Genomic DNA, 137,753 nt, shown 5'->3' on the forward strand with positions numbered 1-137,753 from the left:
AAACAACAACAATATATCAGAGTGCTAGTTGAAGAACAGAAGTCAGACAAGAAAAGAAACATGGCAAAATTAGATTAAAAGAAGAATGTTACAGGGATATGCTTTTAAAAACATGAAAAGATCAATTTCTCAGTTAAGGTCTGTTTAACTTGATGCCTTTTATTCTTTAGGCATCTTGATGGACTCCTCAGCACAGCACATATCTCAAACTAGTGCCACTGTTTAATTATGGTGACGTTAAATATTTTCCATTTGGAACGTCATAATCAAGGCCTAACTGTAAGGTTTCTTGTATGTTTCTGTTTACTGGTATGTCTTAGCAAAGGATTTATTATGTCCCTGCCCGCTTATATCAGTGTTGTGTTCAGAGCTGTAAGTTATAAACCAAAGTCTATTTGGATAAGGCAGAAGGAAACATTTTTTCTGACTGCTGTCATTGACACGTACTTTGAGATCTCTTTCTTACATGTCTTGAAACAATTATTGTATTTTATATCCACCAACATGTTACCTTGTTGGTAAGCACATTGTGCTTACTAATCAGAATAATTTCTCGATCAAGTTTTGACTGTCTTCATCATGCAAGTCACCATGTTACTCACTGTTTAAACGTGCCTCCAGGTTTATTGATAAATTGAGAGACAATCACCTCCTTGTTTAAAACCTTATTTCTTGACTTTTTTTCTTGTCACAATTAGTAACCTTTATCGATTTGGTTGCCACGCTGGATAATAATGAGTTGAGTTTGCTTAATTTGATGAAGTTAGACGGTCCTACTTGGAAGTCGTGTTTTTTTCTTTAATAAAGTCAGACCTGAACTGCAGATCAGTGTGTGCATCACACAGACGCAAAGTTACCAGCCTTGTGTGCAGTAATTGCCTGAGGATTTTGTGTCCACATTATACGACACGAAGACCTGCAGAGTTGCTAAGTGACACAGCATCATTTTAAACTCAGTATTAATGTCCTGTGTGACAGGAATGTCATTTCTTAGTGACTTTGTTTTACGCAAGAAATGCCTATCGCCATCTTCTCAAAAGATGGGGAATTTAATAGAAAACAAATATTTACTGGGAAAAATAAAGACATTTTCATATTAAAACTTTTTTCAAATCTGAATTTCCTCAAAAAGTAGGAAAGTAGATGATTGGATGGACATTGTCTGTTGATATCAAATTCCCAGTGTTGTCACAAATTTGTAATTGGATTTGTGTCAGGAGTTTGACTAGGCCATTCTAAAGCATGCATATGTTCTGCACTAAACCATTCCATTGTAACTTTAATTGTGTGTTAGGAGTTCTTGACCTGCTTGGACGGTGAGCCTCCATCCCAGTCGGAAGTTATTTCTCAGGATTGCTCTGTGTTTAACTCCACCTAATTTATGCTCTGTAAGACTTTTAAAGCTGGAATATTGTTGCCTTAAACTTCCCAACAACTTTATCTTCGACTTGTCTTCTGTGTTCCTTGGTCTTCATGACATTGTTTGTACACTTATGTTTTCTAACAACTTGATAGAAGAACAGCTTAAAACCAAAAGTAAAATACTTTGAAAAGTGTCATTTTAAAGTGGCAAAATGTAGAGGCGCAGGACTGTGTGATCATGTGAACAACATTTCTACTGCTGAGTGTTTTCTGTTTCATTAAAAGCTGAGATCCTCTGCCATTGTGCATGGACAAATATTTGATTGTGAACAAAGCTGGTGAGTACAGTAGACCAGAATCCTTTGTGTGTTGCCCCTTAATTAGAGGGGGAGGGCCGAAAGGAGCCCTCATTATGACATGGATCCACAGTTTCTGAACAAAACGGGGACCTACTGATTGGTTCTGAAGAGACAAATTTTAGAAAACCCTCTGGACACATTGGATCTGCTCAGTTGTCATTACCATGACAACCGAGGGACCCGTTCAGAGCCTCATGTGGTTCTGGTGACCAACAAGAACACAGAGCCAGGAATGTTCTACAGACGAGGTTAGCCTGATGGAGCTGCAGCTTTGCTGTATGGACATTAGTCCTTCTAATGAATATTTCAGGATATACAGCTAACATCAAGCCATAAGTACCGTAGGTTTGATACGATAGTTATTTTACACTTTCCTTTTCAATTCATTGAGTACTTTTTAATACGCTTAAGCTGACATCGCTAAAACAAGGGAGTGGACCAGAAGCGGTGATGTTGGTTGTGTGGGTCTATGCGTGTTAATCATTTATGTTTACAGCTCTGACAGGATCATAACTGAGAGAAACAAGAATCAAAGGTCTCATCCACACATCATTGCAAGCAAGCCCTCTGCCAATCTCACCAGGTAAGCTTGGAGCTCCACAAATTAAATCTGGTTACATTTTGTTAAAATACTAACTTAATGATCTTATTTTCACTGTAAAGAACTTTGTTTTCACTTGTCCCTGTGTAGTTCCGGAGCTGTCGAGACAAAATCAGCTTATCTTTATAAACAATTTTTGAACCATGTTATTTTCAACACCTCAATGCTGACACATTAGACTCTTAACTCTGATCTCAGAGGGCAAGAGGAAAGCTTAACTATGGTCGGAGGTGTTAAAAAGCTCAGAATTCAATTATTCATATCGAGTTTTGTAATCGTCAAAATTTCTACATTGTGCAGTTCATACAAAATAGGATATTTTTCTGTTTTCCACATGAAGTCAGAAAATGTTTCTTTTTCACGTCATACTTCTAAATTAGAAGAAGATACCAATAAATCAGCTTCCCTGCAATAAACCCTCTGAGGCGTTTTAGCCATTTTCTTGCTGTCATTTGTTTGGGTGTGGCCAGACAAACATTTTGCTGTTAATTTTCAAGCTATATTCATCAAGGTAAAATTATATTTGAGTCCTTCACTGTAGAAATCATGGTGACAGCGTACAGTCACTGTGCCGTCACTTATAAGATTTAAAGCGTGATGTTCTGTTGCCCAGTGGTTAGTTATTTTTTGCCTCCACTTTGGTTTTACCTTTCTTTAGTCTGAAGAAAGAAGAGGTGAATCTGTTTGTTCAACTCAGAAAAAAAATGTGACAAAAAAAATTTACCTATCTACTATTATCTCAGGAAACTATAACGATAAGAGTTTTAAGAAAACTTGTCAAAATAATAGCCATGTTTTTCAGTGCAAACAAAGTCAGGACATTTTAGTCCCTATTCTAGTGACTTGGAAACAAACCAAAAGAAGGATAAATTATTTAGACATAATTTTACTGATGTCAGAAATCAAGTGAAAGGTCTTTTTTTTTTATCATGCAATAAGATTTATTGTTGCAAGTAGTTGGAACTGCCTCCAGTGCGTTAAGTAAGATGCTTCCTCATTGCCTTTTCAGAACTATAAGCTGCTTAATTTATGGTCTTCTTTATGGCTCAGATCAATTTAGTAAGATTTTCCATTTTTAAATTTCAGTTAGGACCCATTAACAACTTTTTTGTGCCCATTCTGATCAGTCATCTCTTTATTTAACCAATGCAAACCACTTTTAGACATTAGTATATGTAGATATGTGGCATGTAGATGTGCTTCCACTTTTCAACCTCAGATTTGCATTCTTCAGATGGAAGAAAGCAGTCTTTTTTATGTCTATGGATTATATGTCATTGTTCTGTATAAATATACTCTTTTAGAGTTCATTTGACTATAGCTACAACTTTTGCTTTTCTCCTACCTCTAATTATTATACAAAGTGAACTGGATGACAATGAGCTCTATATTTGCTGACAGCCACAAAAGCTAACTTTTTTTTTTTATTCATTGTCTTATTTTTTTTTTAATTGCCAGCTCTAGTTTTTCTTGCAGAATGTTTGAATGTATAACACGCTAAGCTTATTTCTGAAATACTATAAGTTTTATAGTGTAAGCTTAGCTCTTTTGCTTTCTAACTAATGGAATATGTGAATGTCAGATATCGCTGTTGAATGCGGATGTAATATTTAGCTTGAATACTGTACCAGCTTTAATTTATCTGTCCTGCTTTTTAGATTGTCTTGAATGTTGACGAGCAATAAAGCAAAAAATGATTTCCTGTTTATTTAATGATTCATTTACAGTCATGGGTGGGCTACCGGGATGGCTGCTATTACTGTGCCTGGTCTGCTCAAGCAAAGGTAGGCTTTCAGTTTATTACTGAATTATTGTGTTTCTGTTTTATCTTTACCTTTAACTTTTGTTTCATATTTTTACTTAGTGAATTATTTCATAATTATTATCAAATGATGTGCCACATGAATACAGTTATTCTTATAATTGTTATTAATAAATGTTATATTGATATTCACACTTGATATTCTCTCTTTGCAGCCAATTTCAGTCCTACAATTGAGAGATTTGTTTATGAAATTTGTGAGGATGTTCCTGTCGGTATGTACTGTGTTGGTGCTGTGAAACATTTCTTTTTTTTTTTACATGTGAATGTAATTATGTGTTCACACATCCACTTTTTATTTCTTACACAGATTCAGTTGCTTTTACTATAGAGGCTTTAGACACAGAAGGAGATACTCTGACTTACGGACTCACTGGGCCCAATGCTGGATTCTTCCAAGTTAATTCAGCAAATGGGCAGGTGACTGTGAAATCTCCCCTTGATAGAGAGGTGAGATATTAGAGAAGAAGAAAGACTTTACTTGATGAAAAACAATCCATTAGACTGAACATGTATATCTATTCATCTGCTATAGGCCAGCGTCACAATGACACTTGGTGTTACAGTTTCAGATGGTTCCAATACTGTAAGTTAAACTTTAGCTGCTGCTACTTATTTTCCTAAACATTAGTTTTATTTTTGTACTAAGTGGGCATCCTCTCTTTCAGACACCAGGAACATTAACTTTAATATTACTGGATGCCAATGACAACAGCCCTGTATTTGAAAACCCTAATTTTGACATCTTAGTGAGAGAAGTAAGTAAATTACATTAAAACATTCTAGTTGATTGATGCTGTAGTTTGTTGATCAAAAAATACATTTTTTAAGTCTAGTTTAAGTTTTTGGAGTTACTTCAGAGGAAAAGTGTGACATTTTTTTGTTTAATTTGGCGTTTTCTTTCTGCTTTCAGAACGAGGCTGTTGGAACGTCAGTGTTTAAATTTACAGCAAATGATCGTGACGATGCAGATGCCGGCGTTGTTAGATACTCTCTCACTGAGGTAAGGTTCTGCTGTGAAGCACCTGACTGCATCTTTAATTTTAGTCTTTAATATGCTTCAAAGTAACATTTTTGCATTCTTTCCAGATAATACCGCCACAAGGATCTGATGTGTTTGAAATCAATGAAGTCACTGGTGAACTGAAGTTAAAGGGCCAGCTTAATTACAACACTCTGAGCACCTTTTATCGGCTTCAGGTTCAAGCGAGGGTGAGTATGATGCTTGAAGATTTTACATTTTACATTTCCAACAGTGAAAATGAAACATACCACTGATCTAAACACAATGACTCAAATGTTGCAATCATTTGTCTGCATCTCCAAAAGACTTTCCTTAAAAATGACAATAAAATATTATTGTGAGTAAAACATGATTACAGGCTTCTGGGATCTGAGAACTTTAGCTAAAAGAACTAATGATAATACACTACAATGAAGAATAGAATTAGAAAGCATTGTCCTATTTGTGCATTTATGGCTGTATTTAAAGCTTAAAACCTCCAGAATTGTAATCCAGTTGCTTTTTCCTTTTTACATTTTCAGTAAGTATCTTTAGAGAGGATTCGCTAAAGAGCTTTTAAATAATCATTTGTGTTGTTACTGGCAACTTGGTTATTCTCATTTTATTTAATTTCCTGTAAACATTTCACCCAAATGAAAGAAAAAAATCACAAGCGGTGCAAAGGTTTCAGTGTCTTTTCGAGATATTTATAAATATAAATCTGAAATAAAAATAAATCTGAAGCTGTGGAGTACATTAGTGTCTGCATGTAGGTTTACGGACATTGGCCTGCTTAAAATGTGAACATTGACCTGAGTTTGAAGTGTCTTCCAGTTCAAAAAATACTTGAAAATCATGCCCATATGATGATGCTGCCACTACCATGTTTTATGTTTCCAAAGTGACCAAATGTGAAAATGCCCAAAGGGTGTGAATACTTGTGAAATGAGCGCAACGATTCATCATAATTTAATTTATTTGGTTTCAATTTAAAAATAAATTATTGGTTATCAGTTCAAATGTTATATTTATTAGTCACTTTGGTGTTTTATGTCTCCTTCAGGATCTTGGAGGTTCTTGTTCTGGAGAAAAGGTTTTCCAGTCAACCAAAGTTTTCTCCTTTGTGACTGTTGAGGACGTCCCGGACCTCGACCCCGTTTTCATCGGTGGTCCATATGTAGGAAGCGTTGAAGAGAGTTCTCCTGCGGTGAGTGTTCATTATTGACTAATACATGTATAGTATATCCCTTACAGCAACAAATAGCATTTTTTTTTTTACAGTGAATTTGATTTAAGTAGACATAAAATGAAGTTTGTTTGAATGTCAGAAATGCTTTGACGCTATAAATCCTATTTCCCCCCGTTTATCAGGACACGTCTGTGTTGCGAGTGACCGCCCTCGATGAGGACAAGGGAATCAATGACAACATCCTCTACTCCATTGAAGGTAGCTGCAAAGAATGTCACACCTCATTATTTATAGGAATAAATAAAGTAATAGGTTTTCTTCCTGTTTTATAGCTACCTCAGCTGAAGGCTTGTTCAAAATCTCAGAGAATGACGGCATCATATCTGTGTCATCGGAAATTGACAGAGAAGTTATTGGTGACAAAGTAACTCTGACTGTGAAGGTAACAAACCAAGAAGAACCACTTGTTAGCCTCTTTTTAGCATATGTAAAGTTAACATCAGCAGGCAATTAGGGTAATGTAGGAATTCGAGTGACAGTTATGATAATTAATGAAATTAATTTAAGACAAAATTTGGGGCCAAACATGAAGGTTGTTTGTATTTGAATTAACAGGGACACCATGGCAGGTGTTTGATTTCATAATATTAAATGTAATACCTTTATATTGTTGTTGGAATGCATTCAGTTTGGACAAAGTTAAACTAATAAACCAGGTCTTAGGTTTACAGATGACAAGAAATACGATAAAAAAAACTAATGTCAGCTGTTTGATTTTTAGGGCACCGAGTCTAAACCGAACGTCGACGGACAACCTGCCACTGCAACAGCAACCGTTGAGATCAACATCGGCGACCTCAATGACGAGGCGCCTAAATTTTACAAATGTGAAGGCTCCTGTGTGCTAGAAACTCAATTCACGGGAGAGGTCTTTGAACACTCATTGGGGGCAATTTCCATTGGCATGACAGTCAAGGATCTAGACAAGGTGAGAAACAAAACCAATGCCTTTTTAATAAGTGGAGAGCTCAGAGTGACAATGACTGCTCTTATGTTTTACAGTTTGTGCAAACCGAGCTAACGTTGGAAGGAGAGGACAAAGACGTGTTTTCTGTGGAACCCCCCATGTTTGCTGGACCAGAGAGCATTGTTCAGCTTCTTGTCAGGCAGCCTGAGAATCTGGATTTTGAAGAAAAGCAGCAAATGATTCTTCAGGTAACAGAGAAAGATTAAACAGAGTACGGTATTCAGGAATGGGGCGTTCGTCAACCTGAATTTTGTTTCATACGCACGGGCCACGTTGCAGGTGATTGCTACAGATAAGGATGAACCCACCTTCCAGGCCACTGCCACAGTTACAATAACCATAAAGGACACCAACGACAACAGCCCCACGTTCCAACGGGACACATACAAGATAAATGTGACTGAACACTCTCCTGTTGAGACAGAGGTGGCCACAGTCACAGTAAGACCATAACCATCTGGATATTTTAAGCAATCAAAATTAGTTAAAAAATTAATTTTGGGAGTATTCCCTTTGTTTTTCCAGGCATTTGATCCTGACACAATGGATGCAGGCAAAATCACCTACAGTCTTCTTCCAGAGAGCATGTATGTTTACCCTAATCACATTTATTCTGTTTAGTTTAATCTATATAACAACTTTTTACTTTGTACTTTAACGTTGGCTGATCCAGACAAGCGCACTGAGCAGTTTCAACCTGTCTTTCAGACTGCTGTACTTTGACGTTGAGAATAACACGGGAAGAGTCTACGTGAAAAATTCTAATCTCCTGGATCGTGAGCTCAGATCTCTCTATTCAGCCACCTTGCAGGCCAGAGACACAGATGGCAAGCCCGGCACTACAGTGCTGGAGATCACTTTGACGGACATTAATGACCAGACACCAATCATCAACAGAGACGTGTACCGAGAGTTCGTCAAAGAGGGTGGGAAGCTTGAATTTCCGATTGAGGTAAATAGAAAGCCAACGGTAATCTTATTGTGACACTTGGCATGAAGGTTGCAATATCCCAAACCTCTTTTCTGATTTAAGCTATTTTATTTAAGATTTACCGTATTTTTCAGACTATAAGCTGCTACTTTTTTCCTACACTTTGAATCATGCGGCTTATAGCCCGGTGCGGCTTTTCTGTGGATTTTTCTTCAACCACCAGGGGGGGCTCTTTAGCAGGAAGTGAATCATTGGAAGTCAAAATTGGAAATCAAAGAAGAAAGTGCTAATTTTCATTTAGAACAAGCACATGCCAGCAGCAGGCACAACGGAGAAATTTCTTCAAACTCATATGATGCAGCTTTTAAGTTGAGGGCTATCAATCTGGTAGTACAGGAGGGAAATGGAGCCGCTGCACATGAACTAGGTTCGGCTTAGGATGCACCTTATGGAAAACCGGGAACAACGGAGATACCAGAAGCTTATAGCGCGGTGCGGCTTATATATGTACATTTCCAGTTTTTTCAAAAATTTGTAGCTGTGGCTTAGTATGGTGCGCTCTCTAGTCCGGAAAATATGGTACATATAATTTTTATCCCAAAATTAATAATATTTTATTGTATGTTTGAACATGACTTTCAGTGTAAAATGTTGTTACTACGGTTAATTTATTTTACCAATAAAAAAAATACATTGAAGTTATTTATATATCATTTTATATATGTATATGACTGAAAGATTTAAAGAATTAATAAATAAGTACATTTTTCAAGTATCATTTGAACTACATTCACATGTGGTGATCTTTTAAAAATATGTCTGGGGTGATTATTAAAAAATGCAACTCTTTAACAGTTACTTTTTTTCCCAGGCTACAGATGGAGATGAAGCTGGCACAGAAAACAGCAAGATTCAATTCAGCATTAAACCGAGCGAACACAGCGGCAGCTTCAGCATTGACCCAAACACCGGTGTGCTAACAAATAGCGGTGAACTGGATCGGGAGGCAGTGGATTCAGAGTCGAATGGCAGGATAAACCTCATCGTAACAGCCACTGATATGGGAACACCTGCGCTGTCAAGCTCTGTCTCGGTTGTTATCACTGTGGAGGTAGGTGCTATAATCGTTTATGTCCACCCCACTACCAGCAGATAGTTGCACAAAAGTTTTCATCCCCCTAAAATTACCACATTTTATCAAGATACACAAACTTGAATGCATATTATTGGGATTTCATTTGACGGAACTACCTAAAGTTGCACATAATTGTAAAGCCAATTTTATAAACAAAAATTGTGAAAAGTGTTGTCTGCATTTGTATTTAGCTTGCTTTAAATACAGGAAAAGCGATTGCTTTAAGATGTCACCTAACTTGTAAATAGTAATAGTCAATGCTGCAATTAATTTATTTACTGTACACATACATACAGTAAATAGATTGCTGGCCAGACCCCTCCCCCACTAAACTAGATTAATTTTACATCTAGTACATAGAAATATTGTCAATTTAATTCAGTCGTACAAACACAAAAATGTGGAAACAGTGCTACACTTTTCATAAGTGCTTCGCATTTATGCACTGGTTTGTGTTGATCTAGCCTACCATTTCCATAAAATACAACAAAGTTTGTGTATTTTACATGCTAAAAGAGGAATAAGTTCAGTCGGTATGAATAATTATGCAAGACACAGAACATGAACGCTCACGTTTCCTCTCTGATGGACCTTAGGACATCAATGACAACGCCCCAACTTTCAAAGCACCATCCTACAGTTTTTCTGTTAAAGAAGGAGAAAAGGGCAAGTATTACGGCTTAAAAACATTTGCTTCATCCCCAACTACGTGGCAGGATCATAACATTAGTATTCATTCATTCATTCATTCATTCAATCAGGCGCATCTGTGGGTTTCGTTCACGCAGAGGATCTGGATCAAACCGCCGAATTCAACCGCATTTCTTTCAGCATCATCGATGGGAGCTTTGGCAGCTTCATTGTTCGAACCTCGGCGGAGGGAAAGGGTTACAGCGGCAACATCATGGTAGACCCGGACATCGAGCTCGACTATGAGTCGTCACAAAAGAAGTTCACGTTGCGGGTGGAAGCTGCAGATCTGGAGCTGGAGAAAGCTGAAACGGTGGTGGAGGTGAATGTGCTGGACGTGAACGACGAAAGACCAGAGTTCACGTCAGTCCAAGTCGTGTCAGTGGCCGAGAACGCCATCGCAGACGCGCTTGTCGGGACGTTCGTAGCTCAGGACAAAGACACCAACCATTCACTGGTCTACGAGCTGGAATCTGTCAATTGCAAGTGCAGCGGCGAACTGGAACCCTGCAGCTGGTTCACCCTCGACTCGAATGGGGATGTCCGAGTCGGTCCAGCAGACCCTCTGGATTATGAAGAATGTGACCAAGCTGTGATAAAGGCTCAGGTGGTGGACTTGTTCACGGAAAAGGGAGAGAACAACAGTGTGACGCCAGGTCAGGACTGAGTTGTTTGCAATTTGATCTCAGTAGCAGAAAGTTGTAATTATAGTCCAATATTTATTTCATAAAACCTAAAAAAAAAAAAAAAATCTTTCAAATATTTTCTGCTGGATCTTTTCAGGAGAAATGGTGATCAACATTGGAGACGTAAATGACAACAGTCCTGAATTTTATTACTCCGGCTCTGTATTTGGTGAGTAACGCTTTGATATTAAATGATTATAAGTAACTATTTTCAAATGTTAGAAAGTTAGTAAGCATATTTAAATAACTCATCTCCAACAAATCACACACAATGAATCAGGAGGAGACAGAATATTAGACCCGATCACTTATATGGTAAGAAAAATATCACAAGAAATGTCTTTTATATTGCTTTTTAGGGTTTGTTGATTCCTAGGTGTTTTTTTTCTCCTTTTTCATTACACTCTGCTATTAACAACTCAGATGGATTTATATACTTTTGCAAATGTTACTGTAATTAATTTTATAAAAAATAAACAACGTGTAATACATCACATATTTGGACAAAGATGCAGAAAGTTTCAGGCATCCAAATGTTGGTCTTTGACATTTGCTGACAAACATAAATTGTGTACAAGTCATAGCTTCAAGCTATTTTTTTTAAAAATAGTTTTTACTTTATAAAACAGATTGTCTCCATCTTTTCTTGCTACTCAGTTGTGGTGTCAGAAAGCGCCAGCAAAGGAACATCAGTTGCAGGAGTCACAGTGAGTAAAGTTGAACAACAAATCTTAGTCAACTTGTTTCTGACAAGTCAGTAATTATCTCTAGATGCTTAATTGAGCTTCTGTTTCTGCTCCCAGGCTTCAGATCGGGACTCCGGAGAGAACAGTGTGATCAAATTTAATGTAAGAAAAGTTCAATTTGAGGACAGGGTCACAAACACTGTCACCGACACCAGGATCCTGTTTGAGGCCGTCACTACGCAACAACAAAATATCTATGTTGGGATTATTCAGTAAGTGCAAAAAAAATAAAAAATCTACCAGAGCATTTTGACTCCAAATCTACATATTAAGTCTGATGTTACTTGTTGATGACTTGGAACTCGTTGTTGTGTGACGTACTGATTGCTGTACTTGTTTTGTCCTCTTCCATCAGAACTACAGAAGGTCTTGACCTGAAACTGAAGGGGAAATATTTGGTAACAGTGACCGCGACGGATACTGGTGGTCTTTCCAACACCACCGTCCTGGAGGTGAGGGACAGGATGTGAATTCACGACTCTCAGAGAAAACATCGTGCAAACACGACACAGGGTTTAAAATGTCTGTGTTTTCACTTGTGTGTTATATTTGTCCTTGTTTTTCAGATTTTCACCATTGACGAGGGCTTCCGAACTGAACTCCAGTTTAGAACTACAGTGGGTGAGGTCGAAGGGTCACTCGATGAGATCAAAAGGTGAATTTCTTCTGTCGATAAATTTATTTATTTATTTTTAAGAAAGTTATGAAAACTGTAATATCATATATTAAAAAAACCTTTGATTTAATTACTCAATCTCCTTCAGGAAACTCTCAGCAGCCACCGGCGCTTCAGTTGACATCGTTTCAATCAAAGAACAGTCTTCAATATCCAGGTAAATGTTTTTGTTTTTTTACAGCTAATATTTTAGTAAAGTCACTGGAACAAAACCAGCAAAAAACGAAACAAAAAAAATGCTTTTTTTCATATACATATTGATCACTAGGTGGTAACAAAGATCCTATTAACGAAGCACATCACAACATGCAAAAATAATTAAAGAAATTGAGCTTTCATATTGGATTCATATTGGATGAAATAATGTGATAATATGATTTTTGCCCCTCCTCTTTTCTCAGGAACGCCGCACTTTCTTTCATGGTGGCATATTTCATCTTTTCAAATGGAACCGCTCTTACTTCTTCAGAAGTAGAAAAGAAGCTTTCTGATCAAGAACATTTTCCTGATCTGTATGCACTGGGTCTGATAAATATTGTAAGTATGTTCAGCTGCAGAGTCTGCTTTCCTAAAAGTGATGCTGCTTTTCTCTGAAGTGATGAGCAACAAGTAAAAAAAAAAAAAAAGTAAGCTTCAATCACAACAGATAATGCAGATGAGTTTCCTGAATTTGTTTCAGGGCAGCGTTCCCGTCACTGAAACAAAAACGAATCCCGTGGTATACGGTCTGCTGGGCGTGGTTGGAGGTCTCGTCGTTGTACTGGTCATACTCACGACCTCGTTTTTGTGCACTCGCAGAAAGTAAGAGAAAGACATTTAGCAGAGTGAATAATTAGCTGTAAAACTTGATGTCAATGCAACTTTTTCGCACCACAGCTTCAGAAGGAAGCTGAAAGCAGCGAATGCCATGAAATCGACAACTATGTTGAACTCTGACAACCAGAAAGGTGGCGCTGTCGTGCCTGGGACCAACAAGTACACCATGGAAGGGTGAGCCCATTAATAGGATGAAGAAATAGATCCAGTTTACCACAAAATATATGGAGTCGGTGTACGTACAGTGTTGGGGCCCCATATGGGGTTTTCTGGCCTTGAATGAGCTAAAGCAAAGAAGGCTTTTTGTGTGGGACCCAATTGAGTTGACTAAATAAAAGCCATGTTGGTTAAACTGTTATAAGAATGTACATTTATTTAAAGAGGGTAGAATTTGAGTAGAAACGATATGTTTAAGATAGTGAAATTTGATTAATTTATTCACTTTAATGAATTAGCTGCTAACAGTTTTCTCTTCCGTATGTTAATATACACTTTGAAGACAACAGACAATACTTGGCCATTTACATTTTATTAAATGAATAACAGTTTCGCAAACAGTTTCTTAACAAGTGGATATCGGCACGTACTTAAAGTTCTCAGTCCAGAAACGTCTTCCTTGACTTAATGATCATCCGTACCGCTGGTAGATTAAAGTAATCGTTTAAATTTAGCAATTTGTTTACTCTGACTGGAAAGAGCATCAACATTTTGTGGAATCCAGAGATCTGAATTGAATCTGATAGAGAGAGAAAGAGCTAACGAAAGAAGGCCCTTCAGCCGTGCACTTAGAGCTCATCAGGAAAGATAAATCAGTAAAAACATGCAAAAATCTGGCCTGCAATTTTCAGCGGGAAATGTTTGATTGCTGTAATATCAAAACACAATTTTCCATCAACATTTGAGAAGGTTATAAGTACTGTTTTGCTATCAGAATGTGAATGAAACTGATACTCCTTTTCCATTGTTGATTATATTTGAGAGACGCCTGTCTCATTTCTTACTGGTTGAAGTTGTCTCAAATTACCAGTGGAATAAACTATTTTCATTTGCAGCGTGTAAACTAAAATGAGTCAATAAAAAATATGCCAGATTAATATGCAAGCTTAGTGTTGTAGTCACTACTGTGCACAAACCATTTACGGCCAAAAGGCGTCTCTGCTCTGTCCTGGTTGCTTCGTTTTGTGTTGGCGCTGTAACTGTGGATAAAGCTTGATGCAAACTTGCTTCAGTTCAAACAGGCAGTTATTAAACTTCAATGATTATTTCTGGTAGAGATTCATCAAAACATGTCACCCTTACCGTTCTCTGAGTCCAGTGTGGAAAATGAGGATAAAAGTTGACTGAACAAATATCGTCATTTAAGATCTTATCAAGATGTTCGGAGACATTTAAGAACATGAATAATCTTCAGAAGAATGTATTTGCATTTTGAATATTCTTGGCAGAAACACTAACAAACTACAATTTTTAAACTTAAGGGGTTAATGTTAATGTTTCTTTAGATCAGATTTGCTGCAAAAATATCATGGCTAATATTGTTGAAATTTACAAACTAATATGCTTTGCTGCAAATATGTTAATTGCTACAAATTACTACCAAGAAAATTAACTGTACATAGTGTGGTGTATATCTCTTAATTTTTGTCTTTGTTCTGTTTTCCTCTGCTAACCATGACTCTGCTGTAGTGCCAACCCAGTACTAAACCTGAACATCCCCTCAACTCTAGCCTTGGACCTGGATTTAAATGAGGAAACCTCAGATGCAGACAAATCCAGGTAAAAAAAAATTAAATAAATAAATCAATCAATCAATTCTATCATCAGAATTTGTCCTCTAATCTGCGGCAGTTCTGGATTTTGAGCTGGGATGTCCTCCAGGTGAACATATTGTCACTGTGCGCTCCCAGCAGCATGTTTGGACATAATGTTTGGCTTTTTGCTTCCAGCCATACCATATGTTCAAATTAAAAAACTAAATTGAACGCTAAAATCATATCCTATTAACTGTTTTACTATTTTCCCCTAAAGCCTGAACTCCTTGGATCACAGCTATGAGATAGTCATGGATGGAAATTATTCAGATGATGACAAGGTGAGTTTGCACCTTAAAGTCTATCTTCACTTGGACTCATTAATTGGAATGCAGATTAATTTTCCAATTTGCTTGTTATGTTACAGAAGGGGGCCATGTTGGACAAAGACGTCGATGAGTTGTCGGAGTACAATGAGCCTCTGGGTGCGGCGCTCGCCCAGTTGGGTCAGAATAAGAAAAGTAGCAAAGTCAAGATCGACCTTGGGATTGACAACCCGATGTTTGACACGACAGATCTGTAACACTAAACAGAGAAACAGCGATGGACAAAATCACGCAATCCAAATCAAACGCAGCTACTGCCTTCAAAAAGGTCTTTCATATGAAAACTGGAATGTAAACTTAAGTAAACCTGCAAGGAATAATATAAATACACTTGTAAGCAACAGGTTTAACACAGAACTCATGACTATATTTAAACATTTTTCTCAGTAAAAAAGAAAGAAATGGAACAATTAGGATTGGATTTCACTTTGGCTTTTGAATCAGTTCTGCTTTCCAGACATTTCAAACATCAGCTCTGGTGTTGAACGTAAGATCCACGCATAAATGACAAATACGTTCAGCTTCTAGATTGTTTATTTGATACGTTTTTTTTTTTTTTTTCAGTTTTAAAGATGTAGATTTCTTGTTCAGAAAACACCAGAGAAAAACAAGAAATAAATAAATAGGCATTGGCAGTAGGTGAAACTCGTGGCATGTAGCGATAAAAGCGATAAAATCTCTTCCAAAAATGCTAATTCTGATCAGCAATTTGTACAGCAAAGCATGCAAAACATAATTCTTTTTGTTTGTTGCACACTGAATCACTTTTAACACACCATGTTCATTTTCCTCACAGCTGATGCTACAAAATGAATCCAATTGAAAAGCAAGAAAATACAAAAATTCAATGTCTGTGTATGTTTGAAATCCTTATTTATTAGTCAGTGGAAATCTTTCTCTGATTGTCGATGTTTACCTCGAGTTTGACGCATTCGCTCACGGGATGCTTTCTGCAAACTTGCTGATGGAAAAAAAATATATATGTTTTAATTCTTGCTGACAACTTAATGAATGTATTACATGTGCAATCTGTGAATAAAGATGGTTTGATTATATGTGGCTCTTGAGGAATTTTAATGTGAGAACACTAACGACACTCATCTCTGAAATAAAACACACTTAGAATCAATTTTCAAGGCAAATTTTACAGCTGAAATACTTTTCATTGTATTTTAACACAGTAATGAGTGATGGCTAAGCATACATACTTAAATTAAGCTATGAGTTGCACAAAAGCCTGGGAAATATTATGCACGTACATCAAGTTTAACTATGTAACTCTAAATTCTCATAAATGTAATAAAAATCACCTTTGCACTGAACTGACAGGACATAAAAACCGTCCTCCTCACCTCTCTCAGCTTCAGTACCATGAGCCAGAGGAAGGAAAAGCTTGTTGCCATGGCGTCACTTGTCTGAGGTGCATTAAAAAATATCAATAGCTCAAATGACTCACTGGATGACTGAATGGGCTGAGAAGAAAAAAATATATATATAAAAAAATAAAAAGAGCAAAGCTAACAATGACACTGATGCATCACACTCATAGTAACTCCATTAAACCCGACAATCTGTTAAAGTGACGTCACAGCAACTTTTACTAAAAGAACAACAACAAAATAAAATAGTATGGCTGCTTCTTGATGCTCCGTGGCTCAGTCCGTAAATGCTTTTTGAGCTTGTTTGTCTCGTGTGAGGGTGTGATTCGTTTCTCACCCTGTCCAACACTAAACTCAAGCTGTTGGTAAATCAGAGTATCACAGCCACGCAGATCAGATGGCATTTATTTTCTCCGGCCAGCTGTTGTGATCCGAGCCCGCCTCCTCCGTCATTCGGTAGTGTGAGCTTTGGAGCAGCAGTGCGGCTGCTGCACGTTCTCCATCAGCAGCCGGAAGGGGTTTCTCCTGCGCCGGCTCGCTTTCCCATCGTGCTCCCCTTTCTTCCGCCCCCGGCGCTTGCCCGAACCCCCACAACCCGGCTCTGAAGGCAGTGGGGACGCCGCTGGGTTGAGTGGAGGTGGCGGAGGCATGGTGGACAGCTGTTTCTGTTTCTGTACCTGCTTCTCAAGGTGCTTCTGGATGGCGGAGCCCAGCACGGCCACTTCCACCACGGCGCCGTACACCTCCCAGGTCATCCCTTTCTCGTCCCAGCTCACTTCCTGCACTGGCTCTTCGCCCTTCTCCTCGTCTTTTTCCTTACAGTTCTTCACATCCTTACTGTCCTCCCCTACGCTTTCTTTCTGGGTTAATTTCTCCATCTCTTTGGGTACTTCCTTTGTATTCTCTATGAGCGGTTCTCTACTTTCTTCCTCCTTCTCCTCCACTATCTTCTCTTCAGTGCTCACCTCCTTCTTTATATCCGGAAAAGTTGTGGCAACTGGAGTTCTCGGAGTCATGGGCGCTGTGGCGACGGAGCGAAACTCTACCTGCTGACCCACCTGCATCTCAGCGTTTTTTGATTCTGTGCCCACACCTCCACATTTCCCAAGGGAGCTGGGGAAGTAAAAAGCCTGGTCCCCCTCAGGAGGGGTCATGGGACTGGTGGCCACAGACTGACACTGCACCACCTCCAAGCTCACTTGTGTTCGGATGTTGTGGCAGCCGAAAGGAGCTGGGGATTCGGGGACTGGAGATTTTGGCACGGATACATCTCTCATGTCCACTCGTGCACCTTTGTGAGCCACGACCTCTGAATTGTCGGGTTCAGTGCAAACGTTTGTTTTCCCAGGTAGTTTTTGTGGCTGCTTTGGGCTCGATTTTTCCTGAGCATGATCAGGAGCTACTGTGGAGGCCGTTTCTTTTCTGTCCTTGCTCTTCGTATTGCTGATGTTTTCTTCACCTTTCTCTGTTTCTTCTGTTTCCACCATGTCAGGCTCCAGGGTCTGAAAATGTGACTCAGCTTCCTCGTCATTGTTGCCATAGTGAGTGACCAAGATTGTAATGTCTTGATCCATGCTCCCCATCCTCTGCTGCGTGCAGCCAGTGGTAGCCAGACCACTGGTGGAACTCCCTACAGATTCATATGTACTCAAGCCCTTGGCACATTTCAAAGTTTCGTCATTTTTTGACACTTCTTCGGTACATTTTGTCGTTGTGCAACTCTTCTTCTGGCCAGTCTCCCTTTGCTCTTCCTCCTTTTTCGTTTTCTCCTCCTTTTTCCCCGTCCCTCTTCCAACGAGCACTGGGAAAGCCGTGCTCGATGGTGTCTTTGGCGTCATGGGGGATGTGGCGACGGAGCAGAACTCCACTTGTTGACCCACCTGCAGTTCTTCATCGTGGGTGCCAGAGGCGGACGCAACAGGACCAGCTCCGTGTTTTCCAAAATTGTTTGGGAAGAAGAAGGAATGATCTCCTTCCGGAGGAGTCATGGGGCTGGTGGCAGCCGAGCAGCACTGGACCACTTCAAGGCTCACTTGCGTGCGCATGTGCTGCTGCCCAAAAGGGGCTGGAGAGCGAGGGTCGGAGAGATCAGGGGTCAATGGCACAGGAACAAAGATGTTCACAACATCTGTTCCGTCTCCTTTGTCAAGAGCCACGTTTTCCCCTTCAGCATCTCCATTACCCTGGTTGTTAGTAGAGACTGTGGCTTCATTTTGCGTAGCTACAGTTTGCTTGGTCACAGGCATGTCATCAGACTGTGCACAGTCCTTAACTGGCTCAGAGACCGATGGCTCAGTGCTTTTGCTATCGACTCCGCAAAGCTCTGGATCTTTGGATTTTAGAGTTTTCTCACTATTCCCAACAGAGCTGGCGTCCATGTGGAGTTTCGACTGACAGTCCTCTGAAGTTGTTGACTCTTGACATGTGCGTAAGGGACGTCCCTCAGCGGCAGCTCTGCTGTCCGAGCCTTCAGAAAGTCCCTCATTATTTGTCTTCTCGCAGGGCTGGCGGTCCTCCCTGAGAGCTCGCTTCTCGTCCTTAAGGCTTCCCATTCTGTCTCTTCGGTAAGGTGGTGAGATAACCTGAGGGGCATAACACGGCACAGACACACTGTTTGTGCAAACTGTAGCCAGAGACCAACCCACGCATGAGCGGAGGAGAAAACAATAGCTCCATCTTTATACAAAAACACATTTTCTGCGATACAGAAATTGCCAGGAAATCATTGTTGCTACTTTCTGGAAATGTAGGGGTTATTTTAGCATGAAAGGTACTTTTGGTAAACTCTTTATTTAAACTACTAAAATGCCATGAATTCCTCTCCCACTGCTTGATTCGATACTAAGCCTTTTCAGCTTACGAATACATCAACATACCTCACATTTGAATTCTGTTTTAGTTGTATCTCGTCACAAAACGCTACATACCATGCAGAGGAATCCAAATATGACCAACTAGAAGAAAGAATGAGCAAACGGCTGAAAATGTAGCGCGGAGACCTACCTCAGCAGCAAAGTCCGACCTCTCTGCAACACTTCTTCAGAACTGGGTCAAACATGGCAAAAATCTCAACCCTCTGAGTGAGAGTAACATCTGTCATTGCATCTCTCCTTCCCCCCCCCAAAGTCTGATTGATTCTGATTGCACCGGCTACAGGTTTGTCTCTAGAAGAATCTATCTTAGGCAATCCTCGCTCTTTCAGGCTGTGGCTGTCTATGGGAGAGAGAGGAAAAAAAAAAAAGAAAAAAAAAGCTTCACATTTCCAGTTTCCCTGGAAACCAGCGTTGAGCTCTGGTAACCGAGTGGTAATGTAATGACAAAATCTGTGCTCTGCTCTCTAATCATACATAAATCACTGTAATTAACCGCAGGTTCTCACCGCCACACAAAGGCAGACGGCGAGCAGATAGATAAAACTTTTGATCTGGGAGAAGTGGCTTTTCACATTAAAGAAGACACTTGTGACGAGACGCTCGTGTCAAAGGGATTAAGTGTCGAAAGCCAGTGGGACGCAAAAGTGTGTTACATGTGTGTTCAAGTAAAACATTTATCTGTGAATGTGTGAGAGCCCACGTGTGCTTGAAAGCTCTCGGTGTGATATGAGAAGGTTAATTGCAAAGATTCCAGAAAAAGTCACTCACATTGGACACTTTGTATAAGATATTACGAGGAATTTTCTTCTGCTTCCAAAATATAATAAGACAGAAGAGAATTTCAGCTTGAAGGAGCCTGGAGGAATCAGTGAAGAAGAGCCTCCCACACAGCGAACCACTTCTAAAACCAAGGCTTTCATCCTGTTCGCCCTTATCCCTGTATTCCAACACTGCAAGCAGAATCGCTTTGTAATTCTCGTGAAGGTTTTATGTATTATTTTGGATGTATGTGCATGTTGGATTAAAACCCTCCTCCGACTTGGTTTTACCATAGCTGTGAGCATGGCAGGAACAGCATGTACTGGCAGAAAGGAGGCTCGCTCTCAATTCGAAGGCCACATCCAATCACACACCGGCCCTGAGTTCTGTTGCCTAGCGACAATGTAGTGCGACGGAGGGAGGTGTGTGGCTTGAGCACTAAGGTAGACAAGCTCCGATCGCACTCCCATCAGGAGCTATCGGCCCGCCAAAGGCCAATCTCCTCAGCAATGTGCCGGTAATGATGACCGTGGTGATTCATTGATGAGTGCTTTCAACAGCGCACAGCAGCAGCACCGCCACAGAGCGAGTGCTTCTACAGTTAGCAGCGGTGCTAGCTGCACAGTGGGGGGGTGAGCACATTTCATGAACCTTAGGGGGGAAGTTGTTCTCTGTTTATTTGCCAAAAATAAATGCACATACTCGAATGTGTTATGAAGAATGAAAATCAATGCAAGCAGAAAACTGGAAGAAAACACATTTCGTAAAAGATTCCTTGCAGGAATGTTGGCTTGTGTGTGTGAAAAAACACTTTAAGATTTTCTATCCCACACGTGATTGGTTGTGTTAAGAGTCATCGTGGGTGATCAAACGTTCAGCTCCGGCTGTTCATTTGGGCTCCATTTTCTGCCCGAACTCCTTGATGGTGTCCGTGGCCTTGTCGGCAGCTTTTCCGATGACAGCCTGAGTCTGCCTGCTGGCTTCTTGTGCAGCTTTAACAAGTCAAAACATATAGAAAAATGAAATGAAAACATGAAGAAACATCCTCAGGAGGTTAAACAAGTCATTATAACAAAAATAAATAAAGTTAGGAAAAATTTCCCTCAACATTTGTTCACGACATTAAACATTCATATAAAGTAACTTGCGGAAGTAGCTTTTGTCTGCCAGCTTTTCCTCCTGAGCTGTGGATTTCTACAGCTCCTCCAGAGTTAATTTTTCATAATTGGTAAGTGAAGTATATACTCTTTTCACTTCCCAATTATGAGTGACTTTGAGTCTATAAACTATAATATCAATACAGTACATTGAATTTTGTTGTTGCATTCTCTCAAACTGCACAGAATAGAAGGTATAGGAATCATTTTGCAAGGCACAGAATCCAATTCGTAATATAAAGAAATCCTTTCACTTATGCTCGAATTCTAAAAAAGAAAAAAACATTTAACAAACTTTTATTTTACTATCAAGTGACATATATTAAGTAAATACTGGTTTTGTAATAAATCAAGTGACTTTCTATCTGAAGGCTCAAATCGCTCGGTGTGGGAAAGATTTTTTTGTAGTTTTAATTTAAAAACAAAAAAAAATCTATGAAAAAAACCCCTGACTTCTTTAAACTAACTTGCATATTAAAACTGTTCCTCATGGCGAAAGCAATGCGTTACCTGTGCTAACGGTTTCTTTGGAGGAGTCTGCCACCTGCTGTACAGCCTCTTGAGCTGCCTGCACTGGAAACACATCACAAGATCTATTGGAAGTTCACCTCAAAACCCGAAAATGTGTCAAGCATTTCACATCTAATAAGACACGCTGCTGGATTAGTCCTGTGTGATTGTACCTGCGGTGTCTGTGACCCCCTTTGCAGCCGAGTGGCTCGTTCCTTTCAGGCTCTCGAAGGACTTCTTAAACGAGGCCATGGTCCCTGCCTTTGACTCTGTAGCTTCCACAGATCTGTGTGACCCAAGAGGGACGGGAGGGACTGTTTAAAACAGTCCCCCCCTCCACACACACACGCACACACACACACACACACACACACACACACACACACACACGCACACACACACACACACACACCTATTTGAGCCCTAAGCCTGCACGCTCCAGATGGATTAACTGAGATAAAACCCTCCCTCCCCCCTAAAAAGGGCTGGTTCAGACTGGCATCCTTAGAATGACAGCATTCCTGCCAGGGGGCTCGAGCCTACTCAGCAGATTTTCCACATCCAGACCAAATCCCCAGACAGCAAAAAACCCCCCCAAAAAAACAAGCAACGATGCTGAACAATGAGGCAGACAGTCGCTTCAAGCAGAGAAAGAATGCAAAGAGTACATTTGTTTTTCAAACTTTTTATTTACAGAGGATTTGTTGTCTGGCTTAACACAGAAACCTTTATAGTGGACAAGACCTGCAATTTAAAGCACATATTGATATGACAACCATTATGATTCCAAGACAGAATATATTGACTTTTACTTGTTAAAATCTTTATTACACACAAACACACATATACACACGCACGCACACGCACGCACGCGCACACACACACACACACACACAAACATGTACACTCTGTTGGCTTCTAACAGATAGTGTAGTGGAATGATTTCACGAGTAACTATAAAGATACAATGTAAAAAACTCTTACTTCAAAAACAAGCTCATCTCCAAAGAAATCCAAAAAAAAGAAAAAAAGAAAACACAAACAGGCATTATCGACATTTAAGAGGATATTATTGTTCTCATATCTGCTTGCAACAGGTCATATTTACTCATTTATTGTTATTTTCTCCCACTCCCAATGTCTCATTGGAAGTTTATGAACATCTATTGCACATTTCTAGATACAGATACGCACGAGTACAAAGTCACAAGTCCCGGGTCTGGTCTCATTTCATTGGGAGGGAATCAAGGAGATGAGACCGAGAGGACGAATCCTACATTTCAATAAATACCTACACCCAACACATTACATTAATAACATGACATATACAATATATAATAATATTAAAAGATTTGTCTTGAAGGAAGAACATTTTTCACTGGGAATGCATTTTTGTTGGATTTTTTTTTTTTTTTGCAACAGGGATATAATTGTAATAGTTTCAGCATTTGTCCTTTTATTATTAGAAATGTTATTGTGCTGCTGGTTGGATGATGGTTTGGACTTTTGCATTTATGCCTCCGGCTCGTAGTCCTGGCTCTCCTGGTGGAAAAGAAGAACAAGGAGACGAGTGTGAGAGATAGACGGGTCACATTTGTTGCACATAAAGACTTTACCTGGTGGTATTGCCAAGCTGTTTTTACTGGGAAGTGTGTCTGAGAGTGTACGTAATGTGTGAAAACAAAAAAAAAAGCCGGTCAAATTTCAACTAACTTATCTGACGATTCAATGGTAAAACACATAAAGATCCATTTTATATGATGTTAGACTGCATGGAATAAAAATACAAAAGAACAACTTAAGGATTATGTGCATATGAAGCTATGTTTGCAAATTAGATGGGATTGTGGAGCCAGTCTAAGTCAAATATATACATACAAATAGGTAATGTTGCACACTGCATACATGCATACACCTTTATGTTGGTTTGTTGCTAAAATGTGTACCGCAACTTTTGAATGGGAATGTAGTTTTGCAAGATATTTCGCTTCAGAAGCCTGTAATTTATTTTATATATATATATATATATATATATATATATATATATATATATATATATATATTGGAGGTTAGACGCTGTCTGAAACAGTGATTTCCAGCCAAATAGTGCCATTTCATAGGACAGTCAAGTAGCTGTTACCTTAAGTTGCTGTGAAAATGTGATTTATATCAAACATAACTTAAAAATCATTTTGATTTTGCATCTGACACCTATAAGTTGGCCTCTGTCTCTTTAAGAAGCCCGTCGTCACAACAGTACTTCTCCACTATGCCATTTAGGATGAGTTGTAGGAGCGTTTGTATGATAAGCTCAGCAGCCTCTCAGCTCCATCAGGTGTTTGGAAATTTCTACGGCCGCTGGTCTAGAGGAGCTTAGTGGGGAAAACACTGACTGAAGCGCCAAGGAGGATCAAGCTTTTCTGGCATCCGACAATGGCTGCCATGGGAAGATTCAAAGGGTTTCGCAAACATGAATGAAAGAATAAAAAACAGCACTCCAGGTATGTTTCTGATGAGGGAATAATATTACAACAAGCGCATAAAGCACAAGAGACACATAAAGCACAAAAAAGTCGACTTTGCATACAACCCCCTAAGTATCTCGGTGTTTTGTTCACAACTGATGGTGGGTGGACGGACGGATTTGGGCTTCATTTGCACAATTGAAAGCCCGTTATGAGAAAGGAGCATTACTTTGAGGGAGATCTTAAAATGTAGATGGGAATATATATTATAGGCTCATTGCCAAGAGTGATGTCACTCTATTGTAACTGAGCTTCTGTGATCCAGCCAACAGAGGGCAGCACAGTCCTGCATGAGCACGGTGGGTGAGTTGTGTGTACATTCCCTATTTACTTGTAATACACACTGCTCTATTTAACGCAAAAGAAAAAACAACAACAAACAAACAGTAAATGCACATAAGTTCTGCTGGTTTAAAATTAATGCAACATGAAAATGATGATGCCCTGAAAAAGTGTTTTAAGGCGACTTTCACTGTGCAGCAGTAAGAATTCACATTTACAACAACACAGGGAGACCCTGACATTACCCACAATGCATGAAGGCACAGAGCGTCATCGCCACACCCATTGAGACAGAGCTCGCACATCGCTTGTGTAGCAGAAAATGGGGGAGGGGAAAGAGATGCAGAGGAGTGGGAGAAAGAAGAGACGGACGAGAGCAAGGATGATACATGCTAATGACTGTAGGAGCCTGTTCTAGGATTCAATTAGAATTTATTCTTATGATTCATATATTAGCCCTTGCAGAAAAAAAAAAAAAAAAAAACAGCTGTATGTAACTGCACTGTAAGATCTTCAAGTCTTATCTAATTTTCCTTATTCATTTTTTTTAAATCTTAACTAAAACTCCCAGAAAATCATGACTTATTTACTTGTAACACTATCCATATAATCTGTGCTGTGGGGTATTTACTACTGAGGCTATTTCAAATCTGCTTTCAAAGCCATTGACTCTGCACAGTTTGTCTTGCCCCTGACAGTCAAATTCCAAAAATAACCATCTGTGTCGGACTCACATCCTGCCTGTATCTATGAACAGAACGACGACGACGCACACACACGCACACGCACACATGCACACACACGCACACACACACACCTACACACACTCTGTTACTGGTAGGTGGTGGTATAGTCACTGTACTCCATGTACCCTGTGTGACAAATGGCTGGGAAAGTCTTCCGATATTATTCCCAGAAAAAAAAAAAAAAAAGAACTGCGACCTCAGTGTTTGAGAGGAAGACAAGTGGAGGGCAAATGTGGAGGACTGTTGAAATACAATCCAGCTTGAATGCAATGCATGTGAATACCGACGCGCCTCCATCTACTGTAAGTGAATGGACTCGTCCTCGCCTGCGACCCGGTGTTTTACATAACACACAAAAAATGCTCTCTGTGGTACAGTCACTGGTTCCTGTGATGTGTGACTTTCGAAAGAATAGACACGAGGGAGACAATCGTGGCTTATGTTGTGCCGGTTACCTGCTGGGACTCATCATATGCCTCCCCTTCTGGCTCCAGCATCGCCTCTCCTTGGCCCTCCATGGCCTCCTGCCCGTACTCCTCAGGCTGCAGAAAAGGTGAGAGAGAAAAATGAGGCGGGAACAAATTCACAGAAACACCAGAAACGAAACATATTGGCTTATGAAGCTACGGGCTCTGACATGTGTTTAAATAGTAAAATGTTTTCTTCATAAAGCCCCGTGTGTCTCGTTGCGAGATCGATTTCGGTTTCTCTTTGAGTTAAGAAAAGTAAAGTACAGACATGCAACCATTTGGTTCTAAAACACAACAGGAAGCTCTGAACCCATGAAAATCTCTACATTTGGCTTGTGGCATGTTGTAGTTCACTTAGTTATACAAGTCAGCTCCAATTTCAGATCAAACCCAATGGAAAGTCAGACAGCTTTGGGAAGAATCAAACCTGCTCTCAAAATCCAACATGGCTGCCTTGTGCCTAAAAAATTAAAACAGTTGCAGAAATTTATTTCAGCACTTCTGTCAGTTTGCATTAGGAAAGTCTCACACGTGACCCTGTATTCCAGTTTCAATGCTTTATTTGAAAGAGAAATTAAATGTTGTGGATGTAATTGCTGTGGGCAGGAATGAGCTCCAGAAGCAGTCAGGCTTGCAACAAATCTAAAAAAAAAAGCCTCTGACTGAAGAAACGGCTGCTATATGATAGGACAGCATCATGACTGCCATGACATGCATGTCCAGGATGACACCATCAGCCATTGGCAGGCAGATCCAAGTTCCCACTTTACAAGAAAAAAGCGAATGCCGCAATGATGATATCAGACTGAAGACTGAGAACAAGGCTTATATTTTTCAGGATGTGCTCATGCTGATGCTGTGCATAAATATCACTGGGAGTGTTTGTATTACATTTTAATTGGTTAATATTGGGCTGTTTCTCATCTAAAATTCAGAGATGGTTTTAATCGTAGCTTCTGTTTCAATTAGCTAGAAATTTGTGTCACTTTCAAACACTTGGTCAATTAGTTAAGAAGCTGTAAAAGATGTTAATAGAGATGTAGCTCCATGTTGTACTTAATGACATTTACAGTACTTTTACAGTATTTGCCTAAAGTCAAGATGGGTGGTCAAGCATATGAAAAGCAAACATATGAACACCAGCAAGTGAGTTTTGTCACGTTGATTATGAAAGCAGGTGCTCAGCCTACCACTTTAGACTGAATGAATCCATTGAAAAGCCTCTTTATCTCCTTTTAAACCACATTTGTAAGGACAATTCATTCATGGGTTGAGCAGCATTCTTGATTATGTGGATTCCATGCAAATCATCTTTGCTTGTGGCGAAGGCCTCAGTGGAAATACAAAACTTGTGATCACAGGAGTTTACCATAATGGAAAAAGATCTCAAGATTAGACTCAGCAACCAGTCGCAATCACATTTCTCCTCTCTTAGGAACCAAACATTATCTTCTAAGGTGATAAAATCCAGTTTGTTGCAGTTTTTTTTTTTCTAGAGAAGTCCTCCATGGTGTGAGTTGGAGATGACGAAATGGACTGCCTGCTCGCCTCAACCACAGCCTATCAACCACACTGGCTGACTTGTGTGTTGCGCTGTGAAAACACTTCAACCACCAACTTTTTCAACTCAGCTGCAGTAGTAGTTTGTAGTAGCAAACAACTAATTGTTTGCTACTACAAACAAATAATTGACCAACCACAAATTTACCCAGCTTTTGTGTAAAAGTGAGTAAAAAGAACAAAGTTCATCATATCCAACAGGCATTACTTGTTGACATGGTCAACCCATAAAGTCTACGTTTCACCTATCAAAATAAAATAAATGGAATCATCATGTCCAATGTTTGTTTTAGACATTTGTGTTAATGCAATGACACTGTAGCTTTTAAACAAAGTAGACTTTAAATATCTGACTTTATGTGGGTCTTTGAATTGAGAGGGAAAATAATTTCAAAGGGTTTTAGTGTTACTTTATTACTGCAATGCTGCCAGATTTGGCCTGAGAAGCTGATGCATATTGTGGAAAAGGACACTGTTCACAATATGCTTCAGCTTTTGCCCCACCTGCTTTGGCTGGCCCTGAAAACAAAGCTAGTGGGTCACACGTCATTTATTTTTAAACCCAGCACTAATCAAGTCAATTAGGCCACAGAGGAAGAACAGGCTGTAATCCTGTGTGCTCTGGCAAGATAGTGTCTTTGCTGCAAATCCACCAATGAGATTAACATGGCCTTAGAGGATGCACCATGGGATACCACCACAAAGACACACCTAATCAGATGGATCACTGATTGTGAAAAAGTGAATGTGATATAAGCTGATTTCGATAACATTTTATGATTGGTTGTATGTATTTAGGTAGACACAGTAGAAACATTTCATTCAGACGCTCACAAAAATGGGTAACACTTTCTTTGAAGGGGGGTGAATAGGTCTGACATGACACTTTCATAAACATGACATAACTCCTGTCATGAACATGAATAAGCCTTCATGAATATTTATGACTGTTGTCATAAAGCGTCATTCGGTAAATTATGACACTTTTAATACAAAGTTGACATTATTGAAAATGTCTTTATGACAACTTGACATTAACCAAGAAATCATTACTGTTTAAACTTTACCTTTAATAACATAAAGTTACCTAATTTTTAAAGTGCAATCAGTAATACTTTTATAACAAATTTATATCAGTAATGATTTCTTGGTTAATGTCAAGTTGTCATATGAACAGCATATGAAAGGTGACGACGCGCGCACACACACGCACGCAAAGACATTTTGAATAATGTCAACTCTATTAAAAGTGTCATAATTTACCGAATGACGCTTTATGACAACAGTCATAAATATTCATAAAGGCTTATTCATGTTCATAACAGGTGTTATGTCATGTTTATGACAGTGTCATGTCAGTCTTATTCACCCCCCTCAAAGTGTTACCCAAAAATGTTCATATCGTAATATTTAAAAAGTTCTTCGTGTTCTCAAGGGATAAATAGAAGATTCTACTTTTCATTTTTCTAACTAACCACGTCCCTCACTGTACTGAAACTGCATGAACTCTTCAAAACCTTTGAAGGTGTCCATAAGCCTGCAAGATATTAGCAGGATATCCTCTAAGATGAGTTAGTCAGCAAATCTCAGAGATGGATTAGATTAGACTGAGATTAGAGGTACTTTGAACTCATTCATCTCTTCTTACTCTTTGCTATGTGCCTCAAAACATTCCTGAAGCTTTTAAAACGTGTGGAAAACATTTTTTTAAGTCTATTTATGTGAAAAGCTTTTTGTAAAATTTGTACCTTGACGTCTCAATATCCATCCTGCAGCTAGTATGACTTACTAATATTTCCTGAACCACTTTTATGGAGAAAAAAACATAACTAGCTTTGACAGAAGTGTTCAGACTCCGTTCTGACAATAAGGCACTCTTCTATAGTTTGTTAATTTTCAAATGTCTGGCGGGGTTGTTTTAATGTTTTGAGTGTTTGGTGTGTCAGTGCAGGCAAATTGCTCAATACAGCGTGAACAGTGCAACAGTCTGCTGTTTTATCGCTCGTATGCATCGAGCCACTGAGTGGGCAATCAGAACATGCTGTCAGATTTATTATGTTAGTGAAACAGTGGAGAAAAGACCAGAAAAGACCGCTTACCGTTTCACAGACATTCTGAATAGTTAGGCCAAATGTGACTTTGATAACAGTGGAAGACCAGTTTTTGTATCAAGTGAAGAAACCACTAAATATAATTGACTCAAATTTCAGTCACATTAGAACATTGCTTCTGTTTGTTTTGTTTTTTGTCTATGGTAAAACAACCGATATTCTTTGTTTTTGAACCAAAAAAAAATGTAAACCCTCTGCAAATGTCTGCTTCTGGAAGTTGAAAGACTAATATTATGACTGGTGACTGGGTATTCTGCTGGAAATAAAGGATTGGGTCACACTTGATCATGATGACTGTAATTGAGGCCTGGCAGCACGATAATCACCACGCTACCGTTACGATTTTGATCTAATCAGCTCGTCTGAGACACTTTACAACGTATTTTGTTAGAATATCCAGACCGTCTCTGGTTGAAGAATAACATATAGTTCAACAGCAGCATTAAGTAAACATAGCAACAGAGCTTTGTTTATAATGTTCATGGTTTTCTGCATTTGGTTTATTTTGCCTTTTTACATTGAAAGGTTCCTTCTTTTTTTAATAGCTGTTCAGGTTGAATTAGCATGCTTCCTAAATCCTGCTTGCTTTGATGTTTTAAAATTAAATAATTAAGAAACTGACATTGGGATTCAGACCCTAAAATCTCAGTATTAGATTAGGTAAATAAACACTTTTGATAGCTAATGATATAGCACATGTGACTCATTGAGACTAATTAAATATGTAGAGTGGAATAATTTAAAGTAACCCATCTTCACCTACTATTGAGTCATTTTATTGGCATGTTGGTTTCATCACAGTGATAATAGGTTAGGTCATTGCTTCCCAAGCTTTTTCTCCTGGGCCCTCCCATGGGTTACAATAGGGAGGGTTAGACTTTGAAGGTAGTTAAACAGGAAGGAAGGTAATGAGAGAGGGGAAATACATGTGGCAAATGTTACCAGGCCGGGAATCGAACCTGTGACCACCGCCACGAGGACTAAGGCCTCAATGCATGGGTTGTGCCAAACCCCTGCGCCACCACAGCACCCCCCAACTCACTGTTATACTTTAAAGATACAGACCGCAACTCGCTAGTGTAAATGTTCAGATCACGGTGGTGAGTCCGGTTAGAACTCCAAAGAAAGGCAGAGTAGCACTCCAGTGGGTTTAACTTGCACTTGCTGTTTATTTCTTAATTTGACGTATCTGTGTGGTTCTAGAAAAAGATAAATAATAATACAGCATCAGTGTCTGAATAATGCCTAAATAAAATGACTGAAGTTATATCACACTTCCCAAATAACTGCAATATTAAGGTTACAAACATTCTGTTTCTAAATAAATACACGACACGAAAATCCCACGTTGTGTAGCTCTTAGTAAGTGCACACGTGAACAAAGCGTGCTATCAATTAAGGGTAAAAACTTAAATACTCTGCTAAATAAACAATGTCCTTAACTTTTGGTCATTTCGGTTGCATGCTTTTTAACTTGCTTTTCAGTATGTGTCACTGTCCCTTTAAGAGTTCAGTTTTATTTTTACTGAACTCTGTGCCTGTGTTTAGGATTTAGCTTTATTCTTTGTGTTTCAAATACTTTTTTCTTTCTTCATTGTCTTGTGATGTCTACTCAAACAACAGGCCTTGTTCTAATTTTAGATTAAAATTGAACAAACTCATCGTTTTTGTGAAATTAAATTTACCTTTTAAGAGACACCGGCCTCGGGTAATAGGTCTGCGCTTAGATTCTTTTCGACCCATAAACTAACCATAACAGGATTTTAGACTCTGGATGCAGGTCACCATTAGCATCTATGATTACGGCAATTCAGCAAAAAAACAACACCAACAACAAAAAATAAAAAATCCGTGTCTCATATGACGGGGGATTTTTAGACAGACCCACTGCACTCACGTTCATGTCAGTTGGGAACTCGTCCTTCTTCACCAGACCAGTGGCAGCAACGATGTTACCCATCGCTCCGGTGGTCTTCTCAGCCACTGCAGACACACACACACACGCACGCACACACACACACACGTACACACATAAATGTAACTCTATCCCGCTAAACCCTACAGATACACTAAAAGCAAAATGCTGTCCTCTTGTGTTTCATAATTGACCTTCACTTAGCCTCGTAATGAGTGAGCTTTTAAACGATTTAGGTTTTGCTACAATAAGGTAATGATTATTTCTTAGTGTAAAAATTACATTTTTAAAATGAAAGATAAGCAGGGACTCATCTGGAGTCTGCTGATTTTACACTTGACTGTCGATTGAAAACAAAAAAATCCAATCTTTTGTCCAGTCAATGAACACACCATACCTATGCCTTCATATGCGGTGCTAAAAACAACACTCTTTGGTGGGGAAGTTGTAACGGAAGAATGACGATTTAGCTACTTTCTGAGAAATTAAGTCAATGAATCAAGAAAAACTGTTAATTAAATATTTTTTAAATTAGCATGTTGACTCCTCCTGCAGTAACAAGAGGTGAGACCTTTCCAGACAACATAAGTTGAACATGTTACTGAAACAGTCCAGTTTTATGTCTCTAGGAGCACGTTGAATAAGAAAATTGTAAACCCCAAAGTTAGTATCAGGGTCTATTTACTCTAGAGGGGATACACACAGAGACGGTTGCAGCTAGCAATGCTAACCACGCTAAATGCAAATAAAAACCGCTAAAGACAGTTTAGGGTGTCACCTCTAGGATAATTTTATTGAAGGTGAAATCCTGTTTAACTGCGGAGCTGTGTAATGACCGCTCCCCCCTTACGCACATTGTGTTGCTACCTCCACCTCTAGGAGGTAAAATGATTTATGATTGTTCACAGAAAGCCTGCTCTTTTTTGGATCAATGTATTCAAAAAAGATTTATCAGCTTAACAGTTGATCATAAATTTGAGCTTTTTTTCTCAAACGTTGGACTTGGCTGATATTGATTTTGAGTGGATCCTGTAAAAAAAATAAATAAATAAAAGTAGTACAAAGAGCCATTTCACTGAGTATTCTGTGAAATGGCTCTTATCAACATTTCAAGATGTGCAAAACAGAAAGAGAAAAGTTACAAAGATATAATCTTTCATGTAAAGAAATGTAGCGCAATTCTTTCTGAGCTGCTTTGAAACCTCCGTTTCATAACCGGATGAATTTTGCTGTGTTTGTACATTTTGTTTGATTCAGAAAGAAGCAGCTCTTTGGCTTCCAACTGTTTCTGTGAAAGCCATTGTTTTATTGCTGTTAAGCTCACACAAAGGGGGTGAGCTGCACACAATCAGACACTGTCCACAAAACCTCCCGTCTGTGCATCTCCAATTAACATGCTATTGACAGATGGAAACCTCACCTGTGCCCACGCTGTCTTTGGCCTTGCTACCTGAAATACAGAAAGAGGGAAGAAAATTGGTCAGAAAAGGATCTCGACTCCTCCGGAAACTCTTTGCTCGTGTCTGCTTGGGTAAAAAGAAAACATATTTGCTAAACTTTGTCTCAGTAAACTGAACTGAATGTCATCCGGTTCAGTCTGCATTTCAATTTGCGTCCAGTTGTCGTCAAGACGCGCAGCCTGACTAGTTGAACGCTTTCCAGTATTTACTTCTAAGGTTCTTCCATGATGGTCATGTACTTATTCTGATTACATCCAAAGTGTCACTACCAGACAGAATTAGTTTAAAATGAAGTAAACTAGTGCAACTTTTCATCTATTATTCACTGACCGCATGAGATAAACGAGAAGCATTAACCTTTCAGGTTTCTCAGTAGTTATACCGGGAGAGGTTATAAAACTTTATAGCCAGTTTAAACTACAACTCAGCCATTGTTCAAGTGTCTGACCTTTGGTAGACCTCATTCATCTACATTGAACTCCATCAAGCTATTAAGGCAATCTACTGTGTGCCCACTGATCACTCAGTGCCTGTCATCCTACGCGGTGCTCAGCATACCCTTCTTTTGGCTACTGAGGGCTGAGCAAAGACAAATGTGGATGAAGTGCAGAGCTCTCTCTGCAAAGGTTGAACCCTGAAAGAAAACATATCAGAGAGGTGCAAACATACCATAGCTGTGATTGGAATATCAAGATGATACCGACATGCATGGAAACACATGTGAAATGCAGAGTTATATAAAACATGCTGAAACTAAATATTAAGTTTAGTATCCCCATGCAATAAGAAATGGGAGTGCCTCCTTCTATTTGGCTTTTCAGCCTTGATCAAAGGCCAAATAAATAAAGTTCTCCATGCATTTTTAGTAACCTGCAATATATTACTATTGTATTTAAATATATGTGTTTTAATCTCCCCCCAAATTATTATTATTCCTGATAGAGATGCTTAAAAAGTATTTAAAAGTCACAAATGCACATGCTAACAACAAAAATAAGCCACAATGAGATTTCATTAGTGACTCGCCATTCGTTAATGCAAAAAAAAAAAATATATATATATTTTTCTGATATAACATGTGTCAGTCATGCCAGGTTACACTGACAACACCTTCGGTGTGAATGCTCTTTCTGAGTGAAGACAATTTTAATTTTGCTTTTTCCAGTCAGTGAGGGGTTTTAAATGAAGTGTGAGGAACCATGTAAAAAACTTGAGACGAAACAGATATGTCTTGTTTAGGCTGGAAGAAAATGAGGAGGAGGAGAGAGATATAGATCATTACAGGAAGTTGCTCTGTTGAATTCTTTTAAACTTTGGATTTGAAAATATTGGCAACCTTTTGGTAATCAGAGTTGATGAGAAATCGGCCACAAACTCTTGAATGGATTTCAAGAAACATTTAGTTTCCACTACAAAAAAAAATAAATCTCAAGAGCCATATGCAGAAAAACATGCCAAGAGCCTAAAATAATTACATCTAAAACATCTTATAATGAAAATTATAAGTGCTTCTGTTGATCAGAAAGCCTAGGGACTTTTGAGAGGTAATCTGAGAATCTCTGTCTTCCTGAATTAAACATAAAATATTGCACAGTGGGTCATTTCTCATAGCTACTTTTCAAAATAGCTACATAAAAAACCCCCAGCTCCCTAAACTTACTAATGTCTAAGTAAGATACGTGTTCAAAACGACTGGAACTCTGACAAATGTGGCGAGACAAGAACTTAAGTTTATCTTCACAAATAAAGTAGTGTGGCAAGAAAATATTAAAAGCCCATCAAACGAGGATGGCAGACCATTCTTTCAGAGTGAGAATATACTGCTACAATAAAAGTTTAATTATATCTAAAAGATTTTGCACATCTTTAGCAAGTACTTTTCTTTTTTTTTTTTTTTACTTTATGACTTCTGTGACTAAAAATATAATTAGTATCATCAATATTTAAGCACAGAAAAGAATTGCCAAACGTTGATGTAACAGCAATGATTCAGAGAAGCGATACGTAAGTTCTTCTACTCTTTCGGTAGACATGTGGTTATGAATCAGTGAATTTGCTTGTTTACTGCAACATGAACTGCATACTGCTTCCTCCTCTTTGCCTCTCTCTTTTTGCTCAGCTGGGTGGGTGGTCTTCAGTAGCAGCAGCTGTCAAAAGGAAGGTCTCAGATGAATCAAATCGCTGCTACCCCTCCTCCAAGAGGAGCCTCCGAGCAAACACATGAGCAGTTTTCCAGGGCACCACCAGGCCCAACATGCAGCGACAGAGAAGAAGCAAAAATTGCCCTTTCCCCCCCCCTTGCTGCTCAGTGTGGGCACAATGGAAATGAGTCTGCCCATGTTGTGACTACAGTCTGACATATTTGGAGTCCTGTTGAAAGTCGGGGGGGCACTGTGCTAAATGTGCTGGGTAGTAAGATGTCATCTATAGACTGGCAAATCTGACAACGTTGGCTAAAAATAGGCAAGGTTCTCTGAATGCAACAAAAAGAGCTAACCATTGCAGAATAACCAGAACAAGCTGATGAATTTAGAGGGGCGAGGGGTTCAGGTGTAGGCGGAAATTTGGGTTTCTAAACAAATGTTCAGCGTCTTACCGAGAAACACTTTGCAGCGTTGCTCAGTTTCTCTGAGAGACACAGACAAACTGAACGATACTTGTCAGAGTTGGTGCTAATTTTAGCAGCAAAATAAATCTATAGTGCACTGCTATTCTTACTCCCTGAACTTCATCATGATGTGTCACATTGCAGCCATAAATCTCAATGTATTTTAGAGGGATTTCATGTCACAGCCCAACACAAAGTAGAGCATAGTTGCAAAAAGGAAGCAAGCTCAGATTTAGAGATCGGGAGACGAGCTCCGTCGTCCGGGGAAGGCTTGGATTAGAGCTGCTGTTCTTGAATTCCGGCGCGCCTCACTTTGGAGGTTTTTCAGGGTTGTATAGCCCTCCTAGTCAACGAACGCCTTGGGAATCCCCAGAGTGAGTTGGAGAGTGTCTCTCTGATTCTGGACTATAATCCAGTCATTCATAAGCAGAAAATTGTGGATTTATAGTTGTCCTGTCAAAAGATTATCCCTCTTGTGCTGTGGGTCTGCAGCTGCCCCAGAGACACCCTGGGTCCCTTTTGCTCCTTCGTTTATAAATGCTCTCCTTGTCCTTAAACACATGTGGACTCTATTTACTAGCTAGGTGACTTCTGAAGCGAAATGGGTGAACTATTTAGAGGTTTCAGATGAAAGTGGGTCGAATACAAATGCCTGGCATATTTTTTCATATCTTTCTTCTTCCAATCAGCAATTATGCACTTCCTGGTGTTGGTCTATGTCATAAAATTCTGATGTAATATGTTGAAGTCTCTGGCTATGATGTGACAAAATGTGAAAAAGTTCTAGAACGAGATAAACCTTTGCAGAAACAGAAAAAAACAGTTCCTTAAAATTGTGACTTTTTAAAAATTTTTAATAATCCCCAGAGTATTTTAAATTAATATAACTAGTCATTACATAGAGATATGCATCAGTTTTTGTTTCCTCTATGATGTTGTGTTTTACATGTAATTTTAAACAGCAACTCTTTGGATTTAAAAGTGGCAGAGTGAAACCCCGAGACAAAAAATGACTCAAAGAAACAGATCTTAAAATAAAGAGAGGATCAAGTCTTTCTTACCATAGTTCTATATGAAAGTACCATATTTTTCGGACTATAAGCCGCTACTTTTTTCCCCACGCTTTGAACCAGGCGGCTCGGTGAGGCTTTTCTGTGGTTTTTTCTTCAACCACCAGGGGGGGCTCTTTAGCAGGAAGAAAAAAAAGTACTAATTTTCATTTAGAACAAGCACATGCTAGCAGCAGGCACGACGGAGAAATTTCTTCAAACTCATACCCTCTCATCATGGAAGCCACACGAAAAAATTCATATGATACAACTTTTAAGTTGAGGACTATCAATCTGGTACAGAAGGAAAATAGAGCTGCTGCACGTAAACTCAGCGTTAACTAATCCATGGTTCGGCATTGGAGATGGAGGGCTGCGTCCTTAATAATGCGTCCTTTATTAATAAAGTCCTTAATATTTCTACTTCCTTGTGAAAAACCGAGAACGGCAGAGATATCAGCGGCTTATAGCCCGGTGAGGCTTATATACGTTTTCAGTCTTCTTTTTTTTCTTTTTTTTTAATTGAAGGTGCGGCTTAGTACGGTGCGCACTATAGTCCGGAAAATACGGTATTTACTAAATAGCAGCATATGACACTAAGAACATTACTGAAGTTTTATGCTACAAAACAGATCATATTATGCAGAAATAATTGTTCTTACACCAAAATTTTAATAAAAGCTTCTTCTTTTTTTTTTTTTTTTACTAATGTCAATTTCTAATATACTTTCCCTTCAATATATTTTGCATGCTTGTTTAATATTTTGGATTGTATTAGACTTTAGCTACAAATTTGTAAGCTACATTTCAAAAAAGGAGATGCACATACTTGGGCAAATAAATACGAGCGAGGCTGAAGAAAATCAGCCTGTACAAAAAAGACATATATATATATATATATATATATATATATATATATATATATATATATAAAAATGTTGTCTATTTAGGCGGTTTGACCACAGGCTCAGCGTTTTCTAATCTGCTGCTGTGCAGGATGAAGTGCTCCCCCTTGACACCCACCACCCCAACCCTGTTTCCACCTCCTGCTCATAACATATACACGCAAATGATGCAAGAAAAAAACCCACATGAAACCTCTCCTAAACCTGATGCATTATTTACGACTATGGCACAGCTAAAAACTTAGAGCGAGTGCTGGGCTGCTGCGTTTGATCTCATGTGAAACTGGAATATATTCCAACTCATTTTTGCTCTGCAGACATTAGTTAAACGTAGGCATTGATTGGGTGATTCATCATATTTCTGTTATAAGGAATATGATGAATCTCCCCGTCTGATGATGAATTAGTCGCAAAGAGCTGTGGAAATGTCCTCCTGCTGGAATACAAATTTGACCGAATGTTAAACCCATGCGGGTTCTTCTTTCTCCTGATTACTTTGTGCAAGAAACAGGACATCTACCCAGTCAGTAGGAGAGGTTACTGTATTTATTCTTTTTTTTTTTTTTTTGCAAAAATATTGAAGAAGGGTCGAAAATGCAAAAACATGTATGTCTTGTATTGGTCGTAGAAGGACATAAATCCAGTCTCACAGCACATTTAGATGCATTTGCATGAAAATAAGCAGCAAACATCACTCTGAGAGCGCCTCACCTACAAACATGACTCCTTCCTTGGTCTTTTCCGCCGCCACTGCAACTCCTTCCTTGGTCTTTTCTGCGGCCACAGCCATCCCCTCCTTTGCTTTAGACAAACCCTTCATAAACACATCCATCTTGGCCGAGCTACTGTGGATAGATGGACCATATGAGCAGTCAGTGACAATCACAGACTAAATGACACGTACAAAATAAGCTTCAGATTCCACATGTATTCAAATCCTTATCGCTCGTGTGTATTTTTTTGCATACTGGTGCTTGGCTAACTGCATTGTAGTTGTGTTTTTTATGAAGCCTTGATATAATTTAGTGGAGCACGAGTTGGAGGTGGTGAAACAGGCAGCACCGCCTCCTGTGGTAGATCGTGACGGCTGCAGTTCAGTCAGCTGCCAGTGGTTAAAAAAAACAAAAAAAAAACCTCTCTGCTCACTCATGCATTCAACCCCCTTTTTTCCAAATCATGTCAGTGCATAAAATATTTATAGGGAAAAATATATTTGAATGGAAAGGCTAATCATGGAAGCGCTCATGAATTATTGCTCGAATTAAATGTTACTCCAAGTGGCAGCGAGAAGACAGAGGACTCCACCTGGCCCGTTTTACACATAACGGTCTACTATATTACGTTATCTCAGAAGGTTGGACTTAATGTATATTTTAAGGGCCACACTACATTGCTGGGGGAAGGGAGGCACGATTAAATCACCAATACAAGAAACGGTCTACTATTAAAACGAAAACAAGCGTAAAGCCTCAGATTAACAGCTTGGACTAATATTAGGCGCCAATCCCTTCAGAGACTCTCTCTGGATGGTGCAGGTCAAGCATTCTTCATCCAGCATCTGCAGCCTAATTATATGCATCAAGTTACACCACCTCCATCGCGCATCACGTCTACATCCGTCTTTACACACATACGAGCCTTTTTTTTTTTACCCCCTTTTAATTTATTTTATTTTCCCCCCGCCGTGCTCCAAATCCATCGCGGTCTATAAATTTACATACGTCCACTTTCTTCACCCAGCTCCGGGTTGCTTAACGCACGACGCCAACCGGTTGGTTTCCTTACTATGTACGACGACGCTCCCAGGCATGGCCATCAAATGGTGGTGACCTCTATACGCTTTAGCCGTCAACATGAACGATGAGACGGGCGCATGGAGAGTCGTCCCTTACCTCTTTTGCAGATCGCCTTCGACTTGTCCCCTTATGGTCCGGTCACACCCACGCGCGAAACTATCGTCTGAATCGGAGATATCTTCAGATGATCTCTAGGTGGGCCTTCCTCGGGCAGATCTCCACTAAACAGGGACGGCCCCCTTTACAGTGCGGCTCAGAATATCACGTATGCCGCCCTCCTCCTCCTGCTCCTCCTCTTCCTCACGCTCAACCCCCCCCCCCCCCCCCCTGCCCCAACCCCCGTCTTCATCAGTTTCATCTCTTTTCCCTCACCGGTTCCCTTCTCTATCGATCAGTCCAGATGTTACTGCACAGGAAATCAATTTAACTAAGCCCGTCTCATCGTCTGCTTCCCCCCCCGTCAAACACAGTATATAAATGTAGCGTGAAGGTGGCGCACATCTGTGTTTTCTAGATTCAATTATAACTTTACTTTTTTTGTACTTGTAGTCAACAAAACAAACAAACAAAAAAAAAAACATATTGGGATTTTCAGCGTTCTGAGTTGCTCATTTGACTGAATGCCCACAGGACAAATGCACTACTCCATAGTTTGAACGTTGTGTCAACAACTGAATATTTTTCTGCTTTTGCTATTTGAACTAAAAAAAAAACATGATTTCTTGCACCTTGTAACTGGCTGCAAGTAATTCAGAGCAATAGAGTTGTCAGTCTGCTCCAGGATAACAACTCAACCACATCGCTGTTGCGTTTTAAATGATGTTTAAAGAGGGATTATAATGAGACAACGATCATTTATTTTACATTCAAACGAGCAAATGGGTGATTATTCTGTCTGATCTTTATATAGAAGTTGAGTTTTTTTGGGGGGGTAAATATTAGAAATACATTCACGTTTATTAAATAATTAGGTTCGACTGATCACAATCTTGAAACACAATCTGCAGTTTAGACATTTTAATGAATTGATTTCTCACTATAGGGAATTGTAAAACAAGTTGCTGTGATGATGCGAAAATGATCAAAAATATTTCAAATGTTTCTCTCCTCGGAGAAATAATCCAAATCAGCACCGTGCAGTTTTCACTTTCTTAGAAAACTGCCAATACAGTTGGCTGTCCTACCTAATGTTTATCTTATAAATAATGCAAACATCATGTTTGTCATACTTCTAAACTGAAATATTTCAGTGTTGACTTACTAATTAACTCCAGTACATCTCTTAAATGCACAATGTGGGGACACACCAAAGAGGATTAATGCTGGTGGCTATTGGGCTAGCTCTTAAATAAAGATATGGTTTAGAGCCATTTTACTTGATGGTTCATCAAATGCATCCCTTAATTGGGTAAATACAGCATATCGATTAAAATGAAGTACAAATGGAAAAAGTACATCTGGTACAACAGGCAGTATTCAACAAGGTTTTATTCAGATTAGTCAGACCAGTTCCCATTACAGGTGTCAGTCCTGCTGATTGCTGTCCCATGTTACTACGTTGGTGAAAAAGGGTTAAATCCCCCCCCACCCCAATCTCCCCCCAATCTTCCCCCCTCCTTTTCCCTCAATCTCTGACGTAAGCCCAGTGACGATATCCTCCATGTGAAACGAAATCCTGCCTTTTTTTTTATATCCCCAGCGCCCCCCCTCCATCCCAGTTTGAGGAAATCCCAGACATGAGTGGGCAGCCTGCAGTTTTCATCCAGTTGCGTGGATCTGACCAGAATGTGCCACATTCTGCAACAAGGTGACCTAGAAAGGAAAGAGAAGGGTTGAAGAAAAAGTATAGATTTTATTTCTGAAACCACGCCGCCTCAGATTCGCGATGTCAACCCCCCAAAAATTGAATTTTAGTAAAAAAAAAATTCCCTTGATAATCATATACACAGAAGATTTCAGCGAGCTTTTCTTGGTACTGAAATGAGTCGCTGTCCGTGGTGCTGATCCGCCATGTCCGGTGGAGTACGTGTTGGGCAACATGAAAACAAAACACAATTAACCGCAGTCACTTTTTCAATCAACATCTTTAAATAAGACTGTATTATTTTTTAGTTAGTATTTAATCAACTAAAATACATTTATTTGTCGCATAAAAGGGCATTAAACGTGTTCAGTGGTGCTCCTTTGGTTTGTCCTGTAACGGCTTGTTTTTTGTGAGCGTACTCTGCCCTCTTGTGGTTTTATGTGAAAACGACACTCTGATCATTTTTCTATTGCGTTCTTTAGGGAACGAAGAAGGTCTTCGTGAGGCCACAATGCTCTAACAAAACAACAAACAAACAAACAAACAAACAAACAAAAAAACCTAATAGCTATACTACTTTTTAATGAGGCAGCTTTAAACAGTTGGTAATTCTTCCGAGCAACTTTGAGCAGATATAGTTCACACTAAACATTCATTGCTGATTGCCACTTAACTCCAAAAAGATAAATTAAAGTGCAAGTGTCTTAAGAAAATTAAGACTTTAAATAAAATGTTGTTTCTGTACCCTCCTTCAATGAGCTCTTTCTTAAAGAATTGCACAGAAAAAATCTAAACATGGATTCATTATGCCTTTCACACAACAATTAACGACTCAACTGGAAAATCCACATAAAAAATAAAAAACACTAGACAAAACTCTGAAATTCACTCTCCTCACTCCATCATTACTCTGCATATAGAGTGCTTTGCAACAATACTCACAACTTTAAAGCATTTTATGGGGATTTTATGCAAATTCTTTTAGCAGTGTACCGAAACTTGGTGTGCAGTTGTATTGAATCCCCTTTCTTTCAACATCTTTGCATCTAGTGTCACACTTTTCTAGCTAATGAATCGAGTCCAACTGGATTAATTCCTGGCTGCCTGCCTTAACTAACAGAAAAAAAGAAGACATTAATACGCAAAGTATGTTGCAATCTACAAATCTGGCCATTATGAAAAAAGAATAGTAAAGAAAGTCATCTTGAGTGTGGGGTCTTTTCACACCCCTGTTTTCTGTCTGTCATTTGGGGTCGGGGTCCGGGAGGACCGGGCCATCTGATGTTGGGACTGGGATCCGGTGTGGTTTGGTGGCTCGGTGTAGTCTGTTCTGTTGTTGTATCTTGCTGTTGCGGCGTGCTGAGAGGTGAGGGGCTGGATGTGGTGGGGGGTATTTGGAGTGGGGCTGTGTATTCAGCTCGTGCTGTGCTCTCATCAGCTTTTGTGGTGAATGAAAAGGTTAATTAATCATGGAACCGGGGTGCCCACTGTGGATCTGAGATTCGTGGCGTCTCTGCTTGGGGGCATATGTTCGATGTTTGTGTGCTGGTTGGGGGTGGTTCTATGGGTGAACTCATGTCGGAGCTTATGGGCGGTGGGAGGTCCATGGAGTTGGGGTAAGAACTCCCTGGGAGGTTGGGGCTGTTTATTCTGGGGGCTGCTCTAGCTGCCTGGCTCATGTGGAGTGTGTGGACTCTTTCTGATGCCGCCTCTGGACGTTGTCAGCGTCTACGCCCAGTCACTCGGGTGATGCCTGCCCCTCATCAGGGGTGATGGGCTTCTTTGCTACTGGAGGTTTGGGCGGGCTGCTCTTCTCCACCCTGGAACGACAGGAACCTCTCCTGGGTCAGCGGACAGGTTGCCCCTTTTGAAGGAGTTACCTGTACCTGGGAGTACAGAGTTAAGTGGGCAGTGCACGTGTGTGTATGGAGTCCAAATTTGAGTGTGTTTATATTGGGTAAATTTTCAAATAACTTCATTTAAAATATTGGTTTATACATATATACACACACAAATAGTTCTTAGTTACAACATATTCTGGTTATTTAATTTCACATATTTAATTCTTTTTTATGCCAGTTTATTATATCCAAAAACTTGCCTTATAAACATAAGTGTACAGAAGAGTCTTTGACCCAAACAGCAGAAAGGGGCAACACGTTTTCTCTCCCTGTCCAATGATTTTAATTCGTAGAATAAATTACAGTAATGCTCTGCTTTCTGGTTTTCCCAAAAATCAATAGCTCTATTATAGGTACTTCACAACTAGACAAATGCTGATAATAATCAGAAGCGAACTCACATCACACCAATTTTTACTTTCTGCATTGGCTACCTTCATCCATCCATCCATTTTCTGCCGGGGTCGGGTTGCGGGGGCAGCAGCTCCAGAAGGGAGGCCCAGACTTCCCTCTCCCCAGCCACTTTTTCCAGCTCCTCCGGGGGAACCCCAAGGCGTTCCCAGGCCAGCCGAGAGACATAGTCCCTCCAGCGTGTCCTAGGTCTTCCCCGAGGCCTCCTCCCATTGGGACGTGCCCGGAACACCTTACCAGGGAGGCACCCAGGAGGCATCGTTACCAGATGCCCGAGCCACCTCAACTGGCTCCTCTCGACATGGAGGAGCAGCGGCTCTACTCTGAGTCCCTCCCGGATGACTGAGCTTCTCATCCTATCTCTAAAGGAGAGCCCAGCCACCCTGCGGAGGAAACCTATTTCGGCCGCTTGCATCCGTGATCTCGTTCTTTCCGTCTTGACCCAAAGCTCATGACCATAGATGAGGGTGGGAACGTAGACCAACCGGTAAATCGAGAGCTTCACTTTTTGACTCAGCTCTCTCTTCACCACGATGGACCGGTACAGCGCCCGCTTCACGGCAGACGCTGCCCCAATCCACCTGTTGATCTCCCGCTCCCTTCTTCCCTCATTCGTGAACAAGATCCCCAGATACTTAAACTCCTCCACTTGAGGCAGGACGACCCCCCTGACCCGGAGAAGGCACTCTACCCTTTTCCAGCTCAAGACCATGGCCTCGGATTTGGAGGCACTGAGCCTCATCCCGGCCGCTTCACACTTGGCCGCGAACAGTTCCAGCAAGAGCTGCAGATCACGATCTGATGAAGCCAAAAGGACCACATCATCCGCAAAAAGCAGAGATGTGATTCTAAGGCCACCAAGACGGATCGCCTCAACACCTCAGCTGCGCCTAGAAATTCTGTCCATGAAAGTAATGAACAGAATCGGTGACAAAGGGCAGCCTTGGCGGAGTCCAACTCTCATCGGAAACGAGCCCGACTTATTGCCCCCAATGTCCATGCGATATTGCAGAGTCATGTGAGCCAACACAACCCTACAACATCCAGAGCCTTAAGGAACTCCGGGCGGATCTCATCCACCCCCGGGGCAGTGCCACCGAGGGGCCCGAGCTGCCGACCTCCCGAGTTGAGGTCAGCAGCACACCATCCCCACCATAGACAGTGTTGGTGTTGCACCTTTTCCCCCTCCTGAGACGCTGGATGGTGGACCAGAATCGCCTCGAAGCTGTATGAAAGTCTTTCTCCATGGCCTATCCAAACTCCTCCCACACCCGAGTTTTTGCCTCTGCAACCACCCAAGCCGCATGCCGCTTTGCCTGCCGGTACCCATCAGCTGCTTCTGGAGTCCCACAGGTCAAAAAAGCCTGATAGGACTTCTCCTTTAGCTTGACAGCATCCCTCACCAAAGGTGTCCACCAACAGGTTCGAGGGTTGCCGTCGCAACAGGCACCAACAACCTTGCGGCCGCAGCTCCGATAAGCCGCCTCGGCAATAGAGGTATGGAACATGGTCCACTCAGACTCAGTGTTATTGCTATTTATGGTGTTTAAAGTACATGTCAGACTTAAAGGAAATTGTTTAAAATTGCACATTAGCTATTGCAGCTCCATTTAAACCACCATGTTGTGAGGGGCAAAACGCTCTAAGTCTACCATAGTGGTAGACTTGGAGTTAACATGGCATCTCAAAATTGGTGCGACTTGATCTGAACTGGTTGAAAACTATCTTGGCCTCACTTCTCAATAACTCATATCGAACTGTGACATCACGGCATCATTTTATCGGTTTTGTTCTTATTTGTATGTTTTTACAGGAAGGTTTACATTGAAAAGAAGCCACATTTATTCCATATGCACAGTGCCTTGCTGTCCGAAAATGTCAGTGCTGGATTTATCGCTTCATCTGTTGTTATTTTAATATCTGAGAATTAGCAGGCAAGTATTTATGAGCCACAACTGAAACTAACCAATTTGCCTGATATTTTCCTAATACTCAGGTGATGCCTTGAGTTACCAAACTATTGTTGCACAAAGCTCTTACAGATATTAGATAGTAAAAACAATAATGCCTAATTCTGAGAAGGACTGAGGATTTCATAAAGATTCCTTACAATTTTGCAGTCAAACAAATTAATCACACAAAATGGACTTTGAGAAAAAACAAAGAACTGCTAAAGGAGCAGTATTATATATTGTCTGGACAAAGCGCCACTTTATAGCCCAATCAAGTAACTATGTTACCTTGAGTTGTTGCCGTATAGATCAAACATGATTTGAAAACAATTTGATTTTGCAATTTGATGCCTTGAAATTGGGCCTCTGTCTCTTTAAGAAGCTCCTTCACATCAGTGACACTCTCCCTTCACCACGTCATCGCAACAACGTCCCTCTACTAAGCTTTTAACAACACTTTACTAGCGTTGCACTGAGAAATACTTCATATAATGAGCTCAGCAGATGCACGGCTCCACCAGGTGTTTGCTAATTGCTGCCACCGCACGTCTGAAGGTGCCGAGCGGGGGAGTCGCGACGCGAGGGAGGCCTGCTCTGTGAGGCGGAAGCTCGGCTGGAGACAGCAGCTCCGAGGAGAGAAGGCAGCACCCGGTGAGACCGCACATTTCTGCACCCAGAGTAACTACCAGGTGGAGATTAAAGGATTTCTCAAACATGCATGACAGAATCAAAGCAACTCTCCAGGTATGTTTTTGATGAAGGAATGGCATCATAACATGGTATAAAGCTCATAAAAGTTGATTTTACATGACGCTGTCCCTTAATGTTGGAGCTTTAGGAGTTGTTGTCTGCTTCACCTGGTTGGTGATCCATTCTACTTAAGAATCATTCCAGTGGATACATCACAGTTGGATTTGGTTCTGATTGGGCCCCCCTCTCAGTAAAAACGTTTTCTTCTTGACAGCGTTTTAATGATCATCATGGCCTAAAATCAGCTCTCAGTAGGATTACTTTTGTTTAAAGTAAAGGAGCTTGCTGCTAATAAGGGTCCAGCGTGCATCCTTCGAGGATTTAGTTTTCCAGTCCATTTAATAAATATCCCTTTACTACACTAAATTGCACAACTCCTATGTAAACAACTTTCATCCTTACAGTCCCTTTGAATTGAGGCTCGGTGGATTGGAATAACATCTGCCCCTTAACCCCCAAACCGCTAAGACATGCTCACTGGTGCACAGCTGAACATTGTATTTGCACAGGTTTGTGCCCGCTGGTTCATGTAATTGAGTGACGTGAACATCTGAAGGAGGCTGAGCAGAACTCCACTGAGCCGGCAGGCCAAAAATAAAGGTGATTCACTGTGCGTTATGATCTCGGAAATAAATTGTGCAATAAAATGTTCTCTGCGCGCAGTTCCTAAATCGCAAGCACAGCCGGAATCTCAGCCTCGGTTGGCAGAGGTCCCCGCAGCCCCCAGTGAACCCGTCTTTATTTATCATGCCCTCTTTTTTTACAACTGGCGCTCACGCGAGGCCTTTCTCCTCAACAGATCCATTGAGTGGATTCAGTCAGTCAAAGCAAGCATTATATAATTCCAATCAATCTGCGTTATAAAATCTTGACATAAGCTGAGGCCGCCACACAGCAGAAATTTACAGCTGTTTAGACTGCAAGTCATTTCCCCGTGGCGTGTGCATACATACTGCATCTGCCTTTGGAGCTAAGTGCAAATAAAACCCTTGCCTGGGGAGGACTTCAAACGAGAGTTTTACTCCTTCTCCGAAGCGGGCATGAATGATTGGTTACACACACTGCATCAGACTGCATTTAGTCTACCGCAAATGGGGAAAGGAAAAATGGGAGTGCTTGCTGCAGGTCTTTCAATAAAAAACAACAACAAAAAAAACCCATCTTTGATATTTTTAGCACTGATGAATGGCTCAGTAGGACGGGTTAGGGAGGGGCTTTTGATACCTCTAGGTGGCAGCAGAGACTGTTGATCTTCATAAAGGCTGTGATTGCCATTCACAGCACTAACCAGGGAGCACATTAAGTGAAGACATACTTGGATCAATGTACTTTAATGTATAACCAGGCTTGTACAGGATGCAGTGTTCTCCTGTGTGTGACCCTCCTCCTGCGGAGCTCAAGTGCGTCGACGTTACTGCTGCAGGATGCCGCTGCCGTCTCCTTGAAAGCTGTGAGCTCTCTGCGTTCGGCGGTGGAGCAGCAAGTTTACCTTCGACATCCAAAATGGCTTGAGATGAACTCCTGCCGCACAACCAAGACGGAAGGAAAATAGAACAGACCCATCACCTAACCTGGAGAATCCCCTGACCATAAATGCACCTGTAGATGACTGATGCTCTCTGAGGGTTTCTGTTTTGTCACGCATGCGTGATTATTGTTTTGTTCTACCGTGTCTTTTTAGAAACTTAATCTCTACAGTATATACTCATAATGAGCGTTAATTTATGTAACATTTGTTGTTAATCTGTTTGTTTGAATGATTCTGTACATTGAACTCTCTGTATACAGTAAGCTGATTGAACTATCCTTGGGGTCTACTAGCAAACGTAGTAAAATTAAAGGCATTATGTAAATTGAACAAGTGCTCCCAGCAATTTTCCATCTTCTTTATGCACGCAGGCTTAATTCAATGAATCTTTGTGAAAGCACTTTCAGCAGCGATGGAGCTCGATAGGCAGCACCTGAATAAAAGCCAAGCTGCACAGATTAACAATGTGACATACTGGAAGTAATATTACAGTACATTATGTCATGGCAATTTGTTAAACTGCTTTGAGACAGAAGCGTGACTTGTAGGCTTGTGTCTGCAAATTTGCTGCAATGATGAAAAGGCTGTCCATTTAGTGGCCATGCGGCGCAACCCGTCACTTTGGGAAGTTAGAAAAATAATAGTTTAAAACTTAGTCGGAGAAAAGACAAATATGTTTCAGTTGAACCAACTTTTCTTCGTGTTTGCAAACACTGGATAGAAAATATCCGTTAATAGTCAAGAGTTTAATGTCCCAGTCGGAAATCCAACATTTGGAGCTGCCTCGAATTTGGTATGAGGTTTTGCTGCTGCACATATACGACATAGTGAAAGTTTCATATTCACGTAGTGTCACAATGTAATAAAATAACATTGGAGAAAATATTACAGTAACTCTAAGTGCTGCAGCAATTTGCTAAACTGTTTTGTAGCAATGCTGCATTCTGGCCACTGCAGGGAGTTGCAGAAGTAGCAATTTAAAACAACAGGGATAAATAATATTTATTTTTTTAATTACTTTTTTTCTCTCTGGTGATTTTTACACTTAATACAATGAAGAGGAGTTCTCTTAGTAGTTGGAAATCCAAGAAATCCCCCAAAATGTTCACCTGCCACAAAATCAGCATCCAACATCCCTGCCATGTGTATGAAACATTTTAAAAGTTGCAGATATGATCTATTAATCAGCACAATCAGTAATTGTTGTGTCACCTTAAATTATTGAAACACATAGTAGATTATTTATTGTGAATATGTTCCTTTAGTGTCAAAACCCATAAAATGTAGAGAAATAAATGTTATATTCGTGTATTGCTAAGTTACCCAACAGCAATGTGACGTACTGGATGCAATATTACAGTGTATTTATATGCAAATATGATGTAACTTGGGTTTTTTTCTGCAAAATTAAAAAATATTGTCCATTAGAAAATCAAGGTTTTGTTTACTTCTAACTAAAAGCTGGAGACAGCTTACCACCAGAGCATATCAGAGAAGCCCTCTGAGATAATAAACTTTTATCTTTTTTTCCCCAAAGATAATAAAAAATATGTTAAATTTTTTAAAATATATTTACCCTTTCAAAACTATCAGATAGATATTTATGATGCATTTTATTTATACTCAGAAGTCACATTCTCTGGAGTTTTCTGTCGAAAAGACATAAGTCTTCACTATCCACTGCAGCTACAGCAGATGTAATTTGTAGCAAAAATTGCAGAGCAGATATAAACTTTTTATAGGCAATCTTTATTGTCTATATCACATGAAATTAGTGATTGTATATTCGTCTCTGTGTTTCTGGAGTCTTTTAACACATAAAATGGAGACAAATACACCGTCATCTTTTTATAGAGAAATTTATAGTTAAATTCATACAAGCTGAAAGCAATATTAAGAGTATTTTATGCCAAATAATCTGTTAAACTGTTTCAAGACAGAAATATGACGTGTAAGATTTTTGTCTCAAAATTGATTGCTTGGAAAAAAAAAAACAAAAAAAGAAAAAAGCCCATCCTTGTTGCCTCTTTATTTTTGTGGTTTTTAACAGTTACATAAAGCCATCACAGCTGGCTGGTTGCCTGCACAATTGCCCTGCTATTAATTTTGGTGCGTAATTGTATTACATAATGTGTTATGCTACTTCATATGAGAGTCAAACAGCTGTGGCTATTGGTTGTTCTGCTGCAAGCATTGTTCGGGCTTTTCGTCTCGGCTGCTCTGCAAGGCAAACAGTTTCATCATAAAGGGGAGTCGTAGCAGGGCACTGTCAATTTTAAGCCACATCAGCGGTAGACTTATCCACGGCGCCTCAATATATTTTCTCAATGAATTGTCAGATTCTAAGGCCGGGCAGATTTGGAGTAATTTATATTCTCTTATCGGGCCGCAGCTAATTTAAACACAGCAGTCGTACAATGTCATCAGTGACAGACGGCGAAGTCAATCTCTGTTACACAGCGGCATAGATGAAGAAAGACAGCTGGGCATTTACTGCAATGGATTCCACATGTAGGTTTCCCAGCAGATGGTAGTGCAGCATCACCGAACAGCTTCTCGTGCAGCAGGACGAAAATGGTGCAGAAGAGAAGCCATCTAAAAATGACTGCTGCAGATTCTGAAGTACGAGATCTTAATGGGATAATAGGGCAATATCTTACCTACATCCTCTTTGTGCAAGACAGGACATTTTAAAGAAAAAAAAAAAAGGAAGGGAAATTATGAATGACAGCAGTATATCTTTCAGCACAACCTATCCGGTGCACCCAAGGGGACCATTAGAAGTGGAGCACGCCGATTGCCGAGGTGCAGGAAATGTGCGTGTTTCTGCAGCTCAGACTTGAGTCACTTTCAGAATTGAATCCGGCAATAAGTGCTATCATAATATTCTAACTGCAGATTAAATACTTGGCACAGCAGAAGCCAAGAGCAAACAAGGATCAGAGAAAATATGCAAGTTTGCTCAGATGTGAGAAGTTAAAAGTGTCTTCAGGGGCTTTATTTGCTTCGCAACTTCTTTTTTTGTGCTGCAATAGGATTTATAGCTTTAGTGTCATCAAACATCGCCTTTTGTTAGGCATAGTGCAGGCACGGAATCACAGCAACTCCGAGGTCGAGTGTGAAGAAAAGAAACTTTCCTTTTTTTTGTCAGATTTGGCCTTCTTTTAGGCTCGTCTCAAAGGAAGAGCACGCTGAAGCGAGATCAAACTGGAGAAATGATGATTGACTTTGCACCCGAACACAGAAGCCAAGCTTTACCTATCTGCTGTGGTGCTTTCCATCAGATAACTTTGCTCTCTCAAAGGTCCTTGAAGAAACAGTGTTGGGCCGACTTGAACACTATCCAAAGACACAAAATAATATGCAGTGAAACAAGCGGCCATGCACTGCACCACATCTCACTAAGAAACTTTAAGATGAGTGCTTTTACGCCAAACTCTTTAACAATTGTAAAAGAGTTTCTGCAGTTAAAGACATCACAGCCTAGGTTCTGACCAAACATATCAGACCAAAAAACATCAGCCACAAGTTCTAAAGCAAATCAGTATCCTTTGAAGTCATGCAAAACAGCCCTCATCAGATGAGAGCTCTGCAGACTGAGACATCCAGCATGTAAAAAAAATGCTATGATTTGAAACCTGGTAAGCTAATGAGTTTGCACTTCTATCTTCTCAATTTGTACAGGCTTTTGTGCCAAGGCCTTTGAGGCTTTTCTGTGCCAAGGCCTGTAATAGTGTTCCCATTGTTCGCCTGAGAATATGGCAATTTTTTTTTCATAAAAATTAAGCAGAGCCCATCTATATTTTCTTTTTTTTTCTCTCCCACATGGGGAAAGACAAGGAGATCAGGAGAATTTGTTCTGAATTATAGATATTACTGCGGTGAAATTAAATTCATAAAGAACAAAAGGAATAAAATCTTAAAAAGGCTCAGAAGGCAGGATGTTTCACAACTGCATCTGAGCTGCAATCTGTTGTAAGCAGCTCATTTTAAAGACTTCTAAAAGCATATTGCTCATTACTTTTTCACTCACTCCTCACGTCAACCTCACAGATTGAACTCATGCATTCTTGCAGGCAATAACCATCTGTATTAACTATGATATGAAGTTCCTTGTATAATGCGTATATTAGAGTCTCATTCAGTACAACAGATGTAGAATTGGGGCTGTGATTATGTGATTATTTCCCTCATGTCCCACTCTCTGTCTTTGTTAACCACATGCTAATACCGAACTCCCATTGCAGTGGTTCACATATATCTTGTGTTCCTGTGATAGAGTTGATGTGATGTTATATTTACAGGTACATCACAAAAAATACAAAGTTTTTGAAACAGTTCAAGATTTTGTTGTCACTCTTTGACAAAGTGAAACTCGTATATTAAATTCATTACACATCAAGTGAAATATCTTAAGTATTTATGGCAATTTCGATGATCGTGCCTCAGAAAATGTGAATGCTGTGGAAAAAGTTCAACATCGGAAGCTCCTGGTGTCACACTCTAATCGGCTTATTACTTCAGAACACCTGCGTAGGTTTGCTGAGCCTCTAACTGACCTCTCAGTCTGGGTCGGTAGGCTACACAATATAGGGAAGACTGCTGAATGTCACTGACACCCTTCACTATGACGATAAGCCACAACAGTGTGTTAGGAAACGATGCACCAGCAAAATTGATTCCAAAAATTGAGGGAGGATCGTAAGGAGCAAACTGAGGTTGGAGTCAGTACATAAAGAGCAAATATGCATAGAAGAATCCTATACACGGGCCACAAATATTGCATTATGATCGTGTCAAGCTACTCTTGAACCAGAAGCATCTTACCTGGACTAAGGAAGAAAAAAAGAACTGGACTGTAGCTTAGTGGTTCAAAATCGTCATTTCAAATAAAAGTAAAGTGTGCATTTTATTTGGAAATCAAGCTGCTAGGATCTGAAGAATGGAAGAAAGAGCACCTGGAATCTATGGGATGTTGTCAAGAGGAAAAGCTGGGACACCAGACCCAACGATAGACATAAACTAAAAGACGCCAAAACAGCAACCTGAGCTTTCATTACACCTCAGTAGAACCAGAGGTGGATTGTCTCCATACCAAGATGCACTAAAACAAATTATATTTTTTATTGATCATATGTCACCAATGTTTTTTTTTAGCCTGAGGTAATCCTTATTAAGCCGCTATATGTCTTACTGGGATATGTTGGTATATGACTTTGCACATGCCAACTTGAGTAACATCCCGTTTTTAATCCAAAGACTTTATTTGATGTCAGGCCATCGTTTGCAGCTCAAACAGTTTAAATTCATCTGGGAAAGCTTTCCACAAGTTTTAGATGTGCGTTTGCGGAAATTTTTGACTGCCCTTCAAGAAGCTCATTTGACATCAAACACTTGTGTCGGATGAGACGGCCTGGAACAAAGTCTCCACTAAATGATCTCAAAGGTATTCTATCTGGGTGAGGTCAGGTTCTGAAACTTCAGGGATTTCTTTCATTAGATCAAACAGTAACAAGGATGTAAAATTATTTACATTATTTACATTCCTCAACACAGGTATGGTGGGAGAGTGCTGATATTGCTCTGTTAAAATGATCCACCAAGCTAACATGTACAATTTATGTCAATGGCTTGAGGATGCATTTCTTCTTGAGAAAACGTGTCTTCCTACGTACCTGTTAATGTCTGACAAATACGTTGCCTATATCAAAAGAGACATTAATGTTTATAGATCATCACCTGAGCAATGACTGCAGTGCTTTGTTACGGCATTAAATTTAAGCTGTAGCATTGTACCCAGAGTGAAAATTGCAGCTGGTTAAGTCTTCAGGTATGTCTAATCCATTCGACTATTAATCCCTAAATGGAGACCAGAGGAAACCTCACAGCACTCGGATAAACCTTTAGTCTCTTAGACCATGGTGGGTTGCTCTTCCTGTGCAGTCAAGTTGCTTTTCTTGCCCCACTTTGGTCAAGAAAAGGGAAAAAAAGTACAAAACCAAAAATAATTAACACATGAGAGAACAGCAAAGCTTGTTCTGTGCATTACTCTGCTCATCCTTCTTATTATTCAAAGAACGTCCCCTCAGCTGTTTTTAATTGTGGTTCCTTTTGACGATAAATGTCTGGGACATTTGAGATAAACATTCAGCATTCAGTACTGTATGTTGGTGTTTACCCAAGATGCACTGCATGGGTCAGTCTGCAGAGAAGACGCAACCTCAAAGCATTTTTAATGAGACACTGAGGAGAAAACTGAAACAAATGCATTCGGTATGAAAGTTAGGGAGTACTTTACAGTCTCACCCTCTAATTCAATCACACACGCATAGAAACATGCGGAGTAACTCTAACAGGCTCAAGGTTGTTGCACTTATTGAATATATCAACTTAACCACTGATGTCATTGATCAAAAAGCCAATTCCAGTTCTGTTATTACGTTAGAGGGTAAAACAATTGCCAAATGACTTTGTAAGGTGCACTCACTTGGTAAACAGATCTGAGATCCATTAAAGCCTTGGAGATTATCAAGCCTCAGTCCAACAATTTGCAGAGATTGCTCTAAACACCTTGTTGCTGACCTTCCTCATCTGGTTGAAAGTCAATGGCAAATGTGGCAAGGAGCCCACCGACACCTCCATGCACTTTAATTACGCTGCATCTTTGCTGCTGGCTATTTCCTTGTCCTCTCGCCCCATTTATGTAACAATGCGTCCTTATCAATACCTTGGACTCACACACACTGCCCAGATGTGCCCCTGGTATCTTCTTTCCTTCCTGAAAGAAACAACACACGGCATGGGCTTCATCTCATGAATATTAATGCCAGGAAGCAGCTCATTGTTGTGCTTTTCTGGTTTACTGTAGCTGCCTCTCTCTGACCTCTGAGCTAAGAACGTGGATGTTTTCCATGTGCTTAATCATAATGCACAGCACCTCGTTCATTGATAGGTTAATGTACCCGAGAGGATCAATCCAGTCTGGCGCGACGGACATTTAAACGTCCGGGAAAGGCTTAAACAATAAACGCAGTCTGTCAGGATCTCGATCCGGCTTAATTAGACGCCGTTGCATCAGGTCTGATGACTGCTGTGATGTGTTACAGAGGATAATGGGTGAAAACAGTGCTGCTTAAGAATGGTGATTTAAACAAGAGCTCATTAAATGTGCAAAAATAAGATCTTCAACATGTTTTTTTTTGTAAAATGTGTTCCTAAAGATCTGAGTATTTTCACACTGGGGCCCTGAATCAAACAAATCTCAAAGCTGCCTTGGTCTCGTTTCTGCTGCAGTTATATAACTGCAGCAGTGGGAAGGGAAGGAATCAGAAGCAGGTCCCTGATTTAGCACTGACTGGCAGTCAATCAACAGGTAAAGCATCCTTTCTGCTCCATTAATCTCCCTATAACTTTATGCAAATCTGCTAGGAAAAAAAAAGAGAGGCTTCACCTGCCTCTGACACAGAAAAGCAACACAAAAAGTGTTTTATCTCTCCATGTCATAATGTTTTCTGTCAGGTTGTTGACGAGACAGCATATGGAGTGCAAACATAAGCAAACTGTTTTTTTTGCTCCCTTTTATGGTGGAAAATAACACCTGGGTTACTGTAGCTTTGTCCTTTGAAGGGTAAAAGCAAAGCTTCCACGTGAATGCAGAGAAAAACATTTGCTCCAAATGAATAAATAATAAAGGGAGATGAGGTGTTTGCATTAATTTGCAAAGCACCACCAAATGCAGAGAATTTTCACAGCCCTTTGAGCCAGGGTTTTTTGGAGGGATCATTTTCTCATGGCAGGGTTTTATGACATGCAGCCAAAAATAGCAGCACTTGGGAGAGGAAAGTTAACAAATGCAATGCAGTTGACAGTAAATTAAATAGAAAGCATTGTGAATCAAAATGTAAACCAAGAGGAATTGCTATGTGTGTGTGCGCACGTGTGTGTGTGTACTTGTATTTATTACGTAGAGAGGACCAGAATCACAATATTTTCCATCAAAGGAAGGTCTTTTGTGAAAATGAGGACCTTTTTCTGGTTCTCACCGTTTTGCACTTCTACTGCACTCAACTAGTTAGTTTTAGAGGTATGGCTTGAATTAATTTTTGGTTAGGGTTAGGCATTGTTTGGTATTGATTAGCATTATAGTAAATAAAGGTGTGTAGCAAAAGGGAAATACCTAAAACATGCAGGGCAGGGGGGCGTGAGGACCGATGTTGAGAAACACTGGTATAGCAGTACAAGGATGTGTGTGTGGTTGTGTGACTGTGGGATACGGAACATTAAATAGAAATGTAGATCTACCTACATTTTCTGCTATGTCTGCTGATTTTTCTTTGTTTTTGCATCTTGCATATTTATTTGTGAAAGCTTTGATGAGACTCACTGAGCAAAACCAAAGAAGTCATTATATCTGAAAGCATGAGCATCTGCAGCTTGATTGTCTCTTTTGTTTCCCAATGCCTGGCAAGCTATAGCAGAGCATTATGGTCCAAGGACTGGAAAGCCTTTCCCTTTTGTTAATGAAGACCTGAAAGCAAACACAGCCCTGTTTGCCAGAGGCTGGTTGGTGTAACATGGACATCCACAGTTACTGACAAAAAGATTCATTCCCATTGAATCTTTTCACATTTATCGTGTCACAACAAACAAATATATTTTAATGCAATTTAATTTAATAGAACAGTATCCACTTTGTATGAAATGAGTGTTCAGTTACTTATTTCCACAGCTTTGCTGTGTCCAGTACAAGGTTTGTGGCAAATGAGACTTTAACAGTGGCTTTTGTTTTGCCAATTTCTATGAAGACCAGATATTAACTTTTTAACAGCTGTATAACTACCTCACAACTTAATCCCTGAATTGTCTGCTGTGTGTTTTAAGTCTTCATGATGTTGTTGGTTTCTCTGACTAAACGCTCAGGCCTCTAAAGAACAGATGGATTCATGCAGAGAATAACTTTCAATAAACTGGAATAATTTTACTCACTAGGGGACCTTTGAAGATCAGTGGTTGCCGCTGATTTAATGCAGCTTCTTATAAAAGGGGGATGAATACAAATCATGGCATGTTGTTTAGATTTTAATTTAGAAAAAAAAGTCAAAACCACATGTCCTTTTTGCTGCATTTCACAATCATAAATGACTCTGTATCGTTATGTAACTTTGACAATTGCACCAAATATCAATAAAATACGCAGCAGTTTGTGGTTGTAAAGTGAAGAAAGTGAAAAGGTTCAAGGGGCATGAGTCATTGTGCAAGGCATTGTAGCTCCAGTGGACATGCTCTGTTGTAAATCTCAACTGCAAAGCAGGTGAATTATACCTCTTGCTAAACAGCTCAGCTGAATTAATATGTAGCCTCGGGCTTGTGTCTTAGCAGGGGTCCTCAACTGCAGCTCTGTGCTGAAATGCCTGAAGCAGAACTGAGTTGGTTTTCCTCCAATCTTGCATCATACCACTCTGAACAATCGCCTTTGCTCCTTTTCCTTCTGTGCTTAAATTATGTCTGCCTGATGATGAAAATCCTAACAATGGAGTTGAACCTTCTCCCAGCCTTTCCTTGGCAAGACTTGAACTAAGCAGAATAAAATAGCAAGAGCAACAATTTGTCCCAAATGGAAAATTATTTGTGAGTATGAAGTATTACATCACTTAACTGAAAGACTTGGGGAGAGAAAAAAAAAAACTTAATTAGCGCCTCCGGAGAACAGAAGCAGGTCCAAGATTTCAAGGGTAACGCTCAGCCAAAATCTCAGCCAATATATTATCTCTCACATTAGCTGGTACCCTGCTGCAAGAGAGCACTCTTTTCACTTAGAAATATACAATATGGCAGACATGAATAAGTATGAGTCCTGGTCGTAAGCCCAAGTATTCTCCATGTTTAATTAACCAAGCTGTCAGGAAGCTACTTGCACTCCGCTTTTATCCCAGTCAGGCCCGTATCATACCCTCATTCTCCGTGTAAGCGTGTGTGTGTGTGTGTGTGTGTGTGAGAGAAAGAGAGAGAGAATGCGTGTGTGTGTGGATCTAGAGGGAATCAGCATCTTTGTGTTTCATCTCTGTTTTCATTAATGGAAAGAAGGTGGTGTTTGCACTGACCTTCTGAAAGAGATGAGACGTGTCTCAAACTTGAGCCCCACAGACTAGTTGGAGTCGAAGGTCCTAATTGGCATGTGATTGCCCGTCATGAGTCATCATGGAACGAGGTGGGGGAGGTGCCCGTCTCTTTTTTTCAATGTCGCTTGCTTGTGTGCAAACACACGGGGCCAACAGATGGCAACATTGTTCCTCGTTGAGCGGAACAGGTTACTTGGCAATCTGCCAGTGAGGTAGGGGTGCATTGAGAAACCCTCAAAAAATAAAAACAGCCATCAAATACAAGTGTGGGCGATGACGATGTGACTAATTGTTGCCATGGTGATCTGGTCTTTGAGATAACGTCTAACGGTGAGGGGAAAAAAAGGAGCCCGCCGTGCAGACAGCAGAGGAGAAAACAAGAGAGGAATGGAAAGGAGGGTATGGAGAGGGTGAAGGAAAAAGAGCAGTAATGGTTATGTCTGGGAAAGAAAAAAAGAGAGAGAGGTAACCCCATAATGAAAGGCCAATTCAGCTCCACCTCCCTCAGACACAAGCACTCGCACTCAATTCAGTGATGTAAATACCATGCAGCTGAGTTATTCAAGAACTTCTCACTCTGCAATTATCGGTTTTCAAAATGGATTTGAGCTGAACCTGGGCGGTAAAGGGTCTGTTGGAGAGGCTCTTTGCAAACCAAAGGTGTCAAAAGGAGTTTAGGTAAATGAGCCAAGGGAATCCTTTAGCCACGTTTAATTATGTTTACGGGATGCATAAAAGGGTAGAAACGTGATTACAGTCTGGGATAAAAAAAAAAAGAAAAAGTCTTTTCACACAAGTCCTCTAAATGTCAAAAATTACACGCTCTTCTCTTTCTGTCTGAAAGGGAGAAATGGATGTATACCTGACACACGCTGCAATTTGGAGGATGTAGTTATCCTTTCAATCATACTCTGGATCCTTTCATCAACCCTTGTGTACATCTGAGGCGGTGGAGGACTAAGATGTGTTGTTTCCTCAACCAAGTGCCAAACCATTGTCTGTGTGTATGTTGCGCCAGGGGAGGGACACCTATCTGGAAATGGACTGGTAAAAATCCAAGACAGGAAAAAAAAAATTATAGCAAGAAAGAGGTAGTGTTGGAGGGTTGGTTACAATGCTGCATAGGTTACACCTATAGGACTTTGACTTTTATTTCTCTGATTTCATGCACCTTCATCAGCAAAGAGCTTGACGTGATAGAAATCTACAGTTGTGACGTTATCTCGAAGAAGTGACTCAGCAGTCTGTTTTTTGTGGAAGCTCTGGTCCACTGTTTGCAGCAAGATGTTGCAAATGTTAGTGACTACTACTTTAGTGGCTAGATGAAGCAATTAAAGGAGATAATAGTCCCATTAACTTTTTACTTAACCTTAACATAGAAAGTACTTCTGGATCAGCGCATCCGTCATTTTTTGGAGAGTGTGTAAATGCTCTGTGATGAAATGGGTGAGAGGCGTGGCCTGTCTAACACTAAGCCAGATTCTGTTGAAGGCTGGTTCTGTTCTGGAACTGAAGGATGCTGCACACTTTGAAGAACAAACTTCTGAACATCCTCTTTACTACATAGGAGCCCAGCAGAGTAATTCTTCAGTCAGAGGCTTTATCTGCCCATTTCTTCACAGATGGCTACAAGAGATCCATTCTGCCCACTGCAATAGTGATTTACAATGAGTATTTGAAGAGACCTGGATGATGAGGGTTTCATGATCCGGTTGAGATCAACAATTATTGCAGAATTGAACTTAATTGAATTAAGTGCGCCGAGTCTGCCACTCAAGCCATAGTGAGTCACCACATGAGTCTGACTAGGCAGACTCATGTGGTGTCAGACTTTAATGTAGTGTACCCTGGTATTTCCATTTCATACCCTGGTATGCAATGGAGACCTCCCATCCCTAGACGGAGGCTCATCATTTCAACTGAAAAATATCATGTAGTGTCTTAAAAAAAAAAAAAAATCATGCTAATCCGGTTTTCCCTAAAGTCAAGGTCATCTGTTTAATAAGGCAGATAGAAATCTTCACTGGGCTCACATTTCCCCTTGGCGCTATCTTAGAAGCAACAGCATACTGTTGTGTTATGTGTTATCACATGGGAGCTACCGTTGGTGTGGGAAGCTATGCTGAGCTGTGGCTTTGTGTCATATGACAACCTGCTACCTGGCAATCGTTTCCACTGGGGCTGAGCGATAAGGCGGTGGGGGGGGCTGGGGGGGGGATTCTGCAGATAAGATGTCCCTTGCACTGGATGTGCCAGGATCGTCTGGCGCTTACAAGGCAAGGACTGATCACTTTTAAAGCAGTGTTGAGGCTGCCAGGACTCTGTTTCACTCCAAGTCCTGCAACACGAGCTGCATTTGTTTCCCGCAGCAGGAAGCTGGCTTTGTGACGCCTTTCATGTCACTCACTGAAATGTCATTAACAGCAGGAATTTGTCGTTGCCCATTATTGAATAGCAGCCTCCACTGTACGTGACTTATTGCCGCCCAATGCCGCCGACTGCAGTGTGCCTGATAACGACGCGGGAGTCTGGATTTGTCCTCACTCCCACGCTGGCTGCTGCTAAATGACAGTGAAGTGACGATTCTGACATGATACATGTTGCCTTTCACTGCGCTAAATTCGTCAGCAACGCTCATCATTGGTGCCACTTGTCACAGTGCCCCTGCTACCCAGTGCTGTAGTTGTCACTGTGATGTTACCACACAGCCCACCTCATGTTTTCTTTTTTTTCCCCCTCGTTTCAAATCATGTCCACTAAAGTGTCCAAAGCCTCTCTGATTTCAGGAAAATTGTTCCAAGTGTTTGTGTCTGGCCACTTAGTCCAGGGTGAGACTTTTTTTGTCATGTAATGCACCACTCTGTCCTCTCTGCTATCGGTCAGTGTTTACAGGACACTTTATTTCTGCAAGCACTCTCAACAGGAGCGTGTTAAATTAGTGGGGCATTGCTGCATCTACAGGCAGCGAAGAGGACATGTTTTAAACCGTTTCACTGTGTCGGTGTGTGTCCCAGGCGCCTATGAATAACTCTACATAATAGCAATCAGCTATAAGGCTTCATTAAAATGTAAATTTTACCCATCTCTCTAGTGAGTCTTTACAGTGATTTCAAAAATAGCCCAGCAATGGCCTCATGGGCACTCAAGTAAGGATCTAATTTTGGTTTCTTATCTGGCACGTTGGTGTGAGTCGAAATGCAGCGGCCCATCTGATGTGAAGGCAAGTAAACACTTAGAACCGATGCTTGGCCGGTTTTCAGACCGTCCCGCTTTCTCTGTTTGTTTCCTTTTCAAGAGAAGCACAAAGCTAATTAGACAGCTGGTGTTGAGCCAATTCCTGTCCCTCAGCCTGTTGTTTACCCACTTTTTGCATAATGCAGACGTGATTGTTGATATTGTTTGATGTGGCTACGTGGTCATAAGGGGCCGTTTGGCTTATTTTTGCTCTGTGCAGCCTGAGTGGCAGGGCACATAGAGCTTTTGCTAGTTTGGGGAGGCACTTGTGCGTCAATTGTGCGTCTTTGTTCCCTTCGTTGCAATTAGACGGCATACACAATTAAACACCCAAAGAGATGTTATTGCCATTCTGGATCATGGAGCCACAGGACACCTGCTGGCTGCAAAGCAGCTGCTAAAGGTTCCAGGTCACATTGAGTATTTTCCACTCTGAGATTTTAGACATGGTAAATGGCAGTTATTAGAGAAGGTTGTTGTAGGCACTGCGATTGCAGTGGAGTAATGCGTCCAGCCCATATATGGAGGCATTAGCCTTCGACCAGTCGTCATGGGACCGAGTCCCGGCCCAATGACCTTTGCCACATGTTTTCTCCCTCTCTCGCTCAACCCTCTTTCCCTCTAGTGGCCTTTATATGAAAACTGTCAAAATAAAGGCCACTAGAGCCAAAAACACCTTTAAAAAAATAAAAGAGAAGGTTACAGTATAGTAGAAAGGGATGTTTTATTTAGGTCTCCCTTAGGGAACATGGATTTAGCAAATTTTCAATATTAAGAAAACACTAATATAAACTTAATAAAGATAAGAAAAGTAAAGTAAAATATTTTCCAAATTCCCACACTGTTCTTCGTCAAACATAACAAACATTAAGCCAAACTCATCACAAAATTGATCTTCAAAGTTGTTGAACTATTGTTTTTCAAACTCTTTCACCTTTATTTTCTGGCAGTTCAAGAAATTTTGCATCCATGGTTTCATATTAAAATGAGTAGGTTATTATCCAGAAACAAAAACAACCAAAAATATATAATTTGGGGAGTTAATTTAATTTATGCAAAATTTATATCAAATACAATATATTTAATATTTTTTCATTTTGTTTTACTGTCTCAGCTTTAAATTTTACACAGTTTAAAAACATTTGCTCACCGTAAGTAATCATTGCATTTATGTAAGTAATATTACCAGTTATTAGACTGCATTCAAAGAGCAGGGAGATACAGGTTGTGTACTGGTAGATACTGGCTAAACCTTCAGCCAGTTCAGGACAGAAGAATATTTTGCACTTGTAAATGTTGCATCTCAGATCCACACAGTGCTTGCGGCTTATGCTGAGCTTGTGTGAGCACAACTTTTATCAGATTTGTTGTGAGCTGTATCTTTTATGGACATGTCAGTGCTCCGGCTCTTGCTGGATGGAATCAATATATATCAAATCAATCCACATGGATGTCTAATATCTTTCCATTTATTAAATCCCTTTACTGTGCGCATAGTCCCTTGGAAACTGTGGCCTAAAGGTGACATATGCAACGTAGAGATCAGAAAGAATCAAGAAAAGTATTTTTAAACATGTTCTTTGCCGCTGGATATTTTGTAGCTTGAGAATACATTTATGAGGATCAAAAATAGAGGGAAAATGTTTGTTTAGATTAATACAAAAAAGTATGTGTGCAAAATGAAAGAAAAATCATAGTCTAACTATGCATTTGACATCGTTTCATACACAGATCAGGCTAGCTGTGACAGATTTTACTTTTAAATATAAAATCATTCTGTAACTTAAGCTCTGATATCACAGCAAAAGTAATGTACTCAACCCGAGAACCCTCTTAAATCCACACCACGGATCCCAGCACACACGCACTATTCAGAACAGATGCACAGAAAAGACAATACATATATTTCAAACACTTGACACGACTTGATGTTCTACAAATCCCCTTCATTTTCTCACTTTTAGACTCACAGAACAGCCCGCTCAACATCTCAGTATGTAGTTCATGACATGATTAGCCCTGGTAGGAGTCAACAAACCCAGTTTTTGAAGTTCAATCCAAACAAGAGGTGACATTGAGCATCCTGATTTAAAATCCCTGCGATGTGTAATGACGGTTAATTTAAATGCTGCCAAACATTGCGTTTCCACTTCATCCTACTCTTCAGTCACAAATTGGGCCGAAGACTTGAGTGTGTTCGATTAGAAGAGGACACCACTTGCTGGTGATTAAAGTTTGATGAAGCATGCATCTGCTTCCAGACTCAAGCGCTCTGTTGCTGCAATCCACTCTTTCCAAGCGACAGAAAAGTTATTTCAGTGTTTCAAAACAGCATTACGAAACACTTACTGCTTTGAATCCAATAGTTCAGGTGAGTCTGCTGTAAATTATATATTTGCTATGTCAATGCAGACAGAACAAACTGACCTCTGTGGGGTTGACAGTGTGCCGCTGACAATCCAAGACCAAAGCTTAGCAGCCTTCAATCATTTTGTACTTGATAGTACCAGAGAGCACTTTACAAGAGAGATGACACTGACAGAATGATGTGAATTTAAAGAATTGAACAATTTGTACCACATTACAAAAAGTGCATTTGTGCTAGTCTCCACTTCTATTTTTTTCTTTATACCAGGAGAGTCTCTGTCCTTACAGCTCCGAATAAAGGCCACATAAACGGGTCATCAATAGCAAAAGATTGCCATTGAATATCTTTATTCCTCTTAAATAAATCAATACAATTTTGCATGTCATACAGTCTCTTTTTCCATTTATCTTAAATGCGTTGCACAATATATAGAAACAGCCAGCTTTGCTCAGAATTACCTTCACTTCAACACCATTTACAAAACTACAGAATATCTGGAGCAATCAAATGCAAATTAGACAAATGTTTTGTCAGAAACTTTTGTATAATGGAGGAAGAACTTACATAAATGTTTACATAATGAAGTGGAGAACACAAGCAGGACATGTGTTTGAATATGATGTGTTTCCTCAAACTAAAGCGAGGCCCACCTGAGCTTGATTGTCGGCGTTTGAATGGCCAAAATCAACCAGCAAAGGATGTTTTACAGCCAAGAAAAGAGCTGATTGTTTCCAGTGTCTTCAGTACAATAGCAAAGAAAAGATAAGAGTCTCAGAACACTGAAATAGTTTAACAAAAGAAAGTGCTCTAAAGCCAACAAGAGACCCCATTTCAGCACTTGAACAAATTGCCTTCGACTGGTTAAACACTGAGGTTTGGCTCCAACAAGAAATGTTCTGGAAACTAAAAGATGCATACTAGTTCCTAAGCTGAACAGAAAACTGTGGAATTGTGAAGAATTCAGCAAAGAATATTTTCAGATGTTTTGGAAAATCTGCAAACATTTCTGCTTTCATGCTGCAGAAATTATGTTTAAGAAAATCATGTTGTTTTTTACCCCCTTTGTGTATCTAAATTGAATCTATGCAATAGCATGTATATGGAAAAGTTTTTCAGTCATGTTTCCTTTTTTTTTTCTTAACGCAGCAAGAATAAGATGTTTAGGACAAGAAGAAACTATGGAAAAGCTTTGTAAAAAAGTTAGTGCCGATTAGAGCAAAAGCAGCATGCAAAACATCTAAAGAGCCTCAGGCTGACCCGGAGCGGTCTGGAGTGGTGGTTTGTGCTCTCACCATATGCTGCACACTAAACCAAGAGGCCCCCCCATGGGCCAGGGCAAGAGAGGACACCAGTGGTGTTTGAAAAAGCTTTCATGGATAAGTCATATTTTGTTTGTAAGTGTGTTTGTTTTCAGGCATCCAGAGGAAGCCTGTAATAAAAACTGTAGACATACAGTTCATATTGATAATCTGCTGATTGGGGAAAAAATTTAAATCAACCCACACATACTAAGAATACAAACTAAACAGAAGGCAGATAGTGTTTGTTTTGATGGTGAAACAGTACAAATAGAGTTAAAAAAAAAATAAGGCTTACAATGAAATTGTCTTTTTTTTTTTTACAGTAGCATAATCTCAAGATGAAAAAGTTCAATAATTTATTGTTCTAAATTAAGAAAGCATGACCAGTGGAACAAGTGCTGGCACACCTTACAATTCACTTCTGATGAGTGTAAACTGATGAAATTTTAGGATCTGTAATTATTTGTACATTACTTTAATAATATAAAATGACAAACAGGCGAATTTCTTTTAATCCTTGGGCTTTAGGGCAAACAATGTTCCACTTTTATCTTGCCAATATTCATAATGAGGAGAATAAGTAAGACAAAACAACAATTAAAAGAAGTTCACCACCAGATACAGTAAGTGCAGTGAGGAAGTGGTGCTGAGACACCAGAACAGCCATTAGATCTCATCCATGGAGAAATGCCAGAAAGAACAAATTTCTGTCCAGCCATCCTTAATGTGAACATATGGAGAGTTAGATCAATTCCAGTGGGACTTTATAACTGGGACCGTGGGAGTTTGGTCAGACGAGACCACGACTGACTTCCAAACATCTTAGACAGGTTTGGTGTCGAATTGAAAAAGCTAAAAAGAGTACCTGGTTAGGCATGGTGAGGGATCTGTGAATCTGTTTTCTTCCGAAGGCCCAGGGGACTCTTATCCAGTGTCACCAGAAAGTGTTTGAAATACCAAGCGATCTTTAATAAAAATAATAAGCAGACTCAAAATGAGTCGTCGCTTGGCCTTTCAAAAGCATAACGATCCAAAGGTCAACTCAAAACAGCAACGGTTCCATCGCCATCACTGACTCAAGACCTACATCACATAGAAAGCCTGACATTAGCTAATGAAATAAAAAACACAAGACGGTGCAAACAGAAATGCTCAAGTGGTCTAGCAATTTGTGCAGGACGCACTGCTATGATGTGCAAACCAATATTCACACATCCAATAATTTAAATATTGAATAAATATTCTCTTAATAAAGGCAGCTTTGTTAAGTTTTTGTTTCTGGTTTGAGATCAAGTGAGTCTTTTGTTGCTACTGCGATAAAAGATTAATTACCTTCTAACGCTTTTCATACATCTTCACCTGGAATACCAAATACATTTGGCAGTTTTTCTATGTTAAAACATGTTTTTACTGAATTATTTCCACACATTGTTAAAAAAAAAAAAAAACAAGAACATTTTAACACCTGCCTCAAAATACAATTTTTTTTTTAATCAAGAAAAAAAATAATACATTACTTAGAATCACTCTCACACACCTGCTGAGATCAACCAGCCAGATGCCTCGCTGATAGTTGGCTCATAATTCTAGCGCTTGTGGCAGCTGAAGCCAAATATGCGAATGAAGTTTCTCCCCAGTGGAAAGTTCAGCTGTATGGAGGCAGATCAAGAAGATTTTTCTCCTCAAAGGGTTTGGTGCCGCCGCCCCAGAGAAGAGTTTGAAAGCAACAACAGTTGCCGTGTTTACACTGTTCTCTCTGTGATTTGGTGTAAATACTGTAACTAGTGCAATCCTTTTCAGGACAAACCCAAACTCTGCGGGCGAAGAACATGTTTTTTAACGTAATTCTGAGTGACGGAGCCCAGCTGCATAGCTGAATTCATATAGTAATAAAGAATGATGAATGCGTTTATCACACAGTGCCGAGACAAAGCGTTTGCTGCCTTGCAGATTTCTTCTGGTTCTGCAATAGTTAAGGCTCCCACATACTGACATGCACAGAAGAAGAACATATTGTCACAAAGCAACACATTGTTTGCAGAATAATGGATGCCACTATCTATAGATCAGTGTTAAAGTTATTCCAAGCCGACAGCATTGTCACAAAATCACAACACGAGGGAAGCTAACAAAATGAAAGCACAACTAGTAGTAATGGCTTTTTGTGGAGAACTGACTACAAAGTCTGTTTGGATGTACAGTTGGACCAGAATTGGTGGGATTGTGATGCATTTCAGACACAGATCTTTTCATAATTTCATAATGATAATCTCCTGCCATAATTTACATTCGGATATGCCACCCTCTAGCTTAATCCTGGGCCAGAATTATGGTGAATATAGGCTTCCTTCTTATTTTCATGTTTAGTTCACTGAGATCAAGAAAGAGCAGGTCACATTTTCTTCAGTTTAAGCAATGAAATGTAGGTGTTTAAAGAAAATAAAGGAAAGTAAATAGCTAAATAGTGAATAACTACTGACCTGGACCGAAGACAGATAAAAGCCCTAATCCTGAGCTGCAGAAAATCTTAGGCAAGGGAGTAATTGGTTTCTTTGGGACATGTAGCAGAGTGAAAGGCTGAAAGGTTGCAAGAGGGCTCTGACGTTGTTGTTTCCCAAACCACGATGTCGGTGACGGTCTTTAAAAAAGCCCTCATCATGTCCCATTTGCATCACATTGATCATTTCGTCAATATTAGCCCTTTCAGCCAGAGGACAAGTTAATAGTTTTCATGGGGAAACTTTCTCCTGCAACATCAAACATAATTGCATGTTGCATAAAAAAAATAAAATAAAATCAAAAGAAAATAGGACAGAAATGATAGTGCCAACTGAGTCGTAGTACAGCCAAAAAAAGAAAAACCAAAACAAAACAAAACAAAAAAACATCCACACACCCACAGAGAGGAAGCATGGAACCAGAATTCAATTGTTACCGATTTATTTTTTGCATTTTCTTTTTTTTTTTTTACTTAGTGTTGGGATCTTATGCCAGCATACGCAAGCTTCCCTTTCCTGCTATAGTAAGGCTGTAAGAGATGACAGCTGCGTTTGGACGGTGAGCACCTGGTTTAAAAGCTAAAATCTTCATTGCCTTTGTAAAATGTGGGGGTTGGAGCGTTGAGGAGATTCAGATCACGACCCACCAAAGGGTGGCAGGGTTTTTATGTTTTTATTTTACCGGGCCTTCTAACCCACCATTATCCTTTTGCTGCACGCTCTATTCATAAATCATAAAAAAATGAAAGATGGTGCTCAGTTTGTTTATGCCCCTTTTGGCTTAATGAAGTTATCACATGAAGGCTTATGTCCTCCCAACCTCTCTCTCTCTCTTTTTGTTTTTTTAACCTGGCTATGTCGGTATTGTCAGAAAAGGAGCATCCCTCATACCTGCGTTCCCACCCATGGGCAGGCTGCAGGATGGCTTCACCTGTCAGTTATGATCAACAAACCAAATCAATCAATAAATGTTCTATTGAAATGTCTTCCATCAACGCAGAGGGAGCTTGGCATTGTGCGCTGCTCAGGCTAACATATCTTTGTGTTCACATTCCTGTGTGTGTGTGTGTGTGTGTGTGTGTGTGTGTGTGCGTGTGGTTGACTGTGTGAGCCATGTACAGTATGTGTTTCCTCAGTACTTGGCCATAGGAGCTGTCTGCTGTTTGAATAAGGGCAGTCAGTCACCGACACTAAAGAGCACATTCATCAAATAATTTCCCAGCATACACCTGTTTCTGTCGGCTGCGGCGTGGCGTCGCTCTCGGTGGTCTCCCAGCTGCTCAATTATGTGGCTATACATGCACTCACGTCTTACTCCACAATGACCGTCACATTTTATAGGTAAATAAAGCTAATGTGCCTTGGCGTGACTGGGAGCCAACAAAAGCGGTGTTAATGGTGGGCCTAAATCACCAAAACACCAGCAGGTGCATTGAAGGAGCACATAAAGCAACGTGACAGAGTGATAATCCCTCACGGTTGGCTTATACTGTAGAGTAGGGGGCTGAGATAGTGGGCTAAGACCTCACACTTGGCCAGTAATGCGATATAGTTGTTGCCTGTGGCAGGAGGTATAGATGCCTCCAGCTCTGTGTAGAAAAGACCTGCAGGAATCCTCAGTTTCCTCCTGTCCTAATTGCTGTGCTGTAATCAAAATTTGGAGCTGCTTGTGCAATGTGATGGTTCCGTCTGACAGGAACTAACAGCTGCATCAAACACTGACCATGAGACACAGTGCTTTTTTACAAATGCTTTTATACTCCTTTAAGTCGTTTCCATTTTGCTACTAAAACACAAACTCATGTCTGTGGTTTTAATTTTATGATAAAGTATTGCACAACTGTAAAGTGGAAGGAAATAAAAACATGGCTTTCTATATTTTTTTTACAAATTCACATTTAAAATGTTTCTATACATTCAATACATTAAAATGTCTAATAACCTTAAGACAGGTGTTAAGCATGCTTTTCATTAAGTCGTCATTTCAGTATCAAACATGTTTATATATATATATATATATATATATATATATATATATATATATATATGGTAATGGCGAACCAACCGGACATTGTGGTGGTGGATAAAGAACAGAGGAAAGCCGTTGTGGTGGATGTAGCAATACCAAGTGACTACAACATCAGGAAAAAGGAGCATGAGAAATTGGAGAAATACCAGGGCCTCAGGGAGGAACTGGAAAAGACCTGGAAGGTGAAGACCACAGTGGTGCCTGTGGTCATCGGGGCCCTCGGGGCAGTCACCCCCAAACTGGAGCAGTGGCTCAAACAGATCCCAGGAACAACATCAGACATCTCAGTCCAGAAATGTGCAGTTCTAGGCACAGCCAAGATAGTGCGCAGAACCCTCAAGCTCCCAGGCCTCTGGTAGACGACCCGAGCTCAGAGGATGAAACACCCGCGGAGGGTGAGAAGGGAATTTTTATATATATATATATATATACCGGTTTTGTTCAGTGGCTGTAAGCAGGAAATCATCATAATTAACTGAAACAATGGCTTTTAAACATCAATCTGTATAATTAATCCACGTAATGTTTTTATCACTTAGTGAAATTAGTTACTGAAATAAAGAAACCTTTCAAAAATATTCAAAATCGTTTAAAAGTGCCCTGCTTTGTTGAATTCCCTTTTGTTACAATTTCAGTCTTTTTCGAGTATATATATAAAAGCTTTGCAGCATTGGAGCGAAATATTTACTCATTCTTATTGCAGGTTTAGTAAGACTCAACAGAAATAATGTGGAAACACAAACTTTCAAAACCTGTCACTAGTTTTTCATTCAAAAACACCTAATTTGAGATTGAGTCAATACCAGACCATTTTAAAGGCCAATTTTAATCATTTAGCTGTTCATTCGAGATTTAGAAATAAAATAAAATATGAATTTTAATGCAGCCAGACATCTCAATTTAAGTTAGGAGTAAAAAAAATAATAGATAAGTAACAATACTGTAGCTGAGTTTTTGACAGGTTATAGCATGACGGTGTCACTAGGACAGCAGGAGGAGGTGCAGTGTGAGTTTTTCTACATGAATATTGTTTTGCACATGGGTCAAAAACTTCAACTCATTTGACCATAGCGCATTTTTCTACATGTTTCAATATGAACTCACATGACTTGCAACAACCTTCACTCACAATCTCTGATGTCTTTCAGTCATTAAAGTCCTGATTGGTGGAGAAATATATAGTTGTCCTGTCATCAGTTTCATTTGAAAAGTTGGAAAACCATAAATACTTTCCTTCCACTTCATAATTGTTCACTACTTTGTGTTGTCTGTCACATAAAGTAAAACGTTTTTGGCTAGCCTTGCAGATTATGCTTCACAACAAACTGTTGCCCTATGTGACAAAATAAATAAATAAAAAAATTAAAAACCTTAAGGGGCATGAATACCTTCCTTTTTCTCTTTACATGTTGGTTATTTCTTTACGTGCTCTTTTTTTTTTTGCCAACTTTGCTGTGCTCTTACTTCACTTACAGCAGTTGGGCATTATTAGTGTGATCCACCAGATGATGTGCATCACAGCTTCATATTTCTATTTTTTTTCCCCCACTGTCTACAGGTTTTAATATTACCTCTTATCTTTCTCTGCATCCCTGCTGTCTGCCATAATGCAGAGGAAAGGCCTCTCCACTACTCCAACATGCACAACACATTCACGACTTTATCGATTTCCTTTAAAACTTGCAGAAAACAGGAAGAAAGTGAGCCTTAATATTTCCAGCTCTGCACCACCTGGTCCAGGTTGCTAGGTAACACGGTGCACGGCAGCGTTTGATGTGTGTGCGCTCTTTGCAAAAGGCTTTGATCCTCGGCAAACTGACAGACTCTCCACAGTGCTACCTTCTCCTGGTAGTTTTGGCACCTCATCACACTGTGGAGACTAAAGTGTATCTGAAAGCTCCCGGGTGAAATGAAATACTCACCTTGTTAGGCAAAGAAGAAAAAGGCAAGCTGTTCAGAAAAGTTTAGGCTTTAAACTATTTTCATTAAGAGTGCTAAAGGACAAGGCAGATGATGCTTCCAAGTCTTAGAAACATCAAACAAAAACGGAGTAGTGAAGTTGCAAATTTGCACTGTGCTGTTTAATATGAACAACTGCAGCAAATTCTTTGTACAATAAGGTTTAAAGAAAGCTGCGTAAAGTAACATAAAAGTTAATGAGGATGAGAAAACTATCTGCCAAATATGATGCAATGTGGACTCTTTCCAGCTTAATTGCTGCCTAAAATGAAACCTAAGCAGACACACATGCTTCACATTCTATCTTATAAGTTTTACCATTTCAAAAGTTAGTTGACTTTAAAAAAACATAAATACCCTATGTTTTATATCTATGACAGGCAATCACACCTGACAGATACATTGGTAACCTATAAAACAAACATATTATTTAGCAATAAGTTGGGAGACGGTAGTGTGAAAACAAACATTTGCAGTCGCCTCTGTTCCACCCTTCAAAAGAACTGAAAAACTCATAGATTTATGCTTTTGTGCAACTTTATTAAAAAAACCCGCGGTTCGCGCATACAACGCGTGCAGTTTTCTCTTTTTCCGCACACAATCACGAGTCATAAACTTTCAACTCCCATCATGCATTGTGTCGTTCTTAAAGGGGTATTATCATGACAGAAATCTGACAAAAAAACAGTAGCTTTAGCATATATTTAACCATAAATCAAATGAATTGTTCTAACTGAATACTAAATCAAATAAATGCTTGCCCAATAAGATAATTATACCTATTAATTGAATATTATCACGTTCTTAACATATCTTCAGGGCTCTGCATCTCTCTCGCTAGATGAAAGCAGTCATACGCAGTTTGTTATGAAACAGAATCTGCAAGGCTAAATCCTGAAGAGCATGCAGTCAGACTGAGCTGAGGACACACAATTAGCTGTGTGCTTTGGCACAGAGGTTGTTCGGCGCAGCCATTAGGTAAGCACAGCTTAAAGCTCACCTTCATTAAAAGCTACACCACTGCTTCTTTCCTGCTAATGTTCATTCATAGAATGGATTATTTACAGATGAATATGCACATGCAGCTTGTCCACGTGCAAGTAAAAGTCTGCAGTACTTTTATATTTGCTCCATAGCAACAACTCTGCATCTTGCTAGATGTTCTCATGGACTGGAAAAGTTTCTCTATGTCCAACTGGCAAAGCAGTGGGCTTTCTCTGGAACTGTAATGTTTTACTGAAAATTAGCTTTCAAGAACCTAAGAAGTAATGCAAGCAATGAAGAATAATAAGATGGTGGTCAGACATTGCTGACCAAAGAGTAATACTGATTTCTTTGGCATGTACCCCTGGTACTTGAGGCATAGCAGAGATGTGACAGGTGCTAATCCACTCCTCAATGCCGTTTGATCACCGAACATCTGAAGGAAGACTATTTCACCGATATCCTCCAGACAAGAGAAAGCTTTCTGAAGACTAGTCCACTGTGGTCATCAGGAGTCAGGCATGGACAGCAGCAACACTCAGGCCATCTGCAGTTCAACTTGTAAGAGACCCAACGAGTGCTACAAACTCCCAAACACCATTATACATTAGCAGCAGTCTGAACTGTTGATGCAAAGCAGGACGGATCTGTGTTCTTATGTTGTTTACACCAAATTCTGACCCTTCCATCCGAATATCACAGCTGAAGTTGAGCATCATCAGACATGGTAGCTCTTTGCTAATCTGTTACATCTCAATTTGGTGAGTCTGTGAGAAAAGCAGTGTCGTTTTCCTGATCCTGGCTGACAGGAGTGTCTGAGGTATGGAGTTCTGCTGCTCTAGCAGATTCGCTTCAAGTTGCTGTGCATTCAGATATTGTATTCTACACACCCTGGTTGCAATTTGAGCTACTGTCTGCATTTCATTGTCTTCATCCCGGATGTCCATTTTTCTCTGAGCTCATACATCAGCATGGCATTTTCTCCACATACTGGATGCTCACTGGAAATTTTCTTTACCCTTTTCTGTAAATCTGGGGAAAGCTTGTAAAAGATAATATCCTAGTAGATCAGGAGTTTCCGACATGCATAGACAGTTGTCTATGCATGTCTGGTTGTTGGTACCGTCTGGTACCGTCTGGTACCAACAACCATGTTCAAAATCTCTTAACTCTCCATTGAGTTGCTCAGTTTGAGCTTTAGAAACACAGGTCGAGATACATAAGGTTTCTGCCATTTAACTGTTTGTGTTAAGCAGCTACAGATGTACCTAATAAAGTGTCCAGTGAGTGCACATAAAATGACAATGTTGCTAATTATTATAAAAGATAATTATTGCTAACTCTATCACATCAAAGTTTAATGTCATCTTTCTTGCCAATGAAATGTTCTCAGATTAAGGTTTGAATTTAGTGCATTTGGATTATTTCTGACTGTTCTTTCTTTCTTTTTCTTCTAAAATATATGCTTGTTTTATAAATCTGAAATCTAAAAAGAATCTCATAATGATGCTTTTGTTCCATCAAATAGTGGCAGCAAAAATAAAATAAAAAATTTTATAAGAAAGGGAAGATATGAAAGTGAAAAAATAAAATAAAAAATGTAAACGGTTTTGACAGAAAAACGACGATGTTTGGTTCAGGTCAGGTAGAAACGTATAACTCTGTGAAAGGGTTGCGAACAAAGCCAAACACTCATCTTGAGAGCATATAACCTTCAAGCTGGAAGAAATCAGGACTGAAAGGTAGAACTGTGGGTTGTATTAGCAAACAGACTCTAAACTAAAAATACGAGGAAATAAAATTCTGATTGCCGCCTTGAAGAAGTCTATTAATTTAATATTTCAGTCCTGTAACCTATATCACTAACCTGCAGGTTAAAACTTCACGTCATTTGCATATCAAAGTAATGTTTTATAAGTAACCGCTTTGATGTGGTCTTCTGTGTCAGTCTTCGATGCTCCCGAACTGAAATTTTGACTCCAACAAATTGGAAAGATGCACTTACTTATTGCGATGCCATATGAATTAATTCGAGATAAAGAAAAAAAAAAAAAGTCAGGTGCACAAAGTCTGAAGCCAAATAATCAAGTCACAAATTAATCATGCAGCCACCAGTTTCCATTCTACGCTGACTTGCACAACATTTAGATTTGGCCGCAGGAGAGAAAGAGTGAAATGAGATGTGCAGCGGCCGGGCCCCCCGTACACAGGCGCAATCCAGGTTGTGTGAGGTTATTACAGGTTTGATTATTGAGTTCCACAGGGCAATTGGCTCAAATGAGGGCTGACAGCTTTGGAGGGCAGCAAACAGCTGGAGAGCTCATCTCTGCCAGCAGCCATATTAAGACCATTTCGCTCACAGGTGCCTCAGCTGCTATGATCTGTGATTAAGGCATAACTAATGAAGAGTTGATGAAAGTAATCAGGTGCCACTGCATCTGCAGATGCTTTCAAGATGCTGGAACTGTGCCCTCATGGCTTTGGAAGAAATAAACATAAAAAAAACAAAACAACAACATCAAAAAAACAGGAGCTGTGTTGACAATGACAACGAATTGAAAATTTAAGGGTGAGAGGCAACATTAAAAGCAAATCTTTACCCACAGCTTATGATGTCATTACACCTTAAAAGACTCATCTGTCACAGACATTTGAACAACCGCCAGTGTACTTCAATACAGCATCACACATGCATTAGTCCACTTAGGCAATTATTATCCGTAACTTAGCAACTAATTAACCAGCTGGCAGCCGACACAAAGCGATCACTGCTTTGTTTTCATGGCAATGCAGCTTCGGTAACCTTTTTAAGGCAAAGTCAAAGCATGTTTGGGCTGAATAAGATTATGGCGTAATGAAATCATTCTTTGTACACAGGTTTTTGAGGAGATGGCTCAAATCCAGCTGCATAAATTTTTGAGAGTCGCACTGATTGCGAAGTGATGTCAAAACCTGTTGAAAATGAATTGACATAATCTCTGCTTAGTGCAATATGTATGAGCAACCACTCACCATGACAAAATGAAATCTGGCCTGATCTGCTCTCTGCACAGTGTGGGTCATGTAATTGCGCTTCGCGATGGTTATTTCCCCCCCTCTTATTTTCTGAAATAAGTGAGATAACAGAGATCTGTGTAGAAATGGACCGATAATGTGCTTTTCAGGTTCAAAGGACTCCTTGTGATTTCACCTGTTGCAGTACTTCCCGCATGACTTTGATGTAGCTAAATGAGCCACAGACATCCTGACATGCATTGGGCATAGAGCCACTGATGTTAGCAGCAGGTTCCATTCATCATTTAATTCCTCCATGCTGCCTGTCGCGCTGGCACAACCCAGGAAATAAACGACACGCGGAATTAGGTGGGCGTCGCTACTAGTTAAGACGTTTGGAGCTCCAACGTTGCAGTCGTCAAGAGAAAGTTGCGGGATCTAGCTATTTTTTTTTTTCTCACGCTCATTTTCTTGTTGACAAACGCTACATCACTGTAGAGGACACAAGGTTGAACTGCGTCTCAGGGCTGTTCACATGTAATATTCATTGTCGTCTGAGAACACAGAGGCCTCAAGTTTTAGATCAAAAGCACTTCAATTCAGCAACAAGGGAAAGCACTTGAGTGTGGAGGAGGAATTCACAAAACATCGTGGCCTGTCTTTGATATTTCAGTCTTCAATCGGCATCTTTGTAAGAGGAGAAACAAGGTCCAGGCGCTGTCAGGCATACTTTATGGCCAAGAGCTCCGTATTTCAGAGTATTGACTTATATGAAGTTGTGTGATCAATCACCATTTAAGCTACAGCGTTACTTAACAAAGGACTTTACTGTTGCATATTCTGCATTTAGTGAAGTGCAGTGTAAACTCTGCGTAGGGTTTCATCTTTTTTAGACTTGTCTCATGTTATTTCTCAACTTTCAACATTCTTAATGTAACCATCAATAGTTCTATGGCTTAGGCAGCTTAAACAACTTCCATCTAAAAGCAAATGTTTACTGGTTTCTGACAAATCCGTTTTTATTAAAAGGGCTCATTTATTGTGTAAAGAAAAGTCCTACAAAGGAAGACCAGATTTGAATCTCAAATTGTGCAAATGAACATGCAGCATCTCTCTGATGCATTTCACCCACATTAATAACATTCCCAAAGTATGTAAAGTGAACAGAAGGTACATAGTGCCATGCTTTCCATAGGAATTATTGTCTCTTAAAAAATTGAGGCAGTTTTTGATTCAGGGGATAGAGGAGAAACTTCTGCACTGCTAGCTTTACAAAAAAAAGGTAGTTAATAATGCCATTGAAGGAATGCATAAAACCTAGTGTAATCATATCATATTTAATACAAACTATGATAATGAAAAAATCCAACAGATTTTGGTTCATATTCAAATCAATCAATCAATCAATCAATCAATCAATCAATCAATCAATCAATCAATCAATCAATCAAATGTTTAATACAGAAATGTGGCCTCATTGAAAAGAATGTTTAATACATGCTGAAGTTTTATTACGTTTTTAACTTTTAATTAAACAAGAAAAGCCTCATCAGGATGCATATTCTAATTAATTAAATATGAATGTGCTGTATATGATAACTGACATTATACTCAAACAAACTGAATAAGAAAAAGGGGAAAAAAAGATAAATCATCTCTGCAACATCCCTGAAGAGGAAACATCAGTTTTCTGTAACAGATCAGCCCACCTGGGTCTAACACTGATAATACTATAAGTTGTTGAAAAAGTATCAGATTGATTGGATGTTTGGTCCATAACAGAAAAAAAAACTCAATTTGTAATAGCCTGAGCACAACACACCTTCAACAAGCACAAACTCACCTAATAATCCTCGACAGCTTCAGCAACTGACAACTTTCACACCATATAAATGTTGCACAATGTAAAAAGCTACAGCAAATTTGAGACTACTGTCTTTCTGTCTTTTGTAATATTTTATAAGTTGCCAGTAAATGAGGTAGCACAAGTAGAATAGTTATTGTCTTTATTTGGTGAGCAAATATCTGTGGACATTTTAATCTTAGAAAATACTTTCCAGCAAACAAAGCTCACCAGAACTCTCTATGTGATCCAAGTCTGACGTTTTCATGGCCCAATTCCAATCTATTCACCCCCCAAAAATCTGAATTGTGTCACTTCAATATGTGCTACTAGATCGGATATGAATCTGATTGTTTTCCTAGTGTTTGCAATCTGAATGGTCATGCTGTATTCCTTCCGACTTTTATGTCACTGATGTGAGACATACGTTATAATCCAGACGCAGTAAATCCAGATGAAAACAATGATTGAAAATTATGGTTATGAAATTAAGAGTCTCTGACGGTGGAGTGCTTTACATCACAATCTCACCACTCAGCTCTTACTATGAATCCAAACTGATTTCTCTACACAAATTTCAGTCAATGCTGGACAAAGCCATTGCCTTGTTTTGCTTCTTTTTTTTTTTTTAATCGGCTTCCCTTCTATTGTTATGATTTTGTGACAATACTCTCAGGTCTGAATAAGTTAAAAATTGATTCATAGAGAGTGGCATCCATCATTAATTTCATAAACAGTGCACTGCTGTGCAAAATCTACATTCTTCTTCTGCACACGTCGATTGCTTTGGAGTCGTAAACTGTTCACACAGCGGTTGGATTTAATTTGTATGACTAACCAAGCAAGAAAAAAAAAAGCTACATCAATAAAACTAAACCTATAAACAAACTGTTTAACTAATATAGCTTTAACTGTATTCTATGATTTCTTAAAATGAATTATTTAAAATCTTATTACTTTGAGGTAATTTGTCTCTATGCAAAAAATATACATTTTAATTTGACAAAATATTTAAACACTCAAATGGTATCTTGAAGTTTTACTTATGTGGCCTCTGGAGTCTTGAGGGCCACATGGACAGCTTTGTTGGAAGGGGCGCGCTCCAGGTCTGCGCCGCTCTATAAAAGGTGTGTGCGAATATGAAGCGTCTACTGCTGGTCTATTGTTCAGCTTCACAGGAAATATGTCAAGGCTTTCAGAGTTTCACATTAAAGTTGACAGTCTGTTGGAACGCTCACGTTTGAACACTTAACCTGTAGGAAATATCCAAAGGAATTTCAGCAAGTATGCTAACCATGCTAATTGCTTATAAAAAAATGCTAAAGACAACTCATACCGTCACCTCTGTAATCAGTTTGTCTCTTTTTATATAAAATCCTGTTTACTTGTAAAGCTGTGTAACGCGGGCTGCTCAATGCTGGTGGGACGTTGTCTCTGGTCCAAGTATAAATCATGAGGGATTGGTGCATCTCTAATTGATAAAGACAATAAATTAAAATTGAGCACAGTGATTTACAACAGAAAATCGCAGGACCCTATGCATTATTTAGCATTACATTACTCCCATATGTTTATCTCTCTACAAAATATTCAGCTGTATTCTATTAAATCTATGAGCATTTTCCCCTGAACGCTTTTTTTTTAAATTCACTCCAATAAATAGATATTTGATGGATTTTGCTTAATTTTAGAGCTTAATTGTAAACTTCAACAAGTCCGGCAACACAAACTGCACTTGGATCTCATTTCTGGAAAGTGCACTTAAGCCGATAAGTTCAGGCTCCTTGCAAAATAGGTTACAAAGTGTATCACTGACTGTATGGAAGATAGAAAGTCATAGGGATTCAGCTTACAGCAAAAATGTAATAAATGTGTACCCTTTCCATTCCTATGCTCATGTCCAATAAAAGCCACCGGGATGAAACACAGTCATCATCAATGACATCTCTCAGTGAAAGTCATTTAAATAATTCCAAGATGCAGTTTTCCTCTTGGGGGGGGAAGCAAATGTAAGTGTTGCCAGCCAATCGGCTCTCTAGGCACGGGAGGCTGTGGTAATAGTATGCATGAGGCAAAAGGACAAAGACTATGTCGGCAGTGGTTGCCCTGAGCTGGATCTGCAAAAGCAAGTAAACAGCAAGAGTTGGGATGCTGGTTATGTGCCTTATGTGATATATGTGCACAAGCCACTCTGCCTACCCTGCTCTGGAAAACATATGGGCAAAAAGGACATCCACATCAAACGCAATGGCTTTTTGAACAAGTTAAAGAGTCTTATGAGTAAACAAAAATCTGGTACCACTTAACATATATCTCTGTTGGAACATAATACAAAAGCTAAAGAACAAAGAGCTTGTGAAAGTTAAGTGTTGTGTTGGCAATTGTGTAAGCCAAAAACAGAGCAGGTTAAAAATAGTACAGTTTTGACATGTTGAGGGCAGTATTTCAAGAGGGGACTAATAATGTGCACTTGAAAATACAGTTTGCTGACAGAATGCTGAACCGTCTCACCATTATGTTCTCTATTGGCCTGAGAAGATCTTCAGGTAAAGCACAAGGTAGACAAAATTTAATTTTAGATCTGTTCACAATAGTTACCAGCAGCATAAGACTATACATCTGCAATGTGAAATTAATTATATACAGTAATAAAAGAACAAACACAGTGAATACAATAATTAATTTAAAAATGTCTTCATTCTCAAACCAAAGCCATTCTGGTAAATTGACTATGCAGCTAGGGGCATGTTGTTTATAATCTAATTTCTTTTTAACATGCTAGTTCTCACTAAAAATGCAAATAAATTAGTTTCCTTAATTTATTTGCATTAGGAAAAATCCAAGATTCTTTGACTCCGAGTTCAAAGAAGCTAGCAGTATGATTACCACAGACCATTAAAAGTTAATCACACTGAAATTTATGTGTAAGAAATTAGTATTTACTCTGAAAAACCAACAAAAGTGACAAAGTGTTTAAAGTGAACTCAGTAGCTGGGGCATTTAAATTTATACAACACAAAGTGGAAAAGCAATCTCTCTCTATATATAAAAAAATCAGCCACACAGATAGGAAAAGGCCTGCTTATCCTACAGCAGGACAAATGCTGATACAGCAATTGAATGCAGTAAAGCATATTGTTATTAGTTGGCACTGCTAATAATAGCTAGCCCAGAGCCTGAGCACCGTAATAAGCAAATCCAAAGCTTTTCCTAGCTGCAACTTGAAGACGTCTTGGTTGGGTGAGCCTCTATTTCCCAGCCAGTGGAAGCCGGCACAACTAAAAGGTTAATAAATCACACAAAAGTACCAGCAGCCAAATCTACCACGGTTTAAGGCTTGTATTGTTATATTGTGATAAAAGGAAGTATCCCAGACATTTAATAACTATATACATTGTGATACTCCCAGAAACCTTATCTCATAGTCAATGCACTAGTGATGGGAAGTTTGACTGTTTTCAAAGAGCTGGCTCTTTCGGCTCCCAAATGGCTCTTAATTTATCATCTGCAGCCTCATATTTTAGCTTAACTTAGCGAATATAGATGCTTTGTCTAAATAAATCTCTGTACATTCAGTGTTTTTAATCAGACGCCTTATTCTCCGTTACGAAATCTGCTACTCTTGCTTTGATGTAGTATTTTAATAACTGATTCTTATTTAAAAAAATTTATTAACCTGAACCATAATAATGAATTTCTATATTATATAGTATCACAAAACTAGACTCAGGTGCTGCTTCATTTACATCTTAATTATGTTTAAGGGCTTTTGCCATGCACTCTCCTCCTCACTGCTGTCTGTTGACAGATTCTCTACCTGACTCTCACGTTTGCGCAAATCAAAACAAAGTTCTGCCACAAGCACAGCAGAGTACAGAAGCTAACATTGACAATCGTCTTTATCTCCACTCTTGGGAAAATGGCATTCCTGGATTTGCTGCTTTGCAAATGTCAGTGTCAAGTAACATTGTGCCTAAGTATTAACCTTTCCAAAGAGGATATTTTTTATAGTTAAAAAAGTATTAACATATGATTTAGCATCTTTTACCTTAATAATTTGGAGTTATGTTCCACATAAAAAAACTGTGAAAAGATGAATACTGAACCACAAATAGGTTAACTGCATTGTAAACATAGGAAAACTTTGACAATTTTATTTGATCAAATAAGTAGTAAAAAGTAATTAAGTCAGTATAAATGAACGAAAAATATTTTTTAAAATTTCTTCCATTATTACATTTATGATTATTTGGAATTATTAAGAAACAATCAGGGAATCAACAAATTGATCCCGACATCATTAACTCCTCATTCACTCAGCAATTGGTAAATGCTACCAGTACACCATAATGCGATAAAGAACCAAAGAGCAGCTTTAATATTGAACATCGACTGACGTCAAAACAGGTACCAGCTGCTGGATAGAGCAGCTATCTCTAGGGAAAGCACATTCCCACAACCACAATGAGAAAGAAGGAGGAGGAGGTGGAGTCTGATGTGTCTTTGAGTGAGCGGGGTTAAGACTCTCTCTTTAAATGGATCACAACCTGACGCAAACAGGCCTGTCAGCTGAAACACAATGGGACTTAGCTGTCACACTGAAAGCCGGCTGAGGGCTGAACAGAAAAGGTGAGTCTAACCCGTTCAACAATTCACAACCCCAAGCTCTCAACATTTCGCAGGCTTTTTGTCCGTCACCTTTTTTGTAACTCCAGTCTGAAAAGAGGTAGAAGTTCAGAAAAAGATACCAAGGCTCTGCAGCAGGAATTTCTAACTCATGTGGATGAAGAAGAAGAAAAAAAAACTAGCTGGAAAAGCTTGTTGGAGAACGGCCAAGCTGCAACACACCAGGCAGATTGAGACTTCACCTGATGAGGAGTGGTTAAAGGAGCAACTTGTACAACCAGTCTGTCAAAAAGTAGAACTGCATGGTAAGTGATTGACAGACAGTGACTGGCTTCCAGTACAGCAAAGCAGCAAAAGGTCAGCAACAGAAACCAAACTAGCTGCCTTGCAAACATCCTGCTTTATCACAGCTACAATTTTGATGTTAAAACATTAAAGGGAGAATTATTAACCAACGTTTCCTTTCTACTGTGTTTGTAATTGCTTTAACAAATCAATGTCAATAAACATTTTTAGTATGTTTTTTGTTTTTTTTTACAAAAAATAACCTTTTTAATAACCGAGTTCTAAACAATTCTGACATTTAATTAAAAGACACAAAACTTACCATATCATATTAGAACATCAAATCTCAGGTCTCATTCTTTTTAGTTTGTATGTTTAGTCTTTTTAGTCTTCCTGACTTTTGTCCTGAAATTAACTTTCAAATTTATGCTGATGACACTACTGTTTGCGCATCAGACAAAAGCAGCATTACAGTCAGCAAAAAGCTTAATAACAGCTTGCAGAGATGATCATCACGGCTAAATGATTCTTGTCTAACTTTTAATACAAAGAAAAATTGTATTTGCTTTTCAATAAAGAGAAATCCATGACAGTCCTTGCATATTCAGATCAATAGAGATTCTATTGAACAAGTACCAATAGAAAAAATATTTAGAAATAATTTCAAATGCTCAGTTAAACTTTAGGAACCATGTAGATAAAACCAGCAAAACTGATAAATCTGATACAAACTCAAGGTTTCCCCCAGTGCATTATAAGCCCCCACCTTGTGCCCCCACCAGGCTAAGTTATGCTTAATTATTCAATTCTTTTTAAAATGTTTGCATTTTTTAAGATTTATAGTTGGTGTTCAGGTATTAATCTTCCAAGCTTTCAATAGCACATAATTATAAAGTTACATTTTCAAATTTCCTGTCAACTTTAAACATCTTTTTTAAGTCAAAAACACAACAGGCCACTGGATAAATGACTCCCCTAACACTCAACCACCTTGTAAACTGTTTCAAAATTATTAGACACAGTAACACTTCATTGTGCAGAGATGTTTTTTTAACTTCATGATCCTCTCACATCTGTCATATGGAGCTTCTGTCTGGTCACAGAAAGTCTCTATAATCATCAAAAGCAAATCCGATCCCATCACTGTTACAATATGGCCAAATTTTATTCTGGATTTCTCTAATTTTATAAGTCACAAACTTTTGAAATTGACTCTTAAATGTTTAAACGGACTTGCACTTAAGCCATAAAGCGGTTATATACAGAAACTGCAGGGTAACAATAGATCTACCAAAGTGACATTACAATTGTAAGGTTCCCTTTCGTAGAACCACTTTTGCTCAAAGTGCTCTCTGTCTGTGAGAGGATCTGCAGTTTGGAACGCACTTCCTGCCAATTTAAAGTCTGTAACCAGTTGTAATATGTTCGAAAAACAAACAAAACTCTGGTTATGTCAAAAACAGAACTGCATCCATACTTGATGTCTTTTTGTTTCATTGTTTTACATGCATGATTGTGTACATGTTGTCAATATCACGTTGCATTATTTTAAGTTTTTAGATGTACCGTTTAAAAAGCCCATCTAGGGACAAGTGATGCAAATCAGCTTTTGCAAACAGCACTTTGATGCAAACTGCTGTTCTGTTCACTTTGTCTATGTGTGTCTGTCCCTATCAAATAAACTTAAATTAAATTAAATAGCCTTTACCTAAATCTTCTGTTGAGGTAAATATTTTTTACTTCCACAAATATTACTCCAAACAAACTCATTTCCATCTCTCTCTAATATGTGCCTGCAGTGCACGCATGCATGTAATCTCAGATGCTCCTGTGGGTTTCGTAAGTGTGACCTGGATTATCAGGATGGTGCGTCCTGCCCGAGAACCGGTTCTGCCTCAACTGAGCAATTTAGCCCTTGGTAGCTGTCAGCTGCGCTTCTAAAAAGCTTTATATACATTAACAACAAGCTTCTCATTTCACACACTCCGCAGGCTGTGTATTAGAGTGAGAGCATGATTATGACAGATGGAGGAGGGAAAAACTCTGAAGAACTTCCCATGGGGACATCTTAAGGGGATTCATTTTTATTCTTTGACTGCATTTCAGAATAGAAAGAAAAGTAATGAGCTGATACATCAAACATTATCATGGCAAGTTAAAAGTAGAGTTAAGCTTCTCTTTTTCGCTACCTCTCCAATTTGAAGCTTAGCCGAAATCCTTACCGTGAACTCGTTCTTGTTACATTTTGTCTTTACTTCCTGTCACAATGAGCATTGTCTTTCCTGCTTCTTAAGATCTCATCTTTCACTTTAAAAGGTACATTAAATACACATTATCAGACATCTGTAAACGTTTTGTGCTTTGCTTTCCCAGGAAAACACCTCCTCTTTATTTATCCGGCAACCTTGACTCGTGACAAGAAGCCAAGAGTCATTCACTTTTTAAAGGCATCCATCGGGGGCATCAATCAGTCGGAGTCGGCTAATAACTCCCACAGCACTGATATCCAGATGTCAGTGGAGTGAGGGGATGAAAATAATGAAGGCAGACAATCTCTAGTGCTGCTCACATTACACCAAAGATTTCTCTTAAGTTCAAGGGAGAGTGACTTGTCGTGGAATTTGAAGGGAACCGAGAGTTCGAGGAAGAAAGGCACTGTCCTAACATGGCACATCAAATAACTCAGACTTTTTTCAGAAAGTTAGGTTGTTAACTTCTGACTGATTCACTTTATCTCCGCTGGCATTGTTTATTTGCATGGCAGATGGGTCGCATAAATTTCATTGCATATCTCACCGTCATAAACCTAACTCAATTAGCCAGCCGGGGTGTTAGCAGACACTTAGCAGGATCCATCGCAGCAAATCACAATAGGCAGACGGGTGATATTATTCATTTTTTGGTGGTGAGGCCTCAGACTCATTATTTTTTCTTGTTTGTTTGAGTGCCTGACTCATTGAATAATCTGCTTGATTAATAAAACCCGTATCTGTCAGCATAATGTTTTTGGTTCACACTATAATATGAGACATTATGTCTCTGTGAAATGGAAGCTTCCTTAGCACAAAGTACCCACACGCTTGGTGAATTTGTATTGTAGATTTTCACTCTTGTTCAGTACAGCATCATTTGCCTTGCAAAACTTTTCACATCCCTGGAGCTTTTCGCATCTTGTCAGGTTATGGCCGGAATCTGAGTGGAGTTTATGTAACAGACCAACACAGAGTAGTGCATAATTCCGAAGTGAAACAAAAAACAGGGTACACATACTGTATATAGAGTCTGAACATCAATTAACGGACCAGATAAAGCTGTTCATAAGTTTAAAGCTAGGATAAGTCATGCAGCAATACGTTGAACATCTGAGTTTGTAGAAAAATGATGTAGCGACAAACAAACATGACAATCCACCTATTAATTAGAGAATCACTCTAGAGGTCAATGGTAAAGAAGCTGCATAGATTCACAGTTCATGTGGGAGAATTTGTTCACAGAATTTTCATTGGATATTCTGAGTTTCCAAAAAGAGAGGCAAGAAGCAAGTTTTGGTGAAAAAAAATTTGGTCAAATTTGATGTTGAAACCAAAATTGGTAATTTGCCCTATATAGAAATATGCCTCAAGACACTTGCAGATGTAATTGCAGCAAACCGTGGTTGTAAAAAATGTTGATCGTTACACATCAAAGCATGACTTTTCACATAAATTTCCAATAAAAGTTGTTGTAGCCTGTGATGATAAAGAAGTTCAAGGAGTCTACAGTCTATTGGTAAATACTTCCTTATTTCCATGGAAATTAATTTTAGGTCTCACATCATCTTTTCGCAACCTGTTGCACTTATTAGTCTCTTTCAGGCCCACTTTCTAGAGTTTCCTTCCAATCATCCAATTACCGGTCATCTCTTCAATCGATCTGTCTTTCATCTGCCATTACTCCTCGTTTTAAATATTTCTCACGTCCCCACTTCATCTACGGGCCTCTGTTCCACGCCTCCCCATCCATCGCTCACTTCATATCTCCATCTTTCTCTTTCCCCGACAGTGAGCCCACCCCGCCAGCCTTGGCCCCCTTAAATGCATCATTTCTTCCAAGAGATATCCTTCTGCGCTGACCTCTGCGCTAGCTGGCTGGCTGCCATCTCCACTCAATGGACTCATCAATCCATCTTGGTTCTTGGATGGCCTTGATTTTATTGTCTCACATAGCCCTCTGTCATTCTGTTCATCTCTCAACCTTAATGTCATCCTTTCAGATTTTAACATGTCTGCATTTTCTGAGCGCACGCTGTTTGATTACACTGAGCTGGGATGGCAGAGTGTAGGTGGGTCGTCGTCGTCAAGTCCTTGCCCGGACGATGGCTGCACAGACGCTGATCTACTTGTCTTGCAGAATTAATCACATGACTTGACGTGGAAAATATCATCAAGCTTTTATTTATTTTTTCGCTTTTTTATTCTAATAACAGATTGCACCCTTAAATGTATTGGTGCTTTGCGTTAAAGACTATTTGCACATACTCAATCACACTTAGCCACTAAACTTCAACACTAAAAAAACTTAAATGATATATATACCTTTTTGGTTGCCTTGTGTATCAATTCAGATTCTTGACATACATATATTAAGAAGTTTGCATATTTAGTAAAGCATATCAGTTTATTTCTCCTGCTGGTTTATGACTTTCAGTTGTAGAGATAAAAATTGATGTAGCACTGATAATTTCCCATTCATGGACATTCGTCCATTCATCGATTGAAGGCTGTGTATTGGTATGATGTTAATTGAAATGTATTTATTTTATCGCTACTCTTCATTGGACATTGTAAAATGATCAGAACCAAGGAATAAAAAGGTTTTGAAAAGTTGCTATTTCAGAACCACTCATATTTTCTCCCATACACAACATAAAGTTCTTTTAATCATTTGTCAGAGTGCTGAACTGAACATTCAGAAACACAGCACTGTCCCTCCCTCACCTGTCGTTTTACACTGCTAGTGCTAGTGTTTCATTTCTTCTTAGTTTAAAAAAAAAAGAGATACTTGGAAAGAAAAATGTTTGGTCGTGAAAAGCACAGTTGGTCAAAACTCCACATATCACTCATATTTATTAACTCTGTTTTAAAACTCCATTTGGCCACCACTGCCATGTTTTTCAAGCAGTCGACAGCAGGCTCTACCAGCAGCTTCACTAATTAAAGTCTGATTTCAGATTTCCATACTTGAGACGTTCTAAAAGAAGAAGAATCGGCCAGTAGGCAATAAATATTCTGCACAAAAACAGCATTTGCAGCAAAATTTGCAGCAAAATTTTGCAAGTGTTCATTTCTTATTTTTATCCTATCTATCAAAATCAAACCAACAACAAAGATGTCGATGTCCTACATAATTATTTTTTTAAAGGAACTGTAAAATTGTTGTACTCCAAAGGATGCTGTTAATTATTAATTAAAAGGCCAGTCTCTCTACTTTGTTCACCTGCTTAATCCTGTTCGGGGTGGCAAGAGGGCTGGAGCCAATCCCAGCAGTCATTAGGCCAGAGGCAGTGTCTGGACTGGTCCCCAGTCTTTCACAGGGTTAACAGACAGACACACAGGACAGATAAACACGGAAACACACTCACACCTAAGGGCAACGCAGAGTGGCTAATTAACCTGACATGGATGTTTTGGATGGTATGAAAGCATTTGGAGAAAATCCACAAATGTACAGAAACAATGGGCAAACGCTACATAACCCTGGCTGGAGTTTGCACTTGAAATATTAAACAACTTGAATAAATAACTATTCTACTTAAGGCTCATGATGTGAATGTCTGGAGGAAGTTCAATAATAGTTCATCAAATGTTTTTGAATTTTGCGACATAATACATAGCACTCCATTTGGTTCAGGCATAAAGTCCTGTATAATTTTGCAGCCATAGTAAAAGCAAAGTTTCAGATGCAAGGTCAGTAATCCCAGAGGTCTTGCAAATTAAGTAAGCTTGGGCATTCCTGGGATAAGGAAAGTCATATTGTTTTTCTCCGGCTTGTATATGAAAACATCTTTAAAAAGCCTTTGTTGTGCGCTGTGGGTCGAATATGCAGCGAAACGTTTTAAACGGGATTGAATCGAGAAACAGTAGCATATTAACAGATACAGTATATAACTGACTTGTTTTGAGATGGTAATTGTCACATTTGAAATGTTATGATAATGAATAAAACCAGAAACATTTCACATCCTTAATTAGAACTGATGTGTTTCTCCACATTGATATAAGTCCCAGTCCTGTCTACAGCAATCAGGAGCCCAACTGTCCATGACTTTCACTGAGTTCTAATAAAAGGCTGTAAAATACCTTTAAATCAAAGACCATTGCAATGAAATGCACCGTAATCTGTCTACCAGCTGCATTTTAAACAATAACACAATTATGAACATACATTTAATCAACCTACAACTACAAACACTATTTATTTCACCTTTATCGCATGAAACCAAAATGTGTTGAGGAATCTGTTTATACAAACAGTAAAGTTCAAAATTATTCATACCCCTGGAAGATTTAGAACTAGAACAATCTTTTAGTTTGACTCGCATGCTTTGAATAGAACGCATTTTCAGAGGAAATGGCAAGGTGATAAAAAATAAGTCTTTCGATCTCAAAGCTTGCAGCTCCTTGCAAAAGTTGAATAGTCAAAAATACTAATGGAATCATGTAAAAAAAAAAAAAAAAAAAAAAAAAGCTGATTAGCAGTTACATACAAATAGCTCTGAGATTAGCTGTATATACTCCAGAAAATGCTCCAGCAATATTGTGGATCATTTCTGAAATGTTTACTAAGCCAGCATGTTTCTAAATCCTTGGTCAAAAGTGCTCACTCCAGTAGCTGAGAAGTGTCATCAGCAAAATTTACAGCTATTTACAGTTGGCCATGTTTGCTGAGAAACGATTTAATGGGGCAGCTGCTGACCAGAAAGTGCCACATTGCCAACAGAAAAACATAAGTACAGAGGGTTTTCTGCTACTTACGGAGATGCTAATAGTCAGTCACGCTCACAGAGCCAATGCAAACATTCACTCCTCACTATTTTGAAAGCCTCCACATATTTAATCATGAAAAATCTGACCCTTTAAAGTATTTCTCACTTAGATGAAGATTGAAAGGTTGCTTGTACCATTATTGTTTTTTGTTTTTTCCTATCTCTAGAACAAGCAGCAGGAGAAGTTCAACTTTTTTTTCCCGGAAATCTGGGGAAGGCATCTACCTGGAATTCCTTTTAACCCTTTCATCTCAACCATTCGCTCAATGGATAACACTTTTTTTTTTTTTTATCCCTGAAGGTCTCAAGCTACTTTTGTTGCTCTTTAACTCTAGTCTGGAGCACCCACAGAGGCAGGTGCTCCCACCATCGCCTTAAACTGAAAACTCATGTTTCGAGTCTGTGATACAAACATTAAGCACATCCACCAGCTCCACTGTGATGAACTTTCCAGACACAAGACAGAGATGGAGGGCACTTACAGCCTGCAGTGAAAAAAAGAGAGAAGAAAACAGAACCTCCTTTTGATTTTACTGTGATTCAACTTGCATGCGCTCATAAAATTATTTAAAACGTTCTCCAGGCATTTTGACACTCACTTCCCATTTGAATCCGCCTGCATTTTGCAGTGTAAATGAACGGAGACGATAAAACATGCATATTATCACAACAACTCAAATGTGTTTTTTTTTTCTGAGGGTCGCATGAAAAATCTATGAAAAGCACAGATACTCGGAATGAAATCACATTTCGGTGCAGATGCATCGCAACGGCTTTCTAATCACAGCCTCTGTTTTTCTGCCTACAAAGGCAAAATGGCATTTAATTGCAATTGCAAATGTACATCTCTGTGTCTGTGAATATAAATGAGACTGTGAAGGCCTCTTGTTCTCATGGTAACACAAGCAGAATGTGATGTGCTGATTGACCTTGGGGCTGTGGAATTTCCTCTTTTTTTTTAAACACAAATTTAGCTGCAAGGTGAGACTCTGCGCGGTTTTGCTGCTTTATGATGGTGAACCGTCAAATTCGGTTTGTTTTAGCTCATCTTCACTCGACTGCACGCGAACGCGAAGGCGACGAGGAAATAGTTTATATAATGAGAAAACAAATCGGTCAGGAAAATAAATAGCATTCATTTCATTCACTGCATTTATCTTATTAGGAAATGATTTCAACCGTTCAGGTGATCGTTGTGTAATGTTTCAATTTTCACAAGCCATGCATTATAATGATACATGAAGTTGGTGTTTTATGCCAGCAGGCCTGTTGGGGGCACTCCAGCTCTTTCCCCCCCCTTTCTCCAACTCTTCCCTCCATCTTCACTTTTTACCCTGCTCCCCATTTTCTATCATCCCTTTGTTCTGTGACTCTATCACTCCTCAGTCTTCCAGTCTTTCTTGTACCAATGTGCTCTCTCATCACTGCTTCTCTTCCCTGACACACACGCACACACACCCTCACCCAAGTACTTCTAAAGCTCCCGCTCTGTCGTTCGGTGGACACCCATTTTTCTACGTTCAGTCTCCTCGGTTCCCTGTGCACATTTCTGCGGCGTGTCCGCTGTTTTGTTCTGGAGTTTTAATCGATTTTGAAAACTGCGCACTCCCTCCTCTTTCCCTTTGTGCTCATCTCTAATTCACTGCACTTCCATATTGCAGCTGGTTATAATTAGCATGGCTATCCATACACCAGCATTATCAGAGTGCTGTTAAATGAAAAAAAGAAGGAGGGGAAAAAAAGAAACAATAATGAGAGCCCCAATGACACCACACATTAATTTTTTTTCTTTATCAGGCCATAGTCAGTTTGACATCAGCTCATCAGTCACAACACTGAAACATATTTATTTAAAGCGTGTTAGATCCTTGGGATGAAGTGAGTAGATAACTGGTCTTCAAATTAGGTGAGTGCAATAACACAAATCTGTCAGAAAAAGGAAAAATCTCGTTGGATGTTTCAGATGGGGGGGAAAAAAATCAATCCACCGACTACTCTTTCAAGACCATACGTGACATTTTTGCTTTTTGCTTCAAATCATTTACAAATTCAAAATTACTTTGCTATCTAATCTTGCTGGCGCTGCAGGCTCAAAAGTGTCTTTTCAAGTGGACAGATATTTATCTAAGACATGTCATCGTGCCAGGAGTGCTCATTCACGCCAAGAGTAGTAATCAAGTTGACAACATCTGCACCTGCAGATGAAGTGAAGAATGGCAAATTGGTATTGATAGATTGGATAAATTAAATTTATCTCACTGGCTAAGGATGAATACAGTCGCTTTAAGGTTTAAAATGCCTTTCGATAGAAACAATCTGGGAGTATGTTTCATAAAAATAAGCATTATTGATTTCTCCTTTGTCAGGTAATTAACAAGGCTAGCTGAATCACCAGATTTTAAATAATGATTGGGCTTCATATGTATTCGTTGTCCGGTCATGACTGATGGCTGCTTGATGGCAGACGTCCATGACCTTGTCTGGAAAATTAAAAGGAGCAAACCAAAGAGATAAATTGCATAAAGCACTCCTTTGTTGATCGCAGGGTTACATATTTTGTCACACATACTGTACATACATTCAGAACATGTAAAAATTATTTCACACAATTATTTTTTTCCAGACTATTCACTTTTGATAAATTATCTCACTGTGGTCGACCCCTTTTTGATATTTTGAGTGTTTTGCTTCATACGTTAGTTTTAAGAAAACACATGCCAACAGTATATAAATAGCCTAACACTTGCTTATGGTGGATTATTAGGGACCCCAAAGCGTTATCTGTTAATTTTTTTAAACAAATTCCAGAGTGAAAATTGTGTATATGTTTAATATTGCTGAAAACAATCCTGTGTGGATGCAGGTCTTTTTAATAAGAATGCATCTAAAACAAAAAAGCAACAACCTTCTGTATGTTGCGGTGCATGGTGGTGCAGTGTGCCACACCACCGCTCTGCCAGCCACCAAAATCATAACCCAGTCTTTTCTTGCCGAACACCTGAGAAACTTCCAGTGTTGCCCTGTGTTTTAATTATTTGCTAAAAATCATTCAACTTACTATTTGTGTTGGTCTTTCACATAGAATATCAGCAAAATGCATTAATGATGCTGATTGTGTGGAGATAAAAATCAAAAGGCTTAAAAAAAATAGAGTACATTGCAGGCTGTAGCAGCGACGAGGAATAAGAAAAACTTCCTTCTCTGAATCAGTTCCTTCTAGTAATGTGATTGAAAATCTTTAAGGTCAAAGCACTAAAAAAATGTCTAAGGCATGCCTAGCCTGTGTTTTACCAGATTTCTTTGTCTGTTCTTTGTATTATTGTTTATATTCAATGAAAAGTCTGTATGCCAACACAAGCAGCAACAATTTACTCAGAAGAAATAGTTTCACCTGAAATACAAGTCAGTTTTTGAAGCTCTAAAGCTGTTACACCAGCTATTTATTGCCTGAAGGAGCAAAAAAACGATTCCTTTTATGGTGCCGTTTTTGATCGAGAACTACAAAATCAAGGGAGAAAGTCATGTGTGGACATGAAATATAAAGAGCTTTTCTTTTATGCATTAGTCAATACCTCCCATCCGTACATTGTTACGGTAAATATTTTCTGTATTTTTAAATGTTGGCAACAAAAGCAACCAGGAAACCCTGAAGGGCCAAATAAAGCATATGTATCTGTGAATAAAGACATTTTAGGTTTGTTGTTCGGTAATGTTGGGTCTTCTGTGAACACAGGAAACATTGCCCTGGGTTCGTGAAGGAGATAGAAATTTCAGCAGCTGAGATGGAAGATACTTTGCAAAAATGTTCAGCAGTCAAAGCTTTGCGGGAGAATTGAAATGAGAAAGCAACTGTTGAAGAAAACTCATTAAAACATTTTTCATAGAAAATGAGAAAATGTAATATTTGTTTAGCACAATTCAACTGAAAAATTACAAATCTGTTTGACGGTCAATGTAAAAGATAAAACGTACATTAATTTCACTGCTAAACTAAAAGTTAACAGAACACAACACCGAAAGAACGCAGTGCTCACAGAACAGCTTGGAATATATGGGGTTTTACGTCTGGGAAATGATCGACAGTTTAAAATGTCAGTCAGATTTGACAGAAAACTTTCAGTTGTCTAGTAGAAAAAAATGAAAGATGAATTTAGATGGTATTTTATCGCTCTGATTCTGAGTATATGTCCAACTGTACAAATGAATGACTTTGCTTTTTCAAATTATTCGAGCCTAGAACTAAGTTTGGCAGAAAATCGATGACACTGAGATGTCCTCACAATCTGATAAATATGATGCTTTGCAAGGTAAGTTAGGAAATATTGGCAAAATGTGACTTATTGATGGACTTTTAGCAATGAAATTGGAATAGTTTTAAGCGTGTGTGCACTTAACATAATGGGCTAGTGTAAAGTGTACACTTTTATTTAATATATCTCGTTCTTCGCTTGTGTTGTACATGATAAATGTCAGATGACGAGTAGAGAAGATTTAGAAATGACTTATTATTTTCACATCAGACTCTTGAAAGTCACAGCGTAGAAATAATAAACCACACAATTAAAGACGGATAAGAATGCCACAATGAACAGAAAAACAATGATAAAATTCAATAAATAAATTAGGTCGGTGGACCCAGACAGAACCAATACAACACGAGCGACTGACGCTAACAGTTCATGATCTTAAAACACTTCATTTACATTGTTAAATAAACAATGTAAATGAAAATTCATGAAGATCTTTATTCAACAAATTGCTCAAAACGTCAATGGAGCTCATAAAAACTTCAGCTCCTGCAATCTATTTAAAACATCCCTTTTTGAAATACTATTATTGCTAAATTACTTGTTGAGGTGCTTAATAAATAATAACTCACTTCAAGTTGTATCCCAAGCTGATCAGCTTGGATTGGACAAGTGGATGATGATTCCATTTGATGATCTAATTTACTTTAATTTAACACACTCTTTCATCAGATTCCGTTCTGCAGTTTGAGTTATGGTTTCAAAGCAAATTCTTTATTCATTTATGTCTATACAGTTTGATTCCCTTCACAAAAAAGGATAATTCATTTGGAAATTTACACAAATTTACAACTCACCGTGGACAAATATTCTGATTCATATTCGTTCTCATTTTCATCAACATGATTGGTTAGCCAAAGATCCACAAAAACTGTTTCCTGAACAAAAATAAAATACACTCCTGGATAAATGGCGACTAATCGCACGCAATGCTCACTAAGTTACCGAAAGCTTCGCCAGACCACTGGCAGCGGGGTAATCCTCAGTGGAGGTGAACATGGACCAGTCCCAAAGTGCGGATCAACTGGTTTAGGCATCAGAGGTGGATAATGTCCGTTATGCAGTGAGGGATTACCATGTCAGAGCACGGATCGCTTGCCAACCCGCAGGCCTCTGCCCACATGGTGTGAGGCTTAGACAAAGGCAGTGAGACATTACCGAGACAGGTTATTACTGTGCATCAGTCTAGGTGGAGAGGAAGGAACGCCGGTACAAATGAGCGCATCGCAAAGTGGGTTTTAAACAGCCTCCATATTGAGACGATAGATAAGACCATCTCTGTAGGAGTGGAGCTGCTGAGTATAAACTCTTTGATTTTTAAAACACTTCTCCAAGAAAGAAAAGAAAAGAAAAGCTTTTAGCTGGAAGCAGAATTGAAAAGTAAACAGATTTTTAGAGAATAATTGTGTGGAGCATTCAGCCAATTTAGATCAATAAACCGCACTTCTTTGATTCTGTTTAGGAAACACTATGCATGTTTGTCCTTTAATGCACAAGAAAACAATTCAGAAAATTATATCTATGTGCACCTTTTACAGCAATGTTCTTTTTAGTTATTACTGGCCTGCAACACTTGATCCAATAAATAAACATGCACTTACACTTGTCATTGTAAATAAAACCTCTGCTTTTATTCTTTTCTTTTTTTATATATCTGCCTGTGATATAACTATTCGACATCTGGTCGATTATTTTCAACTAGCTCTGAGAGTAGGAGGCTAAAGTAAACTGAAATGCCAAGGGTCACGCATTACTTTTACCAAAATGCAGTTTTTGTCCTTGTTGAAGCATTTTCTGCAATTACATGCAATTTAGGATGAAGTAAAAAATTATCCAGGTTGCTAAGATCAGCAGAGCCCAGTACCCTTACAACTGCTATTAAACAAATTATAGTATATAAGCAGAGGGCTCCTTCGCCTTGCGGACCATTTGTTAAATAACCGTCCGAGGGATTTTTATAAGGGGCGTTTGTGTCTGATGTGGAAGAAGGACTCTCCCGCATTGTCAAATTCAGTCTACTACTGTTTTCATCTTTTTAATACATCCACTTCTCTATTTTTAAAGGCAACAAAGATTGTGCTGACCTGGCTTCAACATCTTTCCGAGGCAATCTGACGATGCGAATGTTTCCAACAGTCCAGGCCACCTATCAGAAGGGCATGGTGTGGGTTAATGTGCATGCATACAACAAAAACACATTGTAATCCGCCTGTATCAAGATGAACCCATAATTCCAGCATATCGTTTATCAAAGGTAGGAAATTGCATGTTGACAGAGTTTATCTTGCCGTGTATCTGTTACAAAGGTATGTTTAAATGGTGCTGGGAAGACAGAACTGCTTTCTAGTTGTACTGAAAATTAGTTTTGAAATTTCCACTTGGAAAATGTCCTGAAATAGAAATTGTAATGTAGAAATGCAGTTAAAGCTAATGCAGTAAATCCTGTTGAATACAGGTGTGAACAGACTTAAAAGAGGTTACAACACTGTTGAGCAATTTTACCTGCATCAGCCTTACAGGTCTAAACACAACATTAGGACACACTTAGAGGTGTCTTGGTTTAAAAAGATAAAATAAAAACAAAATGTCTATAAAATTAAGTTTAAATAAAATACAGCTTGTATTAAAAAGCATTAAAAACCAGCCAGAAGGAATATTTTTGATTAAAGGTTTTTAAGGTTTTTAAGGAGCTCTTTGCTAGACTTCTCTCCAACTTTGAATTTTATTAAATTATATCCTCTGATTTAATGACGCCATATGGAGTTTATACTGATAATTTCTCGAGCTGAATACATCTTGTGGTCAATGTACCTTAATCTTTATCCTGCAAAGCACATTGAATCATATTCAGTAAATTAGAATGTGACTTCTAGTGAGCCATGTTTATCAGATTAAAAGTATCTTTTGAAAATCACCTTTAGACAGGCTAAAACACTTTTCATCAACCCCACATTTATGTGTTAAAATGTGCTTTTGAAAAGTCTGATGCAAAATTCTAATCTTAAATATCTTGTTTTTGTCAATCATAATGAACATAAAAAATCTCTTGAGTGAAATTAATTTATATATGCATTTATTTCCTTTGTTTAACAAGGTAAAAAACCCTTAAGATCCAGATGTAATTTTCAAGAGGGACCTTAGATCTATATAATGTGTTTCACTTTTGAGTTACTGCACCTAAATAAAGAAAAAGGTGAAATGTTTGAATATATGACATGAAATGTTACAGAACCATGAGTGAACCAGTTGATCTCCTTGTTGATCAGCTGAAGGCCGACTCTGTGCCTTGGCTACGTCTTTATTTGCATATTACTGTTATTTGATCTCTGGACAGATTTTAATGGTCTAAATTCACCTAAATCAACCAGAACAAATGTTAACACCAAACAGTCCAAACAGAACCTTAAATTAGTGGCTTATATAGTAAAGTTTCTTTTAAGTTACACTGCTTCCTCCACCGAATAGCAGTACAGCATTTCCGTAAGTGTGTTTTTGTTACATGTGGGTAGAGTATGCAGATTATTTCTAAGCACTTTTAGGTTTTTACTCCAATAGAAGTAAATAGTAGTCATGCAGAAAAATTACTGAAGAGTACAAAAGCACATGAGTTATAAAGCTACTCAAGTACTGAGAACTGTTAGATTAAATCTGATTAAATTTGCTAAATGTCGTAATAAGACAGACAAAAACATACCACGTGGAAATTACTTTAAAGCATAAAATAAAAAGAAAATCTGCAAAAACAAAACTTAATTACAAAATTATCAAATTAGGCAATAAATAAACTCCCTTCCAAGCTTTATTAAAAGTATAAAGAGTGTACAAAATAGGAGGTCTTACTTTAACATAAACCATAAATGTGTTTGTGTCTGGTGTACGTTGCGATAAAACAGCCAAATTCTGATAGGGTAGCCACAAATTGTACTCAAGTAACAGAAGCATTACTTCAAAACAATATTAAGTACAAATGAAAAAACATGGTCATTTTTAAATGGTTACTCAAGTAAATGCAACTGAGCAAATATATAGAAATTACTACTCAACTCTAGTTCTTGTACAGCAATTGAAGCTCTGTCTTTTCATGCCAGAATTGTTTTAAATATGTTGAAATAAAGTTGGTTATAATAAAGTGAGTTACATGTAACTGAAGCATTAAACCAGTCAGGAACCTCTAAAGGAGGATGTGATGTACAATTACTTGTCAGCTATATTTGGAGGCGATGGCAGAACGTCATTCTTGTATATTGATAAGTCTGGTAGAATACCACTAAAGAGGAAGTAGCTGCATGCATAAACAGTATACACAATTATACTGCTACGATTTGTATTCTTCAAAGAAGCAGAAAATATCAAAAGTTTATAGAGCATAATACTTATTTTTTTGTGTGCTAACCCTTTAGCATGAAATGACTCCTTTTGAGTTTAATCCCAGCTCCCTCATAAGACGCTGACCAGCCTCCCCAGCTTCTCTTCATCTCCTTGCTATTCTGTCATTTGTAGCTTGCACTGAAAAGCCTTCTGGGAAATCTTCAGTTTCCCAAGCTCAAAGAGACTCAAAGTACCAACAGAAGTATTTGCACAAAATCTTAAAGTCTGTTCTTATTGCTGTTCAGGACTGAGGAGCTGCAAATAGTCAACGTTCCCTCCAGCCTGAGGCAGCCCAGTAAATCAATGAGCAAAAAGAAGTTTACCAAAAAAAATCAAAGCTTTACGGCTTTGGATCAACAAACTGTCTGATTTAAATTGGTCAGAAATTTTCAGAAGATGGACAGTGAGATTATATCAGTGAAATTTGAAGTAAACAAGGCACTTTGGTTGAACCGCAAAACGCAGAGAAGTTGGCACACAAACGATAGCCAAAGCTAAGCGCTTACACCAAAACGGGGAATGCTAAACAAATCCGGCTCAAACAAAAGGCCAGTTCTGTTTGCTTTGTTATTAGCAAAAGAAAGAACCAGAATCATGATATTAACTCATATTCCGCTGAGCTGCAACAGCAGCCAGGCTGAATTAAAAGGACTCAAGCTTGGTTTAATGCCTAATCCAGAAACATGGATTTCAACAGGGCTCTTGGCTGCCCTGCCTTTGTGTCAAAAGTTCGAACTGTGAAGTCAGCAGGTAGGCTTTTACACATCTTGTGGAAAGCCCATTAACTATGCTGCCTCCAAAGGACAGAGTCAGAGATCTGTGATCATGCCAGAAATCAAAGTCAAAACCAGCCAAAATGGCTTTGCTGGCTATCACCTTCAGTATGTGGTTACACGCCATGATAGTTCACTTAGACATGGATGTTGTTGCAGCCTTACAGCTTCGACCTAAACTGGTAAGTCTTAGTGCAGATGTAAAAGACATGCTCTTGAATGACTTTATATACTCTGATGATTTGCCTCAAGAAGAATTTCCAAGCTTCAGATTAATTTCTAAGATTAAGCACCCACCATTCTGAGTGGGTGCTTAATAGATTTTAGATCGTATCTCTCATCTTTTGTTTTCCCAAAATGTGACACTCTTTGCAAAAGTATTCACTCCTTTTTGACTTTTTGTAACATTACAACCTGAAATTTTAACACAGTCCAACACATCATGTATAATGTATAAGTGAAAAAAAATATACATCTTCTTTGAAGGCCACTAATGTTACATAACATTAGTGAACAAACAGCATCATGAAGACGAAGGAACACACCACTCAGGAATAAAGTTAAGGAACCGTTTAAAGGAGAATTAGTTTATTAAACAGTATCCACAGCTTTAAAACAAATAAGGGTTGTAGAATCCGTCTTCTGAAAGGAGAAAAAGTACGACATTACTGCAGCTCTCATTGACCCAAGCCAACAGCCTGGTCAAGCAGAAAAGAAAAGCAGTCAAAATGCAAACACCAACTCTGACGGAAGTGGAAGAGTGTTTTAATATAACTAATTGTTGTGTGCTGTACAAATTTGGCCTCAAGAAATAGTAGAAAGAAAAAAAGTCTTAGTTGGAAGAGAGAAAGAAACTCTTTGCAGTAATGCACAATATTATCGGCATGGTATTGGCATTGGCCGATATTAGTTGTAAAATTTAATATCGGACATCCGTTCCATCAAAATAATTTACCGATAATAATAGCCGTTGTTTATATATGACAAACCAGCAACAACGATGCCTGCAGCACAGCACAACGTCATAAGAACCTGTTAAGTGTTAATGCATGACGGATGTGGTTTTCACTTGTTGCTTGTGAACAGGTTGAGAAATTTTCAAATTTGCACTGTTGACTGTTGTCATTGTCTTAGAGAGAGCAGATGTCATGAATAAATATGACACAAAACATTATGCAAGTTGAAAGTGTTACAACATTTTCACCCTATTGTTTTAGCATTTGCATTTGGTAGGAAGTTCAATTGTCAAAAACGGTGAGGTATTTTAATGCCACAGTAGAGAAAGCCATATAGTTTCAGCAAAAAATATTGGTATTGATATTGTTTATCGGCCAAACGAGTTTTAGTATATCAGCATATTGAATATCGACCAAAAATACAATATTGTGCATCCCTACTTTGCAGATTTCCACAACCCATCAAACGAAAAAAAACAAACGCTTGAAAGACAATGGTGAGGTGACAAGACCAACACTGACTTTTTTTGACGTAATGTGTACCATAAACTTTGAGCAACCAATCCCCACAATGAAACATGTTGTTGGTAGCATCATGGGGTGCATATAATTTTCTTCTGCAGGGATACGGAAGTTAGCCAGATTTGATGAATGGAGTTAAAAATAGAGCTAAAGATGGAGCAATACTAGCAGGGAACCACTAACATGTTACAAAAACCTTGAGAAGGGGTTCAAGATTCGACTACTGGAAGAATAGTAAAGTTAAAAACACACATATGATACATGGTCCAGTCAAGGTCCAGATTTGAAAACAATTGCAGGAACATTTTAAAAACTAATGTTGACAGACTCTTTATTTAATTCGGCTGAGTTTGAGTGATGCTATAGCAAATAATGAATCAATAAAGTTTGTGGTTGTAATTTGAGAAAATATGGAAAAGTTTAAGAAATATTTTCGCGGGTGGCTTTATTGCTCCTCTCTCAATGATATATTCTCTAAATATCAGCTTTAGCATTTATCAACCCCGCTCATTCTGCCTTTATTTTACCAACTTTGAAGCATGTAGGCCAATGATAGCACTGTTTTCCCTCATCCATTCCACTCCTCCAATTAGGCGCCACGGCAGAATGAATGACATTAATGGATATGACTTCCCTATCTGTTCTTCCCTCAGCACAAAGAAATTTGTTACACAGGAATCTAATTTATTTCAAATGTGAACCGTGCCATTGCTAGACAGCAACAAAACAATAATTGTCACAAGTGATGTTTTTCTTTTTTAAATTGTTAGCTGCAGCAAATAGCCAGTGTCAACCGTCTAATTTCCTTTTTCATCAACAGAAAATCAACATGTCAGTAGTATGGAAAAGAAACACGGTGCCTTGATTTTAGATGGGTTTGGGGTTTTTTTGTGGTCACAGGAAATAGGAATAACTAGAATTAAAGATAACCAGAAATCTATCAGAGTCTTTGTCAAATTTAAATGCACAGAGATTGGAAGCTGACACTAGTTTCAGATGTAGATATAATACAACATGTCATTTCCACGTCTATTTCATCTGCAGAGGCCTGTGGGTTTGGCAGTGAGTGGGGTTATGTAGTAGAAAGCTAGACACACTTTGCATTTATGTAGATACCATTTCTGGATAAAGTACATATTACACACTGACATACAACAAGACAGGGGGAAAACTACAAGGAGGATCCTGCTTACTTTTATAGTTATTACTGAATGATTAAGTTTAAATCACAATATTTTACTCCCTCTTTCTATTGAGGCATCAGTATCTCCGGCTCTGTTTTGGTGTATTTGTCATCTGTTCAATGGAAGTTGCTGGAGATAATTCAGGTCATAAATACAGCAATAAACACGTCTCTTCACACTTGGTCATCAGTGATCTTTTCAACCTAATCTGTTGCAAAATTTACTAAGGTGACATTTTGTAACACCTTGGATATGCTATCCAAGTTAGCTTGGATATGCTATCCAAGCTAACTTTATAAAACAAGTCTCATTGACTGAGCAAAGGGCACTTGATATTATTCAGACAAATTTCCATCCATAAAAAATTCAGACTGCAAATGTCTGACCCGAGTCGTGCTCTGGACAATAACAAGGCGTCCTGTGCAGCTGAAACTGCCACAGTCTTTATGATGTATCTCATTATCCGGCCGTCTCCTCTGCAGTATTCCACCATGAGAGGGGAATGTCTAGGCTCTAAGCAAGAACTACAAATGTCACTAGGCCTTCCTGTTAAGTTGCGAGCTGAAGAATCCCCTCCCTCTCATTTCCTTGCTTATTAAGGCCTAGAATGAGTAGTAGTAGGTAAGGAGTGACATTCTCTCAGACGAATCCTTGGAAATGGTGACGCACTCCAAGTCTAGCATTTGAAGTCCAGGCTTAGTCACCACCTGTTTCTTCCCTGCAGATAAAAGCCGCACCACAAACAGAATAGCTTATTGAGTTGTTGCTAAGGGTGATAGAAACGTCTCTTTGCTGTAGAGCATTACTATTTTAAAAATAAATGCAAAAGAGGGCAAAAAGTGAGAGGGCGGGGCGGGGGGGAGTTCAGTCCTGAAAAAACAAAAAAACATCAAGAAGCAAAAGCAGCTCATTGGCAGCATCAGTTTATGTTGTACAAAACAATATGTCAATACACTTTTCAAAATGTCAGCCCACTGAGACAGAGACAACAATCTACTGCTGTATTTAGGTTGACGCCAGATAAAAATAAAACAACATTCAGACAGCATAATCTTTCAGGAATCCAGTATTTCATACTTTTTTTTTTTTTTACTTTTCATATGATGTAAAGACTGTAAATGCATGTACACATATGGTGCTCGTGGACTCGCATAAGGAGCTTTAATTTAATTTAGCACATGGTTAGGAGACAGGAGCAACTAAAAAATAAGAAATAAATAATGTAGTAAATGTCATCAGACTAGTTCAAAGTGGTGCTTTTGAGGCTCAGTTTGTTGATTGGGGAACATGAAAAGGGGGCCCAGGGAGACGGTGGGTTTCATATAACACCATGATTTATGAGCTACCAAAACAAATCAACAAGTTTAACTTTAATTGTTTTCTTTGCGATTGAAGGTGGGGGTAGTTAATACAGAGCAATGATTGATGGCACGGGGCACCGTGGTTGGCTGAGCACTTTGTCTTTTCGCCATGTAGCTGAGGAATTGAACCAGCTGATAGAAGCAATTAATTTGAGGGATTTTTTTTAATTATTTTTTGTTGTTGATTTAGGAAATGGAAAAGTTCTAAAAAACACAAAAATTGTACCAGTTTTTAGAGTATTGCAGGTTCTGGTCTTACCGTCTTGCTTTAGGGTTTCAGAGAGGCAGTAAATGTAGCGCCTTTCAAAGGAATTTCTACCTGGGGAACTCCTCATTTTTTTCAAATGACAGCGGCAAACTATGATGGATATTATGTGATAGATCAACACCAAGTAGTGCATATCTGTGAAATGTGCTGCAAGATCTAAACTATTCCTTCGTAGCTCTGGCTGTATGCTTAGTGTCGTCCAGCTGGAACAGTCTGAAGAATTTTTAAACCTCTGGTATGTTTTCCTCCAGAGTTGCTCTGAATTTAGCCGTATTCACCTTAACCTATCTGATCAACTTTCCGGTCCCTGTTAGAGAAAAGTGTCTCCACAGCATATATTTGGGCAGGTTTGGTTTGTTTACAGGGTGTCGTGTCATTTTTTCTTTATTCACCGTCTTCTTTTTAGGATCTATTATGGCTTTATTCAGCAACACCTGTTTTGCCCCTGACTTTTTTAAAATAAGATTTTCTCTCCAGCTCCTCAAGAGTTACCAGAGGTCTCCTGGCTGCTTCTGTAATTAAGACTTTCCTCTCCCACCTCTCGGTTTAGGTGGATATGCTCTTTCAATTTGCATATTATAAATTAAGGGTCTCCACCTCCTGTCCTTGAGAGCTGCTGTCCTGCAACTTTTTGAAGGATTCCGGCTCTATGGATCAAATGGCTTAATTTTCTACTCAGCACGTCATCAAGTTTGCAGATGCCTGACTATATAAGCCATTCATTGGATTTTGGTGTGTTGGAACAAGGATGCATTTAGAAGTTGCAGTAGCTGCCATGGACTTCAGTTGGAGACCGTAGGTTTAACATTCGCCAAGAGATGGTCAAAGCTTGAGAAGCTTTAATCCTCATCATAACTTTATCCCTGTTTGGTTTTTCTTCACTTTTTAATATGTAGGAGACTTCTGAAGGTTTGGATTTTTCTCAATTTATTTATTTATGGAGTAAAGGAAGCTACGTTCAAATCCATGTCATACTTTGGATTATTTGTGAAAAAAACTTTTTCTTTTAGATTCTCTTTTCCTTCACTGCCATCATTATGCGCTAGTTTGAGTTGGCCTATTAATGATTTCTCAACTGAATTGCCTTGAAGTTGTAATATTTCAAAATAACAAAAAGTTCAAGGGGTACATTACTTCTGCAAATCGCTGTATTTTCAGAAGCTTTGCATTTGTACCCAAACAAATAGGTATTTGTCTTCTTGTGGAAAACCTCTGAAAGATTTACCGGCTGGCGTTTTGTTTAATAAAGTTATCTTGTGTGTAAGCAACATTGGTTTTCTAAGTAAATGAGACAACCATTTAATTCAATGCTTTGCTGATGATGCTTTGCCTGGAATAGTGGCTGTTAACCATTAATCAGCGGGGCACACCTAATTTACAAGGACAACAGAGCAGGAATGGGTCCTGCACAGGAGTGAAAGTGGTCACGCTGCTACATTAAATCACCATTAGTAATTAGTGAGGCTCGTGGCTCTGCAGACCATGAGGATGTGTTGTGATTGTACAACGGAAAGATGATGAAATACTACGTCTAGGGCGATATCGAAACTGATCAGCTCTCCATAGATCATATCACAGTGCTTCAAGCTGAAATTAACAGTGTTAATTGTGCCCATGTGGTGCAAAGGTGCTTCAGAGAGTAACCTTGCAGCTCCCGCCAGTAAGTCAGGGCATGCCAGCGCAGGTTTATTTATTTTTTGCATTTGTTCCAGCTGGCTGGCAACCGATGCAATAGACTGCAAATGATTTACTTGTGCTGATAATTAAATCCCGTTGACAGAAAAAGAGAAAAAAATATGCGTACAGAAATATGTCTGACTTGCGTACTTTTAGTTAGGCTTGAAGAAGAAAAAAAGCTGGACTTTCCCCTATCAATTCATATGTATGACCTTCACTGTAAATTACTATAATAAAATGTGATGATCACCACTTGGAAGTGGTTCCTCTCCACCACAAAAAGACTTTGGAAAACAAGGATTATGGATCTGTGACTAAGGCTTCACAGAAAGTTTGCCTTTTTCTTCTTACAACAGCTACACAATGCATACTGAAGCTGCAAAGACAATAAATCACACATAATTGATTGCAGCACTGTCTTGGAGTGTTTTCGCAAGCATCAATCACGTTTACAACGAATTAAAGGGACTGCTCCAAGTGCTTATGATGCAGAACAAACTCATATGGACTCACAAGAAACAAATTATATTGTTGTATTCGCAGCTGGAAAAGTAAACAGCACAACCGGGTTCATCAATTTTGTATACAAATGAACGTCACAATTGTCAAAATCATCTCATCTCATCAGATATATTAGTCGGAAATTAAGTTTCCTGGTTTCAATTTGTTACATTTTTGCTCTTTAATGAGGGATAAAGAAAAATGGCTTTTTCGCATTTTTTTTTGGACACGCATACACTTTTGTGAATACTGGATATACTTTGTTTGAAGGCCTTATTTATGGACCAAATGCATGAAAGCAGTGCAACACTATCCTATTCTACATGCTCCTTTAAACACTACCATTTTTTTTCCTGGGCTAAGAATATTATATCTTGCTTTTACCTAAATATAATATGTACATGACTCTAGGAAACATGGTGCTATCCACTTAGTACTTTTTCAGATGTAAGCGTAAGGATGTGTTTTACACAAATAACAATGCACATGCTAAAATAACCACTAAAGCAATCATAATGGCCACAACTTAACTTTGGGTGCAAGGGAAGGAAGTTTCAACATGGTTCAAAAGTTTAATTATATTATCTACTAAATCTATTTCGACAGTCATTTAAAGCTAATAGTAACTAAGCACAAAGATAGACTGTGGCAAACAACTTTAGACAGATTTTTAAAAATGATTTGTCTTTCATGTGACTGAATTACACTTTTCAAGAGCAGGTCAAACACTGGGAGTAATGAAATTGTTACCCAAAATACATCTTCTCTTCTACTTCAAAGCCATTTATTTATGCAGCCCACTGTCTGAACCCAACTCTGTCATTTTCTTTTGAAAGCTGGAAGATCACAACAGAGATCAGTAAACTGAAACCTGCAAAGAAGCTAAAGCAAAAACAACCTTAGACGTTTAACGGGCGGGAGTCTATTAAGCATCCCACAACGTGTCAATATTTGACTAACTCTGGCGTGGACAGCTCTCGTCTACAATCATCTTTTGGTAACTGAACAGATTTTCTGTCAGAATTACCACTGGACTCTAACTTGGCCATTTCAGAACTTTAACTTTCCTCTGGCAATGCCATTCCACTGTAGATTTAAATCAAGGCTCTGTAACCTACTGCTCTAGAGACCTTCCACAATACCTCTTAATAGCTCTGGCTTAAAATGCCAACCAGAAAAATAAATATTTAAAAAAATTGATATAATGTACTGTTTATACTAAAGTGAAGGATTCAGCAGGTTTTCAGATTTCCATTATTTTCCATTTTTCTTACATAACTTCCTGCAAATGTCAACATCTAATGCAGGGAAATGTGTTCATTCCCTTTTTGCAAAGGTTTCATGTTTTCCTTTATTGTAAAATACAAAAATACATGTAAAAATGGTGCTTTAAAAATGACAACAAATTTCCTACAGTAATTATAAAATTATAAGTTGTCTTTTTTCAAAAGATCAAGTAAAATTAGAGCTGCAAACAAGTTGTATTTTGCTGGATTGGGGTTAAAAATGGACCTAGGAATTTTAAGAGTTGCAAACCACTGATTTAGAGATATGTTTGAAAAAATACCACATCTCTTTGTCTTCAGTTTTCTGGCAGACAGCAGAAGGCGAAAGATGTGCCAAAACTGACTGGTATTTTTTTTTATAAAGTTCATAATTGGCCCCTTGACAACAAAAACCGTGGTCATCTGAAGAAAGGTAACCCTCAAAGAGTGATTCTCAATTCTTTTAGTATGTCCATGGGTTTTTTGTGTTTGTTTTGAGTGAAACATATACAGTAAAAATGACAAAACCCAACATTTCTGGTACAGCGCTGTTAGTTTGGAATACACATGAATTGAAGAAATGAATTGACGAATTATTTAAAGAGGCTGTATTATGTATTTTCCAGGCCATTTGACAGCACAATCAAGCTGTTTTCACTTGTTATGAAAATGCTGCATATATCAAACATAACAAAAGGAGATTTTGATTTCCCATCAGACACATTGAAATTTGCCTCCGTCTCTTTAAGAAACTTTTGCTCTTTCTGACACTTGCCTTTAGCAGGTCATCGCAACAACGTTTCTCCATTATGTCATCTGTAACCATTATTCTTCAGCCCATTGGACTGAGAGATAATTTGTATGCTAAGCTCAACAGTAGCAGGAGACTGCAGCTCCAAGGAGAAGCTTTGTGGAAATAGTCAGTACCCAGTGAGAGCAAAAGTGCAGACAATCGCAAGTGGTTGCCACAGAGCATTCAAAGATTCCTCAAACATACATGAATGAGTCAAAACAAAAAATAAGGTATGCCATTGATGAAGATATCACATAACATGACACAAATCTCCAGAAAGTCGCTTTAGCATAGTGCCCTAGTAATAACAACATGCAGAATCCTGTGTGCGGAACTAAGTGCGTATTGCAACGTTCTGTGGTGTAGCTTTTAAAAAGTGACACAAAAAGAAAACACAGGACTCCCAGCTATTTAAACTTTGTTGTTTGGGAACTTTGCAGTTTCTCATACGGCTATAATGAAGAAAGAATGATGGCTCGAACCGAAACGTCAGCATAGCTACGCATTTTCGACAGCAAGAAAGTGCACTTAATTGAATTACTCGCCTGAAACGACCTGAAGCTTAATGTTTAACGACACTGCTACTGGAGAAAAATCAGCTTACGTCCAAATGGCTTCCTGTAGCATCCGGTCAGAGTCCTTGCATCCGGTAAACTTCGTTCGTAGCATAAAAGTGAGGCCGGAGGAATCTCCGTTAATGAGAGGGGATTTTCCCAACACCTGTTCATGATGCATTTACGTACAGCTGGGATAGTACAATGTCGAAATTTTAGCAACTCAAAAGTGATTTAAATATGTTCTACTCTCAAATATGGGCACAGTCTAATTTTAAAAACTCTAGGCGTAAAGACTGACCGTTTTTAAGTGGTTATATTTTTGAAGAAGTATCAACCCAGGCATTGGCTATGTCTGTACTACATCAAGATACAATCAAATTTCAATTGAGTTTTATTTAGTGCTTAAGCAGAAGAATATCTAATTATTTCAGGAGTTGAAAAAGATTATTTGTTTACTGCTGTAAATATTTATTTATTTTATATTGTTATTTATATTTCTTTATTAAAAAATACTTATATGTGACTTTAAAACTTACAAACTATGATTGTCGTGTGTTTTTTACGCCCCATAACACATTTTGAGGAGGCATGTGCTGAATAATAATGAAAATTCAGAAACATACAGACACACATCATAAGGACCATGAACAATGAGGAGCAAGAGATGAAGGGAATCCACAGGTTGCAGTAGCAGACTCCAGAGAACAGTAATTAATATGAGATAACTAAATACATAGTGGGTGATAAGTGGTATGGACAACACTGATGAATCACAGCTATGAGCTAAGAGGGAAGCCGAGGAAACAGATTCCTGTTTCCCACAAAATTATATTTAATGCACAGGAAGCATGACGACATAAATGCACAAAAGTTACAGAAAATGCACAACTCAAGACAATGAACATAAACCAAAACCAAGCGAACAACTATAATATAGGAAATCAGAGTTCAAAGCACAAGAATAGACTTGAGAGAAAAACTAACTCCAGTGGATCATGGCAACATATGCATACGAGTACAGATTTTTATTTTCTTCCAAACAGATTTACATGATTTATGTTAAGTTGTACAGAACAGATCTCACATTAAAAGTGGAAACTGTTTTAAAGTGAACAATCTTGGTTTCATTCCGTTATACAAAAACATGCCATTTTAACAATGCAGTGTTTTCTACTGAGATCAGTTGTATTGAATTTATTTGACTGTGTTTTTTCTCATCTTATTCTTTTATATCAAACTAAGTTAGGCTATATCTTTAACATTCACACTGAAAAGAATTCAAATAGTTCAGAGCATGCCTCTTTTTTTCAAATCTCATAATTTTTTAATGACTTTCCTTTTGTTTTGGTCCCTTTACACAGATGTGTGAGTCACTGTATCCTTTAAAGTGAAAACTTAATGTCCCAAGTAAAACGGGAGAATTTCGGGGGATTTGAATCATCATATACAATCCCCTTAAGTTTGTATCCTCATGTTTTGGTAAGATTTACACACTCGGAGAGAGCCTGAGTCTTTAAATGACAGCACAGTGGGGACTGGGCTTTGACCATGCTCCATGCTATGTAACATTTGATTCAGCACTGAGTGCAAGCACTACGAGTCTTTATGAAATGGCCTTCTCTATATCAGGTTTCGAAACAGAAATAACAGTGCGCCATTTAATTACAGCAGCTTTTATAGCTGCTTCTTTGAAGCAATTAAATTCAGCTCTATTCAGGTAAAGAGAAATGGGACCATAGTGAGTCTTACATGTGAAAAGAGCTATAATTACTGTAGCAGTTCTAGAGAAATGATTTATTTTTCTTTAGTTGTTTTATCTGATTTTTTCTCTCTCACACACACACACACACACACACACACACACACACACACACACACACACACACACACACACACACACACGCACACACGAGTGGATGTTGAGTTGCCTTTCAAATCCTTAGACAGCAACTAGGAACAGCCTCAGGCTTATTGGCTAGCACAAGAACTATTCCACATAATGGAGGAGCTGGAAAGCAAAGTGCAAATACGGAAATCTTGTCAGATTGAACAAAATCTACACTTCAAAAATCATCTTTTGCAGAGGTATCAGTAATGTGTCTAGATAAAGTATTCTTACCATTTTTAAACCACAAATTTCAATGTTTTTTGTTTAGATTTTATGAGAAAGGTCAAGTCTGAACATTCCTGCGCTCTCTCCTCATAGAACAGACACTGTTAGTGCTTTTTGTGGTTTGGGTCGCTAATTTTGTACCTGCTTTGTGTTTGGTGCCATCCTTTCACTGTGGATGTCATTACTGCTCATTATATACATAGCGTGGTCACAGATCTCAGAGCTATTCAAGGATTTCTCAAACATACATGAAAAAAATCTAAGCAACTCTACATCAATGTTTTTGATGAGGGAATAACATTATAATGTGAAATAAAGCTATAAAATGTTGGTTTTACATTATACCGCCCCTTTAAAATGTTGCAAAACAGAAAAGAAAAAGAAAATGAGAATTCATGTTTCCATCTACTGGTTTGGCAACACAAAACATAATTTTGCCAGATGCTGACATTGTTTGTGACTGTAATAACGTGGAAATAGAGGATTGCAAACTAGCATGGACCACACATCTCAGAAAAATGGAAAATTGAGATTGCCAAGTGCTGAACACAATAGCTTTATATTTTGAAGCTATTCTGTGGCCAAAATTTACTAGAAGAGAGCTGTGAACTACAAAAACCCTGTAGGGTTCTGCATAGAAAGGTTTTATATGGCCCTCTGTGTTGTCATGGCAGCCTCACATTGCTATATGTCAATATCCATTCATGATGGTAAGTCATCCTTCACAAAAAATAGTTAAATCTACAATAAAGAAGTATTTCTTTAATCAACACCAGGATTTTCAACATTGTATTTGCTTCTCTTTATATTAACAAAAAGCAAATGTCGAACCAAAATTGTATTAATCAGGAATTTCCAGCAACTAAAACTGGAAAGAGCTTGTAAATAACATGTTGTCTTCTATAAGTTGTGATTTTGTACCAATTTATCATTTGTGATAAATTGTCAAACACTTTGTTTGCAAATTAAAACAGCAACTGGACTTTGCTAATTATGTGAGACGGCAGCAAACCCAGACAGACTTTGAAATCCTCACAAACAATAAGCAGCAATAAAAAACAAAAATAAAATGAAAAAAAAAAAAAAACTGCCTTGGACAGTCAGCGTGGTATGTCCACCCACAAGAAGCTGCACAATAAAACGGAGGAAATGGAGTCTGCAAAAAGAAAAAAAAAAAAAAGAAAAAATCATGTGGAACCGAGCAGTGTGAGTCAGGGGAAGGCTGGTGTCAGGAAGATTATCAGCTAAAGGCGCAAAAGGCCACTCTGAGGTAGAAATGTCGACTTGTATAAATGTACACCTGATGGAAAACCTATTCTAGAGGGGGTTTGACATAAAAACCGCAAACAATTTCACCCTCTCCAGGTCACTGGCCAACCTACTGGGACCTCTATTACCAACATCCTCCACCTCTAATTCACACTTATCTTAGCTCATCGCAGTCCTCCCCTTCCCTCCCCTCCCCTCTTTTCCCCTCCCGTCTTCGGTCTTGTTCTCTCCAGCTGCAGTCCTGATTTCATGAGTTCCACAGCCGTCAGTCATGTTGGGCTTCCAGCTAAATGCGGCAGCTCCTGTTTGAACTGAATGCTTCTTTAATCCATACCTGCAGGATGCGCAAGTCCTCAAAATGAAATTTGATTGGTCCTCATGACATCTTGCCTACTAATGTTTTATTGCTTTGTAACTAAATATTGCTTTAGCAGCACTTTGTGCTTGTCATATATTTAAGTACTTGTCATGTGTAGATTTATATTACTTTGATTTTAATTCTGATTAAAGCTTATTTAGGGTTTTAGGCTTTATGTGCACCTGCAGTAATGCCACTGAACTGAGCCGAGCCTTTTCGAGTGCACGTATTTCTATTGTGAGATAATGTGATTTAGACCTGGGGGGGGAGGGGGGGTTCCCTTTTTTTTATTTAATGAAATCTATGAAGTACGCTGCAGTAAAACACCAACTCTTTCATAATTGAACCAACATTAAAATAGGCTCTAAAAGATTCAAATGCGATGACTAGACTCCTGTCAAAAACATGAATTCATCATTTCATCTTACTATCCAGACTAAAATTCAAAATTGATCAAGTTATAAAAGGAACATTTTGCTCGTATCTTTAGGAAATATGGATATTCTGCTGTGGTACTATATCACTGATAAAAGGACATTGACTACTACAAAATAAAACCTTTTCTTACTGAATTATTTGGATCCATGAGTTGCATATTTATTTTTTTTCTTCATAATTTTTCAAACATTTTTAGCACCTCCAGCGGTGCTAGAACTCCTCTAATTGCCTCAAGTATGTTGTAAAAGGCACACGCTGCTCTCATCAACCTAATTTCCAGCCACAAACAAAGAGAAAACAAACAACAAAGCTCTCTACCAAAATGACTGCTCTCTATCTGCACAGCCTGCTAGTCGCTGGATGACTAACCACCAAACTACCTCGGCTCACAAAGAAAAAAAAAAGGCAGGACAGCCACAACGGGGCTGATGCATTTTTTTTCATCCGAAGACAACCCATCTAGAAATACTTCTTTTATCTATTGCTCTTCTCCATTGAGCTGCATCAAAACAGCATGCAGAGGTCTGAGTGGAAGCGCAGCTCAATGGCATATCCTGTGTTGCGAGTAGTTTTATGTTTCTCTCTTCGTGAAAACAGATTCAAGTAATTCTTCATTTACACAGAGTGCCTCATGTAGATATTAGAACGCCCTGGAACATTTTTTTGTTTTTGTTTTATTTTGCTTTCTTTTTATTACAATTGTAATTTTCTGTGGAACTCTATTGATATATTATGTAATAGACCAACACAAAGTAGTATACAGTCACGAAGTGGGAACAAAAAGAAACATGGTTTTGTACTCAGCCTCTCTTGAGTTAATACTTTATAGAACAAGCTTTTGAGGCAGCAGATCTTTTTGCATATCTCTACCAATTTTGGCCAACTGCAGACTAAACTCCTATCCAGTAAGATGGGATAAAGCATACATTTCCAGGTCTTGCCACAGATTCCCATGGGATAAAAGGGTTTTTGACTGGACCATTCCAACACGCATTTGAATTGATTTAAAATAGAGCTTCACAATACATCAAATCATAATTGTCATCACAGTATTCATTTGGTAACTGGTTGCTTGGATGCAATTTTCAGGAGGATAATTTAGCTCAAGTGCCTTGCCGGCCAATTTCTGCATGCCAACAATATGTCTGTCCTGGTTGATGGTGCTTCCCTGCCCTCAATGCCCACATTAGACGAGGCGTGGGGATTGGTGAGGACATTGCGATGGAAGAAAATGAATAAAAGACCCAAGGAAGTGCAGGTTAATCACAATCCAGATGAAGAATATAACAGTGTTCAACATTCAGCATTGCAGCAACATGGTTTCCTGATGGGACACAGCCTCCAAAAGTAATCATTTTGGAGAAAGTCTCATCAACATCAATATTTCCACTAAATAAGAGGCAAAAAAAATTTGTTTAATAAATTAAAAGCCTCTCAGACTCTGAGCCCGACAGCACCAAACTATTTTTTTTATATTAGACAATTAATTTAATTTCACTTAATTATTGCGGTAGAAGCCATTTGTTTGTTAAATACTTAAAGAAACATATTTACGGTGTTGATGTTTGTAGTAAATGACGTATAGTCACAAAGAACGAGGTAATTAGTCCAAGTTTGACGTTTATTGAACATTCAGAAACTACAGCGGCTGTGATGCGCCACAGCAAAGGTAAAAAAGGTAAAACAACCCGAATAGGTGATCAACTCAAAACAACTCGTACTGGTAGCTGTTTATTGATTTTACCTCGGAATGGCCAACAGTCTGTTATTCCTATATCAATCTGATACAACAGGAGCTTCCGCATTTCCCATATCCGTGTCCTCTGTCACCTTTTTCAGCAGTTAAAACAATTTAATCCGTTGTTAACAAGTCGTGACCTGTTTGTCCGAGTCACCTTCAAACGCAACATGAACGCTGAGACGCTCGCGCTGGGTTGTGCGGGAGTGAAGTAGACCTGCTGCTGCTATGCAGAGCTGCTCAGGTGTGTGTTAGAATCATGGCAGCAAACCAGCAAAATGCAAATAACTTTGCACAGTTTTTACCCCAAAATAACCGACTGAGTTGAGGCGCTGTTGGATGCAGGTAATGATAGCTAACAGATGACTAGCTAATAACAACACAGCATCTTAAGCGTGTTAACAAGTAGCCTGTAGACTACTGATGTTTCAGCTATGTAGATTAATTTTGCCCCCCCAAAATTAGTCTATGCCCCTCCTGTTAAACTCGTCTGGAGCCGGGGCTGGTCCGTAGTTCTCTAGATAAGAGATGAGCGCTGCACAAGCTGCCGTGTATTTTGCCACCTGGGCAGGGTGTCAAATTATGCAGTTAAAATTCTGACCCGGGAGTGAATTTACAAAGACATCACCTGATGTCTTGAAAGGTCAGTCTCTCCCATGTCACGTGATACCGGACCTCTCCGGTCAGCAACTGAATTTGTTGCTTACGAAGTGTGTTTTATAAAACTACCGACATGTCCTATAGACCTTTAAATCTTGTCAACTTTTTTTTAAATAGCTATAAAACCATAACATTTAGTGCAAAACTTGTATATGGGATTGTTTTTGAAGTAAAAAAAAAAAAAAGTCACGTGTACAGGTTGTTTACCTGTACAGCCATAAAACACGTGATTAGTGATGTGATTAGTGATCCCATGGGTAGGATCGTCAGGTGACTAACAGTCATACTTTTGGACTTTGGGAGAAAGCCGGAGTACCCAGAGAGAACCCACACATGCATGGGGAGAACATGCAAACTCCATGCAGTTGCTATGAAGCCCTGGAGGTCGGGCAGGAGACCGACAGGACTCACTATGAAGCCCTGCAGGTCAGCCGGGAGACCAGCGGGACTAGCTATGAAGTGTTGGAGGTCGGGAAGGAGATCGACAGGACTTGCTGTGAAGCCCTGGAGAAATGTGTTGCATATTGCATTTTCAAAAGTCTATTGGAGAAGTCTCCGACCACACGACTGAATACAGGTGGCTGCTTCTGTGGCTGGTCTGAAACAGCTGCAAAACACGTGATTAGTGAAATACTCCATTTTATTAAAATACTCACTGTTTATCACATACATGAGAACGTACTGACATATTTCAACAAGTGATGTATATATTTACCGATTTTCTGACAAAACTCTCGATAAACTGCTGTTCACATCCAAGTTCAGCACGTAGCTTAGCAACACAGGGCGCATTTCCTGCCCCGTCTTGGGAAACAATGACCACTTTGAAACACTGCCCTCTAGTGGTCAAAATGTGCAGCACACGAGACCAGCTACCTGAACTTATTTAAACGTGCAAAGCATACAGATAGGAAATAAAATTACATAACCAAATCAAAATCATTCAGTAGCATTGCTGCTGTAAGATAAAAGGAAACCAACACTATGAAACAGTATGATTACTCAACCAAAAATTGACCACCCAGCTACGTCTTACCTCATAAAATACACATAAAATACACAAATATTTGCATTTGGAAAATTGTCAAAAGCTTAAAGTAGTATGAATACTTTTGCAGGTCTCACCACAAAGTTTCACTGACCTGAGTAGTCTGTTCTTTGCTCTCTGCCCGCCACCTCTTTGTCAGTATAAAATTATGCATGCACTTACATAGCATTATCCATGGAGGTAGTAATGCTGGAGCTAAGCCAAGGTGAAGAAAAAAAATCTAACTACGTCGGAGTCATTTCTGTCTTCAGCTTAGTAAAATACATACATGAAAGTGGTGCAGTGAGAGAAACCAATTACCCCTCCCACTCCCATTCATCTGCACAACAAACTCTTTTATTGATCTGGTGATAATTACCTCAGTCACATCATAAAGCACCTGGAACAGATTGGTGGCTCAAATTATTGATTACCCCAGGGCTACCCTTCGTTGTTCATTGTATTGGCGCTATACATTACTTGATGAGATCTGCTTTGCTGTGCTTTCGCCTGCATTTTTCAATGCTGCTGTGCAGAAGTACATTGACAAAGGAGGTTGGTGGTCAAAAGCACTCTTTCAAAGTCATTTGTCATCCGCTCCTGGTCTGTGGGGTTATCCTGCAAGGTAAGGTTAATCCACAGTGTAACCTACTTATCATTAAACCAAAAAAAATAGAGAAAGAATCCACACTCTCATTAAATCAAGACCAGCTTTTAGTGTAAAATGACCTTTTGTTTGTGGTTGTAACTCGAGGGCTGCCCCTGGAAGCACCAGCTGCATCTAAAGGTTCATTACACACATTCCTAAAGGCTTGTGTGTGACCCTAAAAGCTCTAACCCCCCCACCGGCGAAGTCACTGACCAAACTGACAACAACATTGTAACACCCTCTGAGACCAATACAGTCTGTTGGCAACATACAGTAACACTGGGATTTTTGGCGTTTTGTTGATGTTTTCTTCCATTAAAGCTAGAGTTGCACAAAACTTACTAGAAGGTGCCAGTATTATTTAACAAGCCTCAATTTTTCATGGATCGCAGTGGCAGCATGTCAAAAGTTTTCTCCTGCAGCTTGTTCCAGCTGAAAAGGGAACAACACAAAGACAAAAAGGAGATGTTCTGCTCTGTTTCTGTGTGGATCACAGCTTTGAGCTCGCCTGGTTATCAAATGAACAATGGCTTCTGGCGTTTCCCCAGATTCCTCCCTCCTCTGCAGAAAGAAAAGAGGAAAAACATCAGAGTTGGAACCAAAAATGACTGTAAAAATCGCAGGATAAAAGTCTGTGATTAGGAATACTGATTATTTATAAGACTTCATTTACTCTGATACTTGGCGAATTGTTGACCAACGCCTTGAAGTCTCTTACATTTTGGCATAGATCGGCACAAGTAGCCTATAAGTATGCAGTGGGAGAGAAATCACACGTTTTTCATCATTAGATTGATATGTCTGATATGTCTAAACTATTGCATTATTATTACTACTGAATGAAATCTCACTTCCGTGATGACCAGAAATGTAAACAAATGCAACGCATTTAATTTACAATGAAAAGTGGTCACAGGAGTGACTTGAAATATGCTCAAAGATGTAAATAACCCATCAAATTTGATTAAGCTCGACTTCATTTGCAAACAATAATGGGCACAAATTTCAGTGTCCAAATTTGCAAAAATGGCAGAAAACAAATCCGAATGGCTTCCAGCTTGCTATGTAAAAAACCCACATGAAAATCATGTATTCCTCTCCCTCTTTTTCACCATTATGCTCTGCTTTTTCTTAGATAATCTCTAAAAATGTGACAAAATCTAAAAAGGTTCAGTGGTCATAAAGGTCTTTGTACACAAGAATTAAAGTATTTTTGAGTGACAATAGATTTATCTCTTAAAAATGCCAACAAATCAATCAGGGAGAACAAATCTGTCTTTTAAGACTAAACATTTAGTATTTTGTAAGGCAATTTATTCCCAGGATATGTAATTACTGCATTCTGCAAGTGGGGTGTGATGTGTTGAGATTTAGTGGAAAACAAATTCCTAGTTAATACAAAATCATCCCTGCGATGTAATCTCCTGTGTACTGTAACAAGCTTATGAAATGAATAGTTTATAATAAATAGCTGCCAATCTGTATTTTTGTATTCATGCCACCCTGACAAAAGCTTTAATTAGCGGAGTGAATGATAGCGAATGAGTCCCCCCCCCCCACCCGAGAGCGTTATCCTTAATACTTTTTTGAACCACAAAAGTTGCATTGATAGCTGGATAATAATCTAACGTTTCACACAAAACGGTCTGATTAGCTGTGCGCAGAGTGAATACCGTTTATGTGGAAACAGTGCACAGAAAAACAGCACAAACTGGTTTAACTCCATTTGTTTCACCATATTATCCCATGAGAAAATAAACATAATACAAATATGCGACATTTGCCAACATTTTAAAAAGGTAAACTCTGGCTTTGTAAGCAAACATTGTTGTTTAATCTTCTGTTCGTGATCAATGCTAAATCTATCCTCTTTGTCTTTGACTCTCCAGCATTTGAGAATATCCTTGGACGTTAATATCGTAGGAGAGGAATTACTGAGGGTCACCAGCATGGTGTCCCCTGCTGTCTGCGTCGCAAAGGTTGCTGAGGATAGAAAGCTCACCTTATCCATCTGCACTGAACCAAACTGGCTCTGGGCAGGTGTTCAACACGGCCAGGTGCAAAGCAGCTGACACAGCCATAGCTCCCCGGTGCTATTTGTCACTGTAAATAACATTTGTTTCTTCAATATTAGAATTGGACATGAGTGAGCATCCAGCCGGTCTTTCTCATTCTCCTCTAATTTAGGCTGTTAAGAGAAAGGTCATTTGGTGGAAACAGATGGCCAAACCCTTTAACTAGGTGCTGAGCATGAAAAGCTGAGAGTGGCAATTGGCATTTTATATGCCCCATTCACGTAGTCGGGATATATGGGAGACAGGGAGTGTATGGCTAAATGACAAGCTATTTTATTTATTATGCATCAAAGTTTATGCTAAAATCTTCACGATTCCACTGCAAGAATTCCCGTGAGGACCTGCAAGCTGAGCCACCCTTTTTGCGATGAAAGCCGATGCCACTTTGACTAGACAACATATTTACGTTGCACCTAAACATACTTACAGCCCTCCGGCCTTCCACACAGCGCTGCATTAATATAGTGAAACAGATTAAATGTCAAGCTGTTTGCTGCTGTGTGAGAATGCTGTTTCAGAAGTAGTTTGAACCTACAGTGTTTTTTTTTTGTTGTTGTTTTTTTTATTTTTCCTTTAATCCTCCACTGCAGCGGGAGCCACTGCAGCCTACATAATGAAAGAAACCATAAAACCAACTTTAAGTGCATCTGAGGGAAGAGGGGGAACATTTTTCTGTGCTCTGGGACAGGACAATTAAACTAAAATAAAGTCTGGTAAAAGTTATAACAGCCCGCTGAACCTCCCAGGAGAAACATAGGAAGCCTGTATGGGCGGTGAGGTGCAGCTGCTGCTGCTGGTGGTGGTGGTGGTGGTGGTGGTGGTGGTAGGGGGCTGGCAAACAGAACGTTGTCACACTTCCACTCCCTGCGGAGCAAAGCCAAAAAGGGGAGAGACATAGATCTGAAAACAGTGGAACGCCTCGGGCTTCAGTTATTTTCTATCACAATGTTTGTAAAATTCCTGCTGATGAGGTGATTATAACAGAGCACACACTGCTTTTAGTCTGACTAGTAAAGACATTTTCTCCTATTTCCATTAAAAATACAATAGCTGGTCCCTCCAGCGGGTGTGTGAGGGGCTGCCGCTGTTTCTTTTTTTATTTTTGTGTATGTGTGTGTGTGTGTGCTTTAAATATGGGTTCATATTTATTCCAGCAGCTGACCTCATTGTACGTACAGTGCGGAAAGCATTTTTGCTCGAGGGATTTTTGAGGAACTGTCCATGGTTCAGGTTCAATGGGCCTTTTGAAGTGAAGAGAGGCTGCATGGTGTATCCTCTGTGACCGACCATTTTGTTTCACCAGTTCACCTTGTAACACGGCCGCTGCTGGACTTGACGAGAGATAAAAGTCGTGTAAATCAGAATCCAGTGCATGCGTGCATCCAGTCTTCGGATTTGAGAAAAATGGCTTAGCAGTGAGCTTTTGAAGCCGCTCCGGTGTGTCTTTAGGGGACGTTAACTTTTCCTGTTTATGAAGCATCTGACAACGCTTTGCTGGCAGGGCCAGACACGTTTTTAATGAAAGGCGCCACTTGGGTGCTTACTCAGTGAGTAGGATCTCATCACCTGCTCCCAGAGAATGGGTATGTTTTCGATTGTTTGTGTGCAAAGGTTAACCTTTCTGTACAAGTCCTGCAAGTATGAATCTCTGTAAAGTGGACTCTGATCGTTGCTTCTTCAAAATATGCTTGTGCATCACTGTTTAAACGTGTATTTCCCAGCATTTGTAATATTAACCTGATCAGAGCATTAGCGATACAAAAAAATCACCTACACATCATAACACAGACAAAGGATTGAAATAAAAGGTGGAGGAAAATCATGTGTCAAACAAGTTTGGAGTGATCAGAATATAAAGTCCATCAGTATATGGATATATATATACTTTATTCATGTTTGACACATGAATAAAGTCCATTCACCATTTACCAAACATAAGAGAGAAAAACTTCCAATATATATATTTGAGACATTTCCTTACTTTTTGGTGTTTAGGTTTCATATAATAATAAAAACATTTGAGACATTTGATTACAGTAAGGTGTTTCTAATTGTCATCTTGCAATATTCTTCCACCAAGTTTTTACAAGCTTCAAGTTGTCAGCCAATATATTCACAAAGTCTCATGCTGGCATTAATGGTGCCGTCTATGAATATCATCTCCTCAACATATTTTGCACCCATGCAGTGCCATACAATCACACACCCACATTCGTGCTGTCACTACTATGCATCCACAGCGGTTGTCTTGGCTAATGGCACACCTAACCTAATAGATGTAAACAGATCATTCTAATTGAGTACGTGCAATTTCTGAAAATGGGACGACAATTTGTGCTATTAAAGGCATTTGTCTTTCTGACACCTTATGTAACGTGATTAACATTTTCGAGAGCTTTGGTTGGATTCATGCAAATAGAATGATGACAATAAAAAGATATAAAAAACAAAACAATGTCAGAAAGACTTACTGTCATTAGCTTCTGTAGGATAGTGATTTAAACTTTGTTCGGTTATAATCATTCGGTGAATTGGGCAGTAAGTTTTTGTTTTGTTCAACACACCAGACTCTCTCTTTCCAGAGGACATTTTGACTTCATTCATCCTCCTGTTTCATGTTTTTTTTTTAAAGTTATATTGCAGTTTTTATCCAAAGAGCGGGAACGATTTTTGTTGTGATTTTTTTGAGGCTTCCAAAATGGTTCAGAGAGTGCAGTTATCTTTGTGTGCTGCTTCAGACATCATGATCGTCATTTATAATCCCTGCATCAATTTTCTGTCTTGCACTTGTATTTTCAGAGCTGCATTGTGCAGATAAATCATCACCTGTGGTGTAATTTATAAGAAGAAACAACAAAAGAAACTTCCACTTAGGTTCTGAATAATATTCTATATCTGTGTTTTCACAAATTTGTTGTCAGTCACTGATTTTCAAGTGTCTTTTCCATATTTGTGAAAACAAAAACGTGGATTTCTGAGACATTTCATCTATATTGTGCATCACATTGCCTTCCAAAACTATTCACAAGGATTGAACCTGTTCTTCTTTTATTTTTTGCTACATTACAGCCAAAACTTTTGAGGTATTTTTATGGGATCTAATGTAATAGACCAACATCAGTCCTTGATTATGAAGTGGAAAGAAAAATATACACAAAAATCTTAAAAGTGTGGAATGCATTTAAATGTAGCCCCATCCAGTCACTGTTCTGGGGTTCTTTGTGGTTTGTTTTTTGTTCTCCTTAGCTTGATGGTATTCCTGGGCTGCATTGGTGTGGTTTCTCTGCTTTACACCTGAGAAACAAAAGATAATCAACCCATTTACCTACAAGGCTTGCAATAAAGCCCATTCGCCACTGTATGAGCATTGAAAGCTATCAGCTTTCTTTCCAACCCTCTATGTGGTTTATATTTAAGCAGGTTACCTTTGTGTCTCCTTGTTGTCCTAGAAACCAGCGTTAATCTTACCTTGGCACTCTTTGGAACTGAGTTCAAAAGCAACAATAATAATAATAATAATAATAATAATAATAATAATAATAATAATAATAATAATAATAATAATAATAATAGTGATGTTTTATGTTTTTCAGTTCATTTTTGAAAAAAGAAACAAAAAAAAACAACTTTCAATCTGCAGCTTTTATGCCTATTTCCTGAATAATATCCATGTAGAAAAATACAGTGTCATTTATAGACACTAGGCAAAACCAGACAAGATTTTTTTTGTCATGTTCAATTTCATATTAAGGTGTCATAAAAAATGTTGCTTTTGTTTTTTGTTTTTTTTCCATTAACTTTTCATAAACACTGTAATTTCACGGGTGGATACTATTTCAGCTCTGACGAGGTAAAACGTGGGAGAACAGGTCACTTATCCACTAAAGGTCCGACATAGACGGAACATGTAAACACACAACAATTCAGTGGAAACAACCAATATTCAAACTGGAGCGTAACTTTCTGTAAACGGTGAAAAAAGCCATCCTTAAAATTAAAAATTTAAGAAGAGGTTTCATCAACTTTAAGGTAGAAGTGTTCAATTTAAAGACCGGACCCCTTTCCTTATCTCTACTTGTGAGGGGGGAGCAAAAACCCTGAACTGGAGAACAATAACAAGCGTCGATTGTGAGCCTCTGTCACCGTGAGATGTAAACTTCAGCTCATGATTATTAATGAGTTGGTCTGATATGGAAATGAAGAAGCATCCGACTGATGGCTGTGCGTGCCAACAAAGCTAGGCTAACAGTGCACTGATAGATGCTTAAGTTTTCTTTTTTCATTCATTTTACTTTTAGTGTCTTTTATCCCCCACAGTGCTCAATCAGCAAAATCCCCCTTGCTGGGAGCCTATAACCTTTTCCCTTGATTCTATAAACCTTTTCATATTCAGATATTTTTCAACAGTACAAAATTACAGTTGCTTACATAAACTATAGGCAACCGTTCAGACCCAGGGAGGCTTTCAGTGCAAACCTGAAAGACTTATTGTGGGACTTCAGTCTGCAAAGCTCCATTGGATATTTTTTGACAAACCCAAATGCACCCAAATGTGCCATTGTCATCCAGAGAAATGCATCTTCTGTTTTTTTTTTTTTTTTTTTTTATATATATGTACTTCCACTCCAGGCATGTTGCAGACAACAACAACCCAGCCAGGAAAAGTCTTTTCAGTACATATTATGAAAGGCATATCTGTCTTAAGAACTTTATTTATTTGAGTTCTTCCTCATATGAAGTAGTATCTGGTTGAATTGTCCAAAGCCATAAAGTTTGGTTTTCAGATTTAAACAAAATAAGATTTTAAAAATAGCTTTGTCAGTTTGTTTAATGAGCAAAAATAATTGTAACAAAGCAGGAGACATCCTTTCTTTTTTGTAATCTAGCTGTTCGGTTTTTTTCATTTTGTGTTTTGATTTTTCCAAATTAACCAACATCTTTTAGCAGAAATTATTTATTGCAGCCTGTATTATTCAAACCGTTTTTTTGGTTACTGGATAACGTGATATGATTTGCTGTGATTTGCCTAAATGTAGGCACATTTACCCATAAACGGATGTAACTTGTCTAAAATGTGGTGACACTGTCTTAACACAGTTTCCTTTGTGTTTTAGTTTGAAAATCAGATTGGTATCAGCACTCTTTTTTGAACATACTATATGTGTACAAAAAAAGCTTTAATATCACAGTGTCCTTCAGGAATTGACTGTCTACAGAGAAGCACTGTGTAAACCATCTGTCAGGTAAGGACACTGTCAGTCACTCCATCAGGTTCTCAGCTCTCTTCAGGTCTCAAAGTCAAAAGACAGCTGTTAGCTGTCTGTATCTGAAGTTTCAACAGCAACACAATGAATCTTAATTAATGGAGGAGTGAGACACCAGCTTCTGCTACTATTAAGAAATGTCATTCATTGATAAAACGTGGACATGGCTCCTACGGTCGGACAGAGCAATTTGAGAAAGTAGTTTATTATCCCTCTACCCTTTCAGCTAGATTTGACCTTGTGAGCCCCTGTACCAGAGGACCAGCTGCAATCCATGATTCATTTAACACCTTCTGGGCCTGCAGAAGCACTCGAAGCACATGCACTGTAGATTAAACACTTTGTGGGAGAATTCATATTTAAAGCATAGGCACATGAAAATTAATGACAACCAGCCAAGCAGCAAAACACCATGCAGAAGAGCAATGATGGGCAATTCATGAGAGATTCACTCGAATTTACAATTTATTCTGTAATCACAATGTCTCCTCCATACATACACAGCATAATGCTATGCACATTTGTGAGTGGGTGGAATTCTAAGGGATATGAGTAGGCAACTCACAAAATGATATAAATGTCATTACAGTGCATTCAAGCAAATCTAGCACAGGGAACCAGAGATTAGCCGCTGGGTGGGAACACTTCACACATGCCCATAAGAGACTGACAGCGTCACCGAGTGACTAAATGGGTGATTGAACAAACTGAAGTTTTTGTTTTGGTCCTGAGTATAAAACCTAGATATGGGTATGTCCTTGAACTCTGCCACAGAGGGGGTCAGCAATGCCCAAAGCCTGATGAGAGAGAGAGAGAGAGAGAGAGAGAGAGAGAGAGAGAGAGAGAGAGAGAGAGAGAGAGAGAAGATTTTTTAAAAAGTTCTTTGCAGAAATACAGCTACAAAAATAATGCTGCAATTTCTGTGTTAGCCTATTCCTGTGGATGCTTCTTATGCCCATTCTGTCAACTTTCAAGCTTTGTGTGCTCTGGAAAATGTCTTCAATTTCTCACGTAGCTTGTACTTGCAGGAACATTGCACATCTTGAGCTCGCTTTAATAAAGCATCACGAGCAGCCTGCTGATAGAAGCCATCAATCATGTTGGGTTCAAGGGTTGTACATCAGGTCTTTGCTTTATGGTTATGCCCCTCAGATCAAACTATCTGCTCCCTATCTGCTTTGCACCTCCCTCAAATGTCAGTTTGCATCTGGCTGGCTGATGGCTCTGTTCATCATACTGCAAAAGTCTACCCCCGTGTCAGTTCTTCAAAAAAATGTGTTGTCCTAAACTCTTGAAAGAATCGCAGTGATGCATGAATACATGGTTACCCCGCTTTGCTAAAAAAGAGTGCTGAACATGGAATGGTGTTTGCATCTCACACTGGTTTTACTACATAATCGGTATAACAGGATGTTAAAAAGAAAGCACACACACACAAAAAATCATCTACGTGGCATTTGCTCTTCTTATCATTTCATTTGAGAATCTGGCATCAATTTGTTGAGGAATTATAGCATCAACTTTGCCTGTTTGATTAAATATTCACGTGCCTGGGTCTTAATATCTACATATGCTATGCATGAGCTTCTGACTGTGAATTGCAAATAGCCCTCACAGTGTTTTGCTACAATTAGGCTATGGAAAGAATATTTGAAAACCTAATGAATTCGTTTTGATCTTTTAAGAGTGGATATTGCAGGGTGTAATCATGCAGAATAACATTTTCATGTGTTTCGAAGAGTTTCTGATACGATTGCTACTGCAAACCCTGCTTAATGTGGTTCTAACCACAGGTTTACAGTAGTCTGATGTGCAGCACCTGCAAGCTATCTATTTCTGTCTATATTTCATGAACTATTTGAGCAACAAGAACAGAAGGATGAGGCTGGTAATGTTATAAACGGCAGCATGAAAAATTAATCTACACACCCTATTATTTATCAAAATAATTCTAAAGTTTGCAAAACTATGTAAAAACACTGAAAAAGGACAACAAATTCCAAAAAGTTGCACCCGTTGTTTGGACAAATAGTTTGCCACATACCAAATTCCCTGTTTAGTTTTCATTAAAATATTTTTGATCAAGGTGATTTTAATATCAAAGATAACAAAATGCATAATTGAAACGACAATACAAGTAAAGGGAACACCAATATTTCACATATGAGGGAACACCTATATATGTGAAAATATAATTTCCTCCTCTTGTTACATCATAAATTAACGATGACTAACCACAATTATTCAGAAGCTCAGCTTTGACTACAGCCTGATCTATAGAATCAAGAAATCACATAAATGGATTCTATTGAAAATCATGAAGAAGTTTAAGAGACCTCACTCAAAAACAAAACGTAGAGACGTTCTATGTCATTTCAAATGATCCGCTGTCTTCTCCATGTCTAGCTTTGGTTGGCGATGTAACAAGTCCAGAAGGGAAAAAGAGAGAATGTCCTTTCTGAGCCCAGAAAGAAAATATATCCTGGGGTCTTTCTTCCATTGGGATACACCTGGAGGCAACCTGACCTCAACTGACTCCCTTTAATGCAGAGCTGCAGTGGATGTGTCTCAGTCTCCCCCTGGATGATGGAGCTAAACATCTTGTAAAAATCCTGAGCTTTTCTACTTTCTTGTGACATTATTCCGCAAACCACAGCGTGTCTTACCTGGAGTTTACGTGCCAGACCAACACAAATCACTATATTTATGTGAAATGGAAGGAAAATGGAAAATGCATAACTTACAAAAATGACCCACATTTAAGCTTGATCTTAACCTTAATCTCCCAGACTTTTCAAACCATCACAACAAACCTATAACAGAGAGACTGGGCAAGGAGATATTAATCAGAGGAGAGCCCCAAGATTCATTTTGGTGGAAAGGTAGAGATCTACAGATTATGTGCAAAAATGTGTTGATTCAACAACTATTGGTTTGACACTCCACAAATCTGGCATCTAACAGAGAAGTGTCAAGAAGAAAGGCTTTGTTGTAAAAAAAAAAAAAAAAAAAAAAAAAAAAGCCTTTTGAAATCTTATTGTCAGTTAGGGGCCAAACACTGGTCCCTTGTCTTCATAGAAACTCAAATTAACTTTTTTCTAGAAAAAAAACAGACAAAGCCTTAGTAAACCTAAACCAAACATTGAAAGATCCCGACAGTGTAAATGGAAATCTCTGCTCAGAGATCAAAGCTACATTCCAGCACTGAATGCCCGTGATCTTTGGACAGCATGACATATTTAAAGAGAGATCTGTAAATGCAGATATGCAGAAGAAATTCTGTTTATGCTGAAAGATACGCTAATGGCAGCCCAAACATTTCAAATTACAACATTGATGACTGGGAGACAGGGAAATTTAAAATGTATTTGTTCTAAAATTAAATAAAATGCTCTCATTTTTTTGTGTCTATTTTTACTTCCGAAGCCAATGTTAAGACATTATTTTAAGACCATCCATTTCAGTTTTCTTTTCAGATTTTGCCTGTTCTAATGGATTTTAATTACCAGTTGTCAGACAGGAAAGTGGGTTATGATAAAGGGGGAGGACATGCGACAAAGGTCATGAAGCTGGGACTTTTGATGGCCGCGTTGAGGACTAAGGCCTCCCTACATGGGTCACTCTTTGGCACTGTTGCGTCTCTTTCTCGTTGGTGTTCATAGATGACACTTAAGCTAGTTTTTCTCTCAAACTGCTAATGATTTCAGAAGCGTTTAGCTCCGACTATCATGGGACCTTGATATATAGCGTTTGAGGGCCGGTGACCTTCCCTGGACATGGCTGAGAAAGGTTTGTCCACCTGGTAAGTTGCTAGGTGACAGCTGAAGAGAGGAGCCCTCTCACTTTAGTGGCGATGAATGTGTTTAGAGCTAAAACAGAACAGCAGCAGCTGTCTATTGATTTACTAATCCTGCCTAATCCATCTTCTGTTCCTTAACATGAGCCGACATAGAACATTTTTCAGTGGGAGAACATGAGATGGACAGAAACAGTGTTCCCACAGAAGCAGCGGGAAGACTGGGGATAAATAGCTTACTAACTAGATTTCAATTAGTCTTCTTCTCAGTTATAAAGTGTGTTTAGATGCAGCTATTTTAGTTTTTGGCTGAATATTATTCATGTCTGCCTCCACATGAACAAAAATATGTAAATGCAAACAGTTACATGGGTACTTATGAAAATGTAATTGAATTTTAATCAAGTGAATTTGACAGTAAAGCATTTAGAAATCTCTCTTTAAATATGCTTCACCTGACTTTTGTGTTTAAATAAAGCAATTTAAAATTTCTATTCCAACTAGAATCTTAAAGCACATTGCTCCTTAGGCTTTGCCTGTCATTGTATTAAAGAAAGTCGCTGCCTGTGTCTGGAACTAGTCCATTTACAATTAAAAACAATCAATTTCATAATTGAAATAAAGTTAAAATTATATAAACTTTGAGGATGACTAATTTCCTTATATTATGTAGTCACGGCATTTCATTGACCTTTGACCTGACTAGATCCTACACATTGTAAAAGGATGCAGCTGTATTTTGGTAATAAGGTGCACATGACTAAGTCATTGAAAAGTTGATACATGTCAAGTTTTAATGTTTTGTAATTTGATGACGATGATGACGATGATGATGATGATGATGATGATGAGGATGATGATGATGATGAGTTCCAGAAAGTGAAAACCTAAACAATCAAGGGAGGAACTACAAATGTTTCCAGCAGCCAATCACTGACGTTCACCACGAGGACGATTAGCAACAAATTCTCAATGCTACTTGATTGTGGCATAAAATGATCATAGCTGATAATCAGCAAAGAACAAATGACAGCGGCTGATGAACAAAAAAGTAAACATTTGTTGTTAAGGCTAATAAACACACTGAGCGACAAAAGTTTTGGCTTACCTGATAGAGAGTTGTTCCAAACTTCACTTCCTCTGTTGCAGTCGCTACCATTAACTTTATCACTATTGCGATCCAAAACATTCCTGATTTTTCTGTAACTGGGGAAACGTTTCCAGCACCCTGAAGATGTTTAATTCAGCAATGGTAGTTGGTGAAATGTTTATAATTTTTCCTTTGCAGCCAGACAACACAGGTTTTTTTTTAGCTCCACTTCCTGGGCTGTGGTTAACATCTCCCCAAAGGAGAAATGATAGGAGTCTGTCAGGGGAAATTTACTGTTGAACGAGAGTTAGTTGGTGGAAATGTTGTGCAAACAATTCAGACTGCATTTCAGCAAACACTATTAACAGTATTTTTTGTGTTTTAATAGCTCCTCGACTTACTTCTTAATCTTTGCACCTTGCAGATTGGATTTTGGTGGTTACGCCACAGTGTCTCAAATCCTCAAACACTGAGCCTATGTTGGTTCTCCTCTGAACTCCCTGTGTTCCACAGTCGTCTTCCTCCACCTCCAGCCATCTTCCGCTCCTCAACTGAACCCACTCAGGTAAGAAGCAGATCACACACAGTTCAACCTGCACAGAAACTTGATTTGCCCTCTCCATCAAACCGTAAAGTCAAACCTACCATCCAGTATTCTGCTCCATCCTTTTTATCACCTTGACTCTCTAATGTCACCTCTTTCCCTCTCCAGATGTTCCTGAATATCCAGAAAGCTAGTCTGCCATTTCTCTGGACATTTCACCTGCAAATAAATCTTTTGCGTCCTGCATGTGGTTCAGGAAAATTCCTGAAATTATGACAGAGAGGGAACAGACGCAAATGGTCTTGGGAAAGAAATGCATTGTGTCTTGTTCTGAACATACCAAGCTATAGCACAAAGGAAGTCTCAGACACAAGACTTCATTTTACTTGGTAGCAGCTCGTGTAGGTAGAAGGTAAAATTGTAACACTGCACACACTTGGGGGCACCTATGAAGGAGGAAGAGTCTGTCCCTCGAGAGAGGCAGGTGTGATAGTTTAGCAGCAAGCTGTGAAAGTAGCAATAAATGGCTGTTATGGGCTACAGTTTGTCATAGACTAAGTGCAATGGCTCCTTGAGAATGAAGCAGAGCTCCCAAACCCTGTTTACCTTAGTGACAGATAATAACCCCGAAGCTTGCTACAAATACACCCAGGAGCTCAAGAGGAATCTCCCCTGTACTTCTCAAACACAGCTTGGAGGCTGAAACAGGTTGTGATACTGCCATTGTAAAACCTGCTTAATTAATCTCCTCACAGTTGCTTAGTGCTCCCAATTTACTAACCTATTAAATAAGCCCTAAATTGTTACCAATGGATAGGACATAAACATTAGAGTCAGAAATAGTACAAAATATATCTAATCTATTTAATAAACTTAAATCTCACCAGTCATTACAGAGGAACGTGATATTGTGATACTGATTTCCATTGATGTTACTTAGTTCATTACAGAAGGGATAAAGTACAGCTTGACTTAAGACTGTGCCTCTTTTAACGAGGCTTACATTTTTCTGTACAGTCGATCCACACCAGGTGGTACTGTGTGTTCAGCTGGAGTGCAAAGCAGCTGTGAATCTGGGTCTATGCTGAAATACGGACAGTGTAACACCAAACAACAAGATGTTGTTTTTTTTTTTTCTCAGAGAAGAAAAAAAGAAAAGGTGAGAAAAAAAATCCATTTTAAATGAGCATGGGTCAACTCTCGAACTATTAATTCAATATTAAATTGGTCATTTCATATTCTGCTTGGGACTGTGTGAATTTTCTGCGTGTGTCTGAGCTTTCTCACAAAAGACGAGCGTTTCAAGTTAAGTCATTATCAGCAATAATTGATTTTTTTTTCTTTTTGCCTCTCAGTGTTCTTCCTGTGATCGAACTTCAGCCTTCATTCACGTCAGCCCTGGTGTCTTTAATGGGATAAGAGGACGTAGGAGAGAACATGGCCTGATAATCTTACAGAAAATCACTGACTGTCTTGACTAGATCCTCTTGTAGAAAATTCCATAAATGCTGCATATTTCCAAACTTATTTATTTTTCAATGGAGATTCATCCGTTCTTTTTGGGGTCTTTTGACATGACCTACCTGGAAAATATACCTGAAAGAGAAGTGTGTCCCATATAGATGTGACCTGCGAATCCTCATGTTCAATGTTGTCATTGATCCTATTGTGAAAAAAGATGCTTGTAGGCCAAAAAGGTGTGCAATTAGATGCAAACTGATGTGTGGCTAATCATCTATTTCCTTGAAATCATGTTATTTTTGCTAACGATGATAATGTAGAGGCTACTTATGCATTACTGTCATGTCGTGACCTCAACATCAGAGTGGACTGCAGGTGTAGCTGTACGTCTACGTCACAAGACGAGGCGATACAGGACAATCCATCCTTTTGTTTTCAGAAATCCGAAACTGAATTTGATCAAATCTTAGTGTAAATATTTGAAGTTTTTATGCCCGTCTAATCAAAATGTTTCTTTTTGTATTTTCGCAAACAGAAGGAACGATTTCATAAATCGCAATCTTGGTTCAAAAGAATCCATGCTTACCTAAGAATTAAAGATGTGGTCACAATTTCATAAACCCACGCGGTTTTGGTTAGAGCATGTCTGCAGGATGAACACTGTTGTGGCTGCACCGACTGTTGGCTGTGACATGCATTAGCTCAAATACACTTTATAGGCTCATCAGGACATGCATTATCTTAAAGGTTTAAAGACCTACCCACTCATGGATGTAATTAAACCAAAAAAAAATCTGAATTAGAGTAAATGGTGGCTCAAATAAATTAGCTGTAACTTACCAATTGGGCAGCCAGCTTTTACATCTCTACACCTCTCCAACCTCAAAACAAATCTATGGGTGAGCTCCTAATGAGAATAAGTACAAGCTCAAGTCAAATATGACCAAGGGGAAAAAAGCAATTACGAGGAAAGAGGCTGCAGTCTAGACTAAAATAAAAAAGGGACCCACCATGGTAGTTTGAGATGCTTTCCTGTTGACCATATTGATCAGTGCTTTGTTAAACACAAATAGTTGTTTTCAGTTTCAGACGAGCGTTTCCACATTGCAGCGAGAACTAAAAGGCTCTCTGGTAATTACAATGTAGGCACCGTGTCCATTACGAGATGTGCATCTTTCCCCAGACAACATGTGTTTGCCACAAACTGTGTGTGCATCTGTGTCTTTAAGACTTTTCAAACATTTTAAAGTGTTTCTCGTCTGTCAGAGTTGGCTCGAAACATTCTGTGAATGATTGCATACAAGAGTGAGCTGCTGAAAGTGCTTGTTGTTTATTTGTCTTTGCTTTTGACAGAAATGGAAAGATTACATATATCCTCGCAATGCTTTGCTTGTTTGGTAATATTTGGTTATACAGGAGTGTAGAAAAACAATTTATGCTTCTTTTATGAAAGTGTTGCTTTGGCTTATGCACATCGAGAGTTCTCCACAGCTTCAACAAAATTCCAAGTTAATGCTGTGCACCTCTGCTAAACCAAGTTTAAATATTACAACTAAATGCATATTGCCCCATGATTGTTAATTCGACGACACCTCTTTTCCAAAGATTGCTGCAATCATGGTATCCATGTATTGTTATGCCAATTGATTTTTCTCCAGGTTGGCAGTTTGATCCTGAGCTCTGCACACACAGATGTATTCAATTGCTTTGTCCAAAACAGGCTCATTGGTGTGACTAGAGAAAAGGTGCCCCAGATACTCACTGCAAAATATAGGCAGCAAGTTATTTCCAATTATGTCTAAAAGACTAAAATATATGAATGGAAAAAAAGGATTAAACACTGACTGTTCTGGGTATACCAGCAAAACACAATTTGCGTTGTAGAAAAAGTAGAAGCCGGTAATAAGGAGAAATATTACAGTTGTCACAAGTCATAGATAACACTTTAACCTTTGCTGTCAAATCATAAATGTTTTTGCCATATTACTTTATTTTCCCAACGAACCTCCTTTGTCTGGGTCTTTAGTGTCCGAGGTAGTGCTGTGTTACTGTAGCCTCAGGCTCACATGTCACCTCTGCAGTACGTCAAATTGAGTGACAAGTGTTGGCTCAAGTCACAGACCTGAGGGGACAAAAAAACAAAAAAAAAACTAAAAAAACATTCTCAATGCACTCTGTTGCCTCAAGGTGAAAAGTTGCATATTATAGCCTTCAGGGTTTTAAGTGCTGTCTTTGTTGATGTTTTAAACCTTTGGATTAAAATAAGGAAGTAGTCATATTAGCAGTTCATGTTGTTTTGCTGCAGCATCATGCAATCAGGTGTAAGACTAAAGTGGGTCAAGAATGCAAAAGTTTTGCTAAAGAACAAAAGTTCAGGAGAAACAATTCTGTCAGGAATTGTTTTCGCTAAATTTTTTGGATGACTTTCCACAATATTACAATTATGTTTGCTAATATGTCCCTCAGACTTACATTTCTGGTTCGATTTTAGTCTCATTCAGGTTCTTATCAATCTTATTACCACCTCCCACATCTGCAGCAATAAAAAAAAGTGATGCATTTAATGTTAATGCCCTCTTTTTTAATAGATTTTAAGTGTCTGCACCAGTGCTTGTGAAGTTGTTTTTCTGGGAGCCTAATTTTACTATCATTAAATAGGAGTGAATCACCACTTATACACTATGTAGACATTTTATTCATTAAAGCCACTCTTCACTGAGAATAATTAAACTGATAATGATGGCACTTTGTAATCTGCAAACTGTAAGTAAGGCCTTATCTTTTTAAGAAGGAACATTTTAATGAAATCACCAAGTGGTGCCAGATCAATCAAAGTCTGCAGTTTATGGAAATGTTACTTTAGAATTGTAATGTGTCATTACTGATGTACGGAAAATATGTTTTCTATCTAATGTGTTATAAAACCAATGTAAATCTGATGGTATCTAATATTTTGTCATCATAATTATCATGTTATACTAACTCTGGCTGGAGTGATTTTTTTTCCCAATACTGTGACAAAGTAGCTGCGCGCTGATGACTTGGAGAGACTTTAGACCAAAGCTAATATCTTCTTATAGCTTATATAAAAAAAAGAAAATTTGTATTAATATAAGAACTCATTTTGCTGGTGATGAGTCACTAGGAGCAACTTTAATCAATGTTGCCAACTTTTGAGCTTAAAGCGAGACAGTGATCTGCTCAGCGTTAAAAGTAGTTGAATGAACACATTTAAGAAAGAATAAGACTGTGTGTCAGTGTATGCACACAGGAGTTACAGAATTTATAATTTCAGATAACTTCTAATTTAATGCTTTATTTATTAAGTGAAGATTTACATAGTTCTTGGTCAAACTAAATCTTTCTGGAAAAGCAACAAAAGAAACCGTCTGCAAACAGCTATGAACCTTATGTGGTTCAAAACCTTAAAAATTGTTCACTCCTAGCAGCTCATCAAAATTATCACATTAAAAGTGTGAAACAATTTCTGATTGTACAACTAATGAATCTGAGATTTGTTGGAAAACTGTGGCGAGCTCTAATGCAATTAAATGTCATCCATGCAGATAAGACTTTTATGATTGTGTCAGAAATGTTTGGCCTCCCTACTTTCAAACATTAACTTTAACTGTGATCTCTGCACATACTTGTCAATAACATATTCAATAGTTAAGAAAAAATAAAACCATTTTTACAAAATCTCTTCAAAATGATTTTAAGACCCATAGCCAGAAAAAAAGTCTAAGTGAGGAAAAACCAATCAGATTTTCAAACCAATACCAAATATGATACCAATACCAAATCCCCTAACAGTGAGTTACCACCTACAGAAAAGAAAAAAACCAACCGTGAAGTTTTATCGCTAAATACTGTATTATGCAGAGAGAAATAACACTGTAATGTTATAAGTGCTCTTTTGCACATAGTACAAAAAACTACCTCTTTAATGTTTTTATTAAAAAAAAATCAACATTACATAAATATCAGGACTTTTTTTTACATAAATATCAGGACTTTTTAGCAAGAGAACTTCAAATAGTAGTAGCATAATTGGGTAGAATATTTCTTCGTCTGAAACAAACATCATATAAAACTTCTATGCTTGGGGTTCATTGAACAGATGCAGTTGTATGAAATGTGGAGACTTAAAGGCAAAGAAACAGTTTTGTTTTTGCTCCCCTCTTTTCAAATGATTGTTAAAAGTTTGCCTGCTCCTTTGCTGCACATGTGGGTTTTCTCCAGGTACTCTCGGTTTCTTCCACAGTTCACAAATATGAGTTAGGCTGACTGGAGATGTTAAATTGCCCCCAGGTCTAAGTGTGTGCTTAGTCTTTTATTTCTTTCTGTTGGCCTGATTTGTTCAGAGTGTATACCAACTCTTAATGATGACTTCTGGAGGCACGTGCAGGCAAAGACCAAGCAGGCAGGAAAATGGAAAAAGAGATTGATGGATGATATATTGATCGCTGAAAGGTTGAGCTTAAAGGGCAGTGTGGATGTATTTTCCAGACACATAATGCAGTTTTATAGCACAATCAAGAAACTATGGTACCTTCATTTGATATAAATTTTTTTTCTATATATCAGACATAACATAAAAAAAATTGACTTCATATTTTGATGGCTTGGAATTAGTCTCTGTCTGTTCGAGAAGTTCCTGCACTTTCCGGCACTCCCCATTTAGTGTGTCATTACAAAAATGCACTTTGGAATGAAGGAATAACATTAAACATGATATAAAGCTCAAAAGGTCAATTTTACATGATATTCTCCTGTAGAAGCCCTAACTAAAAAAAAAGTCCAAAGTGGAACTGCTGCATTCAGATCTATAGGTGGCTCCATTATGCTTCATTTATACCAGTAGTCTTAGAAGTAATTCATATGATAAACTCAACACATACAGTTCCACCAGGTGTTTGTTAAATGCTGCTGTCACTAGTCTGGAGGACCTGAGCGGGGAAGGCACAGTGATCTGTGGGGCGGAAGAAAGTATGGAGACGGCCGCTCCAAAGAGTAGCTTTGGGTAAATATGTGGCACTTTGTTACAACAATCATTTGTCAGTAAAGTATCAAAGCAACACTCCAGTTATTAATTTGATGAAGGAATAACATTAAATGTGATATAAAGCTCAAAAGGTCAATTTTACATGATATTCTCCTGTAGAAGCCCTAACTAAAAAAAAAAGTCTGAAGTGGAACTGCTGCATTCAGATCTATAGGTGGCTCCCGAACTGGCAATCTTAAAACTTTGCATGTACAAATATTTGCCCAATTCAGTCCAACTTTACACCACATTGCCTTATTTGTCATTTTTAGCTTGGTAAATAAGCCATTCACATATTGTAACAAGAAAAATGTGCTGTCCCCCATCTCAACCCCCACACATTTTGACAGCAGCAGCAACCCTCGTATCACTGACTCTAGCATGAATAGAAGCATTCATGTCGCAAAGACAAGGCTTGGAGTTAAGAAAAAAATGGTTCATGGACCATTTGCATCTGCCTATGCTTCTTAATATCACAAACATGTGTCATAACGTTGTTACAGCACACATTCATAGGTACATAACACAACAGCTTTGTTTGGGTGATGTTGTACTGGGAGCTTTGCACTTTTTCCCCACATTGGACAGCCTTCTTTGATAGCTCTGAAAGTAAGTGATTCTATTTCCATCACCGTCAGCTTCTTTGCTGACATTGTGACAAATGCAAGAAGAAAAGAGATAACACACAACAGGAAACATATAGCATGTAACAGCGACACATGGAGTGCATTGGCTAAACAAAACCACAGGGTGCATGAGAACCATGTAGTGCCCTGGCCGTAATTGCAGTGAAAGGTGGCTTGTGGGATTGTTGCACTCCTGCACATTTGTGTGCAGTGGGAAATGTGTGTTCTCCTATGTCTTATTTAGACATTTTGTATTGTTCAATGAGACACTATTTTCTAGAAGTCTCAGAAAGTGCAATTTTGTCACAAAATTACTAAATGCCATCATAAAAATTTGGATTATACATACATTTTGAAAGTCCAAAACATATATTCTTAGTATTAGCTGACAATGTTATTAAGTTATTTTATATATTAGAGATTCCTGTTTTGTGAATGATTATCTAACATCTTCCATTTAGTTAATTGCTATTCTTACAGTAGATCACATTTCTAACACTTATTGAGACGATACAGGGCTGGAGACATAGACTCAATGAAAAGAGCAGTTTTCTTGCAATCTGAAATCTGTGAGTTCAATTTCCACTTCCTCCTGTCACATGGTAATGTGCCCCTAGGCAAAGCGCTTGACCTGAAGTTACCCACGAATCTGAATATAAGCCTATAGATTTGATAGTGCAAAGAGGTTAATATGGATTTAGTGTAAGCTTGTTTGAGTAGTTAAAATAAGAAGAAAAGTGCTATATTAAACTGATCTGATTTATCACAACATTTTGTAAATATTGGTGTAACTCTCATATTACTTAGACACATTGAAAAGAAACTAGGAAATGTCACATGATCAACAAACCCTTCCGGGATTAGCCGTCACTGCTTGAGGGAAGACCAATTTAGTCAGCTGACAAGGGTGCGTCAAAGTTTGTTTGGGGTCAGTTTTGGCTCCTGCTGTGGCTGCTGGATGAAGACTTGGCGTTCTTAGCAGAATTTACTGTCTATTTCTCTGCAAAATCTATTGCAACACAAATTATTAGTGATGGGCAAATGAAGCCTCATGAAGCAATGAAGCTTTCCTACGGAAGCGCATTGCTATCACGCAAGAAAAAAAAAATTCAAGCGCTATCACGTTATAACGTGATACGTATCTTGTTAAAACGTGATACATATCACGTTAAAACGTGATACTATCTTGTTAAAACGTGATACATATCACGTTATAACGTGATACTATCTTGTTAAAACGTGATATGTATCTTGTTAAAACGTGATACTATCTTGTTAAAACGTGATATGTATCTTGTTAAAACGTGATATGTATCTTGTTAAAACGTGATATGTATCTTGTTAAAACGTGATAAGTATCTTGTTAAAACGTGTTATGTATCTTGTTAAAACGTGATACGTATCTTGTTAAAACGTGATAATTTTATGTCCAGGAAGTGGCGATATTATGCTAGGCTTTTACAGTGGCTAACATGAATTGGTCAGGTTTCCCTTCATGTTTGGTCTACGGATACGGATGCTGCTTTGCACTGTGGTTAAAACCATTAATAGCATGCTACTCTGAGCAGGATCCTAAATAGAACGGGGCTGCACAGAAGGAAACGTCAAGTTGGCTTCCGATTTTAGCTTCTGATTCGGGAAATGGCTAAAGAGCGATTAGAACGGAGGCTCAGATGTATTTGCTGAACATTTTCTGTTCAGATTTCTTTTTTTTTAACAGTACACTTGCTGAACAACGGCAACGGCTGTTCGTAACCAAGCAACCGAAATCAACAGAAGGCTAGATAGTGGCAAAAGACAAAACTAGATCCTGTTAAGCATTCTTCAAAATAAAAGACTTCCTCTCAAGTTAAAATGCATCCCTGTAAGAAACAATAGCCAAACAGAAAGGCAGGTGCTCTAGGACAAAAAAATGAAAGAAAACAGAAGGCTAAAATAATAACAAATATTGTAAATGTGATAGTTCATTTATAATGCATTCCAGATACGAAAAGGTTTTTAAATCTCTCATGTTTGAAGTTTCACAATTCAGATAAAGGTTTCACAAATCACAAACTAGGTTTGAAATATTCTGCCACTGGCGTAGAATAATCTACTCCAGATTTGAAGTGTCGATGTATGTTTGTTTTTAAAGCATATCAGGTGATTTCTTAACACTTGCATGTTAAATCTAAT

General features: G+C 38.8%; 4 protein-coding genes and 1 long non-coding RNA gene across 7 annotated transcripts; 1 reads left to right on the forward strand and 4 right to left on the reverse strand.

Moving 5' to 3' along the window:
• Window positions 1-876: 876 nt before the first annotated feature.
• Window positions 877-16,235, forward strand: cdhr2 (cadherin related family member 2). Of its 3 annotated transcripts, none has more exons than XM_017307126.2 (30): window positions 877-2,304; window positions 4,050-4,106; window positions 4,300-4,359; window positions 4,455-4,594; window positions 4,680-4,730; window positions 4,813-4,902; window positions 5,058-5,147; window positions 5,234-5,356; window positions 6,211-6,354; window positions 6,519-6,594; window positions 6,669-6,778; window positions 7,118-7,324; window positions 7,399-7,551; window positions 7,643-7,804; window positions 7,889-7,950; window positions 8,072-8,315; window positions 9,166-9,405; window positions 10,026-10,095; window positions 10,191-10,775; window positions 10,903-10,974; window positions 11,463-11,512; window positions 11,609-11,763; window positions 11,907-12,003; window positions 12,118-12,206; window positions 12,316-12,384; window positions 12,629-12,764; window positions 12,907-13,028; window positions 13,104-13,217; window positions 14,730-14,819; window positions 15,072-16,235. In XM_017307126.2, exons 2-30 carry the CDS (start codon window positions 4,052-4,054, stop codon window positions 15,568-15,570), a joined length of 4,155 nt encoding a protein of 1,384 aa, XP_017162615.1. In that variant the 5' UTR covers window positions 877-2,304; window positions 4,050-4,051; the 3' UTR covers window positions 15,571-16,235. The 3 variants fall into 3 exon arrangements, with proteins under 3 accessions (XP_017162615.1, XP_081468195.1, XP_081468194.1); XM_081612069.1 differs by lacking the exon at window positions 877-2,304 and having other exon boundaries at window positions 3,598-4,106; window positions 15,072-15,135; window positions 15,222-15,582; XM_081612068.1 differs by lacking the exon at window positions 877-2,304 and having other exon boundaries at window positions 3,601-4,106.
• Window positions 16,037-20,749, reverse strand: gprin1 (G protein regulated inducer of neurite outgrowth 1). Its single transcript, XM_008419533.3, has 2 exons — window positions 19,563-20,749; window positions 16,037-19,141 (listed from the first exon to the last, which is right to left on the reverse strand). The coding sequence occupies exon 2, from the start codon at window positions 19,109-19,111 to the stop codon at window positions 17,009-17,011; it is 2,103 nt and encodes a 700-aa protein (XP_008417755.1). The 5' UTR covers window positions 19,112-19,141; window positions 19,563-20,749; the 3' UTR covers window positions 16,037-17,008.
• A 101-nt stretch (window positions 20,750-20,850) lies between these two features.
• Window positions 20,851-22,170, reverse strand: adirf (adipogenesis regulatory factor). The gene is made up of 3 exons (XM_081612072.1): window positions 22,032-22,170; window positions 21,859-21,921; window positions 20,851-21,183 (listed from the first exon to the last, which is right to left on the reverse strand). Exons 1-3 carry the CDS (start codon window positions 22,108-22,110, stop codon window positions 21,080-21,082), a joined length of 246 nt encoding a protein of 81 aa, XP_081468198.1. The 5' UTR covers window positions 22,111-22,170; the 3' UTR covers window positions 20,851-21,079.
• A 1,077-nt stretch (window positions 22,171-23,247) lies between these two features.
• Window positions 23,248-39,551, reverse strand: sncb (synuclein, beta). Its single transcript, XM_081612071.1, has 6 exons — window positions 39,382-39,551; window positions 38,201-38,334; window positions 32,888-32,917; window positions 31,450-31,535; window positions 25,867-25,953; window positions 23,248-23,400 (listed from the first exon to the last, which is right to left on the reverse strand). Exons 2-6 carry the CDS (start codon window positions 38,319-38,321, stop codon window positions 23,371-23,373), a joined length of 354 nt encoding a protein of 117 aa, XP_081468197.1. The 5' UTR covers window positions 38,322-38,334; window positions 39,382-39,551; the 3' UTR covers window positions 23,248-23,370.
• A 1,363-nt stretch (window positions 39,552-40,914) lies between these two features.
• On the reverse strand, window positions 40,915-107,672 carry LOC145553266 (uncharacterized). Its single transcript, XR_014089569.1, has 3 exons — window positions 107,474-107,672; window positions 95,286-95,347; window positions 40,915-41,097 (listed from the first exon to the last, which is right to left on the reverse strand). It is a non-coding gene; the product is annotated as an uncharacterized LOC145553266 (long non-coding RNA).
• Between the last annotated feature and the right edge of the window lie 30,081 nt (window positions 107,673-137,753).

This window comes from Poecilia reticulata, chromosome 10 (assembly GCF_904066995.2).
Source record: "Poecilia reticulata chromosome 10, P_reticulata-male-v2, whole genome shotgun sequence".
NCBI classification, from domain to species: Eukaryota; Metazoa; Chordata; class Actinopteri; order Cyprinodontiformes; family Poeciliidae; genus Poecilia; species Poecilia reticulata.

What these genes read in the sequence shown, in the direction of transcription:
- cdhr2 (XM_081612068.1), top strand. Translation starts at nt 4,016, where the DNA reads ATGATTTCCTGTTTATTTAATGATTCATTTACAGTCATGGGTGGGCTA. An exon ending in GGCTTCAGGTTCAAGCGAGG is followed by an intron (nt 5,357 to 6,210) that starts GTGAGTATGATG and finishes TGTCTCCTTCAG; the next exon opens with GATCTTGGAGGTTCTTGTTC. An exon ending in GAACAGTCTTCAATATCCAG is followed by an intron (nt 12,385 to 12,628) that starts GTAAATGTTTTT and finishes CTCTTTTCTCAG; the next exon opens with GAACGCCGCACTTTCTTTCA.
- gprin1 (XM_008419533.3), bottom strand. Translation starts at nt 19,111, where the DNA reads ATGGGAAGCCTTAAGGACGAGAAGCGAGCTCTCAGGGAGGACCGCCAG.
- adirf (XM_081612072.1), bottom strand. Translation starts at nt 22,110, where the DNA reads ATGGCCTCGTTTAAGAAGTCCTTCGAGAGCCTGAAAGGAACGAGCCAC. An exon ending in GGGGGTCACAGACACCGCAG is followed by an intron (nt 21,922 to 22,031) that starts GTACAATCACAC and finishes ATGTGTTTCCAG; the next exon opens with TGCAGGCAGCTCAAGAGGCT. An exon ending in CAAAGAAACCGTTAGCACAG is followed by an intron (nt 21,184 to 21,858) that starts GTAACGCATTGC and finishes GACTTGTTAAAG; the next exon opens with CTGCACAAGAAGCCAGCAGG.
- sncb (XM_081612071.1), bottom strand. Translation starts at nt 38,321, where the DNA reads ATGGATGTGTTTATGAAGGGTTTGTCTAAAGCAAAGGAGGGGATGGCT. An exon ending in GGAAGGAGTCATGTTTGTAG is followed by an intron (nt 32,918 to 38,200) that starts GTGAGGCGCTCT and finishes TCTGTATTTCAG; the next exon opens with GTAGCAAGGCCAAAGACAGC. An exon ending in CATATGATGAGTCCCAGCAG is followed by an intron (nt 23,401 to 25,866) that starts GTAACCGGCACA and finishes CTTTTCCACCAG; the next exon opens with GAGAGCCAGGACTACGAGCC.